This window comes from Mytilus californianus, unplaced genomic scaffold, assembly GCF_021869535.1.
Source record: "Mytilus californianus isolate M0D057914Y unplaced genomic scaffold, xbMytCali1.0.p SCAF_11, whole genome shotgun sequence".
Classification (NCBI taxonomy): Eukaryota; Metazoa; Mollusca; class Bivalvia; order Mytilida; family Mytilidae; genus Mytilus; species Mytilus californianus.
This window is the reverse complement of record NW_026262593.1, coordinates 24,272,207-24,416,385: the sequence shown is the minus strand read 5'-3', so window position 1 is coordinate 24,416,385 and position 144,179 is coordinate 24,272,207. Positions and strand designations below refer to the sequence as shown.

The window sequence follows — 144,179 nt, the reverse complement described above, 5'->3', positions numbered from 1 at the left end:
CACAGATTTTGGTAAAATTTGCATACAACTTTAGCTCATTGAACTATAACTGAAAATCGAAAAAATAATGTATTTATCTCTTTTATCATCTGAAATATTACTGATTTTTTTACTGAAGGTTTTTCGCTGATTCTATGTGCTTTCTATACTAATGTTCACCTATTTTGAAAGAATTCAATCAGTAAAATTTCAGATAATAAAAGAGATAAATGCATTTTTTTTTAATTTCATTTATAGTCCAACGAGCCAAGGTTGTATGTAAAATTTTAGAAAAATCTGTCACATAGCCCATTTACTGTTCCTTGACCTTAAATGTAAGTATGGATATTTATAGTGGTATTGTTAAATTACATAAATAAATACTTGCCCTATAGATTTGTATATCAGGCATGTCAGGGCACTGTCAGAGATTACTTTTATGTAAGATAGGATGAGTTATCTCCCCTACTGACTTTTATTTTTATAAAGAAAATGAAAACAATATTAATGTGTAGGTCTTTACTAAATAACTATTTTTTATCCACTAGTATATCTGCAGTATGGAAGGGTGTGTGTGTGTATGGGTTTGGGATGTCTGACTATGATTCATATCGGCAGTGGGCCACTGACTGATTCTAATTTTGAATTATACGTTACTCATACACACATCTTACATGTATTAAAGGCTTTTAATTTATGATTAAAAGAGATGTGTGTTAGGTGTGTCTCAATGAGACAACAACACAATAATCCAGAATTGAAAAATCAAATTTAAGTATAAACCCTAATTTGTGAAATCTATGAAATTATACATACTTCTCATCTGCTGATGTCTTAATCTCCTTTAGTTTTTTGTCCAGAACCTGTAAAAATTTAAAGAGGTCATATTTAGTTCTGTATATGACTTAGGTTAATTATTTTTTTAATTTCAGGTACCTGTTTATTTCACATTATAAGTTTTATGAACTAGATTAGTTCGTCTTTTTTTTCTTTATCTCATAAATTTAAATTTAAACTTGTTAAATACAAAATGTACATAAAATTATGTATGAAACTAGATTTGTCAAAGCAACATGCTCGCAAGAATAGCTTGCAGCCATTTTAAGGAGTGGAAAATTTGAAAGTCCAAAGCCTGTAATTTCAACAAAAATCAGCAGAGCAGAACCAAACGTAAACTCAATCTGTTATTCATCATAGTAGACTCACATATTAAAAATCAGCTAGATATGTGAAGGCGTTTAGAAAAATAGTCTGTGTTTCTCGTTTTTTATATAGATAAGACCGTTGGTTTTCCTGTTTGAATGGTTATACACTAGTCATTTTTGGGGCCCTTTATAGCTTGCTGTTCAGTGTGAGCCAAGGCTTCGTGTTGAAGGCCATACTCTGACCTATAATGGTTTACTTTTACAAATTGTGACTTGGATGGAGAGTTGTCTTATTGGCACTCATACAACATCTTCTTATATCTATAGATGTATAACTGTTCGTTTTGGAATGACAAAATGACAGATAAGGGTAACACTATATGGCCCCACAAAAATGCCAGTACATGTACTTGGTGTACAAGTAATGATTTTTTGTTTTTGTTTTTATTTTACTTATCATTTGTTACTTATAAAATAAATGGAGAATGTGTCCCCATGGACACAGATGATACCCCCGCTTGCATACAACATTATAAATGGACATAACTCAAGAACAATAAAAGTGACGCTACCCAAATTTGTACTTGATCTGAGTTTTGTGGTAATAAGTATTGTGTATAGGTCTGATAATGTTTGGTTGGGACAAACTTAAGTTACAGAACGGAAACTAAAAATTTTGCAATTTTTCGATTTTTAATTGGGCATAACTCGATAATGATTAAAGTGACGCCACTAAAATTCATCTTGATCTGTATTTTGTGGTATAAAGCATTGTGTAAAAGTTTCATAACATTTGCATTTGGTTGGTTGTTGAAAACAGGTGAAATTGATAATAATTACTATAATTGAGGATCAATATATATCATTTTCACTCAATTAAATCTCATTTGAACTACAGAACTACGATTTTTGCTTCTTGTTTACATCATGCAAATTTAAGTTCCTTGAGTAATAATTTATGGCAGATGTAATAATAGATAAATGCTATCTACCTTTTGCATAATCATCTGCTATATTCGTGATATTGTTACACATGGAACTGAATGCATACAAAAAACAAAAGTTAAAATTTTTTGAATTTAGTGAAAATTAACTACCTCAGATATACTGCACAGTTAATAAAAAGTACTCTTCCCTTTGAGGGTGGATTCAGGATTTTTCAAATGGGGTGTCATTCCAAAAAAAGAAGAATTATTGCTGAGGCCAAAACAATTTGACGATTTTATGCTTAAACATGATATATTTTCCAATCAACTTGAATTTCCCAGTGACCTTGAAGATACGACATGTCATATTTTTCTGAGACTGTTAATTACCTCTTTACACTAAATCCATTGGTTGTTGGATGTTTACTGATTGATTTCTTTTATTAGTTGATATTGGCTTTGAACTAGCTGTCAGTAACTGCAATTACTGTCAGATCTGTACTTTGTTTCTTTTTTGTTGTTAGGGATGTATAAATACCCTGACACATCCAGTTTGTGTTTTTGTTAAGATGTTTTTCTGCTTTGTAACGATTTGATGTGTTCAGCCATTTTCAGCTGATTTTTAAAGTTTGCTGTAACACCACTGTCGCAGGTTAGGGGGAGGTTTGAACTTCACAAACATGACAAACATGTTTAACCCTGCAACATTCTTTATGTGCCTGTCCCAAGTCAGGAGCCTGTAGTTCAGTGGTTGTCGTTGGTTCATGTCTGTCATATTTGTTTTTTGTAAATTGTTTTGTTATAAATTAGGCCGTTAGTTTTCTCAATTGAATTGTTTCACATTTTTCATGCAGGGGAATTTATAGCCTACTCAATACAGTACGGGTTTTTCTCATTGTTGAAAGCCGTATGGTTGCCTATAATTGCTTACATCCACTTCATTTGAACTTTGGTGGATGGTTGTCTCATTGGCAGCCACACCACATCTCCTTATTTTCATATAGTTGATCAATTAACAACTTTGTACAAACTTTGATGTTTCAAATTATGAAATAGAAAGTGTTTCTCGTTTCTTAAACTAGTAATATCTAAATCTTTAATCAGTGTTTCAAAGTCAAACAGGATAATGTTTTTTTTTGTAATTTCTGCCAAAAACAGAAATGTATTTTCATTGATTTTAGAATATCCCAATAAATGAAATCTGATTTGGATTAGTTTTGTGCTCAATGGAATTAATCATGACTTTTTAAATATTTATTCCTTTTTGGTAACTATTTTGGGATAAAGTTTAATGAGGTTCATATTAAAGTACATGCATGTATGTGCCAAAACGGAGGGAAAGAATAAGCTGCAGATCAATCAGACTTCGTTTACATGTGACATGTCTTTAAAGTTAATACAGTAGAAAAATAGTTGGGGCGGAGAGTGGAGGGAGGAGAGTTAAAAAATGAAAAGTGAAACTTTTTTCCTGTTCATTTTGCACTATAAATTTAGGTGTACATTTGTCCACCGTTCATCTTCCTCTAAGCATATTCTTGAGGGAAAGAAAAGCAATTAATCTACATGTAATACAGTATACTCAATAACCCTTTCAGTAATGATTTGTAATAAACCGATTTAAAAGTACATGAAATGGAACTAAAACTGTAGGAGATGTGGATTATATGCCAATAAGATGGCAATCACATGTCAAAATCAAAGAGCTGAAAGCTCTGAGGAAAAATGACGCCACTGTCTCTAATATTGTGATATTTTTTATGCAAGTCTTGATTTTCACATACCGTAATTAGTTTAACATTCCAACATGTCTCGTAAGCATATAATTGATATTCGTATATGTGTGTGTTATGTGAAGATGACAACTGGCTGTTTTTTTAGTACAAATGTATAGGTCAAGACTACCTGAATGATCTACAGTATCCAATGACTACTGGCTGTTTTTTCTATAAATAAATAGGTCAAGAGTACCCGAATGATCTACAATAGCCAATGACTACTGGCTGTTCTTTTGTACTAATAAATAGGTCAAGACTATTTGAATGATCTACAATATCCAATGACTACTGGCTGTTCTTTTGTACATATAAATAAAGACTACCTGAATGATCTAAAGTATTCTAAGTAATTTGATTTTTGTCTTGCAATTACATTTTTCTAAATCAAGAATATAGACTACTAGCATGACTAGTATCCTTTTCAAACCAAATGATTATGAAGAGCCTGTTGTTATCAAGCTCTTATACCCCACATACTCATTAAATAAGTTACTAGTGACCTAGTTAATTCTGTTACTTGAAGCAAATTATTTCTGTAGATTTAGACAATAGTATAATATTGTTTTACTAGTTTTATTTCACCTTGAAGATTAGACAAATAGGGATACTCCTTTGATTTTTTATTTCATGTCAGTCAGGTCGCTTTATATGAAACTTGAAACCACTTCTCTGCCATATTGTTATTTCATAACAACTCTGCCCTTGACCATGTTGACCCATGTAATTGATATTCATTCTTTGACCATATATCATAGTCAGTTAGTTTTTGATTTTGCACTCCCACACCACCTTTCAGGTCAAATGTCTGTCTCCATTTAAGTTAATGACATTGAACAATCATGGTATTAAACACAATTTCAATAGTGATAATGCTGTTCTAGTAGGTCACCATATATTCAACTTGGGTAGCATTCCAGTTATTGAAATTTGTGTCAGATTAGAACACTGATCTAGACCTTTAGGAATGGATCTTACAATTTAATATGGAGCCAAAGTATGGGACCCTACACGGTAACAAAAAAAAAACAAGCTTGAACATGTTGAAAGGATACAACGTCAAGCGGCAAAATCTATCACCAGAAATTACAAGTCAAGAGAGGATGGACGGGATACGTCTCTAAAATGCTTGCCTAACTGGAACTACAACAAGATCTCCAGACAAGACGAACAAGGATATGAAGCCAGAAGTTAATATTTATGTAAAAAGTAGTTGAGGGGCTGATTCCCGCTATTGAACCATACTGTCATTCTATAATATTATTGCGTAAGTATTTCTGTATTGTCCTTGTTATTGGTCCATGTCTTGGTGTATTGGTCTGAGGCGAAGCCGAAGGCCAATACTGCTGGCCGAGGACCAACAATAAGGCCAATACAGAAATACATGTAATAGTATCTTTATTAATTAACTACAGTGTTACAATATTTTTTTATTTCATTTCACAAGAGATAAACATTTTTACCTTGAAGTGGAAGTATCCAAATCTCAGTTTCTTTTTATAAGATGCAATATCTAATGATTTGGTGCCGTTTCCATGTATCTTCAGCCTTTTCTCATCTGGTAAATTTTTCTACCCTTTCCAGTCACTATAAAGTGTTACAACTTTAATTTAGACACAACACATAAATAGTAATTGGAAAGGTACTGCCATTGCATGTGTAATGCAAATATATTTAAAAAAAAATAATGTAAGAGTTGAAATTGATACAACTATCCATAAGCCAATTGACCAAAGAACGAAGATTTGCGCAATTACAGAATGCATATGCCTGGTTCGGGTTTAAAAATAAAAGACCGTTTACAAAACATGAGAAGCGAAAGTAAACAGTAAAAATCGATTTGTACCATCGACCTGATGAAATTATGAGGTCGTCAAGAAATGAACTTTGTGATAATTTACTCGTTCCCCAAACCTGAAATAATTCCATCGTCTACTTTCAAAATGCTTTTCAAATGAATGGGACCGTCTTTAACCTAAAATATATGCCATACTGAACGTTTCAGCTTGTTTATGGTGAGTAAATAAAAACTGCGTCGTACAAACAACTTTTTTCTTTCAGTTTGCGTTTATCGTGACTTACGATCTAAAAACTAGAGACGTTCCGAAATCCTGTTTTGGCCGGATCAGAACTCGGCCAATACGGAAAAAAATCTGTATTGGCCGAGTTGACATCTTATATTCCATATGCAGTTTTCATCATATTAAGTACAATAACAATGTAGTTAATTAATAATGATACAGTTACAGACTCTGCTGCTATAACTTTGTAAACAAAGATTCATACGCACCGCGTGGGTATAACCGTATTACTAATGTCCGATTATTAAAATCTTCGTAAATCTGGATAAAGACCAGTTTCTATCCAATGGATATCAAAATGATTCCGATTATTACTTTTTTAATGATTGTAAAGTTGAAATGGCATGAAAGGCTGACATTATTTCGGAGAACTATTTTGTCTAGCGATTGCTGATCATTGGAGGGTAAAAAGTCCAACACCATAACAAAACGGATCTATTTATCATGTATACATACCGAGTGTTTACGATTGTAAGACATGTGCATAAAAGTGAAAGCTCGAATAAATATGAAAAATATAACAAAGGGATAGCTCCAAATACCATTTAATAACAAAAAACATATGGACAGGTCAAGATATCTTTTTGGTAAATAAAATAACGTATGTAAGCTGGATCCCGTCCGACTACAACACTTTGTTCGAGTGTAGCGTAATACAAGCAGATTCCAGTTAGTATGTAAAATAGTAAATATGAAACCGAGTGCGGTAGGCGGAGGTATAATCAACTTCCGTTAGTTCTGGTCAATGGTATCGGAAACATGCCGCTGATAGCGTCATTTTCCAAAAAAACAACCTAAGGACATCTAATGGGTAACATATACAGTGATTTTACTATCACTCATCCTTTTTGCCATTTATGAAACGAGTTTTGATTTGTACATTTGAAGAAAGTATTTCTGATGAATTTCGTCACTTAAATATGTAAAAGTAAAAAAATAAATTGCACAATATTTTATATGGTGACAAGTTTATGACAAGTTTTGATCCCAAGCTAATGAACGGTAAACCGAAAAAAAGTCACACATTTGATAAAAGTAGGAAAAAAAGCCACAAATCTGATAAGAAATAATGTCAATTTTTTAACAAATGTTTAATGGTAATTCATTTCTTTTCTCTTCTTTTAAAGTTATACGGAACTTTCAAATGTCCAGACAGTAGGAAAGGTTAATATTAAATTGAAGCCATTTAATTAGTTAATTACTGTCTGTTGAATTGTTTTAAAAACTTGACATTTTCATGGACAACATTTTGCTTATAATATCTTAGAAAATTCATCAAATTGCTATAAACACAAACATTGAAATAGCAGACCCCTGTATTTTAACATAAAACGATGTTGAAATATTCTGAAACACTATCTATCATGTCTATAGTTGTTATTAACTACATACAATTTCAAATGATTTTCTCAAACTATTTCCATACATCATGTACATTAGGGATATATAATGTATATGTTTCTGCCTTCATCTTAACAAAAATCTATTCATAATTATATACATGTATATTCAAAACTAAATGTATACCAAATTTACTAAGTTTTGTATTATTGTGACTTTATTTCCTGTGACCTTTTTTCCTGTGACTTTTTTTCCTGTGACTTTTTATCCTGTGACTTTTTTCCGTGACTTGTTTTCCTGTGACTTTTTTTCCTACATTCTAATGAACGGATACAAGTATCAACTAGTGTCATAATTTGTTGGTTACAGGTAATCCATTTATCTGATTGATCATTAATGATCATCAAAACAATGAATTCATACATGTGCAAATAGAATTGGTCAGTCGGCATTTCGTCATTTGGTATGAAATTGTTGATACCACACATTTACAGTAGTTTCATGATGAAAACGTGATTGACAGAGAGACAAAAACCATATTGAACATATTCAAACACTTCGTTTTTCTTGATTACGTTAAAAATGTCAAATTCAGACGTATTTTGTCAGTGCCTGCCCTCACTTTTGATCTATATAATAACAATAAAATGCTCCGCAGGGCGCAGCTTGATACGACCGCAGAGGTCGAACCCTGAACAGTTGGGGCAAGTATGGACACAACATTCAAGCTTGATACAGCTTTGCATTTGGATTGTGATTAAATATTTGACACAGCATAGGTTTCTGACACAGAATGAATGTGGTCTAAGAACTTAAAAATTTTAAATTGGACATTCACCTATTATCATGATTATGGTCCAATATCCAAAATCTAAATACATGGTTAGATTCAGCATATCAAAGAACCCCAAGAATTCAATTTTTGATGATATCAAACAAAGTTTAATTTTGGACCCTTTCGACCTCAATGTGGACAAAGTTGATAACGCGGCCCAAAAATCAAAAATCTAAATACATGGTTAGATTCGGCATATCAAAGAACCCCAATAATTCAATTTTTGATGAAATCAAACAAAGTTTAATTTTGGACCCTTTGGACCTCAATGTGGACCAATTTAAAAACGGGGCCCAAAATCCAAAAACTAAATACACGGTTAGATTCAGCATATTAAAGAAACCCAAGAATTCAAGAATAAAACCCCATTGAAATTGGTCAAGAAATAAGCAATTTATACGAAGTATCTTCTTTTGCACAATACTGTGCAATTAAATATTTCTTGCTATTGCGCAATACTGTACAATTGACAATTTCTTGCTATTGCGCAATATTGTGCTATTGGATATTTCTTGCTATTGCGCAATACTGTGCAATTGAAGATTTCTTGCTATTGCGCAATACTGTGCAATTGAAGATTTCTTGCTATTGTGCAATACTGCGCAATTGAAAATTTCTTGCTATTGCACAATACTTACTATATAATAATATACACATCCTGTTTGGTGTGTATCTCCTACCATATCATTATTATTTGCTTTTAAATATAAATCAGAAATAACCAACTTAAAATGGAAAATTTTAAAAGAAAAAAAAAAGGAAAAAAAAAAAAATCCCCCCCCCCAAATTTTTTGAACCCCCTTATGATTCATCACCCCCAAACTCAATCCCAGCCTTCCCTTTGTGGAATGGTACCTTGCAGTACAATTTCAGAGAGATCCATACACTTGAACACAAGTTATTGTCTGGAAACTAGAAAAATGTGTTTTTTGGCCCCTTTTTGGCCCCAAATTCCTAAACGTTTTGGGCAATTACCCCCAAACTCAAACCCAGCTTTCCCTTTGTGATATGGAACCTTGTAGTACAATTTCAGAAAGATCCATACACTTACACACAAGTTATTGTCCTGAAACCAGAAAAATGCTTGTTTTTTGCCCCTTTTGGCCCCTAATTCCTAAATTATTGAGGCAATTACCCCCATCATCAATCCCAGCCTTCCCTTTGTGGAATGGTACCTTGCAGTACAATTTCAGAGAGATCCATAAACTTGAACACAAGTTATTGTCTGGAAACTAGAAAAATGCTTATTTTTGGCCCCTTTTTGGCCCCCAATTCCTAAACGTTTCGGCAATTACCCCCAAACTCAATTCCAGCTTTCCCTTTGTGATATGGAACCTTGTAGTACAATTTCAGAAAGATCCATACACTTACACACAAGTTATTGTTATGAAACTAGAAAAATGCTTGTTTTTTGCCCCTTTTTTGGCCCCTAATTCCTAAAATTTTGAGGCAATTACCCCCAAAATCCATCCCAGCATTCCTTTTGTGATATGGAACCTTGTGGTACAATGTCAGAGAGATCCATACACTAACACACAAGTTATGTCTGGAAGTTACAAAAATGCTTATTTTTGGCCCCTAATTCCTTTACTGTTGGTACCATAACCCCCAAAATCAATCCCAACCTTCCTTTTGTGGTATTGAACCTTGTGGTAAAATTTCATAGAGATCCATTCACTTTAACTAAAGTTAGAGTGCGAAAACCAATGTGTCTTCGGACGACGCCGGACGACGCCAGACGACGACGACGATGACGACGACGACGCCAACGTCATACCAATATACGACCACAAAAATTTTTTTGCGGTCGTATAAAAAGGGCAGCCATTATTTAAATGTGCTTCTACTGTGTATAATCCTCCGATGAGTAGGAGCACACCCCAAATTCAAGAAAGAAACTATATTATAAATTTGTACCTTGAAGAAACCTGGTGGTCCTTACTTTTATTTGTATTGCAAAATACCAAAATTGTGTCGGTCCTTCGCAAAATTTTGGTATTCAAAACCTTCTGACCACCACCATGTGTAACCAATCTCTAGCTAATGGTTAAATTGAAGGTCACATGAATACGGATTCAATAAGATAAAATTATTCACTTGCAAGTGAATAATTCATCAGCGATGTTTTTTTAATTTATTTTGACAAAATTGAACCAAACTGGCTTCTAAAAGTGAATTATTATTTCACTATTTCACTTTCATTAATGATTGAACAAAAAAAATCTTTTTTAAAAAATTTTTTTATATCTCGTACCTAATGCCCCTTTAAAACATTAAAACAATAAGAAATAGTGTGGCTGAATCAACTATTGCAGAAACGACTGTGGCCTAAATAGTACTCAAGTGTTCTCCCCAGAAATTTTGTAAGGAGCAAAATTTCAAGGGAGTGTTGCTCTTTTTTAGAGTGAACTATTGTGACCTGAAGCAATCAGTCATAAATCATGATATGCAATGCAATATGAATTTCTACTTCTACTTTGTAGTGACAGCCTTCAACACATTGAAGTTTATGTCACTTGTAATACGCATGGCTTAGTGGAGACGTATATACAGTGAAAATTAACAATTTTATAATTATCAACAAAATTGATTATAACATTTTTACATAGTCATGATCATGATGATAGTGCACATTTTTATGTTATTTATTTTTTAATATTAACATGATTAAGATAAAACTATTTACACATGATAAATTTACTGACTGTAGGTGTAGGTTGAAACAGCTGCTTTTTTTTTATGTGTTTAATAATGCACAGTATTAATAAATAATAAGAATATATATATGTGAAATAAATTCATTTTTAAACACAAAAACTTCTAATTCCATCATCTGCCTTTTGCTTAACCCCTTTTTTATTTGCAGAGAACATGTTGATTTGGTAATAAAATTGAATACATATATGTTTAGATATATATATGGTATATAACTTTTTAAAACAAAAATATTGTAACGGACAGCTGACCAGTTTCCATAGTTTGATATTACGCTTCCATGTGAATAATTGTCAAAACGTTTCTTTGGCAGGTAGACATGGTTGATATAAACGTAACTTGACAAATTTAAGACCAGTGAAATTTTTACATAAATGGTCAAGTAATCGCACACCAACAATGCGTAAATACAATGTATTTGCGATCTATTTCTTCAATTTTTGCACTGAAGTTTTTAAAAACGTTTATTTTCTACAAAAAATATCTACATGTATTTTCTTGATAATCATTTACGCTATAACCTGATTACATCTTCTAATAAGGCTGGCACAGGTAAAGCAGAGACTTGTATTATCAGATATCGCGTAACATTGGCTGACCTCTCAGCAGTGATATATGCAACTTGACAATTTTAACTAACATGGTACTGTGACCAAAACACCTGTGGCCAACTGGTTGTGTGGCCAAAACATCTTGAAAGCTTTGGGAAGAAGCCTGAATATCCAAATAGTTAATTATTTAAAATTTACCAAACCTTTTGCTACATAAAGGCATATTTCCCCCTTTCTTTATCCTACAAGAGAAAATTTTCGAAGAGCCGTGGATTGTGGAATATTGTCCTCATATCACCAACGTGACCAAAATGTAGGCATCGTCACTTTCAACACGTCGAGCGAACAGGTGAAAAAGTTTGATCTTATACTGCACAAATTATTAAGGAAATTAAAATCTAAAAAGTTGGTCATCCTCCCTTCAGTCATACAGGAATTAAGGTACTTACGGAACATAAATTATTTCTAGATTACCCTGCAGATTGACAATTCTGAAAGTGCTTGAAACTTTAATAGAGCAGGGATACAGGCGCGCCTTCTATCTGGTAAATGACGTGATAAAGGCGTGCGAAATTGACTATCTTTTCCAGTGAAAGACATGATTCCAGAAGTAGCCTATTGACAGAAACAAGTGCCTGTGTTCTTACATCATACATGCATATATTTAGATGATATGCAGACTAACAAAACTTTCCTGTATAAGACAAATTCTATCAATATTATGTCAGAGTTTCCAAAATATTAGATCGGATTGCTCAAGATGGACGAAGATTGAATATCATCATACCGTGTTATCTTCCAGTTCTTCCCAACTATCGAGTACGTCTCCAACTAGATCAGATTCATCAGTATTCATATCTTATTTGGGTCTAAACAGTTATGACAGAAATGAAATATTAATCAGGCAATTTTTCTCCATTTATGAAATTTGAAACCATGACAAATTGTATCTGATTTTGGTGCCAAAAGTTGCTTCTTTCAGTTTAATTCATCATGTCGTTTGATGTTGGAATCTGGTACTAAATTAACGGTAAAAATTTAATTCTTAGACGGAGAAAGGATTACTTGCGACCGAAAACCAGTACCAAACAATTTAATATTCTAATATTAACGGAAAAGGTCCTGAAATAATATCCGGAAAAAAACTACAATTTTTATACGACCGCAAAAAAATTTTTGTGGTCGTATATTGGTATGACGTTGGCGTCGTCGTCGTCGTCGTCCGGCGTCGTCGTCGTCGTCGTCGTCGTCGTCGTCCTGCGTCGTCGTCCGAATACACATTGGTTTTCGCACTCTAACTTTAGTTTAAGTGAATGGATCTTTTTGAAATTTTACCATAAGGTTAAATACCACAAAAGGAAGGTTGGGATTGATTTTGGGGGTTATGGTACCAACAGTTAAGGAATTAGGGGCCAAAAAGGGGCCAAAAATAAGAACTTTCTAGTTTCCAGACAATAACTGTGGAACAGTGTATGGATCTCTCTGAAATTATACTACAAGTTTCCATACCACAAAGGGATGGTTAGGATTTGCTTTGGGGGGTTATGGCTCAAACCGTTTAGGAATTAGGGGCAAAAAAGGGGGAAAAACAAGGTTGTCCTGGTTAATGGACAAATACTTTAGTACAAAACATAATTTAAAGCAGTGTAAGGGAGATAAATCAAATACATCATTGAAATTATCTCCCTTACACTGCTTTTAAATTATGTATAAAGTAATGGTTAATGAACAATAAAGATAATTTAAAACAGTGTAAGGGAGGTAATCCAAATACAACGTTTTGGTTACTTCCCTTACACTGCTTTTAAATTATGTTTAAAGAAATGCATATTTATAAAGGAAGACCAGTAAAAATATCTGCAAATGTTGCATCATTTTATTTTACAAAAAAATCTATATGAAAGATTTGACACTATATTTTTAATTCTTTTATAAAATAGATTAAGTTAGCACTATGGTAAAATTAAATGGGTAATTATGGTTGCCAACTCCATTGGAAATTTGAATTGAGATTATGACCATATCTTGAGGGAAAGAATTTTTTGGGGGAAAAAAGGGGGGGGGATAAAAAGAAATTGTGGGGGGTAAATTTTTTCTCATTTCAGATTTCAGAAATTAAAAAGAATTATTCTTCAAATATTATTTTTTTTTCAAATTTCAAATATTGAAAAATTTCAAGAAGTAATCTTTAATTGCACAGTATGGCACATTAGATTTGTAAAATCTTTGATCACATTTATTTATTTGTTATGCCGAATCTAACAGTGTATTTAGATTTTTAATTTTGGGTCCAGTTTTCAAAATAGTCTACATTAAGGTCCAAAGGGTCCAAAATTAAACTTTGTTTGATTTTAGCAAAAATTGAATATATGAGGTTCTTTGATATGCTGAATCTAAACATGTATTTAGATTTTTGATTTTTGGCCCAGTTTTCAAGTTGGTCCAAATTGGGGTCCAAAATTAAACTTTGTTTGATTTCAACAAAAATGGAATATATGGGGTTCTTTGATATGCTGAATCTAACCATGTATTTAGATTTTTTATTTGTGGACCCCGCTATCAAATTGGTTCATATTGAGGTCAAAAGGGTCCAAAATTAAACTTTGTTTGATTTCATCTAAAATTGAATTATTGGGGCTCTTTGATATTCCAAATCTAACCGTGTATTTAGATTTTTAATTTTGGGTCCTGTTTTTTAAATTGGTCTACATTAAGGTCCAAAGGGTCCAAAATTAAACTTAGTTTGATTTTAACAAAAATTGAATTCTTGGGGTTCTTTGATATGCTGAATCTAAACATGTGTTTAGATTTTTTATTATGGGCCCAGTTTTCAAGTTGGTCCAAGATAGGGTCCAGTATTTAAACTTTGTTTGATTTCAACAAAAATTGAATATATGGGGTTCTTTGATATGCTGAATCTAAACATGTATTTAGATTTTTGATTATGGGCCCAGTTTTCAAGTTGGTCCAAATTGGGGTCCAAAATTAAACTTTGTTTGATTTCAACAAAAATTGAATATATGAGGTTCTTTGATATGCTGAATCTAACCATGTATTTAGATTTTTTATTTGTAGGCCCCGCTATCAAATTGGTTCATATTGAGGTCAAAAGGGTCCAAAATTAAACTTTGTTTGATTTCATCAAAAATTGAATTATTGGGGTTCTTTGATATGCCAAATCTAACCGTGTTGTTAGATGTTTAATTTGGGTCCCGTTTTTTAAATTGGTCTTCATTGAGGTCCAAAGGGTCCAAAATTAAACTTAGTTTGATTTTAACAAAAATTGAATTCTTGGGGTTCTTTGATATGCTGAATCTAAACATGTGTTTAGATTTTTGATTATGGGCCCAGTTTTCAAGTTGGTCCAAGTTGGGGTCCAAAATTAAACTTTTTTTGATTTCAACAAAAATTGAATATATGGGGTTCTTTGATATGCTGAATATAACCATGAATTTAGATTTTTTATTTGTGGGCCCCGCTATCAAATTGGTTCATATTGAGGTCAAAAGGGTCCAAAATTAAACTTTGTTTGATTTCATCAAAAATTGAATAATTGGGGTTCTTTGATATTCCAAATCTAACCGTGTATTTAGATTTTTAATTTTAAGTCCTGTTTTTTAAATTGGTCTACATTAAGGTCCAAAGGGTCCAAAATTAAACTTAGTTTGATTTTAGCAAAAATTGATTTCTTGGGGTTCTTTGATATGCTGAATCTAAACATATGTTTAGATTTTTTATTATGGGCCCAGTTTTCAAGTTTGTCCAAGTTGGGGTCCAAAATTAAACTTTGTTTGATTTTAACAAAAATTGAATATATGGGGTTCTTCGATATGCTGAATCTAACCATGTATTTTGATTTTGGACATTGGACCATAATAGGTAAATTAAAAAAATTCAAGTTCTTAGACCACATTCTTTCTGTGTCAGAAACCTATGCTGTGTCAAATATTTAATAACAATCCAAATTCAGAGCTGTATCAAGCTTGAATGTTGTGTCCATACTTGCCCCAACTGTTCAGGGTTCGACCTCTGCGGTCGTATCAAGCTGCGCCCCAGCGAAGCATTTTATTATATAGTTTTTAGATGTTCAAGTTTTCGCAGAAGATTTGATTTAATGATGGATATTCATTTCTATGTTTATTTGCTTGAGTGTCAGGGTTGAACTCAACCCCCAATTACAAAGAGAGCGGTGTAACATCATAAAATAAGAACAAACCAGGGGCGCAGCTAGACTAGCATTTAAGTATAGGCACCATTCGAAAATATTTTGGACCATTTATGCAGAAAATAATTGTCGATGTGCACGCAACTACGTTTTTGCATACGGGTTTCCAATATGACCTTTTGAAAACAACGTATTTACCCTGAGCAATTACCATTTTCTTGGGAAAACATTTATACCCAAATTGAAAGTCTGCCACTCAGAAGGCATACATTTCGCCTAGTGAACCTTTTAGTGTTATATGTCCACTTTAAATAAAAATGGAGATAGCTATATTTTTGAGATCCGAGTGCAATGGTCTATCTCCCTATACAACTGTAATACGATATTTCTTCACTCTTAAGAGTTTTTGTCAGAACTACAATGTTCTATCACCACACTCCCATTGGATCATAATGACTTATTCATCTAGTTAGTTCAGAGAAAAATATTTTTATAGTGTTGTATCTCCACTATTTCTCATGTATTTTTGCTGTTAAATAATTGTTATCAAAATTATCTTAGTAGTACTATGAACTTATAAATGGTTTGTATGGTTTGAACTCAATCCATGAGCAATTCTTGGCAAATCCAGCAGCACAGAATTGAGGATAATTAGTATTACAAAGTTATAAAATCCATGTTCTATCTATGGAAATATAGGGATAAATTTCTAAAACTACATTGTTTGTAGTGAAATATTCTATCTCCTAAAAAGGGTATGCTTTATTTATCTAAGTTGCTTGGCTATTAAAAAAAAACAATCAAACAAAGAGTTACTCTGCATGTACATAAATTCGATTCCTATATAAATTTTTATGTCTCAGTCAAATGTTTATGATATTGAGCTTTTAAACTTTAATTTAATTGTTTACCACTATTGCCAAATGGGAAATACATCATTATTAGATTCACAAGACGATTTGTAGATTACTCTTTTAGCATATATAAATATTATACCCATGACTGCTAGTAACAGCAATGGACAAATGATTGAAGACTTTTACGTAAAAGGCCCTAGGCATTCTTCAAATTTTATTTTGTTATCATGATAATGGCTGTTTGAGAAAGGTGTGCACCTAAACGGATTTCGAAAGAAAATAACAAGAAGAGTCAAGCAGCACGTCAATTGAGAAAAATAAATGTTTTCATTTTAATCGACGCATATTCAAATTCTATGTGCAGGTCAGATTCTGTGACCAATTTAATGAAATATGATTAATACTTACATTGTTTAGAAAAAAAATGCCCATCATATTTGAAACCTAGCGTGTGTCTTCTGTGTAGAATGTTAAAGTGTTAGATGGGGAACCTCTAATTGGCAAATTTGTGTATAGGCACGTGCCTAGTCGAGCCTTAGGTAGCTACGCCACTGCAAACTATAAAAATCAGTTGAAAAGGACGGTTGACTCGTCACATTTGTTTGCGAATGTCATTTGGCAGCTCATTCCTTCATTCAGCATGAGGGGCATGTCCGTGTCATATTTGTTTTTCGTAAATTGTTTTGTTATAAATTTGGCCGTTAGTTTTCTCAATTGAATTGTTTCATTTTTTTTTTTTTTTTTATGTCGGAGGCCTTTTATAACTGGCTCTACGGTATGGGGTTTTCTCATTGTTGAATGCCGTACGGTTGCCTATAATTGCTTACATCCAGTTCATTTGAACTTTGGTGGATAGTTGTCTCATTGGCAATCATACCTCATCTCCTTATTTTTATATAAAGGTTATTCTAATATCTTCCATTCCATTTTATTTTTTCTGATCTATTTTCCAACTTTTTTGTCTTCCTGTGAATAAAATGAGATCTGGAGTATACGCCAATGAGACAGCTACCCATCCACACAAATCATAGTAACCAAAACGGTCTACAAGAGATATATATAATTCGTTTCAAAATAAGTCCGACAATGTTAGATCTGCAAATTTTTGTTTTCTCCTCAGTGGGATTCGAACCCCAGCTTCTGTGACAGCGTGGCAACACCGCCTGCATTGTGTCCATCGTCCTAGACCACTCTACCAACAATATGGTGGCCGGATGCGGCCATTTCGCCTTTTCGCGTTTTCACTTTAACGCGAAATCAAGAAATCGGGAAATCGGGAAATCGAGAAATCGAGAAATCTGTTCGTGTTTTCGCCTTCGCGTTTTCTCGTTTTCGCTTTCTTGATTTCTCGATTTCTCGATTTCTCGATTTCCCGATTTCCCGATTTCTTGATTTCGCGTTAAAGTGAAAGGAGAAAACGCGAAAACGCGAAATAGCCGCATCCGGCCACCATACAACTAGGCTATTTAAAAAGAAAGCTTTCGTTAGTCGAGTTATGCCTTTCCTCATCGCTTTTATCTAGGTTTGTAACACAGTACATGATGTATAGTGGCAAGTATGTTTGTATATCTTTCAGATCAGCTATGTTTTGTCCAATGCAAGGATGATAATGTAATTACCAGGCCATCACATCAAATTATAATTTTATTATAAACGTCTAAACATGTAACAACGTTAGGACAGACGTTCTCCATATAACCGTGGTTATACAGGCCTAGGGGTAACACCATAATATTTATATAATTCGTTTCAAATTTACCCCATCAATGTTAGATTTTCTCCAAATATATAATACCCGTTTCTACTGATTTACCCTCAACTCTTTTTTTGTGCAGACTTTCATGGTTAAATATTATGTAGAAAAAAATTTAAATTCAGAAAAAAATATTCCATTGAAAACTTGATACCTATTCAATGCGTACCGCATTTAATATTCAGTTTGTAAATCGGTGTTATTAAAATTTATGAAAATACCAATCAAAGGACAAATCAAGTTTAATAGAAGTTTTTAAAGCCGATGACAAAAAAATACAATCACAAAACTTAACAATGATTGATAAAACAAAACACAAAGAGAAAACCAGAGTTGCACCTATTTTAGATCCAACGAACTCGGATCCTTCAGTTTGTTGACCCGTTTCTGTCCCATTATTTCTATTAAACAATGTGTGCTGCCTTGATATCCTTCAACAACTTGACAGTATGGAGGACAATTACGATCTAAAAAGCTTACAGACTTTTCATTTCATAGTCTTAAAATCCGAAACCTACATGTATAGGTATTTAAATATGAACGAGTCTAAATACTTGAAGTTTTCCACGTGTCCATAAAACCAAAATAAAATTCAGTATTGAGATTTTAAGTAAAAAAAGTTTGCTAAATGATATATATTGAAATTTTACATGTTTTGTAAACGTTTTCATCGAAGAATCGACATGAAATGTCGGTGCAAAAGGTAGAAAGCTGATAAAATTATTTCTTTAAAAAATGAAAAATGTTCTTGTACATTGTATTCGAGAAAATGACAACGATGTTAACAATTATAGATGACTGTTAGTCTTGATATCGTTTAAGCTGAACGTTTTTTTTTGTATAAAATTACTTGCAAAATGTTAATACGAATTGAACATAATTTTATTCATCAAAAATGATTTTTTATATGTAACATGGCTGTGGTATCCATTTTGTTGTGAGCAGTTCAAGTCGTTCACTGAATTTATTTTGTTTAAAGGGACCCAGACTATCTGAAACGTCTCGGTGGTCTCGTTTTTGCTAGCTTGTCTCGAACGCAGGAGGTCATAAATAACATAAATTCAAAATAACTGAACGTTTTCATGCCTGCTATCCTTACAAAGGTGTAGCTTAGCTCTTTGAGATTGGTAAAATGATATTTCAACAGACCGTCAGTATTCCTATGGGTACTAATTGTGCACCACTATAGGTCAACTTAATTTTGTATTCAAAATTCATACAGAACTTTCTCAAATATAAAAAGCATCTTGCAAAGTTCTTTAATTTCACTTTCAGATATAGCAATGCTGTTCTGTCACTCAGTAATCCACATTTCAATGAGTATTTACATATATCAGTGAACTTGAAATTAAGGATGATACCGAAAGAAGAAGGTCTGCCTCATATCTTGATATTTTCATCGATTTTGACACTGATGGACGACTTCAGACTAGAATCTATAACAAGCGTGATGATTTTAACTTTCCAATTGTCAACTTTCCATCTCTCAGCAGTAATCAATCCTCTTCTCCATTGTATTACGTTTACATATCTTAGTTAATACGTTACGCTCATGCATGTTTACACAATAAAATTGAGAATGGAAATGGGGAATATGTCAAAGAGACAACAACCCGACCAAAGAGCAGACAACAACCGAAGGCCACCAATTGGTCTTCAACGCAGCGAGAAATTCCCGCACAATACATATGTCATTAACAGGGGTGTGCTCCTTACACAAAACTGCTCTAACAAAGCTATAAGGAAGAAAGATCGAAATCGAAACTACATAAGTTTTACAATCACCGTCACGAAATTGGTTGACCAATTCAATGTGTCGGCGTCTCAATTCACCAGCGACATTTTTTCGCGGTCTTAATTCATTAGATACCAGTGAAGTCGCCAAATCTGTAATTTTATCGATTATGTCTTATTTCCGATAGTGACATTGTAACACATTTTGAATTCGAACAATGCTCTAATTATTCGTGAGTAGGCGAATGAATTCATTCACCACAAGAATCTATACTTGTCAAGGCCGAACAGATAACTCTATACGATCACGTGCCCGTGTGACAATTTGTGAACTTTCGAACAATTGAACATTTGAACTTTTGAAAAATTCTTTAATTTGTATTTACGTAATAAGTTATAATTATTATTGTCCTAAATCGACTTCGTTATATCATGTCTACTGAGTGGAAATCGCATGGCGGGCGATGCAGCCATAGCAGGAGACGTACGCTTACCCCGTCAATGCACCCGGCCTCTTTCTCCTTTTTGAGTACCTGCGGTTCACCGAGTTTCTGAGTGTTAACTGGAGTTGTCTCTTCCTATAATCGATTTACAAAATTTAAACATTAGTAAACTACTGTCGTCTTTACATGTACCATAATAATACCGGTACCATTTCCAAGTAACTAAGTCGGCCGATGATCAGTTATCAGTCTTCCTTGTACAAATTGTGTTACAGGAACAGTTACAGAACAGATGTGAGGTTGGCCTAGATTGACATAATTTTCAGCGGCCATTTAACCTCATGAAGACGAAAGTTTAATCCTCCGATGTCAGCCTCTTTGTCGTCAAATGAGTTGTTATGGTGTGTAGAATGATTAATAGTCATATTTGAATTCCGATCTATTTGCAATCTTTTGACACAATTACAGATATAACAATGCCCTTAATACAATTTCAGGAATGCTATGAATATGTCAACGCATGCATTGCAAATCATTCGAAACTATCAAATTGGCGAAAGAGAGGCGAAGGATGCCAAAGGGACATTCAAGCTCATAAGTCAAAAAAACACTGACAACGCCATGAAAAAAAAAGAAAAAGACAAACAGACAAACAACAGTACACAAAACACAAAATAGAAAACCAAAGACTGAGCAACACGAACCTCTCCAAAAACTGGGGGAGATCTCAGGTGCTCCGGATGGGTAAGCAGATCCTGCTCCACATGTGGCACCCGTCGTGTTGATCATGTTAGTACATACCTGGTGATAAGTCTAATTCGGTAGATCATATTCGGGAAAAAGTAGACGGGACTTTAGTTACGACAATTGGAACATATCCGTTGTCAGCTGTGAAACGAATATTCCATAACGGTCAACCAACTCGTGATGGCGTCCGTAAAATATACGAAGGGACGATTTCAACTTCAACACTTTGGACTCTTGGTTTAATAGCTTCTTTGTGAGCAGCAAACCACTATCAAGGAAATCATGTTAGGAAATACAAACATCGTATGCAGGCGATGCTGGAATGTTGCTACATAGAAATAGAAAGTTCATAATTGGGAAGCTGAAATCATCTCTTTTGTCGTAAAGTTTTGTTTTCAACCGACCATTATTGTCAATTTCTAGATGTAAGTCAAGATATGAGTCAGACTTAACTGTATCTATTGTATCCTTTATCTCAAGTTGATGGTATAGATGCGTTCAACATAGTCACCAAATTATGAATTATTTAGTGAGAGAACATCATCTATACAGCGGAAAGTGATGTTAAAGGATACTGTTACCTTCTTTTCTTTCTTCCTAAGAAGTTCCTGTATGAAGTCAGCCTCATGTGAATAAAGGAACAAGTCGGCAGGAAGAGGAGCACAGTTGGTTCCAATGGGAATGCCAATTATTTGATGAAAAACACATCCTCCAAACGTAACAAATATGTTGTCAATCAAGAAATCAAGCATCATGATAATGTCATTTTCAGAGAATTTTTTGTTTGAATCAGAGTGATTTTTTGCAAAGTACGATTTATCTCTCCCTAAGACAAGACACTTGTTTCCACGTTGGCTATTCGTTTTTATGAAACAAAGCAGGACCAACTCTTTCAATTTGTCTTTTAGTTTGGAATGCATGGGAATACTTGTGTAAAGCCTAGAAAAGTCAAATGTTTTAATACTATTGCAAGATGAAAGAGTCTTAGATTGTATGTACTCTAAAAGATCTTTGGAATTTTTTAGTATCCTCATCTGATTCACGCCATCTCTAGAATATGTAGTTTCACAAAAACTTTGAAGCCCGGCTTTGGTTGCTGATAAAATTGATGTTAATAATTTAGAAAGAGGTTTCATGGAGCACTTTGAAGACCCAGCAATATAACGTTGTTTGTAAGGACACTTATGCAGTTTAGATATCCAATACAGTGAGGGAAGATTCAGTTCTTCATTTTTACATCGCGATGACCTTGAGGTCATCCCGATGTATTGCTATCGCCTAGATTTCCATTATGTAAATTAGTTTTGGGTTTGTAACCGATCTATAAACATGATAAATATGCGCACATAAACGAGTGCAAAATAACATTCCTTGTCATTTGATATAAATACATCTCTTCAATGAATACTGATAAAAATATTTTTGTTTACAACATAAATTAATAATGTGAAAATGTTTTGTAGTTAGATATATATATATAAGTAAAAAATCATTGATAATATCAATGCACACGTACCGAAAAATTGTGTTAAAGCATGCGGAAGAATATCTCAAAGAACGTTTTACGACAGGACCGGTAACTCTGTAATTGTTTTTGCGGGAAAATATGAATGCCTACTCGTATCCAATCTTTGAAAAATCGAATTTTTACAGAAAAGTGTCCACCATGCACTTGCATTGCACTATTATTAGAACAGTAGAATAGAATGATATACAAACGGATGCAAATCATATATATATGTAACTGTTATTTTAATATAGTATATAACAACAAATCAGTGTATACTGATTTGTATCACTACAATATAATAGTTATTACGGTGAAGTTGAATTTCCTGTCATTTATTCATCATACTCGCACGCACTTGTCTAGAAAAAAATATATCTCTGTACATTAACCTCAGTTTCAGGTAAAGAGATATGTTGTTTTTTTCTGAGACAAGTGCTTTTGACCATCCTCAAGAACTTGTGGTCATCCGATGTTCAGTACTTCAGTACTTTGATTGGTAAGTGTCGAGGGGTTATATTTCAGTTTCTAATGCCAATACCTAATTCATTTACCAAGCATTGTATGTAATGTGATTTACACACAAAAACGACTTTATCTGCGGGGACAACAACATATTTGTCATGGAGGTAGGACAGATGTTTTGCAACATCTGTGTCTTTAAAGATTAATGTAGCATAGGTATTTATAAACCCATTTAGTTTTTTAATTCTAATTTTTCAACGACCTCACAGTCTTAATCCATTAGGAAAAGTATCTACGGCTTCTTTCTCGCGTTTAACCTATTGCCTGGCATAATCCTCGACTGAATCCATCAGTATTTTGAAGTTGTGTTTCCAATTGATGGATTAGGGCTTATGGGCCTTGATAGATAACACATTTCGCAGAGAAGTGTTATTGACAATGTTTAGGTCACCAGTAATAACGTGGCCAGCCGGATTATATATGAATGGGGAACTAGCACAGGTGAAATCAGAAGGTTTAGACTTGAAGTCGTCAATATTGACTTCCTGCACGTGAAACTGATCTCACTTCGTTTGGATTAAATGCAATCCGGATTAGTTTGAAGTCCGTTTTATAATTGCATTGTTTATATTACTTTTCAGTGGCTGTGTATTTTTTTTTTGCTAGTGATAAAATTATTATATTAACTGGTCGAATACATGTCATCCGAACTAGTCCGTTTCTCCAATTCCACCATCGCATTTTATAAACAGCAGTCAAGTTGTTAAGCATGTTTTGACACAGCAACACACAATATCCACAAAATAGCCCAATACTGATAATGTCACCATAGCTTGCAGAAGAATAAGAGAGTCAAATCTTAATTATAATGTAATCAATATAAGTGCAATACGTTAAGCATTCTTATCAGTGAACCATTTCTCATTCTCGAATTATATATATATATATATATATAGCCCTTTGGTCTCTGATGCATGATTTTTTATTGTTAATTGTTTTTGGCTGTTAACTAGCCTTCAGTAACTGCGAGTATTCTCAAATCGTACTTTCGTGTTGATTTGACCTGTTGACACAATTTGAAATGCATTTCTGTAATTCGATGTTTACTTATTTTGTGTTATATCTCGTCTCACTATTTTTAATATGTACCAATTTCGATAAGTATTTAGTATGACGATAAATTTTCACTTCTGTACTCGTCCTCTGAACAACAAATTTATTAATTTTGTAAAAAATGTTTACTTCCGTACTCCTAACAACAAAATTATTATATATAAATTTACCTGTGTACGTTGCTTTATTTAACGCCATTTTGTCCCAGGTTAGAGTTGTCTTTTTGACACTCTTGCAACATCTTATTTATTACTACTTGTAACGTCTATGTTATATAGGCACCTACGTATTCATATTGTATTTATATTTTGTCATAGGTCAAACTTATTCGTTCAGTGTATGTTTACTTGTTTTTGTTTAAATGTCTTTTTGATGAGTTAAGCCATTTCAATTGATATTTTATAGTGTGTCTTTTTTTATTTTGTAATGTTACACTACAGTCTCAAGTTATAGGGTGAATATTGGCGACTGTTAAAACGTTTAAACCCGCTGCATTTTTATGCACCTGTCCTAAGTAAGGAGCCTGATGTTCAGTGGTTGTCGTTTGTTGATGTGATTCATATGTGTTTCTCGTTTCTCGTTTTTTATATAGATTAGACCGTTGGTTTTCCTGTTTGAATTGTTTTACACTAGTCATTTGGGGCCCTTTATAGCTTGCTGTTCGGTGTGAGCCATGGCTCCGTGTTGAAGGCCGTACTTTGACCTATAATTGTTAACTTTTTATACATTGTGACTTAGATGGAGAGTTGTCTCATTGACACCCAAACCACATCTTCTTATTTATATTTATTACAGAAGAATTGTATCAGAATTAAGGTTTCTAATTTCTCTTTGGTTTAACACGAGGAGGACATGCTGTTGCCATTGAAACTATCTATGTCGTTTGAAAGTATTCAGTTCTACCAATCAATCTTTGAATCACCAGTAAAGATAAATAATTTATAATTTATTCCTTTGCTTTTATGGTATCTAGGAATTGTTTGCAATCGAATCTCTAACCCACCTCAATTATTTAACAGGGATCCTTATCGAGATATTATGTTTCTCTATATGATGTAAAGATATGTCTTGGCAATTTCGTCCATATAATTATAGATTATCGTTGGTCATCTCAACGAGATTCATTTTCTCGCTTGAGCCGGCACGGCGAAAGTGAGAAAAGCAATCGAGTTGAGATGACCAATGATAATCTGTTTATCGCTATTTTACCTATGACGACGTTGTTAATTTCATTGACAACGGCACGTGCGCCCATAGTTTATAGCGATAATTTTTCATATCACTCTTCTGTGCTGAGAAAGGAAATTATCAGTCAGAAACATTAAAGGAAAATTTCGTAAAATAGCGATAATAAATTTTACAGTAAATATATATACCCAATCTTAATGATCTGAATATGCCTGCTTGAATATGCTATTTCATTGCTTTAGCGCCCTTTCTACACAACAAACTTAAATATTAAGAACAGCTATGAATCATGCTTTCTTTTGATTTAAGCATCTTCAAAAGATTTTAGAAACACTGCTGTTAATCTTTACTATCAAAAAGTCTTTCAACTAGAAAGACGTTTTGTAGTGTAATGCCTAGTTATTAGGATAGTATAATTAACCAATGTTTATCTGAGTGTTCTGTAAACTAAGCGCAAATATGGCGTACTAAATTGTTAGGCCAGTGTCTATGATGAGATTTTGTATACAATAATAAAACTAAAATATATGATAAAAGAGATGATTTTTCATTTCCTATCGTTAATTATCCATCTTTAGATGGTGACGTTCCCTTGTCACCATCTTACGGTGTTTATATATCTCAACTTGTACGATTCGCTCGTGTATGTAACAATGTTTTAGATTTTAACGAGAGAAATTTATGTATTACTGAAAAATTATTACACCAGGGTTTTCGATATCACAAACTAGTCAAAACATTTACTAAATTTTATCAGCGGTATAAGGACATCATTCGTAAATATAGCTCAACATGCAGACTTCTTATACGTTCAGGTATTTCACACCCAATTTTTTATGGAAATATTCTTTATAAAGCACAAAAATGTCAGTATTCACCTCTGAAGTTAACAAAACCTTTAAATAGACTTATTAAGAAGGGATATAGTTACGATACTGTTGTCAGGTCATTAAAGATTGCATATTTTGGCGTTAATATTGATTCACTTATAGGGTCTTTGCATCGGCACTAAACACATTTATTTAAAAACCAGTTGTTGGCATGACACGGGTTATGTTCTTCTCATATATGTTATGATGGTATGATACTAAACCCCTAACGGGAAGGATTATGCCTGATATTCATATGATGAAGACATAATCTTTCAATCAGTTTAATTGAAGTCTGGAGCTGGCATGTCAGTTAACTGCTAGTAGTCTGTTGTTATTTATGTATTATTGTCATTTTGTTTATTTTCTTTGGTTACATCTTCTGACATCAGACTCTGACTTCTCTTGAACTGAATTTTAATGTGCGTATTGTTATGCGTTTACTTTTCTACATTGGCTAGAGGTATAGGGGGAGGGTTGAGATCTCATAAACATGTTTAACCCCGCCGCATTTTTGCGCCTGTCCCAAGTCAGGAGCCTCTAGCCTTTGTCAGTCTTGTATTATTTTTAATTTTAGTTTCTTGTGTACAATTTGGAGTTTAGTATGGCGTTCGTTATCACTGAACTAGTATATATATTTGTTTAGGGGCCAGCTGAAGGACGCCTCCAGTTGCGGGAATTTCTCGCCGCATTGAAGACCTGTTGGTGACCTTCTGCTGTTGTCTGTTCTATGGTCGGGTTGTTGTCTCTTTGACACATTCCCCATTTCCATTCTCAATTTTATTATAATTTTAAATCAACTGTTTACAAAATAGTAGATTTTGTTCGAAATACGAAGGATTTTCTACCCAAGGAATATATCGCCTGAGCTGTATTTGGCAAAACCTATCTGAATTTTGGGTCTTCAATGCTCTTCAACTTCTTACTTTATTTGGCCCTTTACAATTGTTTTGATTATTTTAAGCCTGGTATATATGATGAGTTTATAGTCACTGTTCAAGACCAAAATTTAAGCCAGTGATGTTTTGTCTAACACATCTGTTATTAGAAATTTAAATACAAAGAAATATATTATCCTAATTAACAATTTTCACCAAAAGGCTTCATTAGTCTGATAATTTGGTACGCAAGACGCACATTTCTTCTATATATGACTCACCAGTGGCGCTCGAATGAACCAAAACAGATGGAAGGACAAACTAAATACGAAGTTGAAGAGAATTTGCAAAAAAGTAGGCCATCTATGCCTGGGTAGCAAGACCTTAGCGTTTGGAATAACTTTACATCTTATTAACAGTTAATTCAAAGAAAATTACAACATCAATGGTATCACATGTCTCTTCTGAACTAGTGGACCGGTTATATATGTTGAAAGGTGTAAACATAAGTAAGTTATAGATGTCAAGAGGAATATTTGATTTCACTTGTAATTTTACATATGAACTTAATTAAATGTAATTATGTAAATTATATAAATTATGAAACATTACTGATCCATACTTTCTATTTATTAAGATTACATTTACATGACAACGAAAACGTTAACAGTAAAGTAAATGTTCATGTTTTGGCTAACATTTTAGTATACTCTGTTCATAAGAATAAGGTAATTTTATATCATCAGTGAGATTATCAAATGTGATTATTAAAAGAGAAACATGATATGAATCATTAATCGGCAAATCATTTAAATCACGGTTTACAATAATTATATTGTTAGACAATGTTGATTAAGGGGAAATAAGAAAATTCTGAAACAGCATCACAGTGAGATAGTTATTGACAAATCTTCGATATAAAAAGGGAAGAACAACACCAAGGAGGAAATCAAAACCAAACGTCAATACATTTTTTTCTGAAAAAAAAAACAATCAGTCAAACCATCCATCCACAATCAAATACACAGCAGAATATGATGACGTCAAACAAAAAATAAAACAACATTGTCATTAAACGTAATATGTTTGCAATGAAAAACACGACGGGGGCATTAGTGGACCAGAATCTGCTAACCCTATGGTACACTCAAGATCACCCTTTGTTTTTGGTGGGCTTCCTGTTGGTAAGTCTTTACCTTTCTTTATTATTGGTAGACAGTTTGTCTTTTCTTTGTGTTTTTTTCTTTATAGGAATTATTCGGAAAAAAAATTTAAAGACAAACCTCCATTGCCAACTTTGATGATTCAAGCCAACATTAAATATTCGTAAACATAAAACAAGTTGTTTGTTCAACAGCAAGCCCTCGATTTGTCAATCTAATTAAAATATAGATCTCTGATCTTGTTATAATCATATATGACGCAAGTTACGATAAATTCATATATTACTAGTAATTAGGTTGTCGATTTGTTTGAAAAAATATATAATTTTTCATTATTCATAATATGAATATCATGTTGACTGCTTGTTTGAAAGCAGCTAAAACAAATTGAATTTTTCTCCGACTGCCTTGATATATTGAGACCTTTTTTTAATCATATACCTTAGAAAACGTTTTAAATTGATAGAGAGTAAGTATTAATAGCAAAAGGGTCAAACAAGGTTATCATAATCCGTACACGAGAGAAAAGAAGACAGCAATTAAAACTGGACAACGATAAATTAAAAACAAATAAGACTCAGACACATGAAAATGAAATCTTTCATGAATGTAAATTCAATGAGCTGAGATCTTTTAGTATTATGAACATAGTCAACACTAGTTTACCGATGTTCTACTTTCATAAATCGATAAAGACAAACCAAGGTAACAAACAAAAGCTGTAGCAATCGCATGAACTCCAGAAGGAGTGAGAACAGGTGCTTCTAGTAATGTCGGCTTCATAATTTCCCAGTGCAATACAATAATTTAGCTTAGTTTAACAACTTAAAATTTAGAACAATTACTACTTTAAAAAAATTTTCCGAAAGTCTTAGGTCTGTTTTTTTATTCCAAAACACGATAACCCTGCCCATAAAAGGTTCTTTGGACATTCATTTTTAGGTAAACGATTTTTAAACGATCATAAAACTAAATACTAGTACTAGTGTCAGTTTATAAGAAAAAAAGTGTGTCCTTTGTTTCTGTCAAATTATTCCACGGCTAATGCGGCGTTCAATCAATAGGTTTTCGTGATCAAATAATTATCAACATTTTCTAGCGCCGTTGTGCACAAATCATAATTGGATAAAAAAAAAGGTAATTTTTGAAAATCGGCGATCACAGATGTTTTATTTGTTGAATTATTGCATTATTAAAAAAGCATGATCATGGGTGTTGTCCTTTATCAATGTCAGAACTACAAGACCATGGAAAATTGAGTTATCTAGTCATATTTATCAAAGGTGTTTTGTCTTTATAAAATTATGCTGTTTTCTCTCGAATTCCCATTAATATGTTCTTAAACCGTATACCGGTGCAATATAATGTCTATCAACCCTATTGACTCCTCGTCTCCTTATATCATTGACTGATTTTTTAAATTATTAATACGTTAACGATTGGGCAACTAAAGTTTAAGTTCGTGGTAGCTTTGAATAGAAAATATCAATATCGTGAAGATATATCATTCGTAAGAACTGTTGGCAGAGAATTTTGTATGCTTTTCTTTGAAAAAGCTCTTTACCAATGTTTGTATTGAATGATATGGCCTTTATTGCCATATTAGGACTTCTGCCTTGCTTGGTAGCATTCAGTATGACGGACGTGTGTGCCAAAGATGACTTTGAATGTCAACATCCAAATATAAATCAGCATGGACATCTACAGATTGGACGTTGCCGAACGACCAATATTTTCCACAGAATGCACAGTATCAGTATGTTAGATTGTCTCAAAGAATGCATGGTGACATCCCAATGCAAGGGTATCAACTATAGAAGTCACTGGCCTTTGTGTGATATCGTGGGGGTGTCTGAAGATTTTACACCAGAGACTGACTGTGTATATACTGATATCTCTGAATGGTCAAAGGTATTGATTACACTAAAGGTATGGGCAACTTGAATGTCCTGACTTTGATTCACTTATTGGGTCACCAGAAAGTGGACGAAAACGACAGGCATTAGAATATAAAGAGTCTGAATAATATACCTAAAGATTTCGCAACAATTTGCCACGTTTACATTCAATGGAAATTTAATTCAGTGTTTGACATCAATTTGTGAGTCAGTTTTTACCAAATGAATATATTGCATGTTTACATGTATTTTGAATAATTTTAAACAGAAGGACATCAAGTTTATCTGCAAAATAGAGAAAGCTATTCCAAATCATTGGATGCTTTCTTGTCAGTGCATTAATCTTAACATTTGACATGATTCATTACACACATTTCTAAAATTCCCGTTGATAGATATAGAAATTATTTCTAAACTAAGGTTCATGCTCCCTGCGGCAAGGTTAACCTTGAATGAATTTGGCTACTAGTATTTTTTAGGCCGATTTTGGTCATTTATCTCCTAACGTGACTACGAATTTCTACATATCTGGCTTTTAAAATTTTCGGGGTGAGCGTTCCAGATGAAACATTAACGTTATGATCATTCTATATGTTTCCTTGAATTGTCTTCTTTGTAAACTACTGCTGTTACATCGTACTTAGTTAAAAACTGATGTCTTATCCTTTGTGTTTTTTTTGTTTGACAATACAATTTTGTTTTAAGTAAATTTCTGTTGCCTTTATCTATATCCGTCTGTTTGATTTGATAGACATTGGGATAAAGGTTACATTCATACTTGAGTTGTTGAAACATTGCATCTGGGCTTTTTTTTTAATAAACGTCCATTCGCTTTCTTATGTAAATTTTTACTTAAATTGCACATGAAAGAAATTTCCTAGCTGAATTTCCGATAGAATATTTGGTTTCCAAACAATGTTCTTTCGTGTTGATTAATTATATCAACACTAAAAATTTGCTACCATTTTTCACAATTGGTGTTTTGAGCCATCTTAAGCCTTTTGTAATTAAGCATCAAAGCCAGAAATATTGCATAAAATATGCCACAACCGAAAAATACATGCATGCAATACTAAAAAATGTGGTAAATATCTATAATATTTCAGAGCATTGCAGGTAAATGTAGAAACCACACATGTAACGATGGCGAGAAATGTGTGTTTGACAGAGAAAAGCAGAAATGTATTACTGCATGTAAGTAATAAGATTGATAAGGCATTTGTCAAATATCTCAAAGAGCGACCAAACAAACACATAAAAGACAGCAGGAATCTTGTTGACAAAAATTACTTAAAAGCTTTGCTATATTTTTTTGCATATATACAAATATTTGGTTTGAAAGATTGTCTGTACTTGTTGAATGCTTATTACAAACGGGATGAAGAACGTAAATTTAAATACAATGCAAATAAAATCATTGATTCTATAATAAACTTATCCTTAAAGATATCAATTTAATACCGTATTAAGATCTTTGAATTTTTTTTATCGGTAATAACATTGATTTTGTTTCTGATAAATTAAAATATAGCTTAACATAACCGCTTTACAGTTTTAACTTATGGTCCTACATCCTATCGGTATTATGTACCAATATTTTCGCATTGTACAATGCCATGCTTGTTATATAGATGGACCGATACCGAGGGATTGTAGCAATCAAATTGGAAAACAAAGTGGTGTTTATATCATTCATCCAAACCAACAAACTAGTATGGCAGCTTTCTGTGATATGGACTATGAGAAAGGTGGATGGACGGTGAGAAATTTTTATCTATTTTGTCCTTTGTTCTAATACAAAATCGAGTTTTGGAAATTAGACTGCATATTTATTCGCATGTTGCAGAAGGAACAGACACAGTAAAAAATAAATTAGTTTGTCAAAACTACTATTTTTTTTTTTTATTTTGGCAAATTTAAAGTGTGTCATATTTCGATGATAAAAATGGCAAGAAGACACCGAGGGTGACAGTCAGAATTATAGGTCGAAAAAACACAAACAATATAATAATAAAAAAGAAATATATAAATGTAACAGTCCTTCAGAAACTGCACAGATAACTAGATATTGAACAAGGGAAACGTCAACAAAACCCGTGAGTGAACTCGAGAGCTTCAGACGAACAAGTTTTCCTGCTTCACTAGTAGCTCATTTCAGGTGAACGTTTGTGATAAGCCACACTTGGTTAAAGTCATAAACGCACAAAAACGATGTATGCATGATTCATAAGAGGGCACAGTGGTTTACCCATGTTTAAATCTCGTAAATCTATTTGAATATATATTCCAAGGTGAAAAAAGGAAGGAACCGCATATTGATTATAAACGGAGCGAAACCATGTGCATCAACAGGGTAAGCATCTCTCGCTGTGTATACACCACCCGCCATGCAAAATTAAGACTATCACGATAGGGAAAGACCACAATCGGTTTAAATATAGATCAAACAACTATTCTAGTCAGATCAAGGACCAAGAAAGCATGGACTTCGTCAGTTGTTACACAGAAACATTGTAACGCTCAATCAATTCGGGATGGTGACTGTAAAATGTATGGAGTGTCCGTTTCATTCGTGTTTGCTGGGTAAGGAGCACTCCGCTGATAATGAAGTTTGTATAATATGTGAACACATACGAACGTTTATTATAGTATAATTAATAAAAATATGTAAAGAAGCAAACGATAGGGTAGATGGTTCGTTAACGCTAACAAATGGGAAATTAGCACTTGGAAAACTAAAATAGTCACGTTTGACAGATGTCCAAGTTTGAAGTCGGTTATCTGATTAGTTCTAAGAAAATTTAGAGGTATGAAGCAAATATTTTCGTTTCGGAAGCATACTTAATATCAAGTTTACTGTGATAGCTGAGTTATAAATTAGATATAAGGAGTATTGATACGACCATAAATGAATACAGTTTTATAAATGATCTCTTAATTATTTTTTCTTTTACCACAAATAAACGTTTTAACATCCTGTCTTTGGCATAATTTATTTCTTATGTTAAGATAGTCCAAAGGAGATTTGATGGTAAGGAAAGTTTTGACAGGGATTGGAGTGCATATAAGAGAGGATTTGGTAAACCTTCTGGTGAATATTGGATTGGTAAGTTTTCAACTTTGAATATGACAAGATATTAAAGTTATGCGATTTGATAGGCTTTTACATTTGTTGAATAAAGTTAATCATATCATGAATGGAATCAACTATATTTTAAGAAAAGTGGTCATCAATAAAGATCCTGCATAATACGTGTTTGAAAACAGAAATTTTTAGAATCAGAAATGAATGCTGGTTAAGCGAATGAAAAAAACCCACGCGAAAATTTACGATAATGACAGTTTGACATAATTATCACAGACCAAAAAATAAATCTCATCAGTCTCATTTTTCTGCCAGAAAACCTCAGATTACCCCCGGTTTTCGATGGAGTTTATGATGCTCAGTTTTCAGGTTTTTTTTTTGCCTGAGTATTATCTATTTTTCTGTGAGTTGATGGCTATTTGTAGTTGCAGGAATATTTGGTATAACAAATAAGGATAATTTGTATGTGTTATTCGTGTTTTCTTTCGAAAAATTTCAACTCCATTTATTGACAACTCAAACTTAATCAAAAGTTTTTTTTTCTGCCTGTCACAGCTGGAACTTAAACTGCCATCATTTTTAGGCTGTACTTTGTCTTACTTTGGTTATTCATCTCTTGAAATTTATTCATGGAAATCTCACCTATTTTTAAGGGATATATGTCACTGATTTTGGTAAAATTTTGCACAAAACTTTGGTACGTTATACTAATGGAAAATCGTTAACCATTATACTCCCTAAAATATTCTTCAAAGAAAATCCCTTAAAAAGTTTAACATTTGTATAGAATTTACGAAAAATGTAACATCAACTTTGTCAAAACTATCTTTTAAAATACCTTCCTCTACGCTCATTACATATGTTTTTTTTAATCCATATGTGGTTGTCCGATGAATTCCCGTTTTAATGATGTAAAATAATAATATTGGCAAGATATATTTGCGAAACAACATCTATTTTTCAGAATATTTTTAATTTATGTACTTTATGATAAATAGGTCCTTATCTTGAATATACAGCAAAAATATCCACTGTACAAAGCCAATCAATTTTAAATAGTATGATCAATTGCAATTATTTTTTTTGTAAATAGATCGATATAAACTTCTTTTTGGCAAAGTATACAAAGTACTTCTGCAACTATTTATTTATACTTCTTTACAAATCCAAATGAGACAATTTGGTTTGAGAAGACAAAACTTAAATTCTTATAAAGAGAGGATACCAAAGGGACATTAAAAAGAGGATACCAAAGGGACATTCAAACTCACAAGTCGAAAATGTACTGACAACGCCATGGTTAAAAAGAAAAAGACAAACAAACAAACCGTTACAGTACACAAAACACAACATAGAAAACCAAAGACTGAGCAACACGAACTCACCAAAAACTGGAGGTGATCTCAGGTGCTCCGGAAGGATTTATTTCCAATCAGAAATTCAAATCTTGATGGCTCTCTGCAATACTAATACCTTAGTGTGTAATCACTCAATGTGATTAAGGGGGACTACCAAGGGACCATCTTGCAAAAGTTCCGATTACTTGAATTTCATTTGACAAACCTTTGATACAATGATTTCAATCTATTAGAACCTTTGGAAAACTCGATCTAGATGCTTATTGTATAAATTTCCAATACTTCTAGGGAACAATTTGGGTTTCTTACTGTTCCTTCGGCTTAGCATTTTTTTCTTTTGTTTTGTTCATATGATCATTGAAGGAGGCAAGTGATCCTTTGCCTCCCTTTAATATACTGCCATGTAAAGATAACAACAGTAACAAAAAAAATCTTCTGGTATCGATTTTGATTTTGATGTGATATCTTTCCATGAAAATATGAAAAATGTTTCATTTTCTTCTTTTAAGGAAATGACAATTTACATGCCATTTTATCAGAAAGGAAATACAAAGTTAGATTCGTCCTAGTAGATGTTTCTGGTAAAAGTGCTTATGCTGAATATTCAAATTTTTACATTGGCAATGAGGACTCTAATTACGCACTTAGTATTTCGGACTATTCCGGCACTGCAGGTATGACATGATAAGCATATATAATTCAATCGCCTTATTCACTTTATGATGCATTATACAAATAAAGCCATTTGTAAATAACCCGATTCACTTTTAACATGCATACTTTTATCTTTTTGTCATTTATAGTGAGGTAAAGTAATTTGAAAATATGACTATATCACACCCGAATCACTCATCGACGAATATACGATCATCGATCTTAGCTCTCGTGTTGATATTGATATAAAAAAACTTCGATATTACTTATTTATGCAGTTTTGTTCCTCCAATCATCCATAAAATGTAGGAGGACTAAAAAGTAAAATAACAAAAATACCGAACTCCAAGGAAAATTCAAAACGGAAAGTCCCTTATCAAAATCAAAAGCTCAAACACATCAAACGAATGGAAATCAACTATCATATTCCTGACTTGGTAACGGCATTTCCTTATGTAGAAAATGGTGGATTAAACCTGGTTTTATAGCTGGCGTAACCTCTCACTTGTATGACAGTCGTATGGAATTCCATTATATTGACAACAATGTGTACGCAAAACAAACAGACATAATTGGTAAAAAATATCAAAAATTGGGGTACAGCAGTCAACATTGTGTTATAATCTTAATCACTATAAAAACAAACAACTATGCCAACAAAGAAAAACAAAATGGCATATAGACACACTCTATATAGGAAGACAAAGCACATAAGCAAAGATGGTATACAGAGTTTTCATACACCAATATTGTATAAGCCTTGGTCGACTCATAATGAATTTACTAAGGCATTTGATCTTTATATATATGGAGAATTTCTCCTCTGTTGACAATACCTTTGACAGAAATGGAGCTGTTGTTTCGTAAAAAAAAAATAGGTTCGATTTGTTGGACAACTTTTGATATGATAACAGCTATAACAAGAGAATGTCAGAGTGACAGCAAACCGGATTTTCCTGCAGAGGTCGAACCCTGAACAGTTGAACAAGTATTGACACAACATTTAAGCTTAAAACAGCTCTGAATTTGGACTGTGATTGAATATTTGATACATCATAGGTTTGTGACACAAAATGAATGTGGCCAAAGACCTGAAATATTTGAAATTAAACATTTACCTATTGTGGTCCAATATCAAAAATCTAAGTACATATTAGAATCAGCATATCAAAGAATCCCAAGAATTCAATTTTTGATGAAATTAGACAAAAGTTTAATTTAGGACCCTTTGGACCTCAATGTGGACCAATTTGATGAAGGAGCCCACAATCCAAAATCTCTCAATACATGGTTAGATTCAGCATTTCAAATAAATTCAGTTTTTGCTGAATCAAACAAAGTTTACATGAAATTATTAAACGTGTTGTTTTCAATTTTTTACATCACTGGGTCGATACCTCTGCTGGTGGACTATCAGTCCCCGAGGGTATCATCAGCTCAGTAGTCAGTACTGTACTTCGGTACTGACATAATTTATAACAAACCTTTCTAAAATTGTCCGTTTATAAATTTTGAAATTATAAAGAAACTAAGGTTTCAACTCCATCAGGCAAGGTTGACCTTAGATGAATTTGGCTCTTTGTTTTATGTATTTTTTGTCATATAGCTCTTCAACTGTTTCGGTACTTATACATCCCTCGGATTTCAAATGTTTGGCTTTGAGCGTTCCTGATGAAGGTAAATCCAGAAAAGCGCTTCGGACGCATGAAATTATTAAACGTGTTGTTTTCAATTTTTTAATTTTGGACCCTGATTTGGACCAACTTGAAAACTGGGCCCAAAAATCTAATATTTGAATACAGATTTAGATTCAGCATTTGAAAGAACCCTATATATATTTGATTTATGTTGAAATGAAACACAGTTTGATTTTATCCATAATATTTTCTGTGCAAAGGGAAATAACTCAAACTGGATAAATAGTTCTCTAAAATAAGATATCATGCAATTTTTCAAATTACAATCAATAATATAATTACAATAACCAGTGATGACTAAGTTCTCTAAAATTAGATATGATTTAACACTCAAACATTGTTAGAATCAGCATATCAAAGAACCAAAGAATTCAATTTTTGACGAAATTAAACAAAAGTTTAATTTAGGACCCTTTGGACCTCAATGTGGTATTATCTTATTAATAATGAAAAGAACTACAGGTTTAGATTAAGCATTTCAAAGAACCCTATATATATTCAATTTATGTTGAAATCAAACACAGTTTAATTTTGGACCCCGATTTGGGCCAACTTGAAAACTGGGCCCAAAATCAGAAATCTAAATATATGTTTATTAATAGATAATATAAGCTTAGTTTTTAAAGGAGTTCACTTCATCAAAAAAAATATATATATAGCATTCAGAAAATTAGTTTTTACAGAATAACAAACAAACTTGCCACAAAATTCTTCAAGCAATTTACCAAAGAAAAGAAGAAAAAAATCCAAAATTTTATTTATCATTAATACAATGACTTTTCAAAATCTATAAAACTTATCAGTAACAAGAAATAATTGTAACAGGATGATGTGACGAAGTCTCCCAAACAAAGCTATAATTCGTCATTCCCATGGTCGCCTGACATTGGGCAAAGTCCAGTACAAATTGGTTTGTGATATGCATAAATGACGCCTATGGATTGACCCTGTATATCATTCAAATCTTCTTGAAATGACGAACAGGAATATATATGGTTTAGGGGTGGGGATCTCGACCGTTTACAAGTTCTCAAAAGGGGGGTTGTGATCCCCAGGGGACTCGCCCTTTATCTCATATGATTTTTTTTTTGTCCCATACAAGAGTATATATCATGGTTTAGGGGTGGGGATCTTGACCGTTTACAAGTTTTCAAAAAGAAGGGGGTGTGGGTTACCCCAGGGGACCTCCCCTAAATTTCATTTGATTTGTTTTATTGTCCCATACAAGAATATATATGGTTTAGGGTGGGGATCTCGACCGTTAACAAGTTTTGAAAAAGAAGGGGGTTGGGGGTTACCCCCGTGGACTTCCCCTATATTTTATTTGATTTTTTTTATTGTCCCATACAAGAACATATATATGGTTTCGGGGGGATCTTAACTGTTTACAAGTTTTCAAAAAGAAGGCGGTGGGGGTTACCCCCATGGACTTCCCCTATATTTCATTTGATTTGTTTTATTGTCACATACAAGAATATATATGGTTTAGGGGTGGTGATCTCGACCGTTTACAAGTTCTCAAACAGAAGGGGGTGGGGTGGGGGTGACCCCAGGGGACTCGCCTTTCATTTCATTTGATTTGTTTTATTGTCCCATACAAGAATATATATGGTTTCGGGGTGGGGAACTTGACCGTTTACAAGTTTCCAAAAAGAAGGGGGTGGGGGTTACCCACGTGGACTTCTCCTATATTTCATTTGATTTGTTTTATTGTCCCATACAAGAATATATATGGTTTAGGGGAGGACATCTCGACCGTTTACAAGTTCTCAAACAGGAGGTGTGGGGGTGACCCCAGGGACTCACCTTTTGTTCCTTTTGATTTGTTTTATTGTCCCATACAAGAATATATATGGTTTCGGGGTGGGGATCTTGACCGTTTACAAGTTTCCAAAAAGAAGGGGGGTGGGGTTACCCACGTGGACTTCTCCTATATTTCATTTGATTTGTTTTATTGTCCCATATAAGAATATATATGGTTTAGGGGAGGACATCTCGACCGTTTACAAGTTCTCAAACAGGAGGGGGTAGGGGTGACCCCAGGGACTCGCCTTTTGTTCCTTTTGATTTGTTTTATTGTCCCATACAAGAATATATATGGTTTCAGGGTGGGGATCTTGACCGTTTACAAGTTTTAAAAAAGAAGGGGGTCGGGGGTGAACCCGGGGACTCCCCCAATATTTCATTTGATTTGTTTTATTGTCCCATACAAGAATACATATGGTTTAGGGTTGGGGATCTCGACTGTTGACAAGATAAAAGCACATTCTCCAATTTAAGGGGGGGGGGGGGGGGGGTAAGAATATATATGGTTTAGGGAGACTTATTTATCTAAAAAAATGTCTCAAAATGACCAGTAAATTTCTTAATATATTTATACAGTCCTATATAGCGTATAATCATCAGTACTTAGGAAACAGAGAATTTTCAAATAAATCTGTCACTCCAATTATAATTGTGAGATAAGACATTTACCATATGCTTTGTCATAATCTGATAACAGGAGAAAATTATTTAAAAACACTTAGTGTAATCAAACTTTATATATATATAATTAACCATTTCTATACAAAGAGAAATAACTCAATCACATTATAAATACCCCTTTTGGATATTAAAAAGGGCGATAACTCAACAAGGAGAAAAGCTAAAATCGTGAAAATTGAACTTGACCTTCATTTAGTCACAGGAAACAACATATCCCGCCCTCCCGCCGTACATCACCAAATCAATAACCGATATTTCCTTCGAAAATCCTGTTAAAAATAGGCCAAAGAAAATTACAGAAATGTAATGAATATGCCAATGCATGCATGTAAAACTCCTTTAGATTTCATGGGATCCGGACTATTTTTACGTTCACTATATATAATTATGTTTTATTCATTTTTGTTTTCCAATAAATAATAATAATAATAATAATAATAATAATAATAATAACTAGACATCATTGAGATGGGAGCCATTTCTGTGGGCCCCGCTGTGAATAACGTGTGGTAAAAAATTCGTATCTTTACAATAGGACATGGGGTTGTCAACTGAAACTGAAAGTTTTTGACTTTGACCTATGACCTAGGAAGTTGTACATACATTATGACACACCCTCTGGTGTTGGTTAATATACATGTCAAGTATAAACTTTGAAATCATAACGATTCTCAAGATATAGAGCAGACCGATCTTTACCATAGGACATGGGGCTGTCAACTGAAACCAAAGTTTTTGACCTTGACCTTTGACCTAGGAAGTTGTACATACATTATGACACACCCTCTGGTGTTGGTTAATATACATGTCAAGTATAAAGTATGAAATTATAACGGTTCTCTAGATATAGAGAGGACACGATATTTACCATAGAACATGGGGTTGTCAACTGAAACCAAAGTTTTTGACCTTGAACTTTGAACTAGGAAGTTGTTACGGACGGACGGACGGACAAACTGATCACTATAGGGCGACCCGCCATTCGGCGGGGCCCTATTAATAATAATAATAATGATAATAATAATAATGAAAATATCATAAAAAAAATATAATAATAAAAAACAAAAGAAATATCAGTATTTTGTAGATAGAGAATAACGTAAAGTCAAAAATAGATAAAAAAAAATCGAGCTTTATTATTGCAAGTACTATACATGCTAATCAATGCTCAAACCTTGAAATGAGAAAGAAGAACTAGTGAACAAAACAAAACAAGTATAAGCCAAGTCAGAAACCTGTAGTTCATTGGTTGTCGTTGGTTCATGTCTTTCATATTTGTTTTTCGTTAATTGTTTTGTTATAAATTGGGCCATTAGTTTTCTCAATTGAATTGTTTCATATTTATCATGTCGGAGTTTTTTATAGCCGACTTTACGGTATGGGGTTTTCTCATTGTTGAAGGCCGTACGGTTGACTATAATTGCTTATATCCACTTTTTATGAACTTTGGTGGATAGTTGTCGCATTGGCAATCATACCTCATCTTCTTATTTTTTGTTTATATTAAACGGAAACACGCAGACACAAACAAGGACAATGCGAATGAAAGCCATAACAGGAAAGGTATTGTAATAGAATTTTGCAGAAATTAAAACTTCCAATAAGGTCAATAACTAAGATATATCTATTTCGTGTAGTTTTACATACCATATCCATTCGCAAAAGTAAATTAATAAAAAATACGTAGTTTTGTTTAAATATTTTAACTAGGTGATGGAGCTACAGACTTTACCGGAACGAGTCTTCACGGAATGGTGTTCACAACAAAAGATAAAGACAATGATCTGTATGAAACTAATTGTGCAATTCACAAATGTAGCGGCTGGTGGCACCGTTCATGTACAACTGGAAACATTAATGGTAAACTTCTCCCTGGAAATGAAGGAGAAAAAACAATGCACTGGAAACCCTGGCGTAAATCGTTCTCCCTGCAGGAGACAACAATGATGATAAAACCAATAGAAAAGTAGAAATTCATGTACCTTTGTACGAAAAAGTGCACAGAAGAATGATTTAGTGGTGTATGCAAACTGATAAAATTGTTGATTATAATTATATGCCAATGACATGGTGTTTATTGTAAGTGAACAAATAGACCGATTTAACTGTTTCCAAATAACAAGAATGTCGTTTAATAATTTACGCCACTGTTTGGTTTCATAGCGACGAATGCGCTTCCGGCGTCCTAAACTATATCTTTGATGTTTTATTGGTTCGCATACACCAACCATTTCACGGTTCGTACTATTCGCATACTGTTTACCCTATCAAAATATTTCACATAGAATGTCTTAAACTTTTAAATATTTTCTTCTGAAAAACTCAACTACTAAACGTCCTGTTTGTTGTATCTTATGAAGACATCCTGGTTGTGTATCGTTCTTAAAACTTTGATTTGCTGTTGGATAGGAATTGTATTACAACCACGTTTCGTTGGAATGTTATTGAACTCGAGCAAAATCTTAATTTATGCTTGTAGAGGATTCGTTAACCTACAAATCAGTGATCAAAATACTGCACTTCCGAGATACTACTTCTCATGCATTTGCCGATTTTATTTTACACACACCAGGCACGTAATAACGTTTGAAATTTGGACAAGAGGCAGCTGCCTAAAAATGTCACCCGATCCAACATGTTCAACCTCAACTTTGAGATATCCACCATCTCGATAACTCCGTAAAACCACAAACGAGTTTTAAAAATCATTTATCTTTTTCTAAATATAAATTATAACACTCCTGAAAGTATTTTACGTTACTGTTACTGTATTGATGATTTCTCACTCCAAAACCGTATTTCATTAACAACTGACGTCTTCTTCTTGATAGTAGTTTATGATATTTATTGATCAGCTTAATGGTAACATTCTGGTCGCAGGTCGCAAAGCCATATCATCTAGGTAAATCAAAATAGGCCAATATGAAAGGCTAGACATGCACTAAATTCTGAAGTCACATACTGAAATCTAAGATATCTACGAACTTTTCAAATTCATAACGCATTTTAATCTGACTTTGATATACAATGTATAGGATTTGCAAAGTTCTATGAAAAACTTGCCGTTCAAAAACAATCCTACTTTCAGAAAAACACTCACTTGCACCAAGAACTACTATACAAATCCTTGATAATAACATAGCAATTGATGAATTTAGAATGTGTGCACAACATCTTAAACTTGCAAGTCCTGCTATTTTGTATTTACTGTATGTCTTATTAATTAATAATTATAATTTTAAAGCAAAAATTGAAAATTGTCATATACCTTTACAATTCCTATCTGGAATCATATTAGGAAGGCCGGTCCACAAAAAAGTAGATGTTGCTGGTCTTTGAAACTTAAGAGGCATAGCAGATTTATGCATCATAGGAAAAGTACCGGATTGTACATCTGTTACCTTCTGATCAGTCATCATTATATAAATAACACATTGCTGAGAGGGTGATAGAGCAGATTGTTATCCCGAGAAAACATTGTCAACTGAGGCAAAGCCAAGTTGACAATGTCTTTTCGAGGGGTAACAATCTGCTCTATCACCCTCTCAGATATGTGTTATTTAATTTATTATACTGAATGTTCTGTTATAACTGTCTATTAAATTTCAAATTCAAAGTAATAAACTTTGTCGTCTTGTACATAACAATCATCCGTAAGCGCACATTTGAGCAAGAGTCTCCGTGAAGGGTAATAGAGTATTTGCCATAGGATAGAGTAAATTGTCTCCCTCGTATTAACCAATCAAAATCTGGCATTTTGACATGAAGTATAATAATACAATTTGGCTTTCCCAAAACTATCTCAATATTACTGTCAGCTCTATATACTGATTAACAAATCAAACGTAGAAACAAAGGAACTCAATCGTCCACTATATATAGCTTTTCTAAGACTCTCAAAAAGGTATTTGATGTCGTCGATCACCAGTTACTAATAAAATGTAAACGTTTCTTTAATGGAATTAATGGCAAAGCATGGAGAGTTATAAGACTCTAGGCATACAAACTTAACTGCAAAGTTAAAGTGGTGTGGTTGTCTTGGTGAAACTTTTCCTATCAAACAAGGAGCCCGTCAATCAACTGTTGCTGATGATGTTGCTCCATCTGATCTGCATGCAATTGATGTTGAATGCAACTAGTTCATACGCAAACCATGGCAAATGTATAATAGATTTCAGCAATCACTGTTTTAAGTTTGAATAAAGCTGAAGGAAAATGTGTGTTGTATTTACAGATGAAACAAACTAGGTACTCTCTATAGCATTCAATTACGAAAATGACTAAGTTCGACACATGGGAAACCTTTAAAGATAATAAAATCTACCAAAATACGGGATGAAAAAGATACCAATCATTTAAAATTGATAAGTCAAAGGGAAACTGCCAATACCATGACAAACTAGAAGCTAAAAGATCCTATGTCGTTCATCTGCATCTTCAACAATGGCCACTGTTTAGTAAAAATCATCACTAAAGGGGAATAACTCTATAAAGAGTTAACTGACAGTTTCAGTCATGTTTACATATTTGTTGATCTTATCCTGCTGATAATTTTTCCTCTTTAAAGTTTCTATTTATCTATTTATATATTATAGTTTTCAAGATATTAGGCAAAAAATGCAAAAAAAAAAGTTAGAATTTTATCATTAAAGGGCAATAACTCCTATAACAAGTCGACTGAAGAATTCGAACATTTGGCTTATTAGTAGATCTTGTCTTGCTGATCATTTTTGCTTTTTGAAGTTTCTATCTATCTATTATAGTTTTTACGACATTAGGCAAAAATGCAAAAAATGGTAAAAATCGTCATTAAAGGGCAATAACTCTAATGAGTCGACTGAAGACTTAACATTAGCAGTTTATCTTAAACTGATCTAATCACAAACTAATACATGTAAACTGCAAGATTTTTGCAAGTCCCCAGTTTGAATGATTTATTAGAACCAATGATAAGAACTATTCATGGTACAAATAGTGTTAAGTCATGGGATAAACACAAGCAGTTGGTTACTCAACCATTAAAACAGATAGAAAATCTAGCCTATCAAGGGCAGGTGGCTTCACGCATGGGTATTATATCAGTGTTGTATATGCAACAAGCATTAGGAACCTTATTAGAGAGGGTTGAAAATGAAAATGTTAGTGATGAAACTTGTCAAATGGTGAAAGACTTATTTGCAATTTCGACAAAGTCTCTTGATCAGGTAGGACGCACAGGTGCGTTTAACCATTTGATACGCAGGAAAGCTGCAGCTACTGAGTCTGGTTTATATAATTTGAAAGATATACAGGCTAAAGTGTTGTGTTTACCTCTTTCTAATGAGGGTGTATTTGGTAAAGGTTTGGAGGACAAACTTGAAAAACGTAAAGAGCAACGTGAGCAACTGGACGATCTGTTACCAGAATATAAAAACAATAATAAGAGAAATTTTGATTCTAGTCAGGTGCGTCAAGATTGGAAAAAATAAAGCTCCTAGATACAGTTCTAATAGTTTTAATAATAACAATGCTAATTCAGCTGATAACAAACGCTCAGGGTTTAATTACAATAAATCTTCTGTGAGATCTGCTCCTAGGAAGTTTCAGAAGGACAATAAAGCTGATGACTATGGGAAAAAAAGATAAAGAAAAGAAAACAGGTGGAAACTGGAATTCTTTTCGGATCCCAAAGAAAAACAGAAGTTGACTCAGAGTTGAAGGTAATAATTTATCAGAATCAGTCCGAGATACCAGTTGGGGTCGTCTAAGATTTTTTCTGGAGAATTGGAAAAAAATAACAGACGATCAATGGGTCTTGTCAGTAATAACAGAGGGTTACAAACTAGAGTTTCTAGAAATGCCATTTTGGACCGGCATACGGAAAACCTCTGTGGCATTAAAAGACTCGGATATTTTAATCCAAGAAATAAATACTCTTATAGAAAAAGACGCTCTAGAACCTGTTCGCCAGCAAGATGCAGCAACAGGTTTCTACAGTACATTTTTCCTAGTCTCCAAAAAGAACGGGACAATGAGACCAGTAATAAATCGCAGACCCCTCAACAGGTATCTCAAGAAAATACATTTCAAAATGGACACTCTCACAAAAGTATTAAGCTTGGTAAAAATAGGAGACGGGGCCATTTCTCTAGATCTAAGCGATGCTTATTTACACATCCCAATATTTCAAAAACATCGCAAGTTTCTCAGATTTTCTGTTCAGAACCAGTGTTATCAGTGGAAAGTTCTTTGTTTCGGACCGACTTCAGCTCCGAGAGTCTTTACAAAAATGGTTTCTGTAGTAGTAGCTTTTCTGAGAACTCAAAATGTAAGACTAGCAGTCTATCTGGACGACTGGTTAGTAGTCAATCAAAGCAAGAATCAATTATATCAAGATCGAAAGAAATGTCTCGATCTCCTAATTTCACTAGGTTTTCTTATCAACAGAGAAAAATCAAGGTTAGTACCCACTCAAAAATTGGTATATCTAGGGGGACAGTTTCATTTGGACAAGGGACTAGTTTGCCCAACGCAGGAGAAAATAGACAAACTGAATATGGCAGTATTAATTCTTTCATCAGGGAATGCAGTGTCAGCATTTCACTTCCTACAATTACTAGGCATAATGGCATCTTGCATAGAGTTAATTCCGAATGCACGCTTGTTCAAGAGACCCATTCAACTGCATCTCCTCTCATTTTGGAGACCAAGTTGTCAGGATCAATAAAGATCCCAGTTACACCTCATCTGAAATCACATCTCAGATGGTGGAAAAATTCAGCAAACACGCAGAGAAGCCAATATTTTCAACTGGCTCAGACTTCTGTCACCATAACGACAGATGCAAGAAGCATATAAATTCCCTAGAATTGGAAGCAGTGTTTTTAACGCTGAAACACTTCCTAAATCAGTTGAAAGGACAATATGTTCTGATAAGATCGGACAATACCACAGTGGTCCAATATATAAACAAACAAGGGGGGACGAAATCACCCACTCTTTGCTACAAAACATGGGATTTATGGAATCTTGCAATTCAAAACAATATTCGGTTGAAGGCTGCTCATATAACAGGAAAATTGAACATTTTAGCAGACCAACTCAGTCGAACCAAAATTCAACATACAGAATGGTCTCTGAACAAACATGTAGTTCAGAATCTATTTCAAATTTGGGGGACTCCTCTCATAGATTTATTTGCCTCAATAGACAATCGTCAGACAGAAATTTTTTGTTCATGGAGCCCGCATCAGAAAGCTTTAGCTCTGGATGCTTTGACAATTTCATGGGAGAGAATGTACGCCTATGCATATCCCCAAATTTGTCCGATTCCAAAGTCCTACAATATATGAGGCAGTACCATTATCAGATTTTGTTGATAGCTCCCCAATGGCCACGGAGGCATTGGTATCCAGAGCTGCTTCAATTATTGATAGCAGTTCCCATCAGGATACCAGTAATTCCAGAATTGTTGTCAACCGAAAACTCGGATTTATCATCCCAATCCACAAGTTTTCAAGCTGACTGCATGGCTTCTATCAACGAACGGTTTACAACAGAAGGCTTTTCTTAAGGAGCTAGAGAGTTACTCTCCGCCTCATGGCGGAAAGGAACTCAAAAAGATTACTGCTCAAAATTCAAAAAGTTCAATAGCTGGTGTTGTACAAGGAAAGTTGATCCCCATAAGATATCTCTAAGTCAGATAGCTGATTTTTTATCATATTTATTTGATAGTAGTTTGCAATACAGAACAATTGCAGGATATCGCTCAATGTTGTCCACAGTAATACCTCCAATAGATAATTTCCAAATTGGACAACATCCTTAAATATTAGATTGATTAAAGGTGTTTTCAATACCAGGCCTCCAGTCGCAAAACTACTACCCGAGTGGGATTTGCACATAGTATTAAGAATGTTAGAAAATAGTCCTTTTGACACTGTTGAACAAATGAGTTTAAAAGATTTGACTTTAAAAACTGTATTCTTAACTGCCATTACTACTTTCAGGAGATGTAGCGATCTGCAGGCACTAAGAACGGATGAAAGCTCCATGAGAATACAGGCTAAAGGAATTACTTTTATAAGACATGGCCTAGCCAAACAGGATAGGGAGAAACATTTTGGAGCAAAAATTTTCGTACCTGCGTACACTGAAAATACTTCTTTAGATCCACGGAAATGTTTATTACAATATTTAGATAAAACAAAACTGTTGCGAAAAAAATTACAGCAAGACCAAAGAGGGAGATTATTTTTAGGTTTATGTGAACCTCACAAACCGGTTACTTCTCAGACCATTTCACATTGGATTGTTCAAATTATAAAACAGGCTTATTCTGACTCTGAATCATCAGGGAAACGGAAAATACATGCACATTCTACAAGAGCTATTGGTCCTACTTGGGCATTCTTTAAAGGAGCATCTATCAATTCGATCTTAGAATCTGCAGATTGGAGTTCGGAATCTACCTTTAGTAGATTTTATTTGCGTGAATTAGATGTAAATGTGTTACAGAAAATATACTAAGTTGATATTTTCGGCAAGCTGCTCAGCATGTTTTTTGTTATTCATTGAAATGTTATTGGTGGAAGCATTTTAAATGGTGGAAGAATTTTATATGTTTTTAACTATGAACTAAATTTGAACTTATTATGAAGTTTGAAATGACTTAGAATCACAGAGAAGTTTTCTGCTATTAGATGTGTGTTGTAGAAAGTCTCTTCAGGTGAGATAATTTATTTATAACACTCCTCCTTAGGTTCAGACTGCTTTGAAATCAGCAGTAATCCTAATGTATATTCCTTGACTGGTAAGTAAAAATATATATGATATAAAATTGAGAATTTGTTTTCAAGTTCTAATCTTATGAATTATTTTTACTTACCAGTCAAGGCTCCCACCTCCTCCCCAGTTATAAATAATTTTCGGTATATGGAATAATTTTGTTCCAGCCGATAAACTGAGGAGGATCGACACCCGGATGATCAAGGTTAGATAGATGTTTGAAATCATCCAGGTGTTGCGAGTTATGAGAACGTTGTAAGGAAGATAATCCTAATGTATATTCCTTGACTGGTTAGTAAAAATAATTCATAAAATTAGAACTTGAAAACAAATTCTCAATTTGACCTAGTAGTTTCAGAGGAGATGATTTTTGTAAAAGTTAACAGATAACGATAGACACCAAGTGATGAGAAATAGCATGCTGACATGACTCCTGATAACATATTTCAGGAAGCTATTGTTTTTTGTTACTGAGAAAATGCTTCAGAAATTTAATGGGATGAATGGACATACGGACAGACAGGAGTAAAACTGCATACCCCTTCTCCTTCTGACCAGGGATATGATTAAGTAATATGTAAATTGTGGTCAATTTTTTTCAGATTGCTAGATCCATGACTACTACTGCCAGTAAATAAAGAAGACATTGTCCTTCATAATATCGTTTTTTTTTTTATAAATTATTAACTTAAGATATACATAATCAGCCAAATAAATATAGTATTCATGTAAATCTAAAGAAGTCTATAACAAGAGTATATACATCATTGCAAAATTAAGTAACAGAAATAGTAGAAATTAAAACCTTTAGTTGGATCTATTTGTATTTAACAAACTAAAGTACTTTAAACTAATAATGTTAGTATCAAATGAAACATGAAGTTGTCAGCTGAAATGTTTTCAGCAAACTTCACATAGGAGAAGGTATAAGGCTATATTGTTGACTACTCAAAATCAAAAATCAAAAAGTATATTAAATCTTAAATTGCATTAATAAGGCTTCGAACTCCACTCGTTTGATGCAAAACTGCAAAAATTGCCCAAAATCATCTCATTTTGAGAGATTTTGTCATTGATACTAAGTTATCAGCTAAGGCATTACCCCAAAAAAATAATTTGCTATGAGATGTCTTATGCAAAGATGTTTATGTTGTAAAATATCTTTTTGGGTAAGGCCTTGGTTCATTATTAATTTGATGAAAAATATTGTGCAAAATGGCCATTTTAGGTCAAATATGTTAACTTGAACATGTTTATGACCTCATAAGACATCACAACTTTCATTTATGAAATAGTGTCCAGATTGTATTATCCTATCCTAGTATTTATAAATAGAAATAACCTTGTTTTGAATGGGTTGAAGAATTTAACTTTTTGCCATATCAGTTGCCATTTAATGACTTTTATCTCTTATTATACCTCCTCCTATCTGCTAAATTGCTTACATTTTTTTTGAAAAATCATTCAAAACATCTGTATCTGCAAGCAGTATATTGCACATGACATGTTAAAGGAATATCAAAATTAAAAAAAACAGGTGGTCTTTAAATCCTCAAAGAAATAAATTGATGTAAGAGTCATGTATTCAGTCTTAATATATTCTCATGAAACAGTTTCCTGATGAAAGCAATGTATTATAACAAATATAACAATTCATAATCAAAAAGAAATCAATGGTACACTTCCTTTTTTTCATTCATCAAAATGAATATTTGAAATAATATGAAAATGAACATTGCAATTCCAGAAAATTAATATAGAACTTCTAGATAATCTTACTGCTAGCATTTTTTTCTTTAAAATACTTATCTGATCCTGTATGGAATTTAATTCCTATAATTAAAGACTTTTTTTTATCTTTAATTAATCTTATCACAATTTTGGACAAATTGCACTAGTACTGTTGAACAATTTTGGCCTGTTTAGAACTCTTTGGCATGTATCACTTTTTTGGTGAAAGTTAAAAAAAAATATGAACTGAAATAATCTGTCCAATGTAATCATATAAAATTAAAGCCATTTCAAACCAAAAAACTGCACTTAACTTTGTCATATTACATTTACAAATCCACAGCTTGTCTTGTTGTAACAAATACAGCAAGGGAGATAATATATAGCGATCTGCAGTGTATGAATTTGCATCTTTCATTAAAAAAAGATACCACTACAATCCTAACAATACCAATACCTTCTTGACAAGTTTTTATCTGTATAGCAATCAATTCAATTAAAAAAAAAAAAACAATATTCACAATATAAATTTTAGAATGTTTTCTTACTCTATTTCAGGCATGGGCTATAAAAATATATTATAAATACTATAAAAATAATACTACATAAATAAACTAAAGAAATCTTAAAGTATCTTGAATCTTTTTTCTTTAAGTTAAAAAGAACTTGTGACTGAACTTCTTCTTACCACAGCATCATGTGGTTATCAAATAAATATTTGCCACTGCAAAAAAAAATATTTGATAGAAGTCACCCATACAATGATGAGACTAAATTTAGAGATTTGAAATTGTTATATATTTCTTTCAAATTCTTTCAAATAAAATTGTTCATACATACAGTAGCAACTTATTTATATTTAATTAATTGCATCAATGATGCCTATCCAATATATTATGTACCAGCATGAATGAATAACTAAAATATTATCTATTTTCCTGTACTTGAAACAATATGTTAAATTCTTTAATGTTAAAACATACTACTGCTATCAGTAGTACCAAATGTGAAATTGTTAAAAAACCAAAACCGAATTACTGAAGAAAAAATAATGAATGAAAATACAGAATCCAATTTTACATTGTTGAAACATTCTTTATGTAGTTTGGCACAGTCAGGGGTTGACGGAGCAGCAGCTGTAGGCAATATGGACGGACATGATTTACTTACAACTTGTTCAAAGTTTACAACACATAACAATCAGGGTAAAAAACTGCAAATCTGATATCCAGGACCCTTCAATAATGTGCATGGACCTTTATGACATCTAATATATACAAGTACTTTTGACTAATTATAAATAAAACAATATCTATATTGCAGGTAATATCTTTCAATTCTTTAGGTGCTTATCATGAATTATATAATAGGGCTTCAGTGTAATTTCCTAAAAATATATAGCCTCAAGATGTTCTTGTAAATGAAAGACTTGTATTCAGATTTTAGTATTATTTAATTCCAAATTATAAATTGTCTATAAAAAGTAATTTGAATTCATTCCAAAACATTTGATCAATATAAAATTTCAAAATTCAATGAAGTCTTAAATTCTGCTTGAAACACAAATGTAGAGGTGCGTAGCAACAGGTAACTAAATATCAATAGGCTGAAAAAGTAATTGTTTGCAATCATTCTTAATCAGAAAACCAATTATAAGTTAACTGTAAAAGTTCCATAGTACCCGGAGCATGATGCAGGTGACATGCCTAATATCATTCTCAAAGTTTAAAACAGGGACACTTATGCAACTATATGTTAAATATCAATAGTAAAGTTTATACCTGCTTACTACCTAGTCAAGAAAAACTTAACATTTTTTCAATATAAAAAAGTCCAGGTCACTGAAGCATGACTTGAGGGATAGTGCTGAACCTAAGGTGTATTGATGCTGATACAGCATAATATATATTAATGCCATACCATAAATATGTCTTTAAATACAATACCTAATCAGGTAACTTATTATTTGAACAATGTAAACATTTCTAGATCTGATGTATGACGATGTAGGTGGAGCCACAAATTCACCCCCATCACAAGTCATGAATGCTAATGCAATTGCATATCATAAATACTTCTTCATAAAACTTAAAGTTACTAGATCATGACTGAGAGGTTGAAACTGGGTCACATGGATGATATTTATGAAAGGTGGAGGTATGATAAGAACCACTATTTGGCCACTGAAATTGCAAAAATAGTAAATTTATTTATTTATGTGAACTCCATTTATAAATGAACAGGTTGATATAATCTGGACAGTTTAGTGCGAAAATGTAACTCAAGATGTCTTAATCATGACGAAACTGGCATATCATATGAGCAAAGGCCTTACAAGAAAATATTTCACACAAAAATTTCTGAAAAATTCATCTCAGTGGCAGATCCAGGGAGGGGTTCAGGGGGTTGGACCCCCCCCCCCCCTTTTTTGATGATCAATGCTTTTGAATGGGACATATGGTTGGAACTCCCCCTTTTCAAAATGGTTTGATCTCCCCTGCATCTTTCAGCAAAATATTTTTAAGGGGTAAAGTCTAGACTCATATCTAAATATTAATGACTAACCCAATGGGAAAAAAGTAGCCTCATCATATCTCCTCCTTTTAATGATTTAACGTAACAGTTTAAAATGGACTTAATCCGAAAGCTTAACATTTAGACTATATACTGGGATCTCTGATTACTGACAAAATACAAGTTAATTAATACAATCCATGTACAGGTTGTGGAAAAAATACAAACAGGAATGAAAATACATACAAAATCTTACAATAATAAATGAATTTGCTGTAGTCAAATTGGTGAAAAGTAATTATATTATTCAGTCGAGAAAACAGAGTTTGAAAAATGCCATCAATGCTCTACATCTCTACATATTTATCAAAATCTTACAATAACAAATGAATTTGCCGTAGTCGAATTAATGTTATTAGTGAAAAATAGTTGAATGCCTATGTTATTCAGTTGAGAAAGCAGAGTCTGAAAAGGCCATTTAATGTTCTCTAGTTTGACTTGATACTCAAACAGGAGATTCAGAAATTTATACATTTTCTAGTATGAATATCAATTAAACTGAATTAATTATCAAAATATAAAAGTATAATCATAATAAAAATATAACAACTTGTAAAAATTATCACAAACTTGTTTTCCTTGTGTGAAAAATTAACGGGCAATAACACATCAATACAATAATTCACAAGTTCATACAAAACAAAATAATTTTCTTTATATATTCCTATATTTCACATGATCAGCCCGTCACATATACATTACTGTTCCCTCTAATTAGAATAATTTCTTTCTTAACACTAATACCTCACATCTCCAGATTAAAAGTCAAGAAATGTCAATTTACTGCCATAATTTTCAAAGATATTCTAGATTTATTTTAGCTATAATACTTTTATAATCCCATCAAAGAGTAAGCAATGATTTTCAGTAAACATGCTTTTTATTTTTTAATTACAAATGAAAATTTCTGTGCTTGCTCTTAAGTGGATTTAAAAATCTGTATTCTCTTTTATAGAATTTCAATTGAAGAATTTAAAATTTTAAATTCATATTAATGATTTGCATAGTCAAACTCTTTCCTTTTGTTCTTTAAACAGAACTATTCCGTAATGATATTTTATTATTAGTTTTTATGATAAAATATCAATATAAATTTGTTTTTTTTATTAAAAAAAATTAATCAATATTAATAGTCGAACATCCATCAAACATTTTAACAGTTATAAATTTGTTATTTAATAAAAATTTAAACAATATTAATCTCTATTTAATAAAAATTTTAATTGATACCAATTTTTTATATTATGAAAATTTTAATCAATATATATTTAACATCTCATAGAAATTTGAACTTTAAAATGTTAAATAATTTATAACATTCTGAGAAATATTGAACTGGTTATCTTTCTTTTGTTGTAATTATAAAAATATACGAACTATATATTCGAAACTTTGACATGATAAAACCACCATGATTGCATCGATGAATATGTTCACAGTTAAACAATCTGTTAACTTTTCTTTTTTCATTTAGCAGCAGGACGATCGTTATCATTAGAAAAAGGGGAGTACATTGACTTCGAGCATAAACAAAATTAGAGTGGTGTTTCTAGTATGTGGAATAAAATATGCAGATGAAATTGTGTACAGTAGCAAATATTTCACGCATATGTAGGAGAAAATTGAATAAAAGAAATCCAATGAGTAGGTTCTACAAAATGGGTCAACTCAAATGATACATTTCACCTTTACTTGATAATGATATTTGATTTTTTAAAACCCCATTTGGATACAGTTCCGTTGCAATAGCTTCAGAATGTTAAGCACAATAACTACCACAAGGAACTTCAGCAACTAAAAAAAAACCTTTTTATACTGATTACAAAAACACTACCAGAGTATACAGCCAACATAAAGAGTATGTATCACTATAAATTACAATTACATATTGTTACATACACCAGAGGTAGATAAATTTGATCTTCACTGTATGGAGACTGTCTCAAAATGTTGACTTATAATAGATTTTTTTTTCTGGCTGTGAAGAACACTTCTAAATACAGAATATCTCATATTTGAAATATTTCATGCTTAATTTCAATCAATTTACATAACGTAACATTAATGCTTTTTATTTAAATTCAATGAAATGGCAGTCAGAGCAAATACTTTGTTTTTCTTTAAAAATGCTCCATTTAAAATTTACTAGTAAACACAGCAAAATTACATAACTATGGTCAGATTTACCAGATAAGAAAGTAATAATACGAAAAGGTAGCATACTATATAAATCATTAAAATATCTATATCAATTGACTGAAGTGTGTAATGAAAAAAGGTATACCAAAATCCTAAAAAGGTATAACAATTACACAGCACAATTGTAGACCATCTTCTTTGGCCAGTAAGCCCCTGTTACATTTTGAGACAGTCCCCATTTGAGTTGTCATTAACTTTTCTATTTTATAGTGCTATACAGGTACAGTGTTCTGACTGTTTGATTTTGTTATGCCATTTTTAGAACTTTCAGCATCCTTTTTCTTCTTTTCTTCTTCTAAAGCTCGCTGCATATCTGTATAATAGTCTAATGCATTCCGTACTGGTCCAATAATGTCTTTCTGAAATGCAATTTATATAGGAATGTGAAAACTATAAAAAAATGGATTTATTTCTGATAAAACCTGTACAAATAGAAACAAACAATTTTATTGCATCAAGTTGTAAATGTTCATCAACATCATAAGTCATAATCCTCTTTTAGCAAGTAAGTTCACAAGTGTAATTTTTTTGCACAGTTTTTAGTTTTAAACTTTTTCCTCCTCATCTTGTTATTTTGTCCATTAACATTACTTTAGCAGCCATACTAACCTCAATCACAGGGAAGAGTTGCCCCAAAGCTTCAAATAATGGAAGTAATGCAAATTTGATAAAGCCTATCTGTGATGATGATTTTGTTACTTTTTCTCTGTCCATAAATGGTGCCACAGGTAAGCCTTCTAATTTTTCTATGTCACTCTAAAACATAATACAAAAAATAACTAGAAGTTTGACTCAACTCACAAAAAGATATTCCTATACAACAATACAGCAAAATTGTTTTATTATCTCCCTTCTATCATGTTGGATTATATTTCTTTATTATCTCCCTTCCATCATGTTGGATTATATTTCTTTACATCCTAAGATAGTGTTTTACAACTGTGTAAAGTTACAGCAATATTTTCTAGCCATTCTGGAGGAGTAGAGGGTACAAGGAACCTGGAAAGATGGATAGACAGACAGGTGGACAGGATGATTCCTATTTACCCCCCAAACACTTTATTGTTGTTGTTGTTGTCAATCTTTTGTTTTTTTTGTTTTTTTTAAGGGGGGGGGGGGGGGGGGGGTGTGTATATATTTAATTCATATATATAGGATTCTGCACCGCGATGGTACTCTGAACCGTGATGGTCACGCTGAAGTGCAATGGTCTACGCTGAAGTGTGATGGTGACATTGTGACGCTAACTTATTGATAGCTAAGCTGAAGTGTGTTGGTGGTTACACTAAAATGCAATGGTCTAACTGTGATGTTGACGTTGATTGTTACGATGAAGTGCGATGGTGTATACTAGCTAAAATGCAATGGTCTAACTGTGATGTTGACGTTGATTGTTACGATGAAGTGCAATGGTGTATACTAGCTAAAATGCAATGGTCTGAAGTAAGAACCACAGTGGTGTAGTGGCTAGCGTGCTAGCCTTGTATTTGGAAGGTTGATTTTGATTTCTGGTCAGGTGAAACAAAAGAATTCTCCGCCTAGCATGTAGCAGTATGGAGTCAGAAAATAGACTAGATAGTTCAGATTTAAGTACAATGGATTCGAGTGGGAGAACATGTCTTTATATGGAGTGTTCAAGAGTAAAAATAAATTAAGCGTGGCAGTCTAAAGAACTAAGAAGGGTCCATCTCATTTTATCAAATGTAATTTGTGCTCGTCATGTCATAGCTGAGAAATTACTCACATCAATTATTCATCTATTTATCTGATGTCAAAACAGTTTTCAAGAGAAAGCCAAGTCTATCATGCTTGACCTATGTCGAGACATGTCATGTGTTCCATCAAAAAACTTTAAGATTAGCTGCTTCTATGCTGAACCGGAGAAATTGGGAAGTAAACATATGGACCAGTCGGGTTTATTTCGGCCTAACTTGTGGAAGAAGATTACCACTGTAAACACAATAAAATTAGGCAAGAGTACCAGTTTTCTTACAAAGAAGGATTTATCCCAGGAATAAAACAAAATTATCTCGACATAATATAACCAAAACATTTGCTAATGATTTATTTATTATAAAAATTGTCCACATAAAATCATGTGAGGCATACTTGAAGAGAAGTCAAATTAATATTGAGAGCCATATATTTTATTTGTCGTACAAAAAAGTTGGGTCATACTGCAGACCAAGTTCATCTTTCAGTCACTTTGCTCCCCACAATTTGATGCCTGACTTGGTTTTACATATTTTGATAACCTCAACCTGCACTGCTCAAAACTGTTCGGGACTTGAAACGTTCGTTACTTTTTTTTTTCTTTCCTTTCCTTTCCTTTTTTTTTGTTAGCATGAAACCTTCATTTACAAAATATTATCCTCCTGCATGCGAATTCCTGCTGTATTTAAGGCAAAGTTGTTTTTGAAAACATCACAACATTCAAGCGTCATGCCAAACCATCGCACTTCAGCGAAAGGACCATCGTACATCGGTGCAGACCATCGCACTTCAGCCTGATTGTCGCACTTCAGCATCCCCATCCTACATATACTTATAGTGTTGAATGTAGGGCCAAAGAAACAATAAGGTACATCTTTGGGCTTACTTGGCCTTGAAATTAAATAAAACAAATGTATGATACAATTTAAAAGGAGTATGGGTAATTCCATTGTTGAGCACCAAACTGAAAATAGCGTTATACTCAATTAACGGAATATCCATCGTAAAGGTATTGTTAACAAATCACAACATTGTGGTCTGCGCTTTCAAAATATTACCTAGAATGCAAGACTCTTAGTGATGGAATTACAGGTTATATTTTTCAAATGTCAGAATTAAGGTTCTGTAAGTAGAAAAATGTATCCTTCAAGTGATTAATTTAGGGAGAATTGCCAGACTTGGGCAAAAGTTATAGTAATGTTCAAAATTAGTGGCTAATAACCAAGAGACTACAAGAAATTGTCAGTGTAAGAAATACACAAGATATTTTTGAATATACTTTTGTGTGAGGGTTGTGCTGTATATGTCTGAGTCAAACAGCCAAGTTATACATAAGTCAGCTTCGTCACTGTCATTTCATGGCTGCATAACATGTAAAAATAATGCTTAATTAAAAATGGCAAGGTTTTATTAAGGTACATATATCAAAATAAAAATCTAATTGATTGTTCTTGTTAAATGCCAAATTACAACAAGAGTGCACATGCTGAAAGGTCTCCTCTGTCTTACTTGAATCATTGAATTCATGTTTGAAAGTCTGTAATATGAAGGTTTTTCTACAAGTGTCACATAAACTTAACATTATCAATGTTCTATGAAAATGAGGTCATGGTCAGATGAACCAAGTCAGACAGACATTTAGACCTTACAATCATTCCATTCACAATTATATAAAATATAACTGACCTATTGTTTATTATATCTGAGAAATAGCCCAAAGCACAATAACTAAACATTGTCCAATGAACCATGAAAATAAGGTCAAAGTCAGATGAAACCTGCCAGACGGACATGTACACCTTACAATAATTCCATACACCAAATATAGTGGCCCTATTCCTTGTAGTATCTCAGAAACAGACCAAACCACAAAACTAAACATTGTCCAATGAACCATGAAACTGAGGTCAAGGTCAGATCAAACCTGCCAGTCGGACATGTACACCTTACAATCATTCCATACACCAAATATAGTTGACCTAATGCTTATAGTATCTGAGGTACGGACTTGACCACATAAATTTAACCTTGATCACTGATCCATAACATGAGGTCAAGGTCAGGTGAACCCTACCTGACAGACATGTAGACATTGCAAGGGACCCATAATATACCAAATATAGTTATCCTATTACTCATGACAAGTGAGTATTTCACTTGACAAAAAACTGTAATTTTTTTAAAGCAGTCACTGAACCATGAAAATGAGGTCAAGGATAATAGACATATGGCAGACAGAAACTTTGTAACATAAGGTATCTGTATACAAGGTACGAAGCATCCAAGTCTTCTACCTTCTGAAATATAAAGCTTTATACAAATAGTTTACGCTGTCGCCGCCAAATTGTCTCATAAATGATCATTTTGAAATGCCTCTAATTCTAATGCCTGACTTGGTTCATCATCATTCCATTTCCTTTCACCAAACAATATCATAACAATGACATGTTTATTAGATATATATGATTTAAATTCACTGAATTATGTATGTTTATTAATTTACCACATTGTAATTTAAAAAATTAAGCATTAACCATGTGTTTGTGTTCGTTTCAGTCGTCGTATTTCATGCTTTCAATTTTAATGCCTTTGTCATCTTTGTAAAAAGGCTTCAATACCATAGGGTAATATCAAATTGTTCAACTGCTTTGTCTCCCTATTGATTCTATTAAATAACAAAACTAAGTTAGATGCATTTACAAACCGGGTTACGTAACCTTATTTCATCCAGATACTTTTATAAATAATGATTCTACCACTATTTCTAGTGTGATGACATATTTCATCACTGGAGACAATTAAAATTATCAAATTTAAAAGGTGACGCTTGCCAAACATTTTTAATATTTAAAATTTAACTGTCAAGAATGAACAAGTGAACAAATATATTGAATGAGATACAGTGGTAGAATCTGTTTCTCTAACGATTTTATTCTCGATATTGGCAAACGATGTCTTTCTTTTTTCAATGATCTGCAAATCATTTTTTGTTCTTTCTATGTGATATAATCAAGCATGGTTTCCTTTTAACATGACATCAAAAGTGCAAATCATCTTTTTAAAATGATGTTTCTTTAATATGTGGCAAAAAATAGAATAATATAAATTTATATATTGCTACAGAATATTCATATTAGTTCTGCTGTATTCCATACAAGTTTCACCGGGTAGAACAATGATAATTTTTGAAGACCAACCATGTTCTACTGCTATACTCCTATAAGGAGTCCACTAATGTAATAATAACAGTATGTGGATCTTGTCTGGCTGATCATTTTTCCCTATTACAGTTTCTGTCTATATAGTTTTTAAGATAATAGCAAAAGAATCACCATTCAAGGGCAATAACTCCTAAAAGGGGTCAATTGATGAGTTCAGTTATGTGCCTTGTTTGTCATTTATAGCTTATCAGCTTTACTTTTTCTGTCTGTCTATTAGAGTTTTCAAGATAATTTCCAAACACTCAAATATTGGTAAATATTGTCATTTAAATTATTCGTAATACTGACCATTTTAGCTGTTTCATAATTCTATCTATTGATTTTAGTTTTCAAGATATAAGCACTAAAATAGTTCAAAAATCTTCTTTAAATATAAATAATTGGTATAAGGAATCGATGGATGACTTAACTCAATTCAGTTCATGTGAAAATTTTGCCCTGGCTAATTTTTGATGTGTACTGTTTCTGTCTATCTATTATAATTTTCAAGATAATGGGTGGAAAACACAAAAATCAGCAAACAGATTTAGGGGCAGTAAACCTTAATGAAGTTGTTTGACAATTTTAGTCATTTGACTTATTTGTAGAGCTTGTAATGCTGGTCATTTGGGATTTTCAAAGCTTCTGTATATCTACTTTAGTTTCCAAGATAATGGGCAAAAATGCTAAAAATTGTCAGAATGATCATTTGTGAGGTATTTAAAACTCCTGTAAGGTGTGGTCTAGATGAATGGCAGATCGAAGACAGACCTTGACACTTTTGCCTCATAAGATTTCCCAGACAATAGACAATTACTTGCATTGTACCCCAATGTCTTATTTTTAGCTATGGGGACCATGTTTTTGTTTGGCAGAAAGGCAAGTTTTGTCCAAAATGGCTAAGTGGTTTGAAAATGTTTAAACAACCACCAAGGTTGCCAAGTGATAGTAATAGCTCAAATAGCCCTTAAGTGATAATATCCATATTTATAAGAAAATATAATTAAGAATGACACAAGTGATTTACCTGGTTGAAGAATTCCTGCAAAAGACATTCAAGCCATGGCTCAGCTACATCCAGAGGTCGACATTCATTAGAAATATCTGCTATTTTTAGTAGGACCATTAATAACTGAAGAAACAACACACACATAACATAAAAAGCCTAAAAACAGAACTAAAAACAAAGCTAAATTAAGAAATGGAAGGATTAAAAAAAAGGTAAAATGAAGGGCTACATCTACTACATTGTAAATTAAAACACTGTGGGCGTTTATATGCCAGAGATTCTGAAATGATATTTTCCCCATTATACTTTTATCAAAATTTCCAAAATCTACACTGCAATTACAACAGTACACATTTTAACAGCAAAAGATGTGCAATTCAACAATATTTGTCTCTTCATTGATGCTCTAGGCCAATATATTTGTAACACCAAAACCAAAAATGTTAACTGACATTTGTACAAGGGTCATAAAAAACACTAGATTTTAGAAATTGTGGTTAGATATACCCTTTTCACACTTAGCACTTTTTCTGTATAAAAATGTAAAAGGATGATAATCTGATATTTAACGTGTGTTAAATAGAATATAGCAATGGATTATTTCACACACAATAATTCTTTAATTTTCTCCTGAAGATATTTAAGTTCCATACCAACTGACCGACCAGAATAAAACAAATAGTGTTTAAAACTATTCCTCAAAATCCAGTTCAACCATTTCGTGGAAAACACTCTCTTTTATTTGATGAAAAATTTCCCAATAAAAAAATCATGATGTTGAAAAGGTGCCAGGAACTCATTAATAATGTTTCTTCTAAATTACAGATACAAAAACATGTAAAATATATACAAAAAATATTAGCTTAAAACAAAAAGGAATATTAGCAACAAAATAAATTTTTGCACACCGAAAAATTTACTTCAGAATCCAAATACAAATACTCTACAACTAACCTGTCTCAAAGTTAGCATCACTTAATAACATAATAAGGAAAAGTCAAGGTGAGGTTGTGGTTAGATTCTTTAAAAAAATGGTTTTTAATTATTTTTTCTGAACTTTACAGAAAATATTAAGGTCATTCTTTAGTAATCTTGAAGTATTAAATAACAATATTTATCTTTGAAGTATTTTTTTTTTTTTATAAAACTGATATTTGTAAGATGGATACTTCAATTTTTATAAAATCAACTGTATTTTTAGTTGATTTTTTTCATTATCCTTATAAAGAGATTATGTCTAAATATATTTTTGCCTAGTACTTATATTCTAAATAAAATAACAATAATAATAAAACAAAAAAAAACATAACACTTTAAAATTTAAAAAATAAAAAAAAAATAAAATAATTTAAAACTGTGTGGTAAATTAAAACAAAATAGTGCAAAAATTGGTAAAATAACAACATTTTTTCTTCTAAAGCACTCACAACAAGGGTTTGTGTGAAATACCTGGTTAAAAAATTCCATTAATAAACAATCTAACCAAGGCATTGCTACATCCATGGGTCGTGCTTCATTTGATATATCAGATACTTTCATTAATATCATCGTCATCTAAAATATCAATTCACATTTTCAAAACAAATTTGTAATCAGTTTTTCCATGACAACACTTTGCAGCTTTGATATACGAATACTGAGGTTATAACATTTTAAATTAAAGAAAATATTGTATTTCCAGTGAAAACCAGACAGTACCAATCAATAACTTTACTGTTGTGAAAAGTTCCTAAACTAAGAAGATACCAGAGATTATTATTTTTTCTTTACTGCGGAACTTTTGTAATATTTAGAGCTGTTCAAAACATAAATGTACGGAGGCACTTTTCATTTCACTTCACAATGCATAAAAATTGTATTTTCTCATGAAAAAATTTTTTTTTTACAAACATTGCAATTTTTTTTTAAATAGAATTGATTTCTGACCCCTCATATAGTCAATTCTGGAACAGCCCTTAAGTTATTTTAGAAGATTGGATTCAAATGTTAAAACATTTTGTTTTTGTCAATTCAAAGTGCTATATCTAAGCCATAACCATCTGTAAATTAATCCTGCAGTTAATATTCATAATATATTACTTACCAAAGCTTTATGATCCTTGTTGTTAAAGTCAAATGACGGAGTACATGATTTAAAGTTACTGAGTATTTCATTATGTTTAGCCATATCTGTTGCTAAAATACACCTACAAAATAAGTTGAAGTACATTTACCTATAAAATACATCTACAAGATGTGTATTTACATACATTCATCTATAAAATACATCTACAAGATGTATATTTACATACATTTATATATAAAATACATCTACAAGATGTGTATTTACATACATTAATCTGTAAAATACATCTACAAGATGTGTATTTACATACATTAATCTGTAAAATACACCTACAAACTATGATTGATTGATTATTGGTGTTTAATACCATTTTCAGCACTATTCATTTGGCTATATTGTGGAGTTCAATTTTCATTAGTGGAGGAAGCCAGAATGCCCATAGGGAACCTTGGAAGGAAAACTGACAATCCTAGCCAATTAACATTGAAGTGGAAGGCACCTCCCACACAGGGGTTCCAACTGACAACCTCAGTGTTGACAGGCTAGTGATACAGAAGATAGACTACTAAGACCACTCTGCCACCAAGCCTCCACTAGAAAATATGTAGGTAACATACATTTATCTATCACCTAACATTTAAATAAATGTGGACACAGATGATGCCCCCGCTTGCATATCATATAGTTATATAGGGACATAACTGAAGAACGGTAAAAGTGACGCTACCCAAATTTGAACTTGATCTGAGTTTTGTGGTAATAAGCATTGTGTGTAAGTCTCATAACATTTGGTTGAGGCTAACTTAAGTAGAGAACAGAAACTAAAAATTCAGCAATTTTTCTTTTTGTTAACATGCATAACTCTAGAAAAGTTGTGTATAAGTTTTATAACATTTGGTTGAGACAAACTAAAGTTAGAGAACGAAAACGAAAAAAATTTAAGCAATTTTTCCATTTATAAAGGGGCATAACTCTAGAACGATTGAAGTGACGCCACCAAAATTCAAACTTGATCTGTGTTTTGTGGTAATAAGCATTGTGTATAAGTTTGATAACATTTGGTTGAGGCAAACTCAAGTTAGAGAATGGAAACCAATTTTGGGACGTACGTATGTACAGACGGACAAGGGTAAAACTTAATGCCCCCACCGCTACGGCAGGGGCATAAAAAGGTCTTCAATTTATTCTTTGCCTTATGTACAGTTTGTATTTTTTTATGTTGTTGAAGATCAAAACACTGCACTATCCATCTTTCTATATTCGACCAATTCTTGCTCTTTTTCATAAGAAACACTCTGGAGCAATTGAGTATCAAAAAATTCTGAATAAATATATCGAACAATACTCTGAAATATTCTAGCCTATTCTATAATCATTTTCTAACATCAGAATAAATGATATGCATTGTCTTTTAGAGTACCTGAAGCTCACACAAGATTTTGCTAATCAAATTAATAAAAGTGGAAATGGATAATCGACATTTTGATATTATTTCTTGAAGCTAAATACATTAAACATATGACTACATGTAGATTTAAGTGTTCTAAATTCATTTTTTAAGTACTTTCAATCATTTATTCACTTTTTTAGAAACTACAGGCGATTAGTTGCTTAACATAATGTACAGACACTGAATCATATCTTGACCTCTAGATGTCTGTTTGTGTTTTATGTGGTTGGATACTTGTCTCATTGATATATTCCCTAAATCTTCTTTTAGATTTTGTAGTATCATTAAAAATAGATCTATTCTTCACTCTCATTCTACATCACAATGATCAATAGATACATTTTGAAGAATTAAATGCTTGACCTTTTCAATTATTCTGAAGAAGTGATATTAATCTATTCCATCACTTTTCTTTTTATTCTTTTCCAATTCATTTACCTTATCATTCCCTCGCGTACCCTTTTATATTGATCCTTAGAAAAATTTCTCATAACATTACAATGTCTTTTTTCTAAAACTTCAAACGCCACTGAGCAGTGATGATTTTCTAACGGTGAAATGTCATTATATCGTAAAGCTAACTCTGTCTTGGCATTGATCTGAAAAGAAAAGTAGAAGTTCTACATTATAGCGTAACAAGCGATTTCATTTTCAACTGAGTACAAGTGAAAATTTATGTATTAAACAAACAATCCATGGCACTGAATGCCACATGGTAGCTTACAGACTGTGCAGTCATCTTTTCATTAAATAGACATTTTTTTCATAACTTTTTTATCATACATCAGGCTGTTTTGGTTTTCTTGTTCGAATTGTTTTACAGTTTGTCATGTCAGGGCCTTTTATTACTTACTAAACAGTACGGGTTTTGCTCATTGTTAAAGGTGACTTATAGTTGCTTATATCCATGCCATTTGGTTTCTGGTGGTTCATGGTCTCTCTGAGAATCATACCACATCTCCTTGTTTTTATATAAATAAATCAAATTTCCATATAGATTTTGGGAGATATGATCCAAAGTTTCATAAAATGCTACTTGGCCTGAAGAGACATTGATTAATTTTTGTATTGTTATATCATATACTCCATTGTTTTTAAAGCTTCAAGTATTAAAATGCAGTAAATGGGAATGTGTCCATGGGACACAGATGATGCCCCCGCTTGCATATAATGTTATAAAGGGACATAACTCAAGAACTGTGTTTTGTGGTAATAAGCATTGTGTATAAGTTTCATAACATTTGGTTGAGGCAAACTTAAGTTAGAGAACGGAAACCAATTTTGGGACGTATGGACGTACAAGGGTAAAACATAATGCCCCCTTCGCTACGGCGGGGAAATAAAAACCCTGAAGGCAGATGCTATGTGAAACTATGTGAAAATCTTGATACTTTTAAAAGAAAATGTGTAGATATTTTTTAACTATGAATGAGCTGTAAAAACCCTCTAACTTTATCATGTCTTTTTAATGTTTGTGTATAATGTATTATTTTGTTTTTCTTGATCTACAGACAATCATTTAGCGTGAAAGTTGAATTATATGTTCAAAAATTGTAATATTTGTAATACTTGTTCTGTATGTTTTTTGGTGAGGGCCTCAAGGTAGATTAGTGAATACTAATTGAGTCACCCTCTTTAAATAAAGTCATTAATATTATTATTACTACCGGGTACTATTATTATTATTATGCTCATTTGAAACAACATTTCTATAAAACAAATGATATAAACAAAACAGGTAATGGTTTGGTTACCATTGTAGATGAATGGAAAAAGTGAACTTCATGCAAACAGTAGTGTAAACTTTATCTGTTAAAGCAATGAGTTGTACTACATTTACACTACCATACCTTGAAATTGTAGGTCAATGTAAAACTCAGATTCGAATGATTAGTAGATTTATAGATCTTGATGACTACCTGCATTTAGTTAGCATGGTCTGTTATATTGTCCAATGTTTTATGGGAATTCCTGTTATCCTGTTAATGTTTTATTGCAATTTACTTAGTAGAAAATAAGTTGCCCTAAGTGTGCCATTATCTTTTTCTGGTTTTAAGAATTCCCACATTAAAAGATTAGAATTATAACTTCAGTTTGTGGAAAGGACAGACCATCTTAAGTTTGTATATAGAATTTAAACATCTCATTGCTTGGTGCAATAAAAATATTCCCACTGAAAGGTCATGAAGATAAAAGTGTTCAGATCAATTAAATCTTTTTTGTTTAAAACAATAAATACTCAACATTTCAGAAACCTCAACAATATAAATCTTTGGATTGAAATCACTACTGGAATAAAAGCAGAAGCAAATAGACTAAGTTCAATTCTTTGTATAAGAAATGCAGTCACTGGCACGTTACAATTAGCAGAAAAATAGAATCATCTGTAAATTTATCGTACATGATCCTGCCATTTATCAATTACAATACCTCGCTACATTTAAATGGCACTAACAATTGGTGACAAATCCTATAAAAAGATGAGTTAACGTTCACATCACTTTGATGTTGTCATTATACTGACAGGTCCGTACAGAATTTTATAAACAACTTATTGATTTCTGTCGTAGAGACATCAAATTGTATTTTCTCCAGAAAAAAAAATCTTTGTCACAATCATTTCAAAAATAAATTTCTATAAATGTATTTCTTTGATGTTGACTTGAGTAATAATTCCATACTGTCTTTTTCTACAGTATAACGTGGTTGCTATGTCTCAAATATGCCTTAATTGGCGCCTGATCCTTTTTTAAAACCTTTTCCTGAAAAAAACTTGTCACTTTGAAACACGGTTTACACCACAATTTGCATTGCAATTAACTCACAAATGTCAACTCATATTTGAGATATAAACAGATAACTCCCACAGTTTGTGTGACAAGACCAGCTGCAATATCAACCAGATATCATATTTTGTCTTAAATCTAGGTAAAATATGAATATTCAATTGTATTTATTCAACTTTACTCTATATATTTGATATCAATTTCTATTAGAAAATATCTAAAAATCATAAACAATCAAAAACAGTCAGTCAAATCTTATCCCAATTTATAAATGAATGAAACTTTTACTTATCTTAGTTCATCAAAAGATAATTCAAATACTACTGGATTCCTTGATCTGTAGATACATGTATTAATTCATTAGAGGATGTGCAAATTCAAATAAGTCCAGATAAAAAGCTTCGCCGAGAGCAGCTGGATACGACCGCAGCTGGATATGACCGCAGAGGTCCAACCCTGAAAAGTTGGGGCAAAAATGGACGCAATATTCGCGCTTGATACAGGTCTGAATTTGGATTGTAATTAAATATTTGACACATAAAAGGTTTCTGACACAGAATAACTGTAGTCAAAGAACTTAGAATTGGTTATATGATTTGAATTTACATTCAATTTTTGCTTTTGTGCAATACACTTTGCTGTTGCAAATTGACCCCCCCCTTCCCCCACAAAAAAAATAAAAAATTTAGCCCCCTTTTTTTTTTTGCTTTTGTGCAATACACTATGCTGTTGCGTATTAACCTCTCCCCCCCCCCCCCCCCCCCCCCCCACCATATTGAAGAACTTGAAATTGGTTATATGAATTGAATTTATATTCAATTAAAGATTTCTTGCTGTTGTGCAATACACTGTGCTGTTGCGCAATACTTAGTAAATCTGTTGTCAGACTATAAACAATTAAAGTTCAATTAATTCTCAATGTCATATTAGAAATTTATGAAATGTAAAGGGAGCTTACATCAATAGATATAAACAATTCACCAAAGTTTCATGAGAATTGCTGACAGCATTTTTGAGTTATTGTCTGAAAACTGGAAAATCCCCACTTTTTTAATGAATACAACCCCATAACTCAGAAATGTAAAATTTATAAAATTCTAAACGGAGCTTACATCAATAGATATAAACAATTCACCAAAGTTTCATACGAACTGCTGAAAGCATTTTTGATTTTTTGTCTGAAAACTGGAAAATCACCCTTTTTTTTATGAATAAAACCCTGTAACTCAGAAACGTAAAATCTAAAATATACAAAAATCGAAAGGGAGCTAATGTCAATAGATATAAACAATTCACCACAATTTCTTGCAAGTTGGTGAAAGCATTCTTGTGTTATTGTCCAAAAACTGGAAAATCCCCCTTTTTTTAATGAATAAAACCCCATAACTCAGAAACGTAAAATCTAAAATTTATAAAAAACGAAAGGGAGCTCACGTCAATAGATATAAACAATTCACCAAAGTTTTATGCAAAATGGTTAAAGCGCTTTTGAGCTAATGTACGACATGTTGACGACGGACGGACAGACCGACAACGGTATACCATAATACGTCCCGTAAATGGGCGTATAAAAATGAACTAAAATTCCATGTAATTCTCCCAGTATGAGGTAAAAAATCCTCTTCAAAGACATTCACTCTGTCAATCTCTTGGTGTTATTGGAAAACAAAATTTACAAACACAATTTTTAATTTCATACTTTCTCAATGGATTAAAGTATAAATAACAATTTGACACAGAAATATGTCTCACCTGTATGCAATTTTGATAGTATAATACAAATGTCAAAATTGAAATTACAACACTTTAACATGTAAACAATGCAAATAAAATGCTCCGATGGGCGCAGCTTGATACGACCGCAGAGGTCGAACCCTGAACAGTTGGGTCAAGTATTGACACAACATTCAAGCTTGATACAGCTCTGAATTTGGATTGTGATTAAATATTTGACACAGCATAGGTTTCTGACACAGAATGAATGTGGTCTAAGAACTTAAAATTTTTTAATTAACCTATTATGGTCTAATATCCAAAATCTAAATACATGGTTAAATTCAGCATATCAAAGAATCCAAAGAATTCAATTTTTGATGAAATCAAACAAAGTTTAATTTTAGACCTTTTTGACCTCAATGTGGACAAATTTGATAGCGGGGCCCTAAAATCAAAATACATGGTTAAATTCAGCATATCAAAGAACCCCATATATTCAATTTTTGTTGAAATCTAACAAAGTTTAATTTTGAACCCAAAATTAAAAATCTAAATACACGGTCAGATTCGGCATAACAAATAAATAAATGTGGTCAAAGATTTTACAAATCTAATGCGCCATACTGTGCAATTAAAGATTACTTCTTGAAATTTTTCAATATTTGAAATTTGAAAAAAAAAAAAATATTTGAAGAATAATTCTTTTTAATTTCTGAAATCTGAAATGAGAAAAAATTGACCCTCCACAATTTCTTTTTACACCCCCGCCCCCCTTTTTCCCCCAAAAAATTGTTTCCCTCAAGATATGGTCATAATCTCAATTCAAATTTCCAATGGAATTTGCAACCATAATTACCCATTTAAATTTACCATAGTGCTAACTTAATCTATTTTATAATAGAATTTAAAATATGGTGTTAAATCTTTCATATGGAATTTTTTGTAAAAAAAAGATGCAACATTTGCAGATATTTTTACTGGTCTTCCTTTATAAATATGCATTTCTTTAAACATAATTTAAAAGCAGTGTAAGGGAAGTAATCAAAACGTTGTATGTGGATTACCTCCCTTACACTGTTTTTAAATTGTCTTAATTAACCATTTCTTTATACATAATTTAAAAGCAGTGTAAGGGAGGTAATTCAAATGATGTATTTGATTTATCTCCCTTACACTGCTTTAAATTATGTTTTGTACTAAAGTATTTGTCCATTAACCAGGACAACCTTGTTTTTCCCCCTTTTTTGCCCCTAATTCCTTATTAACAGTTTGAGCCATAACCCCCCAAAGCAAATCCTAACCATCCCTTTGTGGTATGGAAACTTGTGGTATAATTTCAAAGAGATCCATACATCGTCACACAAGTTATTGTCTGGAAACTAGAAAATGCTTATTTTTGGCCCCTAATTCCTTAACTGTTGGTACCATAACCCCCAAAATCAATCCCAACCTTCCTTTTGTGGTATTTAACCTTATGGTAAAATTTCATAGAGATCCATTCACTTAAACTAAAGTTATAGTGCAAAAACCAATGTGTCTTCAGTTGTATAAAAATTCAAAGTCAATGAACCATGACTAAAGTTGCAAGGCCAAATAATATCTGTGGAAATGACATGTGCCAATGCTTATGCACATCATACCAAATATCCTCGACTTACCATTAATGGTTCCCCTTAAACTGACCTTATCACAAACTAACAAATAGTTGACCAGCCAACAGCACCCTTAAGTCTCACCTTCACGACTTCACCAATGTGAGTAAAAAAATAAAAAAGTATTTGCAGTCATTAGATAATTAGTATATTAATTGATCATAATCCTCAGTGAATGGCTTCCTAAAAGTCCACAAGGAACAAGCGCCTATCATTATTTTACATGATCAGTAGTAATTACCCTTAGCCTCATCTCCACGAATTCGTCAAGGTTAGTCAAAAATTTAAAACTACATTGCAGTCATTAGATAATTAGCATACTAATTGGTCATATTCCTCAGTGTATGGTTGCATAATAGCCCATAAGGAACAAGCGCTTATCATTATTTTACATGATCAACACTAATTACTTCCAATGCACAGGTTTTACATCTTCCGGAGGATTTGCCATATGTACAATATTATAAAACTTCCTGGTTTAAAAATAATCTGAAGTTTTTAAAGGGATATTTTCTAATTGCTGTAATTATTTTTTATCTTATTAGGAGTGTAACTTAAGAAAACCAAGGATAGTTGAAGTGATGGTCTGGTTAGATCATAAGCCTGAGGGAAGGAATTTTTTTTATAGATATAAATACTGATCTTTTTGATTTTAATACTTTTCAATAAAACATTAACTAAATTGCTGAACATGCTTAAAGTGTATCAGCTAGATGCAAAATTCTAAATTATTAAAACTGTGAATGTTTTGGAATTAAGAAAAGACATTAATTTTAAGAGAGATAAAAGAACAGCCTTTCAATGTTCCCCCCACCTGGCACATAATTTATCTGTCCAAGGGCAATAACCCATTTCCACAGGAATAACTCCTGTAAAATAGTTGGTACGCTCTCTTCCAAGACCTTACTGATATAAGCCTTTAATATAAACTTCATCAAAATTTGACAAGAAACATAGATATGAGATTGCTTACAAAGCAATGTTCAATATAAATTACACTTCAAAGAAAAATAACACCTATAGGAATATTAGATCAGCACTGATTTTGAAACTCACCTAAGACATTGTTGATATAAATATATGATATAAATTGAATGACAATCCTACAAGAAATGTAAGCGCAAGAGTACTTACAATGCAATTTTCTAAATAATTTTTCCAAGTGGCATAACTCTTTTAAAAATAGTTGATCTGCATTGATTTTCAAATTCGTATTGAACATTCTTTGACACAGAAAATGGCACACAGTACATTTATAATTGTAAATAAGCATACAAATCATGAAAATACAACAAAATTTGGAAAGTGTATCTCAGTATATACAAACCTGATATGCATTATTATACCCTGGATGATCTAAGTCATGACAAATAGCTGAGGTAAGCAGGATAAAAATATCAATATCATCTAGTAATGATGGCAGGTCAATCAACCATGTCAACCCATACATCTAAAAATAGAAAATCACTCAACTGTCATCAACACCTATGGTAAGCAGAGTAAAAGCATCAAAATAATTAATTCATCTGACACTGATATATATATATATATATATATGTAAGCCTCAAATCTATGTCCAGCCTCAAATCTATGTCCTTTCCGCAAATCTATGTCCTTTATTGTCTCAAATCTATGTCTTTTATTGTCTCAAATCTATGTCCTGTATTGTCTCCAATCTATGTCCTTTATTAACTCAAATTTATGGCCATTTTTGTCTCAAATTTATGTCTTTTATCGAAATTTAGAGACGTAAGACAGTTACATCGACGTCCCTATCACCCACAGAGTCAAGGACACATAGAACGCTTCAATAGAACACTGACAGAATATTTTAGAAAAGAGATGTCAGTGGAAAAAGACTGACTGGCCTTCAAAATTGTCAGAATTTTATTACAACTACAACAACAGGGTACACAAATCTATGTCCTTTGTGGTTGTTGAATGTTGATGTCAAGGTACACAATGGATTTTAAAAAAATACATAGATTCGAAAACTTGAATAGTTTCCTAAAAACAAAAAATTTGTTTAATAAGATAGTGGCACAAAATGTTGTTGTTAAACACAATAAATTATACCATACACATTTTTATGTGGTATCTATACATTGAAACATTGAACAAAACGTTTGTAAATAGGTGTATGTGTTTATAGCTTACGATACAGAATATGTTTAATTCATTGATGAAGGCCGTACATGTATCTTTAGTTGCTTGTATACAGATGTCATTTTGTCTCAGGTTGTTTATTAACTTATATTTCGTATTTGTTATCAAGACGTAACGAGTAAAGGGAAGTAATGATAATTACTACAGAACAATTAAACACGGGATCAAGAAAAGCAAATTTTTGAAAATGTAGTTTTACAATAAAATGTAAATCATACAATAATTACACACTCATGTAAAATTTTTAAGCACACACATGGAGAACACATCCCAACTTAACATTGAATTATGGGAAATGACTTAATAAAACAAAAATCCTTTCAGGCCGTACTTATTAGACTGGCATAAATTTGCGCATGGCGAAACAAACTGGAAAAAGATTTAAGAAAAGAACACAGATTTGAGGCCGTATATTTTTTTAACAGACATAGATTGAAAACAAATGTGAAAATAGGACACAGATTTGAGGCCGTATCTTTTTTAGCGGACATAGATTAGCGATTGACGTCACGATGGGGTACAGATTTGAGAAACGGACACATATTTGAGGCCGTACACAGATCTGAGGTTTACATATATATACTATAAATTCAGAAATTATTGCATTTGCGATTTTTGAAGAAAGGACAAAAATGCAGAATTTATTATTGTCATTTTAGGAAAAGTCTGCATACAGATACAATTTTGTATCAGATGTCAGAATGCGAGTTCATATTATTGCGATTCTCGCCCAGAAGCATTATTTGCAATAATAAAAACATAAATAATTTCTGAAATTACAGTATACAAATATAGCTATGTATTCTTGTTTCTATGCATTTAAATCCCCAAACAATAATTGATGACTTGTGTTCATATTGTATTGGCACTTATACACATTTGTTGAATGTATTTTATATCAATGTTGTATATGTAATGTTTTATTTTCAAATGTACCTTTCAAAGAAAGCAATGGGTCATAAAGATTTTAAAGTGAGCATAATGATGTCCAAAAACTGGAATTGTCAATGTCTCAGCTGATTTCACCAACAGCCTCTGACCACTCACCTACTGCTCACTACTATTTAAAACAACATACTTAGTTTTATAGATCTGCATTAGCTGCTTTGTAATCTGCCAACTAATTAGCATACAATTTGAAAATTAAGGCTGACTTTTGGGAATTGCTTATTTTCCAGAATTTTTTGGGGGGAATGAGTATCAAAGTGTATATTTTTTAGACATGGTTCTAATTCCTTGTCTAGTTCAGCTACACTTTTGGTCCTTTTTGATTATATCAGCTCTATCGAAGCCAATATAAGGGAATAGCCATAACTTCAAAAGTTTGCCTAAAGTTCATACATATACTAGGTGCCTCAGTGCCCAAATGGTCTAAGTAATCCAACTGCCGTACCACAAGTCTGTCAACACTGAGCCTGTGAGTTCAAATTTTGCCATGAACCGTGAGGAGCTTTCGACTCCAATTTTGATTTACTAGGATTGTCAGTTGTGGTTCCCTGTGAGCACTCCCGCTTCCTCGAACAATAACATGAGTCTGCCAGACAGACCTTTACACCTTACAATCATTCCATTACCAAATACAGTTGACCTACTGATAATATTATCTTACAAAAGGACCTTACTACTAAAACTTAACACTGATCTATGAATATGGGGCCAAGGGCAGATGATACTTGCCAGACAGACATGTACACCTTACAATCATTCAATACACAAATTAGCTTATAGTATTAGAAAAACAGACCAAAACACAAAAACTTAACATTGACAAATGAACCGTGAAAATGAGATCAAGGTGAGACGAACCTGCCAGACTGATATGTAACAGAGCTCCAGATAAGCTGCGTATTTGCGTGATCACGCAATACAAATAATTAAAAACCCAATGCAATTGCCCATTGCAGGGTTCAAAAACCCAATTAATTCAAAGGAAAACCCAATTATATGCCAAAACCATGAGTTCTTAACGCTTTTATTCGCTATCGTTTGCGTTATTTACCCTTATCTGATTACAGTCGTCGCGTAAATCTATTTTTATAATATTTATAATTGGAAATGACCTTTCGTTCTAAAAATAGAGCCCTGCATCAAGTAGCCGAAATGGGTCCCTGTTGGAATTTTCCGTTGCTCAAAAGGTACACGTGTTTATGAAAACATTTCGATCTTCTCTACGTTTATCCAATAAGCGTTTGTCTTGTTGTCATACTTTTTTCGAATTGCTCTGGATTTATCATAACATACAATGAGTTAAAACGAAAGTAAATATCCGATAAAAATATTGAATAGAAGCATGTTTTCAGCTTCTTTTTGATACTTTAGGGAAAGTTATTATGATAACAAGACCCGTTTGCGTACCTTTAAGAGAACATTGCTAGAACGATAAACACGGGGTTTTGTCAAGAACGAAATCAGTTGGAAAAAGTGAAAGGCCAAATCAATTATGACATGATATATGTATTTGGAAAGCATCAGAAACCAAAACTTCTAATCAGTTGGGACAACTTAACCCAGATTTATGTAAATTAAATTAAACAAAAACATTCAAGTATAATTTTAGTTTATATATTATTTTTTTTCATTTTAGTTGATGAGTGAATACACATATCCGTTTTTTACGTCAATGCATCTTGACACTTTCTTTGTTTTGGTCTTATTGTTCTGTATGCTTATGATAGTTGTCTTATTGGCAAGTGCAGTTTAACATTGTCATTTATTTATTTGATGTTGCAGAATTATTTGTAAATTTAAGTTGAATGTGGTCTCCGTCATTAAACCTATATATAAACCTGGTCAAGGTTTTGGGGTATATCTTAAATCTGGGAACTACTTATTATTTTAATTAAAAAGTAGATCTGGCAAATAGGTGAAAGGACTGGCAAAACTTTCTTACAGCACCTAAATTTCACATATATTACATACAAATCTAAACACTTAGCCACGCCTACCCCAACTAAACTGTAGGGTGATCATATGGGATCTAGAAAGGTAATTAGTAACTGTCTAACTAGTGACACAGTTTATATAAGTTGTGAGAAAATACAAAACTGGCAGAACGTTTAAAATCGGACACAAATTAAACGTACAATTGCTCGTCAGTGAATAAACCAAATAAAACAGCTAGCATATATACAAAGAAAGAAACACATTTAAGATGGAAAAACATCTGCATGGGGTTGATATAATGTGATTATAACATGCCTAAACATTCAATATCGTGTTGATGAAAAAACCCAATACATTAAGGAGCTTGGTGGTGAAAAACCCAGTTTGATATTTGCTTGAGGGGTGAATTGGAATTGATAATGCAATTTAAAAACTTTATCACCCAATTACATAAAAAAATGGTGGGTAAAAACCCCAATTTGTGAATTCTTATCTGGAGCTCTGTATGTACACCTTACAATCATTAAATATACCAAATATAGTTGACCTACTGCTTACAGTATCTGAGAAACGGACCTATTCATGTAACTTTGACCTTGATTACTTATCCATGAAATGAGGTCAATTAAGGTCAGGTGAACCCCTGTCTGACAGACATATAGACATTGCAAGGAACCCCTATACCAAATATAGTTATCCTATTACTCATGAGTGAAAAATTCACATTTAAAAAAAAATGAAATTCAGCAGTCACTGAACCATGAAAATGAGGTCAAGAACAATGGACATGTGACAGACAGAAACTTCGTAACATAAGGTATCTGCATACAAAGTATGAAGCATCCAAGTCTTCTTCCCTCTGAAATATAAAGCTTAATACAAATAGGTTACACTGCCGACGCTGGATTAAAATCCTTATGTCTCACATTCTGCGACTTTCGTTCCAGGGACAAAAACTGACCGCCACCAATGGCTAATAGTGTTAAATACCAATCAATCATCAATCTTACATATACTTTTGACTGGTTTCACTATTTTACTTATTTTGCTATGTATCTTTGTAAAAGTTTCAATATTTTTTGTAAAAATTGTAGCAATACAATAATAGTTATTTCCTTATTAGACTACACTCCTTAAATATCTGCTATCAAATAGTTGCTTTAGGTTGTTTACCAGAACAGAAATACCAGGTAATTCAATTCAAAATCAAATCAGTTGAAGAAATTTTCAATAGGAAGATTATCAATATGATTGATTCTAGACCTGGTAAACAATTAAGCAAGCTATGTCTTTATTAGAAATGTGAATCAAACACTGGTGATCAAGTTTGATTTCTATGCAATTAATTTCATGTTGTAATCTGTAAATCAATGATAATACAATATGTCGAGTTCCTACAGTGCTTGTTTTATACTTCGGAGAAACATACAAACTAATTTTTTGGAAAGGGGGATACTCAAACCTCCCTTTTATAGCGGATATTTTCCTTATGTTGTAACTACAATCCTGTCCCCTTTTCCCAAATGTGACCTACCAAATTAGACTTATTACCAGGTTTGTACTAACATGAGCAACACGACAGGTGCCACATGTGGAGCAGGATCTGCTTACCCTTCCAGAACACCTGAGATCACCCCCCCGTTTTTGATGGGGTTTGTGTTGCTCATTCTTTAGTTTTCTATGTTGTGTTTTGTGTACTATTGTTTGTCTGTTTGTCTTTTTCCTTTTTAGCCATGGCGTTGTCAGTTTCTTTTCGACTTATCAGTTTGAATGTCCCTTTGGTATCTTCCGCCCCTCCTTTTAATAATGATAATGGCAGTCAACGATAAAACTTTATAAACAATTTTCACAGTGTTGGTAGAGATTTTGACAACTAGAACTTGCACAAGTATGTGAACCTGTGACTTTCATTTTAGTTTATTTCATCATAATAAATAATATGTCAGGTGACTGGCCCCTGATGTTACAATATAATACAATAATATTTTCAAATTGACATAAATTAAATAAAGAAAAGCATCAATTTGATCAGTCATTAAATATGTTTCCAAATCTATCATGGGGCTAGATTTTTAATCAATGTTTTTTCCCAGCATAAAATGACCTTACTATCAAATATTCGCTGCCATTTTGAATATCTCTGAGGGATTAATATAACTAAGACGTGCAATAAAATTGTATTTGCTTTTTCATGGAACAAAAACATAAATGAATGAACCTTTAGTGAGCAAGCTCACATTATCTGATGCCCCCTTAACAGTTAATACAAGATATGTTTACATGTCCCACTCCTGAAAAATAGTTCCTCATTGAAGAAGTCATCAGATTATAAGTAGAAACTAATTTCCTACAAATGTGAAGAAGAAAAACCCAGAAAAGAAATGAGCCTCGCTTTCAGATTTTGCTGGTGCTCAAATTCATCTGTGGTTTCAATACCTTCAACCAAATTTGAGGAGGACCCAGCAAAAAATGAAGGTGCTAGCAGGGTGACAAAATAGTAATGGCAGATAGACGGCGGGACATGTGGAGGAATGGACAGATAGACACAAGGACAGATTGACAGAGGTTACCAGTATATCCCCTCTTTCAGAGCAGGGGTAAAAACACATTGTCTGATTGAACACTGAAAATATCAATGGGTGGTAATATATTTTCTTGAATTCAGAAAAGGTACTTATGACCAACAATGAACTTTTATCATTTTCAAACATTGCTGAAATTAGAATTAACATATACTTTAATGCTTTTGTAATAGACCACTTTCGTGTTATAGCCTGCACCGGAAAAATTCGTCAATTATGCCCGCCTTTATGACGTAATTTACCAGATAGAGGGGATCACCTGTATTCCTGCACTATTAAAGTTCATCAAGCGTCTTCGTGATCGACATTATGCAGGACAAACTAGAAATAATGTTTGTTCCATAAGTACTTAATCACAATTCCCTAATTACAGCAGTGCTGATTATCAATTATAAGAATTTAAGTGGCGATGCCCCTAAACGCACGAATGATGTTCACTAAAACCAAAGTTTTTGACGGAAATGCAACGAACTCGAAAGTGGTCTATTAATTCGTCTGCTGATGTAAATATTCTTAAACTTACCATTTGTGCAACCATAAAACAATGTTTGAAGTTGTGAAAAGGCACTTGGTTATAATTTCTATAAATTTCATACAACCAATTATGTAAGATTGGCATCTGAAATTAAAAACAACAAGTTTTGAACAAAAATTAAATATTTCAAATTGTAAAACATACAATTGTAATTCATCAGACAAAACACAGATACATCATGGATGGAGAGCTGGCTGTTTAATGTGCAGCAGCAAAATAGATGCATATTCAGGACAAGAACACGTTAGTCCAATATGAATATGACCCCTACTTTAGACTGAAATGCTGAGTCGGATTTTTAATGTGATAGTTCACCAGGTAAGACATGTCACCCTACCTGGACACATTATTCTGTCTCCTTAATACCAAGTGCTTAGTAGAAAAGCAGCAAATACCAATTTTACAGACTTTAGTTTGAATATGAATATAAAAAAAAAAACTTTGATAAAAACAAAGTTGAATTATCTCAAGATATCTTTGGAAGTACAACAGTAAATCAATAGCATCTGTTGTCGATGGACATTACCAGTACTCTTAAAGCAGTTCCTGATGTCGATGGACAGTGTCAGTACTCCTAAATCAGAACCTGATACCGATGGACATTGCCAGTACTCTTAAATCAGTACCTGATGTCGAAGGACATTGCCAGTGCTCTTAAATCAGTACGTGGTGTTTTTTGTCTTTTTGTTTTTGATTTGTATGTGCTAAGTGCTGATTTGATGAGTCTGTTTTCCAACTGATTTCTTTAGTTTGTTCTTATGTTGTACATTACATTACAGGCCCAACTTAGGCAGAGAGTTTAATGCTCACAAAAATTCTGTATGTGCCTGTACCATATTTTCTAAATGAGGAAAAGCATAAAACATATATCTATTTATTTGGCCTAATGGGAAAATCAGCTTTTGATAATCAATACATAATTCAGAATAATTTTTCTTTATAATTTTGACTCCAACTGATTTCCAACAGAGTTAAGTATGTTATGACAAAACTACAATTTTGTATGATAAACTAGATTATTTTGTCCCCCTGGTAGTTACAACATTAAAGCACAGTAGTAGTGCATTCAAATATCAGGAATTTCCAATCTAATTTATCATACAATGAAAATGAAGTTGAGCTCAATGTCTAATTGCTTCTTCTATTATAACTTTATAGTTCATTAAGTATTTATGGAAAAACTGAAAATGATGGAGATAGAAAAATTGCATTATAATGTTACTGCAACATGCAACTAGTCAATAAATTAAGCACAACAGCCTCGGCAACGTCATACCTTTTACATTCCATTAAAATTTTACACATATTTTTTAGAGACTCTTAATGCCTGAAGAGATACGACATAACGTCAATGCATTAATACATGTAATGATGTAACTTCTATACAGTAAATTCAATAAAACAAGAAATATTAATGTATGTATCTAAAAAAGATTAAAACAAGGACACCACAATTTGTTTCCATCATTTTAGCTCCAACTGATTTCTAACAGGGTTTACTATGTTATGATAAAACTACAATTTTGTATGATAAACTAGATATTGTTTGCCCTTGATATTTCAACATAAATATGTTAAAGCAAAGTAAGAAGTCATATTTTCTTCTTTTCCATAACCATATAAAACAGTACTGGTGAATAATTTGGAGGTATCACTTGTAGTCATTCAATAATATTTACAAATGTAACTTATATAGGTAAGAACATGAAGAAAGTAATATTTTCTTCTTATCTTTATTTTTTTGGACTAAATTGCTTTTTAAATATTTTGTTTAATTGTCTGTTTACAATAGTTATCTTTACTATTCATAAAAGTTTCAATCATGGACAATATATTAAGATCTTAATTCTCTGTGATTTTTAAAAATACTGCCTGACTATGCAAATTAGTTGAGGTCATTCACTCCTTAAATACTAAAATTATGTTTGATGAAGAATGATTTTTAAAGTTGAAAAGGCAATATACCATGTATACTGCTGATAGACAATTTACTTAGATGCTACCTTAGTTTGACCTTTGACCTTGAGTATACGTCAAATCTATAAATGTCCTTAAAACAAATCCTTAGTGAAGATTCAATGACTTAATAATCCTATAAATATAGATATTTATAATATATATAATCATAGAATTCAAATACGGAAAAATATTCACGAAGTGACCAAACAACGCATTAATTCACCAGGTTATTTATCAGTGTAGTTCATTTGCAAGTTGAATATTTCAATTAAAATATAATTTTTGGATTAGTTATTGACGTTTTATTACATGTACATTGACCATGAACTTTTTTGGAAATGAAGTAGAAATTTTTTTTTCAACACATTTTGTTATTTGCTTTGATGTAACGCTTTCAACAATGTCTTGACAACACCCATTGTTGTATGATGTCAGAGGAGTGAAATTATCGATTGTTTTGCTCATGTGATATTATCAGATTGTATTTTAGTGAGAAATCACAACTTATGTAATAACTTATTATGTGAACTTAGTAAATATAAAAAATTAACCCTATTCATACCAAGTATTAGACCCCTAATGTCCCCTGTTATTTGCATTTGCAATGAGGTTGTAATAATTGTGAAATTAAGTTAATTGCCTTTTCAAGGGTTCTGTTTTCCTCTATATATGAAACCACTTCTGAATTTAAAAATAGTGGTGGGAATTAACAGAATAGTTTGATTATGTGACTGTTTCAATCTGGAAGTTTGATAATATTTGCCTTTGGATACATTTTAAGAATTGTTCTAATGATAACTAAGTTGTCTGACTGTCCAATCAATACACAATGTGTAAGAGTTCCCGGAGGCGATGTTCAGTGCTTGTCAAAGTATATATTTTACACTAATTGACAGTGAACAATACAGTTAGCTGAGTTTGACTAAGACTGACAAGACAACTCAATTATGATCTCTTCTTCTTTCATCTCACTAAATTTATTTAGTGTTCTAACAATGCTTATCACAAGGAAAGAGTCAAATTTAGTTGATTTTTTTTCATAAAATATGTCGGGCAATGAATTGAATTACAAATTTAATCTAGACACATTTTGTAAAGGTACACTTGTTCATATGTATTTAGGGAAAACATATCTGGAATAACCATGCAATTAGAATCATCCTAGAGAATCTATGTACAAAACTCTTGAGATTAGCTGTATGGAAATGGTAGCTTATAAGATAGAATTTTGGGAGCTGACTAAACAGTATTGGTTCTGCTCATTGTTGGAGGCGAAAGGTGATCTATAGCTGTTTTATCTTGTCGTTATATTCAGTACATTTTGTTCTTATATCTAAATTGAAACATATTTGCTAAACCACAAAAACTTGGTCAATACCCATATTTGGCATACATTTCAAAGATAAGTATCAACTTGATTATACCATAAATTCATAGTATCATGGAAGTATCATATTGACAGGAACTCCAACAAAAAATTAGCACATTCCACTCCCACTGATTTCTGTAAAAAAATAAAAGAATCCGACTCAGTTTGTCAAGTACGTAATGACTCCTTTTTATCCCCGGCTGAGTATATTTCTAGGATTTTGATTGGTTATCACACGTCATTACAAAACCCATAGCCCTGGGTGTTGCTAACCCATATACCCTGACGTTGCTACCCAATATACCGGGAACTTCACACAAGTTTTCCTTAGTTCCATGGTTGTTCCTTGTGAAATATTGAATTCTGTAGATGTCTTTAATTAAATATTTAATCCACTAACGATTTTATTCTATTATGCCAATCAGTTGCACTCATTTGAGTAATTGCATCACTTGGCTGCCACATTGTCAATGAATGGGACTACTGACCTAGCTATGCAAATGACCCACGTTCACATCACACCATCTATGACATAACTCTCACAACATTGAGCGCCAAATTTGACCCATTCCAGTTTCTCTATCTCTGGATTAAAACCGTCTTCTATTTGACTTCCTGTAGGGTTCTACCAAAGGTAGTACCCTACGCCTCCTTAAAAATATGTCAAATTCCCATATTTCAATAATACTTTTCTAAATAATGAAAAAAACATTGCTTTCAAGTAACACTTTGTGGTCGAATTTCTCTAAAAATCGCCATATTTGGACTAAGACCGGGGATAAATTCGTTATCTACGTTCATATCCGTAGATAACTTATAGTGGGGTATCTGTGATGCCGCCTTCCCCTGTTCAGTTGACTGAGGCCAATCTTGTCACATGATTTGTTATCGATTTTGTATGTTTGGATTTACCTCCCTTACACTGCTTTTAAATTGTCCATTAACCAGGAAACCCTTGTTTTTTCCCCTTTTTTTGCCCCTAATTCCTAAACGGTTTGAGCCAAAAAAACCCAAAGCCAATCCTAACCATCCCTTTGTGGTATGGAAACTTGTGGTATAATTTCAGAGAGATGACATGATACCAATATACGACCATGGTCGTATAAAAATTGGTCCCTATTTTCACAGAATGACATAAGAAAATTAACTGCATTCAGAGAGAATGTAAGATTATTTTATTTTTCATTTAATTTGTTTTAATCGTTGGAACTTGGAAACATCCTATAAAAAAAATTACATATACCTGAAGTAGTGTTTGCAGAAAATAATGTGATGCACGTGTAGTGTGGAGGATGGCGGCTGACAACTCAAAATTTAGGTTAAATGTTGTCAATTTTTATGGAGTGTAACAAAAATAGTCATTATTTCTCGATCATCTCAATGTAAATGAAAACTGTGACATGTTTACTAAATAAGTTTAAAAGAGGTTAAATTCTCTGAGTAAGGACCTCTACATAAAATATTAGGATTTTAAGGTAGGATATAGTTAAGTTAAACATGATACACCTTTAATATACAGGTTCAAATTTAATAATTTTAAAAGGTGAATGATAGTTATAATCATAAATGTTGAAAATGTATGAAATGTTTGCTACTGGACATTTAGGAGACACTTAATAATAATAATATCTGTAAAAGTTATCAAGTAAACCTTAATAAGAAACTGAAATGTCAATGACTTGTGAGTATTTAAACTCTTAAGATATTTTGTGAAAAAAGTCGCAAGGTTTTTATTGTTCCTTTTTCTCTATTTCAAAGCAGCAAAACCGGTAGTCATTAAATTCTATATCCTTTCCAATTATGGGACATCACGTCATTTTTGTATATTCCGTAATTACGATTAATGACGAGGATCCTAAAAAACTTTGATTGAACCCATGCATAGATATGAGATATTGAGTTAATTAACAATTTTGCAGCATTGACTTTATACGTTTGAAGTCAGTTTCTTGAAGTTCCTGTCAATATAACTCTTCAATGATAGCATTAATGTAAATCTTGTATCTGATTACAGACAAACAAAGAGACAACCCATTTTAAAAATATACAAACAGATACACAGACTGGAAAAAATAATATCTCCCGAACTACTGTACTGGAGAGGCATAAAGAAAGAAAAGTTAAGTTTTGAACAGATTATAAATGTAAATTGCTTTATCATTTAGACATCTTCCTTATTTGTCTGATCATTTTACTATGAAAAAGTCATCAACATCACATGAATAAAGTGATGACAAAACCCAAATATATAAATTCAGTAATACCTCAATATTTAGATTTGATACCAGATTTAAATCTATATACATTTGGCGAAGTAATATCAACATTTCTGGGTCATCCCACTGCCAGTTATCAAACGTAGGCTTCCGTAAATATTCCCTCACTTCATCTGTAACATCAACTTGGCTAAAAGTAGAAAAAAGGAAAAACATTTTAAAGATTACATGTAAATTTTGTAAGTCATCTCATCTACGTAATGGTAAAACATTATTCTCATATTTCAATAAATATTTCATATCTTTATTTTCTTATATAACTATCAACATGATATGTTGAATAATTTTATCATTTGATAAATGGAAAAGCAACAAGGTTGACAAGTACCTGTAAAACTAAAGCAAGTGTGGACATAGTATCATGCTTAATACAGTAATGAACTGGACACAGTAACTTCTATTGCACAGGAAAATGCTTGCAACAGCTACATTTCAGCCTAGGCCTTTTCCAACTGAATTCTATACATTTGTAGTTTGTTATAATGTTATGCTGTTATACCAATGTCCAAGGTCAGGACGAGGGTCACAATAGGTGCTTTCAAACATATCTAACCCCCCAACCTTCTGTATGCACCTGTCCCAAGTCAGGAGCCTGTAATTCAGTTGTTGTCATTGTTTGCTCTCTTTCCTTTATTGTTTTGTAAATCAATCAGGCTGTAGGCTTTCTTTATGGAATTGTTTTATGTTTTGTCGGGGCTTTTATAGCTTACTATATGATATAGATTTGTTGAAGGCAGTACATTGCCCTAAAGTTGTTTACATCCTTGATCTTTGGTCTCTGGTGGATAATTGTCTCATTGGCAATCATACCACATCTTCCTATTAGTATGTACATAAGCTACAGCTAAATTGTTTAAATAAAAGAACAGAGTTCCCATGTCCCCCGCATTTCACATATTTTATCTATCCAAGGATCAAGGGCAATAAATAATAAAAAAAAAACACTTTTTTGGTTCTTTAAAACTGTTGATAAATATATTTCTGAGATAATGAATGATTCAGAGCAAATTCAATGTGATTTCAAATATAATTAATATTTCCAAGGGGCATAACTCGTTAAAAATATTTGATAAGAACTTATTTTCGAAAATGTCTAAGAAATTCCTGATATAAACCTATGATATAAGTTTCATAAAAATCTGGCAAGAATTGTACAAATGTCAGAGCGCTATACATTTGTAACAATGCAATTTTCCATATGATTAATGTTTCCATTAGGGGCATAACTCTTTTTAAAATAATTGATCAGGACTGATTTTCAAACTTGTCCAAGACATTACTGATATAAACCTACAATATAAGTTTCATAAAAATCTGGTAAGAATTGTACACATGAGAGCGCTAATGATGAAATTTTCCATAAAATTAATGTTTCCAAGGGGTATTACTCTTTAGAAAATAATTGATCAGTACTGATTTTCAAACTCGTCAAAGACAATGCTGACATAAACCTATGATATAAGTTTTATAAAAATCTGCCAAGAAATGTACATGTGAGAGCACTAACAAGACCGTAGAACTGATGCCCGGTATTTCTATGTCCACCTGCAACGCGTTGTGCAGGGGACAATAATAATCACGAGAACAAAACACAAAATTTTTTTTATCTTATTTTAGAGTCAGTAATCTTTAATCCCTTTATTATCTTTTTATTTTGGAAAACAAAAAGTGGAAATAATTGAAAAAGCAGGCACTGGGAGTTGAAGAAAAAAATCTATAGAAAAGCTATTATAACTCAGACTAGAGCTTTGACCCCAACTAAGCCCTTTCTATAACGACAAAAATTATCAAAAACTAGATTGTTCTTGTATAGGTGCCACATACTATATTGATTTTTGTTTTTCCCATGTCATCAAAGTGTTTAGACACTTCATTGCTTGTTGTGTTGCTAAAAATCTAATTAGCTAAGCTTAAGTAAGTGTCATTTTTATCACTAATCTTTAATTAAAAAAAAAAAGGCTGAAAATACCAAGGATACATTCAGGACACATAAGTCCTATAGAAACTGACAACTCCAAGGTAACAACACTTATCAATAACAATTAATATGTCTGTAAAAAAAATTACAATAAAATGTCTCAGACAACACAAATTTGAACAACGCAGTAAAGCCTTAACCTGACAATAAATTGTTAAACATTAAAGCTAAGTTGAATCTTTTCAAACAGAAATTTCAGACAGATTGGTTATGATGATGAGCTCCTAGATATCAAAGTAAGAAGAAATAAATCTTGCTTTTGCTGCAATACTCCCATTAACCCAAACTAGTTATATTTCATATAGAAATGGTGGTATCAACCACCTTCCACTGATGGCTCAATTAAATTAGCCAGACACAGATACATTGTAAGGCTTATAAATGACTTTTCCCGCTGGATCTCAGCAACAAGTTTCATTCAATCATTTATTCATTAATATTCCCATAACCCTGCAATCTATTAGTACAAATGCATCCATATTCTAAAGCTCTTTGTACATTTACAATACAAAACCAATGCTGGGAATTAAAGGCACATTTATTTGTTACGCAATGATGATAACATTTAGAATTTAACTAGAGATCTAGAATAATCAAAAGAACTGATTGTTTACAAAATATTCCTAGAAACATTTGGCAGTTATGAGCTGACTATATTGCCTCCTAATATCTGCATGACATCATTTGGAGATTAAATGGTTTCAAATTGAAATCACTTTGTAATAAATCATCTAAGCCATTAAATAATTAATTCAATCTCAAATTAAAAAGACCGAATATAAAAAGTAAAAGTGCATTTCAACTGTAAACATGTAAAACCAAATGTGAAAATGTAAAATTATTAATTTTTCTTACATCCATAGCTACTAATTATTCTCTTTAACATTGAACACAGTGCTTCATTTAAATGAGTTACAAATGAACTGCTTTGGTATCAAATGGGATTTAACTTACCTAACTTTTGTGTAAAAAAACTACAGGCTCTCAAGAGCCTGTGTCGCTCACCTGATTCTACTTTGGTTTTGGAAATCATGTAAAAATAGATTAAAATCATAACAGATACCCTAATAATGAGTGAGGCCAAATTTGGTTTAATATTGGTCCTGTATTTTAATAAAAAAATCCTGGTGGCCATCTTGAACAGTAAATCGGCAACAAAGTAGCAACACTTAATCAGCACCTCATAAGAAACATTTATGCCATGTTTTGGTTTCATTCCATTCAGTGCACCTCTAGAAGAAGCATTTGTATGTATTTCCCATAGGGTCTTATGTTAAAGGAAGTCCCCCCATTGGCGGCCATCATGGATGAAGGATCAGCTTCAAAGTAACAAAACTTAGTCAGCACCTCATAAGGAACATTCATGCTATGTTTGGTTTCAATCCATTCAGTATGTGGTTCTCTAAAAGAAGACATTTGTATATATTGTCCATAGGGTCCTTTGTTAAACATTGTCCACATCTGGCAGCCATCATGGATGAAGGATCAGCTTCAAAGTAACAACACTTGGTCAGCACCTCAAAAGGAACATGCATGCCATGTTTGGTTTCATTCCATTCAATGGTTCTCTAAAAGAAGACATTTGTATGTATTTCCCATAGGGTCCTATGTTAAACTAAGTCCCCCGCTGGCTGCCATCTTGGATGATGGATCAGCTTCAAAGTAACAACACTTGGTCAGCACCTCATAAGGAACATTCTTGCCATGTTTGGTTTCATTCCATTCAGTGGTTCTCTAAAAGAAGACAATTGTATGTATTTCCCATAGGGTCCCATGTTAAACTAAGTCCCCCGCTGGCGGCCATCTTGGATTATGGATCGGCTTCAAAGTAACAACACTCGGTCAGCACCTCATAAGGAACATTCATGCCATGTTTGGTTTCATTCCATTCAGTGGTTCTCTAAAAGAAGACGTTTGTATGTATTTCTCATAGGGTCCCATGTTAAACTAAGTCCCCTGCAGGCGGCCACCTTGGATTATGGATCGGCTTCAAAGTAACAACACTCGGTCAGCACCTCATAAGGAACATTCATGCCATGTTTGGTTTCATTCCATTCAGTGGTTCTCTAAAAGAAGACATTTGTATGTATTTCTCATAGGGTCCCATGTTAAACTAAGTCCCCTGCTGGCGGCCATCTTGGATTATGGATCGGCTTCAAAGTAACAACACTCTGTCAGCACCTCATAAGAAACATTCATGCCATGTTTGGTTTCATTCCATTCAGTGGTTCTCTAAAAGAAGACATTTGTATGTATTTCCCATAGGGTCCAATGTTAAACTAAGTCCCCTGCTGGCGGCCATCTTGGATTATGGATCAGCTTCATAGTAACAACACTTGGTCAGCACCTCATAAGGAACATTCATGCCATGTTTGCTTTTATTCCATTCAGTGGTTCTCTAAAAGAAGACATTTGTATGTATTTCCCATAGGGTCCCATGTTAAACTAAGTCCCCCGCTGGCGGCAATCTTGGATTATGGATCGGCTTCAAAGTAACAACACTCGGTCAGCACCTCATAAGGAACATTCATACCATGTTTGGTTTCATTCCATTCAGTGGTTCTCTAAAAGAAGACATTTGTATGTATTTCCCATAGGGTCCTATGTTAAACTAAGTCCCCCGCTGGCGGCCATCTTGGATTATGGATAGGCTTCAAAGTAACAACACTCGGTCAGCACCTCAAAAGAAATATTCATGCCATGTTTGGTTTCATTCCATTCAGTGGTTCTCTAAAAGAAGACATTTGTATGCATTTCCCATAGAGTCCTATGTTAAACTAAGTCCCCCGCTGGCGGCCATCTTGGATGATGGATTCGCTACAAAGTAACAACACTTGGTCAGCACCTCATAAGAAACATTCATGCCATGTTTGGTTTCATTCCATTCAGTGGTTCTCTAGAGAAGTTCAAAATGTAAAAAGTTAACGCCGACGACGGACGCCGCCGGACGACAGACGCCAAGTGATGAGAAAAGCTCACTTGGCCCTTCAGGCCAGGTGAGCTAAAAATAAGATCCATCCAGGGTTATCTCTAGATTGTGACCAACTGGGCTCTGTATACTAGCTCTAAAAATAAGATCCATTCAGGATTATCTCTAGATTGTGACCAACTGGGTCATGTATACTAGCTCTAAAAATAAGATCCATTCAGGATTATCTCTAGATTGTGACCAACTGGGCTCTGTATACTAGCTCTAAAAATAAGATCCATTCAGGAGTACCTCTAGATTGTGACCAACTGGGCCCTGTATACTAGCTCTAAAAACAAGCAACTACTCATTGAATACAATAGTAAAACAAGGTTCCCAGTAATAAAAAATAAGAAAATATGGTATGATTGCCAACAAAACAGAACTACTTCACAAGAGACCAAATGATGTAGATGTTTGCAACTATAAGGTCATCCTACGGCCTTCAACAATGATCAAAACCCTTACCATATAACAACGCTGTAAAAGGCCATGACATGACATAAGTAAAATTATTTAAACGAGAAAACCAGGGGCCTGATACATAAATATGATGGAGAGTTGTCTCATTGGCACTCATACCACATCTTCTTATATCTATATACATTTGTATATTCATGTCTCATGAATTGAAAATGATTTTAATTTTTATCACCTTATCTTAATGTTGATTTTTATTTGTAAATAAACTTTTGCTTTAGACTTGAGTTTAAGTATATTGAAGGACCTTTGTCTGATTTTAAAAATATACTTTAAATTGTTAAATGTTCGAATTAGCTCTCGCTGCGATATAGCCTTTTTGCACTAAGGCGGCGTAAAGCAAACACCAATCAATCAATCAATCTAATCTGGGGTCTCATATTTTTCATAGGAAAAGAAAAGAAGGAGTAATTCATTTCCTCATCAACCTTTCCAGTCAAAGTAAATCAATTGACAGGTTCCTTCAGGTTTCAAAAGAAACGGAAAATGTTAAATAAAATCTCATAAAACTTTGACAGAATCGAATTTCTATGAAAACATCAATGGGATTAGGGAGCATCAGAACTAATTTAGAACATGTCAATTAAAACTGCATTAAGAGGATACATAGGGGATGGTAAAAGTCATTTTTATTTTTAACTAATTTGATTTTATCTTCAAATTTGTCAAATAATTAAAAAAATAAATTTAGAGGGCTTATAACATTCATAAATGAGATTATAAGTAACATATGCTTGTTTAGATACAAGCTGATCTACTTTGCTTGCAAATTATAAATGAATAGATGCAGTCTTTAGGAATAGTTTGAGGAAGATTTGTAAGTATTCCTTGCTTACATACATCACATTTTAAGTTACACACTAGTTGGAATTCCTTGAGTGTGACATATATATGGTATGGACACTCCTCTGTCCTTGGACTAGAACAATACGTTTTACTATTAATTTAACTTTAGCTGTAGGTGTGATTGGGTTACTGTTTGATTGACATTTACCACAAATCTCCAGTAATCCTTGTTTCCAATGTCCAATACCTTTTTCATATCCTTTAATCAATGGTCAGTCAGAAAACGTAATACTTCCCTTCATTAGCAAAACCCTGATAGATGGCTGGCTTAAAGTGCTATCTTTCTTTCTTGGAAATATAAATCGGCTTTCTTCATGTCGATCTTAGTGAACATGTGATGAAGTGAAGTAAAACAATGAATATGTCTGTCAGGACAGACATGGATTATGAGAATAAAATATAACAATGAAGGCTATCTATGTAAAACAAAGATCACACACATGGAACTGCATAACAATTACCATTTACAAAAAAGTTCTAATGAAACTGTTGCCCTTTTAACAAGAAAAAAAAAAACAGATTTTCTAAAATCAATCCAATGCTGAAAGATGACTTGAAAAATTGCAATGCAACTAGATTTTCCATGTGGAAATGACAGAGCAATTAACACAATAAAATTTACAGAAATTTTAAATAGTTGTCTGGAATAAGTTTGATTTTTATTAATGCACTATATATCAAACCATATTGACTGATGAAACACTTAAGAATAATTGGAGCTTAAGATTATCAGTGATAAAAATTATGAAATCGATTTTAATTATGAAAGTTAGATTTTTAAATTAAATATTCTGAATCATCATTTATAGTTATAGGTACTGTTATTCCAATTTTTATTATTATATAAAAATAAGAAGATGTGGTATGATTGCCAATGAGACAACTCCCAACAAGAGACCAAATGACACAGAAAATTTAACAACTATAGGTCACTGTACGGCCTTCAACAATGAGCAAAACCCATATCATATAGTCAGCTATAAAAGTCCCTGAAATGACAAATGTAAAACAATTCAAACGAGAAAACTAACGGCCTGATTTATGTACAAAATAATGAACGAAAAACAAATATGATATACAGCAACAAACGACAACCACAGAATTACATGCTCCTGACTTGGGACAGGCACATACAGAATGTGGCGGGAATAAACTAGTTTGAAGGTGCGCCAACCCTCCCCTAACCTGGAACAGTGGTGTAACAGTACAGCATAAGAACAAACTATAAAAATTTGTAAGGGTTCCACGGAACCCAGTGTCTCGCCTACTTTTGCTGTTAGTCACAGGCTCAACAAAAATGGGGAAAAAATTATTAAAAATTTCCCTCTAGATACTATCTTTTGATTGTAAGAAGCTTCTATCCAAATTTGGTAAAAATCCAGGATGGTTTATAAATCTAATAAATGTTTTAAAAACTTTAACTGCAGACTGTATGTAATGTTAACTGAAGAAAAACTAAGTCCATTTATAAGTAATATACCGAAAAACAGGAAACAAATTTTTACAAAATTTCCTTCTAGATACTAGCTTTTGATCATAAACAAGCTTCTGTCCAAGTTTGGTAGAAATCCAGGATAGTTTAAGAAAGTTATTAAAATTTCAAAAACATTAACCACAGAGTGAATGTAATGTTAACAACTGGCAGAAAAACTAAGTCCATTTATAAGTAAAATACGGATAAACAGGATTTTGTTTTTACAAAATTTACTTCTGAATACTATCTTGTGATCATAAACAAGCTTCTATGCAAGTTTGGTAGAAATCCAGGATAGTTTAAGAAAGTTATTAAAATTTCAAAAACTTTAACCACAGAATGAATACTTGTGGACTTATGACGACGATGGAATGTAGGATCGCTATGTCTTGCTTTTGCGACAAAAATCAGTTGAAAAGGGCTTAACTCATCAGATCAATACAAATGTCCACAAATTGAGCTTAGTATACGTACCTGATGAATCAATGAACAACTACTCATTGAATATTACAGTAAAACAGAGTTCCCAGTAAACACAAACATATTCAATTTATGTATCAACCATTATAATATGTGTTACTAATTTAAGAACCTTTTAAGTGAGAAATCTCATGCCACATGCGGCGATGCTCCATATAAATGGGAAGAGCTTAAACTGACCTGCTGGCATATTATTTTCTGTTTACTTTTAGGTTTGATCCAATACTGGCGACACTACTTAATTAGGGATATTTTATCAAGTCCTCATCCATTAAAAATGGTACCCCATTTTACATTTTTCTGATTATTGAAATCTTTTATAAGGTTTTTTAATATGAGTGGAACTTAAGACTGAAATAATTCATTCTTTGCATATATTTCTAAGGTGTAGATGTCAAAATTTAAAAAAAAAAAAAAATGTTGGATCTCTATTGTACCATGTTACTATAAGTGACCTATCTATACATGTACAGAAAGATACTGTAATTATGCATACTATTAGACCCATCCACCACTGTGGACCTTTTTTAACCTCTTGCGACTTATATACACAGATGACGATAATCAAGCCTCTGAAACTAACAAGTACTATAGGCCTTCAATGATGTAAGATTTCACCTGTGCAGTGAAGCACCCACTTCCTTTATGGAAACCATTGTCATTTACAAGAATTATAAAGACATTATCGATTTATTAAAAGGGCTGGAAGCGTAATTATAGAAAGGAAATGCGACATTGATTTCCAATCAATGTGGGAACATCCTACTGAGTACGGTTTTTAATTAGAGAATATCCGTAGCATGTATAGGAAGTGGACAAAGGATATTTCAATGTAAAGATAACATTGATTGTACGAGTACTTAATAACTTTTTAGTCCAATCATGACTTTCTACATTAAGTAAAATTAACAGTAGAGACGAAAGTACCTTTTAGGACTTATCATGGCTGTCTATGTTATGTAAAATAACAGTAGAAATACAAAAGATGCTAATCTTTCCCAGCTTACAGGACTGACCATGACTGTCTTTTGACTATAATTCAACTAAGTGAGACAAGCCCAACTTAAAGATATCTTTAGGCAGATTTCCAGTTCCCTCAGTTGCATGAAATAAGAATTCTGAAACACTAGTAGATATAGGACTATAAGGAAATGTTCTAGAAATCTCAATGAGACAAAAACTTTAAAATGCCATAAAATCAAATAAACACCTTTTTATAAAAAAAAACAATCATGAGATTTCAGCCCTCCAACACCTGAAGACCTTTTCTTCAACGGACCACTTTGTCATCCATGTTCAGCATGCTCAAATAGGATTGTTACAAGCCATATATGTTCATATTCTTTGTGGGTGTTCATTTAGTATTGCACAACATCTCTTTATTATTGTATCAAAGCAAAAACCTTGATATTTAAAAACAAGAAACCTTTGTCTTTCTCAAGTGCCCCCAAACCATTTTGAATCTTAACACATTATATCAGCATAGCTGTGCAATGTCTACATAATCAATAAAAAAATCTTATTTCATATGTTTTTGTTAAAAGCTAATTCCAAAGAGAGCGCTTCCGGTAACATTTCACTTCTCAGTGTACTTTAGTAATGTCTCCAATCCTAGATTTAATTTACTCTCAATAACCATTTTGAGATATTAAAGTCAGTCATAATAAACATAACAAATATTCAAAGTCCTTAATTTGAAAAGAGAAAGTGATTAGAAAACCGCCAGTTGCTTCTTCATATGTAAATTTTGAGTAATAAAGCATAATTAATACCAATATAATGATTATGTGTAAATCAAGCAAAGAAGGCTCCTATATAAAATCAATTACCTCTTTATAGATGATTTCCATTATCAGAAATTAACTTGTGTTTCATGCATGTACAGACAATTTGCTGAGAAATAGGTTACTAATAGTTCCTTAATAACATCATACAATGTTCAACAAAGTGTTTTAATTTGATCAATCGGCTGTTCATGATTAGATAATTATGTTACCTGACGGGGAGGAATCTGTGTTGTTGGAAGTTCCTTTCAAAAATCAATTATACAAAGTTAATTCAGACAGTGTGAAGCATTGTCAGAAAGCCTCAATTAACGAATAGAAACGAAAATTATCTGATTGGTCAAAGTATCTTACAAATCATCCTTTTATTTATTATTTTCTTGCATGTTTTGCAGCAAGATGAATACATTTGACACAAAGCCTTATAGACAATTGTTCTCAATGTCAACGCACTGACAGATTCATGATGCATGATGCCAGTAGTAGAATGAAATGACTGAACTTTTGGACAGAAATAGGAGTGGATTTTATTGTTTGTAAACTCATATAATGAACTGTAATTTACTAATTATATTTCCATGGAATCTAATTTTGTAATTTCTAGACCATTTTCTGGTCCTTAATTCTGACTTCTTAAATATCAGATTTACATGTACACAAGTCAGTATTTTGTGGACTTTTTAAATTTTGAAATAAGGGAAAAGTAACTCCTCACAAAATATGTCATCCTTCATGCACAATGCCCAACACAAATTTATCTAAAAAATAAAATGCTTCGCTGGGGCGCAGCTTGATACGACCGCAGAGGTCGAACCCTGAACAGTTGGGGCAAGTATGGACACAACATTCAAGCTTGATACAGCTCTGAATTTGGATTGTTATTAAATATTTGACACAGCATAGGTTTCTGACACAGAAAGAATGTGGTCTTAGAACTTGAATTTTTTTAATTTACCTATTATGGTCCAATGTCCAAAATCAAAATACATGGTTAGATTCAGCATATCAAAGAACCCCATATATTCAATTTTTGTTAAAATCAAACAAAGTTTAATTTTGGACCCCAACTTGGACAAACTTGAAAACTGGGCCCATAATCAAAAATCTAAACACATGTTTAGATTCAGCATATCAAAGAACCCCAAGAATTCAATTTTTGCTAAAATCAAACTAAGTTTAATTTTGGACCATTTGGACCTTAATGTAGACCAATTTAAAAAACGGGACTTGAAATTAAAAATCTAAATACACTGTTAGATTTGGAATATCAAAGAACCCCAATAATTCAATTTTTGATGAAATCAAACAAAGTTTAATTTTGGACCCTTTTGACCTCAATATGAACCAATTTGATAGCGGGGCCCACAAATAAAAAATCTAAATTCATGGTTATATTCAGCATATCAAAGAACCCCATATATTCAATTTTTGTTGAAATCAAAACAAAGTTTAATTTTGGACCCCAACTTGGACCAACTTGAAAACTGGGCCCATAATCAAAAATCTAAACACATGTTTAGATTAAGCATATCAAAGAACCCCAAGAATTCAATTTTTGTTAAAATCAAACTAAGTTTAATTTTGGACCCTTTGGACCTCAATGAAGACCAATTTAAAAAACGGGACCCAAATTAAAAATCTAAAAACACGGATAGATTTGGCATATCAAAGAACCCCAATAATTCAATTTTTGATGAAATCAAACAAAGTTTAATTTTGGACCCTTTTGACCTCAATATGAACCAATTTGATAGCAGGGCCCACAAATAAAAAATCTAAATACATGGTTAGATTCAGCATATCAAAGAACCTCATATATTCAATTTTTGTTGAAATCAAACAAAGTTTAATTTTGGACCCCAATTTGGACCAACTTGAAAACTGGGCCCATAATCAAAAATCTAAATACATGGTTAGATTCAGCATATCAAAGAACCTCATATATTCAATTTTTGTTGAAATCAAACAATGTTTAATTTTGGACCCCAATTTGAATCAACTTGAAAACTGGGCCCATAATCAAAAATCTAAACACATGTTTAGATTCAGCATATCAAAGAACCCCAAGAATTCAATTTTTGTTAAAATCAAACTAAGTTTAATTTTGGACCCTTTGGACCTTAATGTAGACAAATTTAAAAAACAGGACCAAAAATTAAAAATCTAAATACACGGTTAGATTTGGAATATCAAAGAACCCCAATACTTCAATTTTAGATGAAATCAAACAAAAAGTTTAATTTTGGACCCTTTTGACCTCAATATGAACCAATTTGATAACGGGGTCCACAAATAAAAATTCCAAATACATGGTTAGATTCAGCATATCAAAGAACCCCACATATTCAATTTTTGTTGAAATCAAACAAAGTTTAATTTTGGACCCCAATTTGGACCAACTTGAAAACTGGGCCAAAAAATCAAAAATCTAAATACATGTTTAGATTCAGCATATCAAAGAACCTCATATATTCAATTTTTGCTAAAATCAAACAAAGTTTAATTTTGGACCCTTTGGACCTTAATGTAGACCAATTTGAAAACTGGACCCAAAATTAAAAATTTAAATACACTGTTAGATTCGGCATAACAAATAAATAAATGTGATCAAAGATTTTACAAATCTAATGCGCCATACTGTGCAATTAAAGATTACTTCTTGAAATTTTTCAATATTTGAAATTTGAAAAAAAAATAATATTTGAAGAATAATTCTTTTTAATTTCTGAAATCTGAAATGAGAAAAAATTGACCCCCCACAATTTCTTTTTATCCCCCCCCCTTTTTTTCCCCAAAAAAATTCTTTCCCTCAAGATATGGTCATAATCTCAATTCAAATTTCCAATGGAGTTGGCAACCATAATTACCCATTTAAATTTACCATAGTGCTAACTTAATCTATTTTATAATAGAATTAAAAATATACTGTCAAATCTTTCATATGGATTTTTTTGTAAAAAAAAAAGATGCAACATTTGCAGATATTTTTACTGGTCTTCCTTTATAGATATGCATTTCTTTAAACATAATTTAAAAGCAGTGAAAGGGAAGTAACCAAAACGTTGTATTTTGATTACCTCCCTTACACTGTTTTAAATTATCTTTATTGTTCATTAACCATTACTTTATACATAATTTAAAAGCAGTGTAAGGGAGATAATCTCAATGATGTATTTGATTTATCTCCCTTACACTGCTTTAAATTATGTTTTGTACTAAAGTATTTGTCCATTAACCAGGACAACCTTGTTTTTCCCCCTTTTTTGCCCCTAATTCCTAAACGGTTTGAGCCATAACCCCCAAAAGCAAATCCTAACCATCCCTTTGTGGTATGGAAACTTGTAGTATAATTTCAGAGAGATCCATACACCGTTCCACAGTTATTGTCTGGAAACTAGAAAATGCTTATTTTTGGCCCCTTTTTCCTCAACTGTTGGTACCATAACCTCCAAAATCAATCCCAACCTTCCTTTTGTGGTATTTAACCTTATGGTCAAATTTCAAAAAGATCCATTCACTTAAACTTAAGTTAGAGTGCGAAAACCAGTATGTCTTCGGACGACGACGCCGGACGACGACGACGACGCCAACGTCATACCAATATACGACCACAAAATTTTTTTGCGGTCGTATAAAAACAAGAATAAACATTTTTTTTAACAAAAAGTCGTTAAATTATCACACTTTGGACAATATTTCATATTCTTTTACTTTATTCCATTTTCCTTCCTCAATAACAAAAGATAAAAGCATAAGAAAAGAATATGTATCCATAGGACACCGTGCCCTGGTCTGGAAGAAGAAAAAGCTTTGAACTTAAAATATAAGAAGGGCAGACCATTTTGTAATACCCTTGTCCTCAGTGGTAAATGACGATCAACAAACTTACCATATTACTTCAACCAGCATTTCATATCAAAATGTAAAACCTGTGATCTGTTGGTCTTCCTTAACATTTGATTATTATGTCCTCTATCATGCAAGACCATAATAAGGATGTCTTCTAGATCTATGACCTACATAACTAATATGAAGTAGCACATGTTGACATATATGCTAGGAATATTTAACTTTTAATTCAAAGTACTGGTATATGAAAACAGGAAGTAGATGTCTGAAAGTGCCTTATTTTTTGTTCCTTGGAAAATCCAACACATATATGGCCATTATGTGTAAGAATAAATAAATATTCATTTAACACAAAGTTGACGAGCAATGGATGTAAAAACACATCAGAGGGTATATCATGATCACATGACACTATATTTCAGGAAGCTTGGATTTGTAGTTCCTGAGAAAAATGCAAGAAAAATTTTATGAATAGCTATTATGCATTAGATTATTTAAGTACAAAATGTATTTTGTAAATAGGACAATGTAGGAAGTCGATCATAACATATGTGAAAAGGTGTCACACAGTATAGCATGCTCACATGAAGTTAATACCAAATTGAAGGAACTCTTCATTTGTATTTCCTGTGGAAAATGCTATAAGAATTTCATGAGACTGACAGACATATAGGGACAGAAGTAAAGCAGTGTACTAAACCCCCACCCATCCTGTCTTTCCCAGCATGGGTATAACAAAATCTTTTACAAAAGTTTTACAATGTTTTAAAAGAGGGACGAAAGATACCAGAGGGACAGTCAAACTCATAGATCGAAAACAAACTGACAACGCCATGGCCAAAAATAAAAAGACAAACAGACAAATAATAGTACAGATTTAAGTTACTATTTATATGCGGGCAAATATTATTATCGTAAATCATTAATTTATCAAAAATACATCTAAAATTATCTTCTATTGTTCAATATAGAAATTCTTGTTTACATCAATATTATTTCACTTGCCAAGGGTTTTTGCAATTAATCAAATGTAGGATGTAGGAATTGTTGATCAGTATTTTGGTGTGAGAGCTTCCAAAGTTTAATACATATTTTATTAATATTAACACCCCTGACTGTAATAAACTGATTACACTTTATATCCTACAAAACAACAGGATCCTTGACTATAACCAGTACAGTTTAGTAACAAGTCCCTTTCATACCACATCACAATAAAGACACATTGACATTTATTTGAATACCAATAATTACTTTCTGAAAGTGTTAATTGAAATCCAATTTATCTTCATGAATCAGTTCAATACTTATGGCTTCTATGGACTTTTATGTAAACTGTAATACTGTTATAATTGGAGTCCAAAGTTAATGACTGAAAGCACATAACAGATGACTTGACAGTCAATACCTTGATGTTGATAAAAAAGGAGGGAGACAATACCAAAGATACAATAACTCAGAAATCATAAGTTGAAAGTAAAAACTTACAAAAACTATGAAAAACACTTCAGAAAGCAATACATGATCAATACACCTATAGTGTTTGTGTGAAAGAAATTTGCAAACTGATTAGAGTTTCTGAAATTTTATAACATTTGCTAGTCATAAAGATTGATTTGCCCCCTGAAAAAAATTTACCAGTTAAAATCTTTTAAATCTTCAAAGGTAACAACTTTGCCTATGAATGAATGAGACATGGGATAAATGTTAAAGAGACAGTAACTGAACTAGATATGGACAATGCCCCCCCCCCCCCCCCCCCCCCCCAATTTTCTGCTCTGCCATATGCATGAGTATAGTTCCACATATTTTAGATTTGACAAACAGTAATGTTTGCATACAACTTGAATTATTACGCTTTCTGTAAGACACAAATGATGCCCCGTCTGACCAAAAAAATGACTAAGTCCAACTACCTGTCATTTTCAGAATATTTGGAAAAAAAATCCAAATCCTGTGGCCATGCACACCTCCATTATGTGTATGAACATCCTACAAAATATTAAAGTTGTACCTCCAAAACTGTTGGAGGTGATAGCCAGACAAACAATGTATCCTAATCCGGACAGACGGACGACGGATGGACAGGGGTAAATTAACATGTCCCCACGACATTTTGTCGAGGGGGGCATCAAAACATAACAATACCAAAAATATATCTGTTCATATAACTGCTTTAATCAGGTTTTAAATTTTATTGAAGAAAGCAGATGATTGTATTGTCACTTAGGGAACTTGTATCGATGGCAGATTTGTGTGAGTTTTCAATTCATTCACTTCTTTTTCTAGGCAATTTAGAACTTGATATATTATATAAACATTGGTTAATTGTTGAATACTACCAATTGACCTTTGGATGTCTTTTAGTTTGTATAGTTGAATTGGTGTTTTCTTGGCATACACCCAACTTCTCCTTTTATTCATATAGGTACTAACTCTAGGCTTACTAATCATTTTAATTAGTGTACTCTTACACTGGGATATGTCAAGGTACTCACAGCATTTTTCTGAACTTTTCAAACACATTTCTATTATGCTCTTCTGTTTTTCGTATGGATTGTTGTTTATCCCAGAACGGTTGTAATGATGTCCCACTGGATATCTCTTTTGTTAACCCTAACCAGCTCAGGTGGTCTACACTCTGAAATTGAAATAACTTCTTCGTAATCGTTAATTTTCTATTGTAATGAAAAACAATTATGTCAATATCAAACTTCTTAAACTTACGCTTTAAAAATGCTTATTGATAACCTAATACAAATTTAGATTCCTACTTATTCCATAGAAAAGCTATACAAATATTTCATTAAGATTCATTGACGATAATTCAATAAGAGAAACCTTACACAAGACCATCTTGTGAAATTGAATGGGAAAGTTCTGCTGAAAAATAAATAGACTGTATGCAGTAACTGTATTCTACAGAAGTGCTGTCTGACAATTTTCTTAATGAACTTTAAGGATATAATTTAGTCAATAACTGGTTTACAGACAGATAATTTGTCTACAATTTAATCTTTTGATTATTCAATGTAAATCTTAATTATACATTGCAGTTCAATTGTCAGCTGTGCATTTAAATAAATTTGTTTGAGAGATAGACATGAACTTCATAAAATCTGTTAAAATTTGCTCAAGTAAACTAGAGGTAATCTGGTTGCAATGTTCACATAATGATACCTCACCCCATGAAACGCAATGGCAAAATCTATAATAGCTTAAGGAAACTCAAAAAATCAAATAGGAGACGCACAATGGCATCACATGGTTAAGATTCTAGGAAAGTTTAATTTAATTCTGATAAGGGGTTTAGGAGGACACAAAGTGACAAAGGAGTACTACATGTGGCTAGATAAACACAATAATTTGCAACAGTAAAACTTAAATAGGCCAAGCTTAAAATACAATACAGTTTTCTCCTAATTTTTGACATTATCAAATAATATAATGTGACTGTCATGTGCTCAATGTTTTTTTGTATGACAATAACAGAGAATAATCTACAGAGAAAGACACTAATAAACTGACATTGACATAAAAAAAAATGTGTCAATCTTGTCAATGGCCATGGTGATTAGCCTAATGGAATAGAAAGCCACTTTCCATGAAATAATAACAAATTTGTTACATTAAATCTGCAATAAATGTATTAACAGCTGGAATAGTGTAAAGTGTTGATATTTTTTTAACCTAACTATAATTTACCTTTTACCTTTTACCTTAATGAGTATGTTGGACAAAATAACAAAATATATCTGACTCATGTTTTGATCAATTTTGTCTTAGAATTTAATAAATAACCAAAAATATGTCTGATCAAAACAAAAATTTGATTGACATGTTTTTTTATTCAATTTTTTTTTGTATACCATTAAAAAGTATCCAAGTTGCCCTTAATGACAAACCTCACTGTTAACATTTCAAAAAATGTGGATAGTGTCCACATGTGGACACAGATGATGCCCCCACTTGCATATCATATAATAGTTATAAAGGGACATACCTGAAGAACGGTAAAATTTTTCTATTTGTAAACACTCATAACTCTAGAACGGTTGTGTATAAGTTTTATAACATTTGGTTGAGACAAACTAAAGTTAGAGAACGGAAACGAAAAAATTCAGCAATTTTTATGTTTATAAAGGGACATAACTCATATTGTATAGTCGGATATAAAAGGGCCTGAAATGAAAAATATGAAACAATTCAATTGGGAAAAAAACCTAGTCCTAATTTATAACAAAATAATTTACAAAAAACAAATATGAAATGTGAACCAAGGCCACCACTGAACTACAGTCAATAGACCATGACTGAGGGGGCGGGCCAAATAATCTTCATGGAAATGAGATATGCCAATGCTTATACAACTGCATACCAAATATCATTGACCTACCACTAGTGGTTCCCCATAAAGTGACCTAATCACAAACTAATACATGTAAACTAAGCAAAAGTTTCAACGTCAATAGACCATGACTGAGGGGGATGGGCCAAATAATCTTCATGGCAATGAGATGTGCCAATGCTAATACAACTGCATACCAAATATTATTGACCTACCACTTGGTTCACCATAAACTAGACCTAATAACAAACTAATACATTGTTGACGCTGCCGCCACTGGAAACAGCATACCTATACATGTTTTGCTTTTTTACGCCGTCAAGATGAGACAAAAATCAGTTGAATAGGGCTTAACTCATCAGATCGATACAAAGCAGAAAAACATCTAACAAAAACACAGGGTATTTATACATACCTAATAACAAAAAAGACACAAAGTACAGATCTGAGAGTACACGCAGTTATTGACAGCTAGATCAAAGCCAATAACAACTAAAAAAAGAAATCATGTATCTAAGACTAAAATATCAATCAGTACACATCCAACATCCAATGGTTTTAGTGTAAAGATGTCATTAACAGTCAGAGAAAAACATGAACTTGTGCCTTATATCACATATAACAGTTTTCTTACATGAAACATGTTTATTTAGACTGTCATATCTTTGCATTAAAATTTTTTTTTAAATCAAGCATATGAATTTTCATATCAGACTGGTAAAAGGCTTGAGAGCTGATACTAATAAATTATATTTAGGGCAGCTATCATGGCTATGTGTGAATTGTGTGTATTGTATTCTAATGAGGTTTCTATTTGTGGCAGTTAACATTCTTAAAAACTTGTAAATTATATCATAATATTCCTACCAGCTGTAGCATAAATACTGTGGATTCATTTATTTTTCGCAGGTACCGATTTTCGTGGATTAAGGAAAAATGTATTTTCCTGGACATTTGATTTCTTGGTTTTGCAAAAGATTTCATATATATACAAGACTATGGAAAATTTTAACTTAGTTGAACTTTAAATTTGCGGCTCATATTTTAACCACTAAATCCACGATAATTGGTCATAATCCACAGTGGTCTTATGATTATAACTTATATAAATACAGTGTAAAATTTCCTTTCATTCTGCATTATACATTTCACCAAAAGATCAGTGTTTGTGTGGTATTTCAATGTTATTATTATTGAAATGTTGTTTCATGTCAAGGTTATTTCCATGAAATGTTAGCATCCAGTATTTAGTCATACAAACAATTTTAAGATTAAATATCTAGTTGAACAAGATAATAACAGTTCACCTTTAAACAAATATCATTTTCTAGAATAAACTGTTTATACGATTTAAAAGAGTGTGGTTTATGTAGAATGTCAAATCCCCAATCTTCTGGCAAATTTTTTGTTGTATAATTTAATGTAAAAAGTCAGATCACTTTTGTTCATGAAATACAAGCGAAAGAAGTACAGCAATATAATATCTAATTAATTGAAAATTGTAGCAAATATTACAATACTGAAGACTCGTTATTATTAAAGTTATTTATTCTATAGGTAAAAGGTAAAGGTGAGCCATGGTTTTTAGTGTTCCAAGAAGTGCAAAATTTTTATAGTCTTTTATGTACATGTATACTTTGACAAAACTACGAAATCAAATATCCAAGAAAATTACATTTTCCTCAATCACCGAAAAATGGAACCCAAAGAAAATGAATGAATCCACAGCTGTACCTGTAATTTTTCTTTGAAATGTTCCACTTTGTTTTGAAGATCTAACACCAATGGAGGCATTTCACCATTTTCTACAAACACTTTCTTTTCTAATTTACCAAGTCTGAAAAGATTGAAAATATTATTCATTATTATTTGCCACACATTTATGTATTGACTATATATATTGTCCAATTCGTCGTTTCAAAATCTAAAGCACTATGGGTAATTTCATTGTTTGTACTCTTAAATGATACCAATGTCATTTCATTGTTTGAGAGGTTATCAGCCAATCACAGTTTATGTATACGCTTTTGAAAATATTCCCCAGAATGCATTAGATTCTGAAATGGCAAATTGATCACTTTCCATTTTTTACCCATTCTAGTTTAAAATTGTTACAGAAATTCTTTCCATCTTTAAAAGAGAGACAAAAGATACCAAAGGGAAATTTAAACTTATAAAATGAAAACATACCGAAAATGTCAATGATAACTACCAAAGACAAACAACAGGTTATAAAACAGAACATAGAAAACTTATTGTCTTATGATACTAAAAGACTAAAGTCAGGGCTACAATATATTGGTAAATATACATATTGTAAACTCAAACTTTTTGTGACTAAATAAGCAGATCTGCAACTGTGACATATCTGGTCAATACATGTATTTGTCATATTCAATTACATAACAATCCTTGTAACCACTAAAATGTCATTATGATATAAGACAGAAAATTGAATCACATATCTGATTTTGATAACCCTTATCATCAATTATAGCTAATTATGTAGAATTTAAAGGCAATACATGTAAAATATGGTTCAAAACATTTTTTTAATTTAAGCTCTAGCTGGATTAAGGTCTCAACAGTTACTGTGAATTCATTAATTTTTGTGCATGCCAATTTTCATGTTTTGATGAAAAATTGTATTTTTTTCTCATATTTGATTTAGTGGTTTTGCCAAAGTCTGCAAAAAAGCCTATAGAAAATTTGTACTTCATTGAACTTTTAATTCCTGATTAAACTGTGCCCTTGAAATTCACAGAAATCGGTATCCCACCAGTAATAATTAATCCATAGCAACACAAAATTTCAACATATTAAAACATCTTCTGGATTAATTATGGTTATATATAATGATTTAAGGAGTCCCTGTTTGTGCTGGCAGTATTTCGTAAAAATTGAAATGTACTTTGACATTTTTAAATATTGTTAACCTGAGGCCTGAAACTACAAGTTTCAATGCTAAATGTTTATCATTCCCAGCTTGATGACCTTGAATTCAAGGGTATTGAGATGCATTATATCACAATTTCCCTCGTTTGTCATGCATTGTTCTTTTGAAGAAAAGGACCTTGATAATATTGTTTCCTTCAAAGGAATTAACTGGAGTAAATTGACTGTTTTTTAAATCTATTTATAGTTAAATGGTTGTGAAGATTGGTGGTAAACGAATTAATTCAATGTGTTTAAGTTACATCTTTGTACACAATTTCAATGGTCTCAGCTGTTTTGTTGTGAAGACATTGAATTTAATGATCTCTTTTACCAATAACACTGGGGAAACAATACATATCTCAAGATGTTCTATACTATCATTGACTGTATTTAAAAGTACTTTTACTCCCTGACCTTGCTGCACTTCAAAATTTTGCCTCATGTGAAGTAATATTACATCATAGGTGATTTCCTTTAATTATCTAAAACAATATTCTCTGCCCTACAACATTTAATGTAAATTCAGAAATTTTTGCAAGCATTTGATATTAAGATCATTTAACAGTGTATACATATGTGAGAAAAATTATAAATTAATGCAATTTCAGGAAATATGCTTCAGACAAATAATAATATCCAATATTAATAAAATGCTCCGCAGGGCGCAGCTTGATACGACCGCAGAGGTCGAACCCTGAACAGTTGGGGGAAGTATGGACACAACATTCAAGCTTGATACAGCTTTGCATTTGGATTGTGATTAAATATTTGACACAGCATAGGTTTCTAACACAGAATGAATGTGGTCTAAGAACTTAAAAATTTTAAATTGGACATTCACCTATTATGGTCCAATATCCAAAATCTAAATACATGGTTAGATTCAGCATATCAAAGAACCCCAAGAATTCAATTTTTGATGAAATCAAACAAAGTTTAATTTTGGACCCTTTTGACCTCAATGTGGACAAAGCTGATAACGGGGCCCAAAAATCAAAAATCTAAATACATGGTTAGATTCAGCATATCAAAGAACCCCATATATTCAATTTTTGTTGAAATCAAACAAAGTTTAATTTTGGACCCCGATTTGGACCAACTTGAAAACTGGGCCCATAATCAAAAATCTAAATACATGTTTAGATTCAGCATATCAAAGAACCCTAAGAATTCAATTTTTGTTAAAATCAAACTAAGTTTAATTTTGGACCCTTTGGACCTTAATGTAGACCAATTTGAAAACTGGACCAAAAATTAAGAATCTAAATACACGGTTAGATTCGGCATATCAAAGAACCCCAATAATTCAATTTTTGATGAAATCAAACAAAGTTTAATTTTGGACCCTTTTGACCTCAATGTGGACAAAGTTGATAACGGGGCCCAAAAATCTAAATACATGGTTAGATTCAGCATATCAAAGAACCCCATATATTCAATTTTTGTTGAAATCAAACAAAGTTTAATTTTGGACCCTGATTTGGACCAACTTGAAAACTGGGCCCATAATCAAAAATCTAAATACATGTTTAGATTCAGCATATCAAAGAACCCCATATATTCAATTTTTGTTAAGATCAAACTAAGTTTAATTTTGGACCCTTTGGACCTTAATGTAGACCAATTTGAAAACGGAACCAAAATTTAAGAATTTGAATACACGGTGAGATTCGGCATATCAAAGAACCCCAATAATTCAATATATCATATAATAATTTACACATCCTGTTTGGTGTGTATCTCCTACCATATCATTATTATTTGATTTTAAATATAAATCAGAAATAACCAACTTAAAATGGAAAATTTTAAAAGAAACAAAAAAACAAAAAAAGAAAAAAAAGGAAAAAAAAAAAAATCCCCCCCCCAAATTTTTTGAACCCCCTTATGATTCATCACCCCCAAACTCAATCCCAGCCTTCCCTTTGTGGTATGGTACCTTGCAGTACAATTTCAGAGAGATCCATACACTTGAACAGAAGTTATTGTCTGGAAACTAGAAAAATGTGTTTTTTGGCCCCTTTTTGGCCCCAAATTCCTAAACGTTTAGGGCAATTACCCCCAAACTCAAACCCAGCTTTCCCTTTGTGATATGGAACCTTGTAGTACAATTTCAGAAAGATCCATACACTTACACACAAGTTATTGTCCTGAAACTAGAAAAATGCTTGTTTTTTGCCCCTTTTTTGCCCCAAATTCCTAAAATATTGAGGCAATTACCCCCATCATCAATCCCAGCCTTTCCTTTGTGGTATGGGACCTTGCAGTACAATTTCAGAGAGATCCATACACTTGCACACAAGTTATTGTCTGGAAACTAGAAAAATGTGTTTTTTGGCCCCCAATTCCTAAACGTTTCGGCAATTACCCCAAACTCAATTCCAGCTTTCCCTTTGTGATATGGAACCTTGTAGTACAATTTCAGAAAGATCCATACACTTACACACAAGTTATTGTCATGAAACTAGAAAAATGCTTGTTTTTTGCCCCTTTTTTGGCGTCTAATTCCTAAAATTTTGAGGCAATTACCCCCAAAATCAATCCCAGCATTCCTTTAGTGATATGGAACCTTGTGGTACAATGTCAGAGAGATCCATACACTAACACACAAGTTATGTCTGGAAGTTACAAAAATGCTTATTTTTGGCCCCTTTTGGCCCCTAATTCCTTTACTGTTGGTACCATAACCCCCAAAATCAATCCCAACCTTCCTTTTGTGGTATTGAACCTTGTGGTAAAATTTCATAAAGATCCATTCACTTAAACTAAAGTTAGAGTGCGAAAACCAATGTGTCTTCGGACGACGACCACAACGTCATACCAATATACGACCACAAAAAAATTTTTGCGGTCGTATAAAAATTACTTTTTATTTTTTGTGAAACCTATATCCCATTGCAAAATGTTCACCATAATAAAAACATCGAAAAAATATTCTGAATTTACAATATACTCTCTGTTCCATTTTTTCTATTAAGCAGCTACCCAATAGTATTCTGTTCTGACATAATGATTTTATGTCTATCCATCAGAGAAGCACTATTATTCATGTCTTGAAATATAATTTTATAACTAAAGAGCCGCCTCAGGCCCCTCATGGGGGTGTCCAAGTAATCACATAATCACAAATTTTTTGCCAATATAATCACATAATCATTTATTATTTTTTAAACAAGATTATCAAACAATCAAAAATAGTCCTAGATTATCAAATACATGTAATCAAATAATCATGAAATATTTGGTCTGGTAATCAAATAATCACTATAAAAACAGCCAAGTAATCACATAATCAAAAACCCCATGAGGAGGCTCACTAAACTATATGCAAATACATCTATCAGAAGTTATAAAAGTAATTTACCTCTGTTGATATTCTCTAAATATTAAAAAAAAAATATTGAAACTTAATACACCAATTACTCTAATTAACAGTTTTAATTATTTACACCACATAAAACAATCAATATATTTGACAGTAGTTTATTTACTTTCAGTGAGATTCTAGGTACAGCTATGATTAATGTAAACCAAGTTTAATATGTTTTTAATCAACCCATTAGTTTCTTCATTGATATCAGTTCTAACGTTACTGTTTGGAATGCCTGTTTACAACTGATCTTTAAGAAATTTACAGCAAAAACAAAATCTAATGCAACAAGAATGCATATGTTTTTGTGCTAACCATTTAACACTTGTAACTCAAGGTACATGTATCTGAAAATAAGAAGTAGGTGTCTGGCACGCATATTACAACTTATTATTGTTGAGCTGCTGACCAATTATGAAGTCATCCGGTTCAGTAGTTTCTGAGAAAAGTGTGATGAAAATATTTGCTGGATGAATGGACAGACACGTGCACAGACAAGGCTGAAGGGTATTGCAATATATAGCTGTCCCATATACCAAGAAGTTATGACATGTAGGTGCTGAGAAAATTGAGACAAAATGTTTTTTGGACAGACAGACAGACATACTGATGGATGGGCATAGGTAAACCAGTTTGGAGGTATAATAAAAATAGTGTATCAGAAAATTTTGTCAGCTCAGAGTACTTGAAGCAATCTCAAAGTATGGCTTACTTGTTATTTGAGACATTCTATGAAAATGCAGACAATATTTACATTCTACTGTACTTTTAGAATTAGATGAACAAATTTCAGTAGCAATGCAATCAGAATCCATATATCTGTACAAGTGTAACTGTGTTGTGCAAGCTTTTATCAATCTTAGATCTTACAGTCACATATTAAGTTACAGTTCCAAAATACACTGAAGGATTGTTTGAATATCAGAGGTGGTCCTAAAATTTAAAGCTTGTTATCAAAGTTAAGTCAAATTCTTATAAAATTAAGAAATATAAAGAAACCACGGTGAGAACCAGTGATTACAATATTTACAATACTATTTCCTGCCACCCAACTCAAAAGAACCTTAAATGCTTAGACAAGTGACAATACAGTCTGCACCAAAATCTTTTCAAACTACTTGTCTGAAGAACAATATTCCTACCATTTCCTTATGCGTGTAAACAAAGTTTTGCAAATACTTACTAGTCCCAATAAAATTTTACTAGTCTGGAGCATTGGACGACTTGTGGCTTAAACGGTACAATATGACAAAAGTTTAAGGTATCTAGGCTTTTTTGGAGGGAAAACTTACAGCTACTCACTAAAAATACTAAATACTAGCTATATATAGTAGCAAGAATGCAAACGTGCTAACTTAAGCATACCCCCACTCGTAATTCAATGTATCTATAAACACAAAGTGGGTGTCTGACAGATCCAACAATCATTCACATCTTACAACTCATCACTGCCCAAATTGCGAATAAGATATGAAGTTATTCTGATCAATATTATTGTAGAAATAGGTGACCACAAAATTTAATTTATTCAAATATATGGGAAAATTCAAAGTTTGAGCAAACAGGAATTATTAGGCTGACAGTTCTTAAAAGTTCATATGTTGCTACTCATCACTGTTAAGCTACTGACCAAATATTATGTCATTCAGTTCAGAAGTACTGGATAAATGTGACAAAATATTTAAGGTGCATTCGTCATATTGAAAAATTTACAGTATCAGGAAACACAAAGTACATGTCTTAAAGATCAAAAAAGTAACCTCACATTAATAATCATCACTGTCAAGCTTCTGACCTAATATCAAGTCATTCTGTTTGTAGTATCTGAGAAAAGTGTGGTGGAAATATTTTTCAAGAATGACAGATGACCAGAATGATAGACAACGTTTTGCAGTATAGGCATAAGCCCCACCTCTACTCCTAGAGTTTGGGTACAGTAGGTTATATGAGCACATTTATCTACATATTGTGCCCTCAATAAATCTACTGTTTTGTTTTAAATTTTAAATGTAATACTTTAGGTCGTCAGATCAAGAGCTAGTATATACATGTACCTGTATGTGTTATATATTATTTAACAATACGAATCAATGCTTATCTAGAACATTTAAATACAATACTGTTATTGCATGGCTGTATTATCTAATTTTCACAATTATATAAACGCTCTTTATTCAAGGTTGTTCTGGCATAATTATAAATTTCTTTTTGATGATATAACGAGGGTTTCATTATCTGTACCTCTCTATGTAATTAATTTTTAAAGAGATTTAAATTCTGACTTTATCTAAAACTAGTTTTGATCTCTATAGATACATGTAATTACATTTTTCAACCCTAGCAACAACATTGAAGAATTTCATTATTTAATAATAGAATTTTAGAGTCATTTATACAACAAGCAACCTATTTTTATTTGTAGTCTTCTTTCATTTTTCCCCTAATGTTTCATCACTAACAAAGAACTTTTAAATAGAACACATCTTTCATTTTTCCCCTAATGTTTCATCACTAACAAAGAACTTTTAAATAGAACACATCAAAGACGTCATTATTCAATTACTCTCAATAAAAAAATGTTCAATCTTAAATTCACTCCATTATGTATATTATAACAAAGCACTTAAAGAACCAAGTGTTTTTTTTTTACTCCTCAATATGCATCTATGTGCAGTGTTGCACATTTGTGAACAAAGAGGTATCAACAGGATGTAAATTACACGAAAGTAGTATTCTTTCAACAGCCAGGGGCATAATACTCAACAAATTATTATTTTCAATCATCTAATTAAATAATTTTACGAGATCGAATAGTTCAGAAAGAATAAGAATTATTTTAAATTACCTCTAATAGAGTCCTCTTGCTTATCTACTAATGACTAGACCAGGCTTGTAAAATTGCTTTCAGGTATATATGTAAAAATAGTCTATATATACAGGCCAATAGAATTTATATAAAAATTTTCGTATAATTGAAAAATCTGACTTGTGGACTCCAAAGTTTATTGTGAAAACTGCTCTAATATGACCAGATACCCCTTTTTTCATTTTGTAAACAAAGCTATGGTTTAATTACACCAAAAACAAGGGTGCAGATGCTTGATGTCACAATTGAATTTTTTGAGGGCAGAGTTCAATATGGACATTTTTTTAGTATTTCTCTCTATATAGGAAATTCAATAAAATCTTTTTAAAACAAGAATGTATCCATAGTACACGGATGCCCCACTCGCACTTTCATTTTCTATGTTCAGTGGACCATGAAATTGGGGTCAAAACTCTAATTTGGCATTAAAATTAGAAAGATCATATCTGTCATTATAGGGAACATGAATACTAAGTTTCAAGTTGATTGGACTTCAACTTCATCAAAAACTAACTTGACCAAAAACTTTAACCTGAAGCGGGACAGACGGACGGACGGATGAACAGATGGAAGAACAAACAGACGCACAGACCGAAAAACATAATGCCCCTAGGTGGGGCATAAAACTCTCAAATCTTTTTTACCATGAAGTTTTTTAAAACGTTTCAGATTCTTCAAACCAAAATGACTGACTTTTGAATAAGTTTACCAACTATGCACCTCTCTTACGCTTGACATAACAATTTTGACAAGTATAACGCCTACCATGTTTAATCAAAATTGAATAGAGTTATACAGATCAATGTTTACTTTAAATACAAGGATACAAATGCTACATCTTTATGTTATTTACATGTACATCTGAGAAATACAAATAATTTCTTTATATAAAATTAATGATAACAATTATACAAGTAGCATATATATATGTCATATATGTTATTTATTTTGGGTTACAAATTACAAATAAAATCAAGCCTAAATAAAATAATTTTTTTCCATTTATTCATTTCTATTTTCAATATTTTTAGCAAAATTATAAATTTATAGTCCCAAAAGACCAATCTTTGACCTAGGATGGAATTTAGTATTTCAGGAGGATTAGTTTTAAGCTTCACAAGAAAAATATTAAAAAAAATTTTAAATGGGTATTTTTTTAAAAAAATTTTTAAAATAATATAATGTTTACTTATCATCAACATTTTTTTTAACAGAGCACATTACACCATGTCTATCTGTTTATCAAGTACAACTACATGTAAAAATGCATGTAATAGTTACATGTAGTGTGATTAACACTCGAATTACATAGAGAGTTCATATAGTATATATATTTTATCATACATGCTTTATACAGCATTTTTCCAATATTAATCTCCTGAGTCAAAATTTGGTATTTACAAACAGTTATTTCTGGTGTTCCATTGAATCCTTTTTAGGATAACACAATAAAATGTTTTATACTATACTATTGTTAATCTAATATTACAGATATTTAAAAACATAACTGCCCACCATGCCCATACAAATAGAAATATGTAAATGTTACCAATCTTGATGATGAGGGCAACTGAATAGTTGGTTATTTTAAACCTTTCCAGGATATTATTTAGAAATCATATTAAATAAGGGGGCATAACTCTAGAACGGTAAAAGTGACGTCACCAAAATTCAAACTTGATCTGTGTTTTGTGGTAATAAGCATTGTGTATAAGTTTCATAACATTTCGTTGAGGCAAACTAAAGTTAGAGAACGGAAACTAATTTTGGAACGTACGGACGGACAAGGGTAAAACTTAATGCCCCTTCCACTATGGCAGGGGCATAAAAACACATAAAAGTCAGTAGAGTGGAACCTTGTTAATGGCTTTATGCATCTTGTTTCACTTTGTTTGGAGATCATGTAATAGTAACATTGTTCCCTTCAAGCATGATTTATTTGCCACTTGACATTAAGCAACCAACAATCAAACAATCAATCAATATCAATCATTGTGTACATCTAATTTTGTCTCTGGACTTGTGTTAGTTCCAACTATGTTGATATACCACCTTCATCTAGGAATCTACATGTATATATTGATATACCACCTTTATCTAGGAATCTACATGTATATATTGATATACCACCTTCATCTAGGAATCTACATGTATATATAGATTCTACCACTGCATTGAGTGTGATATGATATTTATCCACTCGAGACAGATAAATTTTCAAATTTAAAACGCGAGGCTTGCCGAGCGTTTTAAATATTTAAAATTTAACTGTCGAGAGTGGATATTGTATTACACCAGATTTGATTTTCAAACAATATGCAGGCAAACTTATTCCTTCATTTTGAATGATCTGCAAAAAGATGTGTTCTTTCTATGTGACGTCATCAGACATGGTCGCCTTTTTTCATGCCGTCACAATAGGAAATTCAGAGGAAAGCAAGAAAATTTGACGTCATAATCGGATTTTAACCAATGAAGAACTGAGATCAAACGAACCACACGTTGATTAAATATTTTTTATACAATGGGTGCAGAAAGGGATAAATTGACGAAGAATTAGAGAAATATTGATATACCACCTTCATCTAGGAATCTACATGTATATATTGATATACCACCCTCATCTAGGAATCTACATGTATATATTGATATACCACCTTCATCTAGGAATCTACATGTATATAATATAACTTGGTCATGTTTATTACCTTGATTCTATGGCAGAAAAATCCACACCCAGTTCTGTACCTGTTGGAGCATCTGAAATAATATGTTAAAATCAGTTCCAACCAATGACAAGATTTATAAAGTCCAACATCTGAAATAATATGTTAAAATCAGTTCCAACCAATGACAAGAGTTTCATGTAGTCCAACATCTGAAATAATATGCTAAAATCAGTTCCAACCAATGAGTTTCATGTAGTCCATGTACTTACAGCAATGCTGACTACATTAAGTTATATATAGTAACCAACAATTTATAACAGTAAGTAATTCAATGGAATTATAGGAGAGATGTATTTCCTAAAGCTCTTATAAGTTTTAAAATAGATGTACAATGATTTACGATACATATGTTCCCTTTAAACGAAAAGGGAAAAAATTTCCCAGTAAACGGATGATGTACAGTCACAAACCAAGCCATCTTTGTAAGGACTGTGTCTGTCAAGGTTTATTTGAGTGTGATATCATACTGACTGCTGTTGTGGATTTAGAATTATCTCCTAGGAATCACAGCAGACTACTAAAATTGTCCAAAAGGATTCTCTTACACTTTTACTGAAATTCACTCTCTAGTGTAGGAGGCATCGTGAGTACAAGTGTTGACAGACAGATCACTTATCAAACTATTCCGACTAAATGGACACATCAATCACTGTATAAACCCCCCCCCCTTTTTTCTCTACATTTGATATTAAAAACACAAAAAAATCATTTGGATAAATAAATAGAAGGTGTATAATGTCATTGGACAAATGTAACTTGTAAGATACTTAGGAGATAACTGTATTGTATTTTAAGCTCCGACGACATCAATTGGTGATTTGATTGTCGCAAATTAAGTTTACTGGCGATGCGTTAGCGGAGTCAGTAAACAGGTATTTGCGACCATCAATTGATGCCATCAGAGCTTAAATACAATATTGTTATCTCTATTCTAATGAAACTGATAGAAAACAAGGTCAAATCATACATTTAAAATCTGTCATACGTCATCTGCACTTGCGCGTACGTTTTCATAGCATCTATTGTGAATTGATGCCATGAAAATTGGTGACGTTATCCAATCAAAATGAATGTTACAAACGATGTTGCATTAGAATTAAGATTGTCAGAAAGTTCCAATGAAATCCTGTCCTGTTTTAGTAGGAATTAAATGTACAAGGCGTAAAAGAATGAAACAAAACAAACACTGTGTAACCCCCGTTTGTGAGCCGAAGGTTAATACATAAAGGGAAAATTGGCCTCACTTCTTAGCTTTGCTTGCATTGTTATGAGAACTAAATTGTGTTCCCCATTTTTCTTTGCTTGCATCGACTATTTGTTTGTCATCTATTTTGACAATTTTAAGATGAAAAAAAAATTCAAAAAATGCAACAAGATTTGTTTTGTGGCTGTTTTTCTGACACTTAAATCTGTGACATGGTCATACATGTATCTGAAACCAGATCAGATAAAACTAGCTAGAGTTGTCAACAAAATCCAGATATAAATCACTCAAACATAGATTTGCTATTACACCAAACAAGATTATCTGGTAATAGATGTTAAATCAATATTTATTTATCACTCCAATGCATTGTTATTTGATAAAATTAAGGTACTTAAAACTGCTAGATGATCTAAATTATAACACCTCAAGAGACAATGATATAATTAAATAGCTCTATAATTTCAATAAATCATCATGTTGAGGTGACCTAATATGTCAATCAGCATTTCTCCTAATTGTCAAGACTTTATTGATAGCTTAACTATATATATATATATATGTGAGCCATTCTACACTTAACATGATTTGATAAATGGGCACAAATTGGACACTGTATTATAAAACAGATGTGTAAAAACTGATGGACCAATTTCGAGCAATATAGTGGCAAATTGTCCGGAAAATATATCAAAGAGATAAAAAAAACCAATATGCATAAAAAAGAAGTGACATGAATAGCAGGAAATGGATTTTTGGTCAGTACAATTTTTTTGCTAAAAAAAAAAAGACATTGTTCTTGTTGGAATAGAAAAGATTTTTTTTTAATATGCAGTTAAATCCCAATGTTAAATCAATTAAGTCAGTGGCAGAGAAATAAAATTACATAGACATGATATTATTCCCTAAAAAAAAGTACATTTTTAGTTTGTAGCTTTAAGAACGTTAAATGCAATTCAAGAGTTTGTGTCAAAATGAAGTCCTTTTTAGTTTAATACACATTTAATGTTTTATAAATATATAATAAAATGCTTCGCTGGGCGCAGCTTGATACGACCGCAGAGGTCGAACCCTGAACAGTTGGGGCAAGTATGGACACAACATTCAAGCTTGATACAGCTCTGAATTAGGATTGTGATTAAATATTTGACACAGCATAGGTTTCTGACACAGAAAAAATGTGGTCTAAGAACTTCAATTTTTTTAATTTACCTATTATGGTCCAATGTCCAAAATCAAAATACATGGTTAGATTCAGCATATCAAAGAACCCCATATATTCAATTTTTGTTGAAATCAAACAAAGTTTAATTTTGGACCCCAACTTGGACAAACTTGAAAACTGGTCCCATAATCAAAAATCTAAACAAATGTTTAGATTCAGCATATCAAAGTACCCCAGGAATTCAATTTTTGTTAAAATCAAACTAAGTTTAATTTTGGACCCTTTGGACCTTAATGTAGACCAATTTAAAAAACGGGACCCAAAATTAAAAATCTAATCAAAGCACGAAAGCGCTGTAATGGCAGTTAATTACAGGTTGTGTGTATTTTAAGTCCAGTTATATCATTATCTTGCATAGTACAGTGTACTTATCAGAGGTGGCTTTCAGTATTTAAGATTTAGAGTTCTCTAATGATATTGAATAAGTTTTATGAATGTCATATTCTGAGCACTATATGAAGGCGATTGTTCTCACTTGTTTATGAACTAGTGCATTATGTCCAGTTTGTACCTTTTTTATCTATGTTTATAGTCAAATTAGTTATCAAAGGTACCAGGATTATAATTTAATACGCCAGACGTGTGTTTCGTCTACAATAGACTCATCAGTGACGTTCAGATCAAAATAGTAACAAAGCCAAACAAGTACAAAGTTGAAGAGCATTGAGGACCCAAAATTCCAAAAAGTTGTGCCAAATACGGCTAAGGTAATCTATTCCTTGGATAAGAAAATCCTTAGTTTTTCATTGGCAATCATAACACATCTCCTTATCTATATAATGATCTATATTCAATGACCTCAGGTACAAAAAAAAAGTATGTAACTAAACTATGATGGGAAACCTTTGACTTCTTTCTTTATATAAACTTTTGATTTGGTACCGTAGAACTATGTAGAGTAAATGTACATTGCAACATGTCAACTCTTTCAACTCCAAGCAAAATTATATTTCCAAGCATAAAGTAATTTATGAATGAAATAAAATGCTCCGCTGGGGCGCAGCTTGATACGACCGCAGAGGTCGAACCCTGAACAGTTGGGGCAAGTATGAACACAACATTCAAGCTTGATTCAGCACTGAATTTGGATTGTAATTAAATATTTGACACAGCATAGGTTTCTGACACAGAATGAAAGTGGTCTAAGATACTTAAAAAAATTTAATTTACCTATTCAAACCATATCATTATTATTTGCTTTTATATATAAATCAGAAATAACCAATTTAAAATGGAAAATTTTAAAGAAAAAAAAGGAAAAAGAATCCCCCCCCCAAAATTTTTTGAACCCCCTTATGATTCATCACCCCAAAACTCAATCCCAGCCTTCCCTTTGTGGTATGGTACCTTGCAGTACAATTTCAGAGAGATCCATACACTTGAACACATGTTATTGTCTGGAAACTAGAAAAATGCTTGTTTTTTTGCCCCTTTTTGGTCCCAAATTCCTAAACGTTTAGGGCAATTACCCCCAAACTCAAACCCAGCTTTCCCTTTGTGATATGGAACCTTGTAGTACAATTTCATAAAGATCCATACACTTACACACAAGTTATTGCCATGAAACTAGAAAAATGCTTGTTTTTTGCCCCTTTTTGGCCCCTAATTCCTAAAATTTGGAGGCAATTACCCCCAAAATCAATCCCAGCATTCCCTTTGTGATATGGAACCATGTGATGCAATGTCAGAGAGATCCATAGACATACACACAAGTTAGTGTCATGAAACTAGAAAAATGCTTGTTTTTTGCCCCTTTTTGGCCCCTAATTCCTAAAATGTGGAGGCAATTACCCTCAAAATCAATCCCAGCATTCCCTTTGTGGTATGGTACCTTGCAGTACAATTTCAGAGAGATCCATACACTTGAACACAAGTTATTGTCTGGAAACTAGAAAAATGCTTATTTTTGGCCCCTTATTCCTAAACTTTTTGGGCAATTACCCCCAAACTCAATTCCAGCTTTCCTTTTGTGATATGGAACCTTGTAGTACAATTTCATAAAGATCCATACACTTACACACAAGTTATTGCCATGAAACTAGAAAAATGCTTGTTTTTTGCCCCTTTTTGGCCCCTAATTCCTAAAATTTGGAGGCAATTACCCCCAAATTCAATCCCAGCATTCCTTTTGTGATATGGAACCTTGTGATACAATGTCAGAGAGATCCATAGACTTGCACACAAGTTATTGTCATGAAACTAGAAAAATGCTTGTTTTTTGCCCCTTTTTGGCCCCTAATTCCTAAAATTTGGAGGCCATTACCCCCAAAAATCAATCCCAGCATTCCCTTTGTGATATGGAACCTTGTGGTACAATGTCAGAGAGATCCATACACTTACACACAAGTTATGTCTGGAAGTTACAAAAATGCTTATTTTTGGCCCCTTTTTGGCCCCTAATTCCTTAACTGTTGGTACCATAACCCCCAAAATCAATCCCCACTTTCCTTTTGTGGTATTGAACCTTATTTTAAAATTTCATTGAGATCCATTCATTTAAACTAAAGTTAGAGTGCGAAAACTAATGTGTCTTCGGACGACGACGCCGGACGACGACGCCGCCAACGTCATACCAATATACGACCACAAAAATTTTTTTGCAGTCGTATAAAAAGGAGTTCTTAATTAAGAAATAAACTGATTCGCTGAGCGCAGCTGGATACACCCGCAGAGGTACTACCCTGAACAGCTGGGGCAAAAATGGACACAATATTCAAGCTTGATACAGGTCTGAATTTGGATTGTAATTAAATATTTGACATATTATAGTTTCTGAATAAATGTAGTCAATGAACTTGAAATCGGTTATATGAATTGAATTTATATTCAATTAAAGATTTCTTGCTGTTGTGCAATACACTGTGCTGTTGTGCAATACTTAATAAATCTGTTGCCAGACTATAAACAAATAAAGTTTCTTCTCAATGTCATATTTGAAATTTATGAAAATCAATAGGGAGATTACATCAATAGCTATAAATAATTCACCAAAGTTTCATGTGAACTGCTTAAAGCATTTTTGAGTTGTTGTCCAAAAACTGGAAAATCCCCCCTTTTTTAATGAATAAAACCCCATAACTCAGAAATGTAAAATCTAAAATTTATAAAATTCTAAAGGGAGCTTACGGATTGATAATTTAGTCTTAGATGCAAGATTTTTTTATCAGTTGTTAGTGGCTTTGAACTAGCTGTCAGTAACTGCGAGTACTCTCAGATTTGTACTTAGTGTCTTTTTGTTGTTTGGATGTACAACTACCTGACCACGTCCACTTGTATTTGTATTTATCCATCTGATGAGTTTAGCCTCTTTCAACTGATTTTTATAGTTCTTTCTTATATTGTACTGTTACACCACTGTCCCAGGTTAGGGGGAGGGTTGGGATCACGCTAACATGTTTAAACATGTTTAAGCCCGCCACATTCTGTATGTACATGTATGTTCATGTCCCAAGTCAGAAGCCTATAAAAGTGTAATTCAGTGGTTGTCGTTTGTTTATGTGTTGCATATTTGTTATATTTGTTCATTTTTTTACATAAAATAGGCCTCAGGTACAAAAAAAAAGTATGTAACTAAACTATGATGGGAAACCTTTGACTTCTTTCTTTATATAAACTTTTGATTTGGTACCGTAGAACTATGTAGAGTAAATGTACATTGCAACATGTCAACTCTTTCAACTCCAAGCAAAATTATATTTCCAAGCATAAAGTAATTTATGAATGAAATAAAATGCTCCGCTGGGGCGCAGCTTGATACGACCGCAGAGGTCGAACCCTGAACAGTTGGGGCAAGTATGAACACAACATTCAAGCTTGATTCAGCACTGAATTTGGATTGTAATTAAATATTTGACACAGCATAGGTTTCTGACACAGAATGAAAGTGGTCTAAGATACTTAAAAAAATTTAATTTACCTATTCAAACCATATCATTATTATTTGCTTTTATATATAAATCAGAAATAACCAATTTAAAATGGAAAATTTTAAAGAAAAAAAAGGAAAAAGAATCCCCCCCCCAAAATTTTTTGAACCCCCTTATGATTCATCACCCCAAAACTCAATCCCAGCCTTCCCTTTGTGGTATGGTACCTTGCAGTACAATTTCAGAGAGATCCATACACTTGAACACATGTTATTGTCTGGAAACTAGAAAAATGCTTGTTTTTTTGCCCCTTTTTGGTCCCAAATTCCTAAACGTTTAGGGCAATTACCCCCAAACTCAAACCCAGCTTTCCCTTTGTGATATGGAACCTTGTAGTACAATTTCATAAAGATCCATACACTTACACACAAGTTATTGCCATGAAACTAGAAAAATGCTTGTTTTTTGCCCCTTTTTGGCCCCTAATTCCTAAAATTTGGAGGCAATTACCCCCAAAATCAATCCCAGCATTCCCTTTGTGATATGGAACCATGTGATGCAATGTCAGAGAGATCCATAGACATACACACAAGTTAGTGTCATGAAACTAGAAAAATGCTTGTTTTTTGCCCCTTTTTGGCCCCTAATTCCTAAAATGTGGAGGCAATTACCCTCAAAATCAATCCCAGCATTCCCTTTGTGGTATGGTACCTTGCAGTACAATTTCAGAGAGATCCATACACTTGAACACAAGTTATTGTCTGGAAACTAGAAAAATGCTTATTTTTGGCCCCTTATTCCTAAACTTTTTGGGCAATTACCCCCAAACTCAATTCCAGCTTTCCTTTTGTGATATGGAACCTTGTAGTACAATTTCATAAAGATCCATACACTTACACACAAGTTATTGCCATGAAACTAGAAAAATGCTTGTTTTTTGCCCCTTTTTGGCCCCTAATTCCTAAAATTTGGAGGCAATTACCCCCAAATTCAATCCCAGCATTCCTTTTGTGATATGGAACCTTGTGATACAATGTCAGAGAGATCCATAGACTTGCACACAAGTTATTGTCATGAAACTAGAAAAATGCTTGTTTTTTGCCCCTTTTTGGCCCCTAATTCCTAAAATTTGGAGGCCATTACCCCCAAAAATCAATCCCAGCATTCCCTTTGTGATATGGAACCTTGTGGTACAATGTCAGAGAGATCCATACACTTACACACAAGTTATGTCTGGAAGTTACAAAAATGCTTATTTTTGGCCCCTTTTTGGCCCCTAATTCCTTAACTGTTGGTACCATAACCCCCAAAATCAATCCCCACTTTCCTTTTGTGGTATTGAACCTTATTTTAAAATTTCATTGAGATCCATTCATTTAAACTAAAGTTAGAGTGCGAAAACTAATGTGTCTTCGGACGACGACGCCGGACGACGACGCCGCCAACGTCATACCAATATACGACCACAAAAATTTTTTTGCAGTCGTATAAAAAGGAGTTCTTAATTAAGAAATAAACTGATTCGCTGAGCGCAGCTGGATACACCCGCAGAGGTACTACCCTGAACAGCTGGGGCAAAAATGGACACAATATTCAAGCTTGATACAGGTCTGAATTTGGATTGTAATTAAATATTTGACATATTATAGTTTCTGAATAAATGTAGTCAATGAACTTGAAATCGGTTATATGAATTGAATTTATATTCAATTAAAGATTTCTTGCTGTTGTGCAATACACTGTGCTGTTGTGCAATACTTAATAAATCTGTTGCCAGACTATAAACAAATAAAGTTTCTTCTCAATGTCATATTTGAAATTTATGAAAATCAATAGGGAGATTACATCAATAGCTATAAATAATTCACCAAAGTTTCATGTGAACTGCTTAAAGCATTTTTGAGTTGTTGTCCAAAAACTGGAAAATCCCCCCTTTTTTAATGAATAAAACCCCATAACTCAGAAATGTAAAATCTAAAATTTATAAAATTCTAAAGGGAGCTTACGGATTGATAATTTAGTCTTAGATGCAAGATTTTTTTATCAGTTGTTAGTGGCTTTGAACTAGCTGTCAGTAACTGCGAGTACTCTCAGATTTGTACTTAGTGTCTTTTTGTTGTTTGGATGTACAACTACCTGACCACGTCCACTTGTATTTGTATTTATCCATCTGATGAGTTTAGCCTCTTTCAACTGATTTTTATAGTTCTTTCTTATATTGTACTGTTACACCACTGTCCCAGGTTAGGGGGAGGGTTGGGATCACGCTAACATGTTTAAACATGTTTAAGCCCGCCACATTCTGTATGTACATGTATGTTCATGTCCCAAGTCAGAAGCCTATAAAAGTGTAATTCAGTGGTTGTCGTTTGTTTATGTGTTGCATATTTGTTATATTTGTTCATTTTTTTACATAAAATAGGCCGTTAGTTTTCTTGTTTGAATTGTTTTACATTGTCATTTCTGGGCCTTTTATAGCTGACTGTGCGGTATGGGCTTTGCTCATTGTTGAAGGCCGTACTGTGACCTATAGCTGTTAATTTCTGTGTCATTTGGTCTCTTGTGCATGTGTGGAGAGTTGTCTCATTGGCAATCATACCACATCTTCTTTTTTATATTTACATCAACAGATATAAAAAATTCACCAAAGTCAAGGTGAGACAACAAAACTTAGTTGTAAGATCTCTGAAATTTTTTACAGGGTACGAGTTTTTCTCATTGTTGGAGATTGTACGGTGACAGTAACACCTGTAACTGCTTAAACCCATTTCTTATGCACTTTAGTTTGATAACTCACTGAATATCATACCACATCTCCTTATTTTTATATGCATTACAATTTACATGTGCATGTAATTGTAAATATATATATATCAGAACAAAATTCATTGCGTCACTTTTATTTATGCATCGTTTGGCACAATACAAGTTCTAAAATTACACAACATAAAACAACTAAATGTTATTTCAGATGAAAGTTTTGTTTCAGTTCCATTCATAGGATTTATTAGAATTTTGTATGTTTTGCCAAGTCCAATGATTCGCTCTATGTGACATAGAGACATAGTTGACTAAACCACCAGGTGTCGAACATTCAAGAATTTTCAGTGTTTCTGTTTTTATTTGATGAAAAGGTTGCCTGAGCTTTAGGAGCTTTAGGTTTTATCACGGGATATTCTGTGCTGTCAATAATAATCCAAGTCGTAGGAAACTTTAATTTGAAGTTGGATGGTGAAAAATACCTGACTAAACCACTAGATGGCCAAGTGTTAGCCTCACACCACTGTTTAGACATAAAAACAATCCATGTATACACAATATTCTTAACACTAGATTCAATCTAGAATCTAGACAGTTCAAAGTTGGTTGTATGATGCCTCAATTTCATCAAAGTCATAAAAAAACTGATTTTCAACTGACACCCTATCAATTTGAAAATATATGTACCTCAAACAATGTGCTGCTGGACCAAGTGTGGTCAAAACAAATAAAAATTTAGTATACAACTCTAAACCGGTATAAAAATGCATGGCTGTGTCACGTGTATTCATTTCAAAATTCTCTGTTAAAAACATAGGCATTGATGGTGTTTGCGTAATTCCATCTGTGAAGCTCAACATTAGCTCGGCAGTTGGTGGTGGACAGTCATAAATCCTTTCTGCAGTATGAATGACTTCTTCAGGAAAACCAACTTTACAATCAAAACTTTCCTCTAGATTTCTACTACAATATTCATCAAGTTTAGTTCTTTTGTTTTCACAGGAAACTGCCCTGATTTTTCTTTTTGCGGACGATTCAGTCTCTTGCTTGGTCCAGGAAAATAGGCTGGGAATTGCAGTAGACTTAAGTCTCTGTATGGTGGGTTTGTGCCCTGAAAAAGGTTATAAAACATTAGTTTTTTTATAATTAAATGAACTTCCATTAGCAATGTATACTTTGTACTACCTGGCGAAATATTAACTAGATTTATTCATTACAATCTGGATAAAACTATGTTTGCCTGATTCAATGTATGTTATGTAAATCCAAAGGACAAACAATGAGAGACTTATGCAACAAACGTACATTGTTTGTACCTAAATAACTATAATATAGATGAGAGCATGTCATTGTTTTGTTCCTGTTAACATTGTCATTGATATTTTTCAAGAAAGTCTATGAGGCATAGCTTATGCATTCCTGTCATTACTACATTAGCATAATTACTGCTAAAATAATTCTCAGTATGATATACCTCTTGTAAGAAATCATTATAATTGTAGCAATCACCAAAAAATCTCAAACAGATCACATTGAATCGTAATCCAAAAAATTATGACGTCTTGAATTACCCACCCCCTTTTATTCTAAAACGATAATTGCGGTTGTAAACAGACTTTGGTTTATTCGCATGGCGATTACATATATAACTATATATTTCACAAAGAAAATAGAGTTTTACCATGAATAGTTTCCTGCACGTAGTCTTTTTCAGTAAAACGTGCCTTGCAAACAACAGCTGATTGAGATGGACTCCACGATATCATCGTGTTTTCGTCCAATCTGCGTATGGGCCATGGCGTTGATCCAACTTTTCCTTCTTTTTAAGTCATTTGGAAATGCATGTCCTCCTCTTAAATGACATCCAGGTACACAACAACAAGTACTTGGCATCGTTAATTAAAAATATAACTGAAATAGTTGCACAGTGCAGAAACCGGAAGAAGAGGAACAGGATCCGCTACCACGGCGCCACCTATTCAGGATCGATAATTTGATACTTTATTTAACTGCGAAAATAACGTTAGACGGGTTCACGTGCATAAACAGAAATGCGCTTTAAATTGTATAATATAATTCATGTTCAGTCGACCTTTAATTATTATATCAACGACTGAAATGATTTATAAACATCTAGATTGCAGATAACACTCGAAATTAACCCGAGCTCTTTCCACACGGAATTCAAATAATTCTAGTTTGTCAATCGGTTGACTGCTTATAATGCAAAATACTAATATATCAAAAGTTTTTAAAACTAACAAAACACAATGATCGTTTCTCTATTTCCCAATGTAAATGAAATGAAACAAAAAACATTTTATATCGCAATAAGAAGAGGAGAGAATTCAACATTTCCGGATCTACTTAGAGTTTAATGACCCCCCACGTAGATAAGTTGGATATCGCGGAAGGAAGGATTAACCCGGCAACTAGAAAGGCATTAAAGCACTGCCTTTAAAAACACGGTTAGATTTCGCATATCAAAGAACCCCAATAATTCAATTTTTGATGAAATCAAACAAAGTTTAATTTTGGACCCTTTTGACCTCAATATGAACCAATTTGATAGCGGGCCCACAAATAAAAAATCTAAATACATGGTAAGATTCAGCATATCAAAGAACCCCATATATTAAATTTTTGTTGAAATCAAACAAAGTTTAATTTTGGACCCCAATTTGGACCAACTTGAAAACTGGGCCAAAAATCTAAAATCTAAATACATGTTTAGATTCAGCATATCAAAGAACCCCATATATTCAATTTTTGTTGAAATCAAACAAAGTTTAATTTTGGACCCCAACTTGGACCAACTTGAAAACTGGGCCCATAATCAAAATTCTAAACAAATGTTTAGATTCAGCATATCAAAGAACCCCAAAAATTCAATTTTTGTTAAAATCAAACTAAGTTTAATTTTGGACCCTTTGGACCTTAATGTAGACCAATTTAAAAAACGGGACCCAAAATTAAAAATCTAAATACACGGTTAGATTTGGCATATCAACAAAGAACCCCAATAATTCAATTTTTGATGAAATCAAACAAAGTTTCATTTTGGGCCCTTTTGACCTCAATATGAACCAATTTGATAGCGGGCCCACAAATAAAAAATCTAAATACATGGTAAGATTCAGCATATCAAAGAACCCCATATATTAAATTTTTGTTGAAATCAAACAAAGTTTAATTTTGGACCCCAATTTGGACCAACTTGAAAACTGGGCCAAAAATCTAAAATCTAAATACATGTTTAGATTCAGCATATCAAAGAACCCCATATATTCAATTTTTGTTGAAATCAAACAAAGTTTAATTTTGGACCCCGATTTGGACCAATTTGAAAACTGGGCCAAAAATCAAAAATCTAAATACATGTTAAGATTCAGCATATCAAAGAACCCCATATATTCAATTTTTGTTAAAATCAAACAAAGTTTAATTTTGGACCCTTTGGACCTTAATGTAGACCAATTTGAAAACTGGACCCAAAATTAAAAATCTAAATACACGGTTAGATTCGCATTACAAATAAATAAATGTGGTCAAAGATTTTACAAATCTAATGCGCCATACTGGTCTTCCTTTATAAATATGCATTTCTTTAAACATAATTTAAAAGCAGTGTAAGGGAAGTAACCAAAACGTTGTATTTGGATTACCTCCCTTACACTGTTTTAAATTATCTTAATTGTTCATTAACCATTACTTTATACATAATTTAAAAGCAGTGTAAGGGAGATAATTTCAATGATGTATTTGATTTATCTCCCTTACACTGCTTTAAATTATGTTTTGTACTAAAGTATTTGTCCATTAATGAGGACAACCTTGTTTTTCCCCCTTTTTTGCCCCTAATTCTTAAACGGTTTGAGCAATAACCCCCCCAAAGCAAATCCTAACCATCCCTTTGTGGTATGGAAACTTGTAGTATAATTTCAGAGAGATCCATACACCGTTCCACAGTTATTGTCTGGAAACTAGAAAATGCTTATTTTTGGCCCCTTTTTGGCCCCTAATTCCTTAACTGTTGGTACAATAACCCCCAAAATCAATCCCCACCTTCCTTTTGTGGTATTGAACCTTATGGTAAAATTTCATAGAGATCCATTCACTTAAACTAAAGTTAGAGTGCGAAAACTAATGCGTCTTCGGACGACGACGCCGGACGACGACGACGACGACGCCAACGTCATACCAATATACGACCACAAAAATTTTTTGCGGTCGTATAAAAATTAAAGCCTGAAGTATATCTTTTGTCAGGAATAATTCTGTCTTGAGCATGAAGATTCCATTTCTGTCAACTTTTTGTATCCTGGGTGACACATCAAAGTCAATAAAAAGATTACTAGATTGATCAATTACAATCTTCAAACTTAAGAAAAATAGGTGTGTATTTTGCAGCGATTTTTTGTACACAAAGAAAATTCCATATGTAATTAATGGAAATACATATAATAAAATAGAAAAATGTTTAGCCTAGATTTGAGTCTTTGCGTCAATAAGAAAATATTTTCATCACGTCCAAACTAATGAAAAGCAGCATGCAGGGAAAAAAGCACCTTATATATGATGACTATAATAAAGAGAAATATGAATAATAAGCTATTCATAATGACCATGAATTATATAATTAATGTGTAGAATTTCAAAGAAGATTTGTTTATTGGAAATATCATTCCTTAAATTCTTATTCTGTAGCCTGATGATTATGAAAGTGGAAAATGGCCTCAATAATCACATCATAATCACATGTATATTTCTGAGGAGATAATGTTATTATTAAAGCTATATATTCATGATTGTACATGACATAAGGGAAACTGTATACCCAAATAAATGTTGCAGAAAAAAATGGATTATTAATCATCTAATCATCATTATACTACTAGTAAGAAAGACTAACAGTTTCCATGTAGCGGCCAAACCTGCCACAATATTAAAGATTGACAAAAGCACTATGGACATTTTCAGTTAAAATTAAGAAACCAGGGCTACTGGACCCTGCTAATTTTTTTCCATGACGTTCATTCAAATGTCAACATCACATCTCATCATCATCAATTGTGTTAGAATCTCAGCATCACATCCAAGTTTTTGTATTTTTTACAGTAGATGTTAATTAAACAGCAGGATTGTTTTGATTTGAATTTTTGTTTTGTCGCCATGTAACGTCTGTGACATTTTACATACCCTTATAAGATACAATGTAAAATCAAATCAAGTTATCTTCATTCTTGCTACATTTAAAAGTGGAAGTTCTGAGCATTTAGAAATGATAATAACTAATATTACTTAGAGTGCAAGTCCATTATAAAATTAAGGTTAAAATATCACAGATTCATGCCCTTAAGTGTAGAATGTCAAATATATTAAATAAACACATTTAGTACCACAAAATACAGAATACTAATGTATGGACAATAATGCATGTAGTTTTGTAATTTGAACATTATAATTCACTCGGAGAGATCCGGTCCACCTACACATATTCATAAAATATTATATTATTCATTACATACATAAATATATATATACCTACATAAATGCATTTACCAAAAATATCTGCCTCATCATCACATGATCAGTGCATTGGTCATGCATATAACATAGTTAACCCATGAACACTCAAGCCTTGTTGTCTCTATCAAAGTTTGTTCACCCCGTAAACCCATGAACACTCAAGCCTTGTTGTCACTATCAAAGTTTGTTCACCAAGTAAACCCATGAACACTCAATCCTTGTTGTCACTATCAAAGTTTGTTCACCAAGTAAACCCATGAACACTCAAGCCTTGTTGTCACTATCAAAGTTTGTTCACCAGGTAAACCCATGAACACTCGAGCCTTGATGTCACTATCAAAGTTTGTTCACCCCGTAAACCCATGAACACTCAAGCCTTGTTGTCACTATCAAAGTTTGTTCACCAGGTAAACCCATGAACACTCAAGCCTTGTTGTCACTATCAAAGTTTGTTCACCCGGTAAACCCATGAACACCCAAGCCTTGTTGTCACTATCAAAGTTTTTTCAACAACAAAATTTAGTCAAAGTTTTGATGGATTTTTTACAGTGCCAATGGTCAAAGAAAACATTGATAAACAATTTTGATGCATATCAGTTTTGGGTACTATGTTTTATTCATTACAGGTAGTTGTACCAGTAATAGGCTTAGAGCTCCCCAACAGTTACTGTTAGTACTCTTAGATTGGTCATTTGTCTGGAATTCAATGGCTGCTGGTCCAGAAGGTCTTTTATGATAAACTATAGATTAGAGCTCACACTATTCACATGTATTCATTGGTCAAAGCATTTTGCAAAAGAACATACAGGTCAGGTGCCTGTAGTTCAGGGGTTGTCTGTGGTTCATGTCGGTCATATTTGTTTTTCGTAAATTGATTTGTTATATATTTGGCAGTTATATAATTAGTTTTCTCAATTAAATTGTTTCATATTTTTTATGTTGGGGCCTTTTATAGCCGACTATACGCTATGGGTTTTTCTCATTGTTGAAGGCTGTATGGCTGCCTATAATTGCTTACATCCACTTAATTTGAACTTTGGTGGATAGTTGTCTCATTGGCAATCATACCTCATCTCCTTATTTTTATATACAGGTACATGTAAATATATGATGGTAAATCAACAAAATGCATACATACACATGTATAAAACTGGTGAAGTAATCCACTAAATTTTGTAATTCATTGCTCTACAAAGAACTTAAAATCAAAACATCTACTAGTACTAATTATATATAAAGAAAAAGACAATTTGTAAAAATATAAGTAATGTATATATATATATATATATATATATATACAGGATGGGTTTTGGAAGAATAATAATATTATTATCATTTTAAAGTATAGCATTATTGAATTGTAAAAGGAAAACAAAAATGGACTGTTAGATTATTTACTTAACTGAGGTCAAGGTCAAAAGTCAAACTTTTACTAGTTATTGCTACTCCTCAGAAACCATAATAAATAGCTGCAAAAGATTTTCACTCTTCATCTAACATATGAAGTAATAAAAATGTTGAATATTAGGATATTTATCATCAAATCTAAACAAGAAACAATTTACCATTGCACTGTGTAGCTACAACTTCTAGTTTGTATCTAGTCTGTGGAGTATTTTCAGGTAAACGAGGAGATATATTAACCAGATTCCCTTTTACATTGTACAGTTTCAGTATGTCATGTGGCCCAGCCTCTGCTGCACTGCGAAAAGTTTCTGAAAAGATAGAATATACATTGAATTTAATAAAAGCTTAATAAATATATTTATTAGATACTTAGTAGTAAATACAAGTAAATTGTATGCACATGTATAGTCTATAGTCAATGACAATTGTGCTGTATCAGCCATCCATGATGATATTGACATCAGTCACAGTTGCAAAGGCTTTATCAAACCGCTTATCTGTATGACGTCACATAATCGATATCAGTCACAATTACAAAGGCTTTATCAAACCACTAATCTATATGACGTCGCGTAATCGATATCAGTCACGGTTATATTAAGGCTTTATCATATGTATTACGTCATGTCTCAAAAACATCAAAATCAGTTGTGCTTGAATTGAGGTACATGTATATAATAAAGTGAACAAAGTGTCAATATCACACACCAGATCAACCCTCAGCAAATATAATCCCTAGATCAGAGCTCTTGGGAATATATTGACGTCACGGGTTGATACAGGTGTGATATTGAAAAAGTGATATGCAATTCTCTATGTATAGTATTACCACCTGTAATTGTGTAATACTGAAAATGGACATGTATGAGGACTTATAGAAGTCATATATATGTAATTATTGTGTTGTTGGGTTGCTGTTCCATTGATAAAAACCCTGTATCTAATTTTAGTATGCATTATTATATAACCTATATATTCAATTAAGTTATTACATATGATGAGAGAAAAAGCCATCAAGTGCTTCCAACACAAGCTTGAAAAAAAATATGATAAAGTTCTGATACATGTCAAAGACATCTTTTCAGAATAGTTATTAGGATGCTGTGTATGTTAAAATGCATACATTTATATAGATCTCTGCAGCAAAAATAATTTGATATAGATAAGTAGCTGCTAATACTCTTCAAACATGTATACAAATATTGAAATAAGAAGTTTTATTACATTGGTAGCAATGAATTACATTGATTTCCCAGTCAAATAAAAACCGATAATTTCACATGTGAAATAAACGTGTTTATTTCACTCTCTGACGTCATACAACAACAGGCGTTGTCAAGACGTCGATAACGTCAGATCAAAACAAATTGTGAATGCGTAGAAAAAAGATATAGTTCCTTACATTTTCTACATTAATTTCATTAAAAAAAGCCATTTGCCAATGTAATAAAAAGAATAACTAATCAAAGAATTCAAATATCGAAAAATATTCAACTCGTGACCGAACAAAACTGATAATTAACTCATGCGCTATGCGCATTCGTGAATTAATGTGTTGTTTGGTCACTCGTTGAATATTTTTCTCTATTTGAATTCTTCGATTAGTTATTCTATAAGTATTTTTTGCCAATGAGACAACCTTCCACCAGAGACCTTAAACTCCCTAATGATGTAGAAGTTAACATGTTGTCAATTACAGTGAACATGGTGAACACAATGTATTTGAGGTTAAATCACTCTGGTTGGTGATACAGGTAAAAATCATGGTAAATTTAATTCTTGTTGGTGATACAGGTAAAAATCATGGTAAATATAACTCTTGTTGGTGATACAGGTAAAAATCATGATAAATTTAACTCTTGTTGGTGATACAGGTAAAAATCATGGTAAATATAACTCTTGTTGGTGATACAGGTAAAAATCATGATAAATTTAACTCTTGTTGGTGATACAGGTAAAAATCATGGTAAATATAACTCTTGTTGGTGATACAGGTAAAAATCATGATAAATTTAACTCTTGTTGGTGATACAGGTAAAAATCATGGTAAATATAACTCTTGTTGGTGATACAGGTAAAAATCATGGTAAATAGACCTTTGTTGGTGATAAAGGTAAAAATAACTCTGGTTGGTGATACACAGGTTAACACCACTGACTTGTTGGTGATTTAATGGTGCCTACTGAATGCCTGTGCCATTCAGTCTGAAATATCTTTCTTTAAATAACATGGATCATAAATCAGAATACTGTCACCTTAAATCACCAGCAATCACTCATTTTGAGTTATTCACTCAATACCAGCAACAATGATTTTTAAGCTGAATTTTAACTAAATCACCTTGGGTATTGCAGATGCATGTACATTTATATTTGCAAGTACTTCTTTAGTTAAGATTTGCCGCCCAAGATATGTGATCTTTTCATCAGATTTCTTACAGACATAATTCAGACTTCTCATGACCCAGATTGCTTGAAGCATTGAATACTGTAAATTTGTTCTGTCAGATTAATATAATCTTATTTTATATTTGATATACATTTGTAACTTTATTTTAAAACTTAATATTTATATACACCTATTTAATGCATAATCAAAACTAATTACGTGCACAACAGGTCTTGACCATCCAAAAAATTTAAATGGAATATTGTATTACAGATATGTCATATCATAAATATTGTTAAATCTCTGAAACTGCTTGAATACAGAAATATTTTAATCCCTTTTTATCAAAGTGATGTTCAAATGATTAAGAGATTTCTTGCTTTGCTGTTCCATTACGTAAACATGCAAGACATCATGGAGCGATGTACTTAGGAGCATCCACTATAGAGGTGATTTGGAAAATTCCTCAGTGAAAAATAAGTTGTTGACATCGAGATACTAGTATATTGAACTATGACTAGAGATTTTTAAGCTCTAGATTAGGTTTCTTATCAGGCAATTTTGTTTATGTCATACTTTTTCAAAAGAATTTGCAATTTTTTTCCTTATTTCATTGTGAGATTGATAATATTCAGCTGGAGGACCCTCTAGATATCATGTTTTTATCATTGAACTATGACAAAAGTGGAGGTTCAAATCTGTGCATACATTCTGATGTTCAGTTCCCTGGTCAGGAAAAAAAATATAAAAGCGAGTAGATGCAAAAATTAACAGCATTTCATATGCCTTAACTTTATAATTTAGGCGGTCAATGAAACAAGAGGGTATATTTTCAAGTTCAAACAGAAAACATTTTCATGATTTTGTACAATTCAATTCAGAAATGCAAAATCCTCAGCAGTATCATTTTTATTTGCACTGTTCAATTGGTTTACAGTTAAAATATCCAAGACAATTTACAGCTAATTACCAGTATGTTTTATGCAATTTCCCACATAAAATGGGATACAATGCAATGAGCACTTATAACAAACCTGACAAGACATAAGTGAAACTTAAAAACCTATACACATGCATATATGGTTTGTTTTGTTTTACTCCTTTAAATCAAATTAATCTGAAGAATATGAGCTTTCCTAAAGCATAAAATAGTTGAGGTGAGAGTCATGGAAAATAGGAAGAAATGTCTGGCCAATAGTATATATCATTATAAGATTGAGACTTGAAAGCAATCTTTTCCCAAAAAGGCTCAATGCTTTGAATTTAGGTTTCACAACTCAAATCATAGCAATTCCAGTGTTTGATTCATGCTTAACATGTTTAAGTGGAGGTTTTTTAATTACATCAACTGAAAAATGTTTTAATCAGGCAGATTGAGAATTGAGATCTTAACCTTTTAAATTATATTAATATTTATATAATTATGTGATGTGTGCAATAAAAAAAAATACATATGGTCAAATATTTGTTTTTGTCCTGAAAATAATTCTAGTTTAAATATGACCTTATACATTGTTATACATAAACTTTAATCTTTAACAAGCAAATGTTTACTTAATATATAATACTGCTAAACTAGGATTAGCACTGGAACTGACCGATTATTCATTTTTAATCTGGACCAAAGTTTTTAAATAAATGAAAACATGTATGTTGTGCATAGTTTTCGAAGGTACAATGGACCCAAGTATAATAGCAAAACATCTTTTCCAGACAAACAGCAAAAAATGTGCATGTTCACATGATGTTAAAAACTGGTGAGTTTTCATTATAGTTTCATATACCAGTAGCCACATGATTCATTGATTACTTAAATAACAGTAATGTGGATTTTGTAACATTTGAAAGACAGAAACAGTTACAAATGTACATGTACAATAACTTACATGACTATAACAAGCAAGAGTTATGTGTTCTAATTGGCCTTTAATGGCAGATCTTTAATTGTTTCTCTTAAATAATTTCACAACTTTTATATAGACTAGGGTCTATTAAGAGGTTGACATATACAAAATGTAATGTATTGCTTAGACACTAATGTCTATTGTTGAAGATTTCTCCTTATTTTCATTATTGAGTTGCTGTCTCATTGACATAATTTTAGTCCACCATCATACTTGAAATCATATCAAACAAGATTCTTGTAATTATAACATTAAGGAAATACATGTAAACTCATCATAAATTATAGAACCAATTACATACATATATATTTTATATATACTAAACTCCTCAGTGCACGTTTTTTTAACATTTATTACAAATTAAATCTGTAAGGTTTAATCAACAAAAAATATTTTATTCTGTGATGGTTGATCGAAAACTTTGGCTGACGACTAACTTGCTGGTTTTGTTGTTGAAGTTTAATTTACTGATCATGACCTTGATACACAATCAACACAGAATCATGGAAAATGTGAAAAATAGTTGAGATGATAGAAATATGTTTATTTGTTTGTTTTTTTTTTTCATATTTTCCATGGATGTGTTTTCCTTTGGTTAAGTTTGGTAATCAAACTTTGCAATAATAGTTGTAAAATGATTTAGTGTTATAAAGATTTTACTTTGAGAATAAATTAACACCATCAACCCTCCAGGTTTGTTTACCTTTTCACACATAACATTTTTTCCCTAACAATTACGCTGTGCGGTTGCTGAAGTTCTAACAAGAGGTCTCATGGTTAAGATCACAGCATACTGAAAGGCTATCAGCCAATCAGAGTACAGGAAGATAACAACTCTATAGCAGTACATGTACATTTCTAAAGATTTAGATAAGATAAAGGATTTTCTTTAAAAAGAAACCCCACCAGGGGCTGCTCTGGCTCTTACGATAATTTGTACCAAAAAATCACCAGCTACATGCATGACATGTACATGTACGTATACATGTACATTGTACAACATGTATATTTTGTCACCAGTTTTGAAAACTTGGAGCCAACCTCTACCCAAAATCTTGTAATATATGAAATTAGCCACTCAAGTATATAAAACATAATCAACTTTTATTTTTACTTGAAGTATCATATTATTTTGATTCAGACAAATTGACAAAACCACCACCAATGTCTATAAGTGGTCACAAGCAAAGCAAAAATTGTAGAAATTACATTGCAAGGATTTCCTCCCACACAAGATGTCCTATTAATTCTTAAGTACAAAGTTGGCAGATTATTCATTATACAAGTGATCAATCTTCTATTAACTTCTCATTCCAATTAGAAAATAGATTGACACTTTACAGTTTCTCAATTGTATTTTTGTGACAAAGATGAATTAATTATTGCACTTCATAGTTAATTTTCTTTCATATTTGAAAACCTTTTATTCATGATCAATCTTGTTTACATCATTTATAATATTTAAATCACAGTAATATAGATGTTTGGTAACATTTGTAAGCAAATCAATAACTTGCAAGAGTTCTGTCCCTTTTACATACATGTATATGTATTCAAGCTACATTTTACATAGTCCTGACCTTGACCTACATGTATGTGGCATTGGATTCTTTAACATGAAGTTAAATAAGTCTTATGATCAATGTAATGTAATGTATGTAACGTATCTTTGTTAAGTTTATAGTTGGTTAATCAGTTTAATCATTTGGTGTGTATTCTAGTGAAATTCTTCAAAAATTTACATATATCATAAACAAACAATGTATCTATAAAACTAGTATATATATATATATAAATGTATAAGTACAAGTGTTAAAATAATATTTACTACATTGTACCTCTGTGCTAGTCTGGTCTCATAGTAGCATGCTCCCCTCGTGAGTATGAAATTGCGGGTTCAACCCTATTGGTCGATATATAAAGACACAGATTACATCTTAATTACATTTGTATGAGTACATGTATATACATGTACAAATGTATACTGGACGAGTAAGACAACAATTTGTCTACTCTGGTGCCTCAGAAATAGTCCCAAAATATACATGTTTACATACATGTATCAGAATCTAACTTATCAGTAAAGGGGTCTTTTATATACATGTAGTATAAATGCTAGTAGTTAACTAGAACAAGACCTACTGGCCAGAGCATATCTAATTGGACTTAAACATGTTATTCTCAATTTACTAGTAACCATGGTAACATCTGTATTCACTGCTAAATTTCACCCATCAATCAATCGTAAACTTACATTGTACATGCTTTAATTTGTACTAACATTACAAAATATGGTAGTAATATATATTAAGTACATTTGTATTACCATGGAAGTAATATTGAATTACTTCCATGGTATTACTAAGGCAAGATATCATTCATTCCTTACCCAATCCTGCAGCCTGCTGATCGAATCAGAGGGGATATATAATATGTGTACTATTGATATAGAAAAGCATGTGCTATGCTTATAAAAACAAGGCCTTCCAAATTTCAAAAGTCTCCATAACATGACAAGATTTACATGCTAAGATATATATACATGTTTAAATCAAACAATTTATAACTGAATATATGTTTACATGTGAGGTAACGATAGCATACAGTATCTCCTAAGAAAACAGATCAACTCAGTTCAAAACTATTTATTTACATTTAGGATGAATGTGGAAATATAGGAAGGATTTAAATTGAAACCCATTAATATTTGACATATTATGTATTGAATAGATTGAAGTGGTATTTGCATTCCCATTGTGAATGCAAAGAAGTTTTTAATATGGTTAATGAAAAGCGAATTGAAATTTCATAGGTTTTTATAGCCATGAGATCTTTCTATTGAAACTTTTAACAATGCGATAAGTACACGCTACATATTGTGTAAACTTGAAAGTAATTATACAATAATTCAAATTGTGAAGTTGTATTTATTATCGGTTTTCAGTAACTGGTATTATTAAATGTGTTTAAGCACCATCAGTTATTTGTGGTTATAGTGAAAGCAAATATTTATATTATCACTTTGACAAAATATAGATTCTTAACTGCAGCTAAACAAAAAAAGGTTCCACTATGCATAAAAGCGTCAATATACATTGCAATACATTTAAGATAAATGAATTTTCATCTAAAAAAAATATCCTGCACCGCATTCACTGTATACATGTACTTGAAGAGCATGTTTGGAAGCCATTATTTCATTTAGGTTTTTTCTCCTATTCAAAAACTCTTGAACTGACTTGAGTACTAGTTGTTTTACATTTTTAGACTTAAAATGGACAGGTACAAAAAATGTATACAGTATAGCGATTTTTTTCTTGTTTATATTTCAAAAATGTTATGATCATTTGATAACACGGATTTCTAGATATACAGAAAAAAAATATCAACTAAATTGATATTTAGTAAACATGGTAAACACAAATGAAAGATGAACACTTTTGAATTTAAGTTACTAGTTCAAACAGACCTTATTCTGATATAAACATTTAATGACAAATTAATGTTAATACATTGAAAAGACCACACATATACAATTTGTGTACAAAAAAATGAGATGACCTATATCTTTAAATTATTTAAAACAATATACAGTTCAATCTTTAAACAGATAATCATTCTTGTAAAACTATTTCTGGTTTAACCTGAACAGAATTATCTCTTATATTTTTATACATGTATTCACATAAAGACAACATTTCATATTAAAGTTTCTTGTGAAAAAATGCAATGACTACATGTAATGCTCTAAACCATGGTTGTGGAAATTAGGTAGATTTCAGAAAATGGTACTGGTCTGAGCAAATGAGAACAGAATGTGCCCAAATTTTTTGAACTTTTTGATCAATATGCAGCAAAAATTACCATTTTTTGAAAATATCAGTGTAAAAAGCATGTAATGCAATTTTATCTCGATAAATAATGGAAAAAAGACACTATGCATTTGCATACATGTACAATGTACATGTTTATTTCAAAAGTTAAAAAAAAACAGTTTAATTAAAAAAAATATAAAATTTTAAAATAGTACGATTGTGGTTTTGAAATAACTTTAATCTGTATGATTACTGACGTAAACGAACTATCGATATTTAGTTATATTGTAATTTAATCAGAAGTTATTTTTCTAATGTTCCTGCTCCATCAGTTACATTTTGTAACACAACATATAGTTTTCAATACAGTATGAAATGGAAAAAAGGATGAAAGAACAAAAATCTAATAAACAATATAGATCTTGAATGTTTCATCATTGTGTTAATTTGCCCTTGAATTTTGAAGAATTTGTACTATGTAGTGATATGAAAATGAAAAGCATTAAAAAAACAAGCTTCATTTAAAAGTTTAGTAATAAATCACTTTGGAAATCATAAAAAATATCCAGAATCCATAGAAAAATAAATAAATCTTGATAATTTGAACTAAAAGGGTCTTGATTTTCAAATGCTATTAATTAACACAAATTTATAGACATTTTCATTTGATTTGAAGTGCATACATGTACATCTGTATATAGAGCAAATTCAGCAGTGAGACATTCATGTACTTATCTAATACTACCCAAGTTGCAAACCAAAGGCATAGATCCTCAACAAAAACTATATCTCTAAACATAGGTTGAGAACATTACATTTTCCCCACACACTTTTTAGAGTGTAAACTGATGGTGTGCACAGGTGGCTTCCATACACATCTTTTAATTGAAGGTGGAAGATAAATAAATATGTGTCGTTTCCACTGCCTTGTAAGCTTAACTTCCCCACAATAAGAATATAACAAATCAAAAACTGTTCATTCAACAACTGATGCAGGACTTATTCTTACCTTTCAAATCATCAGAAAAGTCATCGCTACGAAATTCTGCTTGTTCATTTTTACCATCCACTACAAAATATATTATCTTAGTAGCCATAACTATATGATATAACCTTTCATTTCACTTAGAATGATGGATCATAATTGTTACTCTTAACTTGTTAATTTTGTCACGTTTTATAGTGTTTCCCGCATGGTGAACCTGTCAATATTGACGTGTGAACCGTGGCGTCCACATTGGAATCAGTTTCGAAAAAAGATGAAGGCGATTAAATCATTCCATTTCTCGTTGGCAACCAATTGAAGCCTTTAAATAATAACACAGATGTTAAAAAACATTTTTATATAGAATTTAACATTAGAAATTATCAAACAAAGTTTGCTGACATTAAAGATTTCGAAATCGATTTATACAAAAGTTCCTCGCTAATGTTTACATCACGTGATTTGAAAGAAAAGTTTGTAGATTGCAGAAAAATCGCACGCTAGGAAAAAAAAAAAATTTAAGTCGAGTACACCTATAGTTTTAAAACTAACTAGAAATTATTGTATTATAAGAATCATGTTTTACTTTAAAAAATAGATATATGCATACCCTACAATCATAATGACTGCAAGGTAAACAAAAGGATGTCAAGATAGAGTTGCGAAATAGTAGGGTGTAGTTGATCCCCTGGCGTGATATAGGCATTCAAATAGCATATGTGTCTCTGCTTTTAGTTACTTCTCTCAGTATCTCCGATATCTAAGCCTATAAAATTACCACTGTTGCAGGCATGTCTAGAAATTGTAATTTAAACAGACAAAACATATCACGGTAAGTTGATGTTTTTTACAAACTTCAGTACATTCTGTTTAAATTGAGTTGTTTATCCGTCCAATCATTTCTTATCTAATTGGGCTAGAAAACGACACATTGTTGAGGTGAATTTTTTTTTTTTTTTTCATTTATACTATAACCAAAAGATTTTCCCACATCTTCGACTTGAAACAATATGTGTTTTTCTCTGTTATGCTTTTGGAGTATTTTTCGGTAAAAAATTCACGCATGTACGTGTGATTAAACAAAAATGCTAGATCGCCGACCCCATCCTCATATCTCAATTACGCATACAGTAATTACCTGCATCAGATCTGATTTAACAAGCTTTTCTGAACTCAAACTTGACGGCGAGAAACATTTTTAACGAATGCAAATGTTCATCAATACTTCTTGGACGCGTATATAAAAGCGACACTAGGTTGATATTGACAATAGATTATGCAAACCTTCAACATAAAAAATGTGTACTTTTTCATGGGCTCACAAGGAGCATGATATCTCTATCTCAGGCCCATCCCAACACAATTATAAAAAATGAGGTTTAATTGGCAATTCAATAAAATATGCAACTTAGCTGCAGAATGTACCAAGGGACAGTGCTGTATAAATAAATGCACCAAATTGGCATGTCATCCTCGTGTCTGATGCAAAAGAGTCAAAACATCTCACTAGGTGACCCGCCTACAGGAGACTACATGAAATAAAACAAAATACATACAAATGGAAATAATCCTTGTTTGTCATATTATAAATATACAAAAAAGGCATATTATTATATATTCGATGTATCTAGGTACCTACCGTTTTGCCTAGTGCAGAGAAGTTAAATCTTTATTTTCTGCATGGGAATCATGTGACAGAGTGAGTTAATCTTAGATAACAGTCAAAAAAGTTTTTCTATCATCAACTTCATTGGAAGTGCACATGAGACATACTCTGTTGTTTCAGGGAGTACCTTGAAAACGAACTTGTTGCAATTCTCAGTATGTTTGCCCAAATACGCAGTCGAGTGAAAATTCACCTCCGCTCAGGGTATCGCAATCGAATCAGATATTTTTCTAGACCACAATTTGTATTGGAAGTTTTGTCGCTACAGAGCTGTGCTTATCAGTACAGCTATGCATTTGGAGTCTCCTCTATCCTCAAAATATTGATACAGTTTTTTTATGGTAAACCCTGTCAAACCTCTTTATATATTGTGCAAGAAATTGAAAGACCCTGTAAGTTTCAAGTTCAGGTAAATTAATATGATTGTGTTAGCTAGATATAAGAAAAACTCTTTTCAATTTTGGATACAAATTATGAAATTCCTTGATTTCTTTTTATTTTACAGCAATATAACGTACTTCATTTGGCCTTTATATCTTTTTTGATTCGAGCGACACTGGTGAGTCTTTTTGTAGATGTAACGCGCACCTGGCGTACAAATTTTTAATTCTGGTATCTATGATGAGTTTTTATACATTGACTTATGCTCCCTTTAGTAATGGAAAAGATGAAACCAAATTGAAGCCAGTATATAATCATACTCGGACTTTTCCCAAACCATGTAAAAGTTTACAAAATTTAATATGTAGTGTTTAATATGAAAGGAGTCTAAAATAAGCCTGATCTGCTGTTGCAGTCTGCGATTTTATTTGTTTTAGCATATGATCAGTAAAGCAACAATTTACATAAAGCTACAGCTGCTAATTAATGTCAGTTATGGCAGTAATTAATACAGCAGAGATACATCTAATAAATTACAGGTTATATATATATAAACAAAAATCTGAACGAAATAAATTTAATGGACTAATTCCGATGTATTAGTATAGAGGCCCCGCATGGGGATGTCCACGTAATCACAATTTTTTTGCCAATATAATCACATAATCATTAATTATTTTTTTAAAAAAGATGATCAAATAATCAAACATACAGTCCTAGATTATCAAATAATCAAATAATCATGAAATATTTGATCTGGAAATCAAATAATCACTATAAAAACGGCCAAGTAATCACATAATCAAAAACCTCACGAGGAGGCTCAGTATACTTATTGACGCTCACGGGTACCCTTTTAGTCTGTCACAAACCGAAGTCTCTCAAATAATAGGAAATCTCTCTCTTTCTCTACACGAGACATATGATTTTATGTCCCCAGTCTGACCGGACGTAGCTGCGAATTTATACATCCCGCACAGCCAAACGGCGTCCAATTTTGTCAAGGGCTTTACTGTTGGTTGGAAGAAGATCAAGAGATGATCATATTTCTATTCCCCAGTCACCCTTGGGGTCTTAATTTATCTTCTTTCTGAATGCATCAGATACAATGGAAATTGGCTAAACCTCTTGTTTTTGTTCTTGTTAATGGCTGAACTTTTCTGGATTTTAAAGATAGATTGAAATTTTTGAATTATTATGCTGTTTTACTTACTTTAAAAGATGGTCAAATGATAATTATAAGCTAAGACTTAAATGATTATGTAAAATACGTCTGTATACCAATATGTCCTTGATTCTAATCTCTTGAAAATTCGTAAGTAGTAGGGATTGACGTCATGTGTTTTAAATAGCCATAAAACGACAGTAAAACTTCAAAAAATTTAAATGTTGAATAAGTGAAGTGTTAATATAAAGATTCATTTCCGCATTTATTACATTGTCATTGATACACATCAAAAATAAATGGTAGATCTGCAAACAACCCAAGTATAAGTCATGCCTACAAATTGACTTTAGAATGATAAAATTTTTCATGGGTTGCAAGCTTGAATTTATATAGGGAAACTGTAGGTCAAATGTTGGAGTAGTAAAATGAAAAGTTTTTGAAAAGGTTAGAAAAAGAACATGTAATAAATTGCTCTCAATTAATATAAAATTTGGCTGCGAATGGATGTAAATTTACCCAAGTTTTAAACGCATAATTTAAAACATAGCCCATTTTATGCATCTTCATCTGTGGGATTTCTTGTTTTATACTGAGTAAGAAGTTTAAATATAAGTTTCTGAATTGTTTGTGTCCTATTTAGAAATCTGTTTTAAAAAGAAAACAACACTCCGTTATAAATTTGTTGCATCCGAAGCGCCTTCCTAGATTGATCTTCATCAGGAACGTCCAAACCCTAAAGATTGAACGCGAAGTATAATAACTTAAGTATATCTGAACACGTGTACATCTATATTACTTTTAGGGACATGAAAAGAAGAGTCTTATAGACTAAAACGATAAAAGTTTTGGCTGGATACAGGTCTAGTAGTGAGACAGTAGTCATCGATCTAACAGCCCACAAGTATTAACAAAAATCCCGAAATCCAAGGTAAATTCAAAAAGGGGAAAGTCCAAAACGTGCTGGAATGTAATCAAGTGTTTTAGTTACTCGCTAAATGTAATCAAGTGTTGTGGTTACTCGCTGAATGTAATGTCACTTTGGACGTTAAGGATTACGGAGATCGTAAATAAGAATGATTGACATACAAAAATTTAAGAGAATGATGTTAAACTCATATTAAAAAATAAAATAACAAAAATACCGAACTCCAAGGAAAATCCAAGACGGAAAGTCTCTTATCAAAGTGGCAAAATCAAAAGCTCAAACACATCAAACGAATGGAAAACAACTGTCATATTCCTGACTTGGAACTGTCATTTTCTTATGTAGAAAACCTGGTTTTATAGCTAGCTAAACCGCTCACTTGTATGCCAGCCGCCTATGGAACCTGTGTGTTTCTTGAATGTGTGTTTTAAAAGCAACCGATGAAGTAAACTGATCAGACGAAATTTTTGGAACCATATTTCTAATTTTCAAGTTAATCTCTGGAAAGAAGAATGGCAAAGAATGAATTTAAGTGTGCTTTGTATAAAAAAAACTTTGATATTTTAATGAATACTCAGACACACATATGTGAACTGAACATCATAATATTTATTTACAATTGAATGCAGTTTTTGTAAATGAATGATAAGCAAGATATCTGATAAAGCAAAATGTTGAACAAATATTTCAAAAACCATTCGTCTTATCATTTAAAACTTTCAAGAATGGAGCTGGTTTTCTCGAGTAATCTACAAAAAAATAACAAGGATAATGATAAAAATACTTATTTTTTCGAAAATATTTTCATTG

General features: G+C 32.4%; 2 protein-coding genes across 3 annotated transcripts in view; both read right to left on the bottom strand.

Moving 5' to 3' along the window:
* Window positions 1-12,356, bottom strand: part of LOC127719763 (SUZ domain-containing protein 1-like) — a 17,051-nt gene extending 4,695 nt beyond the window's left edge. The window contains exons 1-2 of the mRNA XM_052226018.1: window positions 12,133-12,356; window positions 796-842 (exon numbers count right to left, since the gene is read on the bottom strand). Of these exons, the coding sequence (XP_052081978.1) occupies window positions 796-842; window positions 12,133-12,201 (116 nt within the window). The 5' untranslated portion in view covers window positions 12,202-12,356. The remainder of the gene's footprint in view (window positions 1-795; window positions 843-12,132) is intronic.
* Window positions 12,357-48,966: 36,610 nt separating this feature from the next.
* Window positions 48,967-139,455, bottom strand: LOC127719761 (high affinity cGMP-specific 3',5'-cyclic phosphodiesterase 9A-like). 2 transcript variants are annotated; one of them, XM_052226015.1, is made up of 13 exons: window positions 139,254-139,455; window positions 130,296-130,445; window positions 114,126-114,177; window positions 103,979-104,081; window positions 100,395-100,537; window positions 84,026-84,167; window positions 78,422-78,517; window positions 71,595-71,717; window positions 64,552-64,712; window positions 62,682-62,784; window positions 60,617-60,721; window positions 55,286-55,432; window positions 48,967-55,035 (listed from the first exon to the last, which is right to left on the bottom strand). In XM_052226015.1, exons 1-13 carry the CDS (start codon window positions 139,339-139,341, stop codon window positions 54,889-54,891), a joined length of 1,560 nt encoding a protein of 519 aa, XP_052081975.1. In that variant the 5' UTR covers window positions 139,342-139,455; the 3' UTR covers window positions 48,967-54,888. The 2 variants fall into 2 exon arrangements, with proteins under 2 accessions (XP_052081975.1, XP_052081976.1); XM_052226016.1 differs by having other exon boundaries at window positions 114,126-114,165.
* Window positions 139,456-144,179: the final 4,724 nt, after the last annotated feature.

Coding starts and splice junctions, on each gene's coding strand:
- LOC127719761 (XM_052226015.1), bottom strand. CDS start 139,341: ATGGCTACTAAGATAATATATTTTGTAGTGGATGGTAAAAATGAACAA. Junction 62,785..64,551: donor GTACGCGAGGGAATGATAAG/GTAAATGAATTG, acceptor CTTATTTTGTAG/GTGTATTTTAGCAACAGATA. Junction 55,036..55,285: donor AACTCTTCCCTGTGATTGAG/GTTAGTATGGCT, acceptor ATTGCATTTCAG/AAAGACATTATTGGACCAGT.